General features: G+C 43.2%; 1 protein-coding gene across 1 annotated transcript; it reads right to left on the bottom strand.

The window, feature by feature from the left end:
- Positions 1–29,527: 29,527 nt before the first annotated feature.
- On the bottom strand, positions 29,528–131,166 carry TBX15 (T-box 15). The gene is made up of 8 exons (XM_029229792.1): positions 130,461–131,166; positions 72,519–72,732; positions 67,205–67,306; positions 65,473–65,644; positions 64,188–64,355; positions 55,311–55,375; positions 41,499–41,596; positions 29,528–32,039 (listed from the first exon to the last, which is right to left on the bottom strand). Exons 1-8 carry the CDS (start codon positions 130,663–130,665, stop codon positions 31,255–31,257), a joined length of 1,809 nt encoding a protein of 602 aa, XP_029085625.1. The 5' UTR covers positions 130,666–131,166; the 3' UTR covers positions 29,528–31,254.
- Positions 131,167–144,179: the final 13,013 nt, after the last annotated feature.

Genomic DNA, 144,179 nt, shown 5'->3' with positions numbered 1-144,179 from the left:
AATGAGGCACCATTGCTCCCTCCCATAGTCTTGCCTCCTATACTTCACAGAAATGAGCCACACAGAAGCCAAGTGTGTAGGCGTATGGGATCTCACGGATTCTTGCAGAGGCTCCCACCATGGGGTCATAACAGCCTCCTCCCTGATTCATGAGATAAAGATATAAATGACCAGAGCTAGCCCACCCGCTCTGTAATTGTTGCCGTGAAAACAAACCAAATTCTACTGTACTTCTGACAAATCTGGGTGTCTAAAAGGGCTAAGCCCTTATCCCATTGTGCAGTGCCCAGTACACAGAAGGCATCTGCAAACATTACAAACTAAAGACACTTAGAGACTAGAGAAGTCAACATCTTTGTTTTTTTAGACATAAATTTAGTATTTTTTTCTGTCGTAATTTTTTATTTCTCTACTCAAAAGATCTATGCTAACAAATTGTTTCTGGCTTTGAAATTTTTTTCCCATTTGTTACAAGCTTGGTCATAGTCCATTAAAGATATCATCTTTAATGTTCCTCTGAAATTGTAAACAATACCTAGGGGATGTGCCAGTGTCCACCTCTTATAAAATGACTTCTGCCTGACCCTCAGCAGAGAGAGAGACAAAATAGACTCTGAACAATTCTGGGTATAAGTAGTAGATGACATAAAAACTGTAATCCTGAGGTGAGCCTCTGACAATCCATAATCTATTATAATCTGCAGAATTATTTGGTGATATTGACTCTCTTTATCCTGGTTCCCAACACATAGATCCCCTTTGATCTTTGGGGGAATTTTTTTCTTCTCACCCAAACTGGACACTAAATCATATACTACTCAGAAGAATTTTATAGAGCTGGACAGTCCTGGCCCTATCAAGTCATGCTGACTGCATCCTGGCCTCCTCAATATTGAGGATTAAACTGGAAGAATGAACCCTGTTATTGGTCAGTTTCCTCTGGAAATTTCCAGGAAGAATATTGGATATAGCTGAACAGTTGGAAAATAAGGCCTGCATGACTTTATTAAAAAAGTAAGGATTGTTTCTCTGTGGAAGGTGAAGGCTCAGGATGGTCTGCACTTGGTTATATAGAAATGATGTCTACATTTCCACTGAAGCCAAAATAAGAGAAAGTTGGAGTAAGAAACAATTTGGTTCTGTGGAAGGGCTCTGGAAGAGACCCTCTGGATATAGGATGCTTCATTCATTCACTTCTTGTTCATCAATCACTTAACAAAAATTTACTATGGTTTGGACACTGCAATCCCCAAGTTTATGGAGACCAGGAAGAACAATTCTGGTTCTTTAGATACACACCGACCAGTTGGGAAGACAGCATGCAAATGAATGATGACTATATGTGAGTTAGTACTAAGAGAGGGGAATGAAGAACCCAGAGGATGGAGCAAGTAATTAACGTTTTGAACAACATCCTAGAGGGGGTATTTCTTCTCATGGACAAAGTGGACCAGGGCATTCCTGTTAACAAGTGTTAAACAGTATAGCATTAGTTAGCACAAAGAACAATGAGGAAGGATGAGAGAGGAGGCTGGTGCTAGATTGCCCAAAGGCACAGGGGTGGATCACTGAGGTCCTCCACTATTCAGCAACTCTAAGATTCATGACTATTTTCCTCCAGGCTGTCACCAGCTTTTCTGCCATGAAATGATAGAGTAGCTCTTGTTAACCATGTCAAAAGCTCAAAGTAGAAGGTCAAACCAAAGACAGAATGAGGACAATGCTGATGGATTTCCCTGCCCAGTTTAAGAGGATCCGTATGCTCACTGGAAACTGCACCAAGGGCCAAGATCATGTGCATATATACCTCATATTGCCTTACAAAGAGGATCAGCTAGGTTTTTCCTGATGAATGGATGTTTGACCCAACCAAAGATGCCCCCAGCCACAGGAGAAATCATATAGTGATTTGCCTGCTTTAAAGTTTCATAATCATACATTCTACACCCAGGCACCCTTAATGAGGCTGCTTGAATCTAAAGCCTCCACAGAACAATGGTGCCACCCATCTGGTTAAGCAAAGTGGGTGGGAATTTCTGCTAGCCCAAAGTTAGGATTTGCCCCATACTTGAAGAGAGCAGTACTACTCTCAGGAGAGCGTGTTGCCCCCAGAATGGAGCCCAAAACTAATTGAGCACGTTTGGCTTTATAGCTCAATGGGGGTGGCAGCAGCGCCTGTGATTTTCCATGAGCTAAGCCTTAGAGCAGAGGCCCCTGGGTATCTTCAGAAGAAACCTAGGCATCCAGCACCAGAAATATTGGAGCTGGTAGGGAATTGCTACAGACATCATGCCCACTGGCCCATGCTTTTTCATAAACATTATTGAATCCCTTTGGCCCAGAAGTCTCTCTTTTTGTTTCAAATATAGTGACTTCTCCTAAAGAAAGCCAGAGATAAGTTCTATAGCATTGAGAGTCCCAGGAGCTGGAGCTTTATTTTCTACTCTACTTCTCTGAACAATTAGTTTTTGGACTTTTTCTTCTAGAAAATTTCCTACAAGCTTAATTCGATTGCCCCTGTCACCTGACAGGGTTGGCTTCATGGGTCTCACACTCAGAAGGGACCACACCTAGTTTAATGCTCTGTTGTGCCATCTTGAAATTATCAGATTTTTAACAAGGAGCCCCTCATTTTCATTTTGCACTGGACCCCGCCTATTATGTAGTGGTCTTGACTGCAACCAACAGAAATAATAATCTTTGGCTTTGGATAACACCCTTTTACATTTTCAAAGTGTCTTCACACCTCTTATCTCATTTGATCCTCATAATTAAGCAGTCAGAAAAAAAGAGAAAGTGGTAGAGAAGATGTCACCTTGAAGACAGAAGAAATCTGAGTTCAAATCTAGGCTCTGCAGTCATCCTGGGTTAGTGATTTAATTTCTCTGATTCTCAGCTTCCTCTTCTGTAAAACAGCGGTACTACCTGCCACATTAAAGCGGATGTGATAATTATGCAAAATATATGTGACAGTGCCTGGCGCATGGTAGACACTGAATAAGTCTCTCCCCTCTTCTCTTCGAACTCTTCTTTCTGTCCCCTGACTCTCCCAATTTGTAAAGTATAAAAATTAAAACTGAGAGGCTGAAATGCTCTGCCAAGTGTGTAATTCTGCATCCTCTGAAAAGTAAAGTCAAGCTGGGATTAAATGTACAATGATTTAATTAGGAGAATGCCTTTGTGAGTGAAATGGAGAAGGAGCCAGAAAAAAGATGGAAGAGCTGTCAGACCAGGAAGCAAATCTGATTCTGAGTTAAAGGGAGAGCAAGAGAAAGTTGGGTGAAAATTTCCTAGACTCCCGTACCATTTAAGGAAGATGCGGCAAGGCCACTGGGGAGTCCTTGGGCTAGCTAGAGTCAGCTGTCAGCAGAATCCCACATCTCCCAGGAATGGTCTCACCTTAATATCCTGGCCACACCATCCTTGGCTGGAGCAGCTCATGCAAGGCACAACCTCAATACCAAACACACTGTGGATTTCAGGGTGCAGCATTTAGACCCTTGGTCAATTATTCTACCTCTGTCTAGAGGGGTGTGAGATGCATTTTCATGGCCACCACATCAAACTTCACAAAGAGTTGATGCCCAAGCCAGATCCACTCTTGACTCTTACCTGCAAGGAATTCAACTACCCCAGCAACCTCCTGGAATGTGAAGGAAATTGTTTTTGAGCCATTGCTTTCCCAAAGAGCAGGACAGCTTTCTGTTAGAATCGGCAATTCTGCCTGATCCTGGACAGAGAGGATCTGTCTGCCGAGGATGCCTTTGTCCTGTCTCTCTGAGGAAGTGAAACATTACTACAGAACGTTTCTGTGGCTGCTCAACTCAACTATGAGTTTTTGGAGCCCAGGAGAGATTTATGCAGTCATGGAGACATAACACCATTCAGGGTTATCCAGGGGAAATTGTTCAAAAATTATCTTTTGACTGCAATGGTCCATGAAATAATTTAAAGGAAAGGAATGGGAAAAAAAAAAAAGAAAGAAGGAAGGAAACAGCCGTGAGGGAAGAGGAAAGCAACTTCTTACTTACAAAGAACATTCACATACATCACAACGTTGACCCATCACTCTGAGAAGCAGGTGAAGATAGATCGAGTGATATTATTCTCATTTTAAAAATGTGGAAATTGAGATTCAGAAAGGTTAAACCACTGGCCCAAATTTCCATAGCTCGTAAAAGGCAGAGCTGGAACGCCAGCCCCTGCCTTCTGCTCTCCTCCGGGAAGACTGGGTCTATACAACGCCAATAAAGGCCTTCAAGTGAATCATAGAAAATGTTAGTCATTTCTAACCGTTAGTCTAACTGCAAACCGTTATTCTGGCAGTTCAACACCGTCCCCCAGTTCCATATACACCCTCTCAAGCTTTCTTAGGGCTCTAGAGCCCAGGACATACAGTCACTGCTACCATTTGTAGGAGGGAGAAGGGAAGACAACAAAAAGCAGAGTCAAACTTAATTAATCAACAGTAAGCAGATGGTGGACAGAGGAGAAGAGGAAGAAAGAGAGAGTAAGTGGTCTAGGCCTAAATAGGCATGAATCCAAATAAAGGAATGTTTTCAAAGTAAATTCACTTTTGCTTTGTTGTTTTCACCTAAGTGAAGTTTTAGTAGAAATTCTTCAAAGATTTGCCTTCAGGAACAAAAATTGTTTATAATATACGTTTCTTGCTCACTCAACTGTCCCTAATTCAGAGTTTTTAATGCTGAGAACAGGGTCTGAAATTTAGTTTACTTCTCTAGTACACATTGAGAAAGATGATTTAAACTGATTAGTGGGGGGAAATAACAAGAATATGGGGATATTTGATATTAATCCGTTTCAATGAAAAATAAAATTTTATTTACCCATTTAGAGCACTGATTTACTTATCAAAAAAGGAATGCACAGATTACGTTAGGCTTGTTCACCAAAAACAGACATAAAAATAGGTAAGATTTAATCAGGTTGAAAATGATAGAATAAAACCAACTTCTTTTTAAAAATATTGTTGTATTCATTCTTTTTTTTTTTTTTTTTTTTTTTGCGGTACACGGGCCTCTCACTGTTGTGGCCTCTCCAGTTGCAGAGCACAGGCTCCGGATGCGCAGGCTCAGCGGCCCAGCCGCTCTGCAGCATGTGGGATCTTCCTGGACCAGGGCACGAACCCATGTCCCCTGCATCGGCAGGCAGACTCTCAACCACAGCGCCACCAGGGAAGCCCATGTTTTACTCATTCTTAATTCCTAATTCAGTCCAGCTTTCTTATATCCTACTTCCTCTTTACCAACACCACCACAGCTTCATACATACCCTGCTCAGTTAATCTAAATTAAAGAAATTTTGTTGTGTTTGCATGGTAAATTTGTAGAAGCCTATTTCCATCCATGATGCCAAGTGAGAAAGTGAAGGCCCATGGCGAAATCTAATACAGGCATTGTGCCTTTATTTTCCCCCGCAAAAATCATAGAACCAAAGCTTCTACCCAATTTGGGAGTCCCCATAACAATATCCTTCAAAAGTACTACTGTCTCCATAGGAACTCTCCAGGGATAAAGACTTCTTAGCAATGCCAGGAATCATGACTTTCTCGAATGAATGACTCCAACATCTAGACAATCATTTCTTTTACTTTAAGTCAAATCAACTCTTCAATTATTGGAAGATATTTATCCCAGTATCCATTCATCTTCTCTTTTCCAAGTTACACATAAATAGTTCTGTCAAACTCACATGACATCCGTAAAGAGATTGGCCCCATTTCTTTGAAACATGAAACTTGTCCTTATTCTTGAGTGTAATACAGAGATCTGAACTGTTACACCACTGAATCTGTCTTTCCTTTCTTTAAAATGGGGTTACTAATAGTATCTACCTCATAGACGTGTGTTGAATAGGAAAAGACATGATCCAGACTGAAGTGCTTACCAGCATCTGTGTTCTGTTCATCCTCTTGGGCACACAGCTGGAATATCAGTTCCAGTTTCCCTTGCAGTTAGAGGAGGCATGTAACTGAGTTCCAGGCAATGAAAGGTGAGCAGAAGCAACAAGTACCACGTTCAGATCTGTTCTGTTTCCCCCACCAAAATTTCTTGTGTGTGATTTTCCTTCTCTTTTTCCATCTGCTTGTTGAATGGAGAGGATTCCAAGAACCTAGAGGAGGATGGAACCACAAGATAGATAGAGCCTGAGATTCTGCATGACTGCATCCCTTCATCCCCATCTCTCCCCTGACCCAAAAAGGTGTGTCACATAAAGAATAAAATTTTATTATATTGTCACTGAGATTTTAGAGTTGTTTCAGCCATTAGCCTAATACTACTTCTATGTACATTAGACTAATTCATTCATGTAAAAACACAGTGCCAGGTACAGAAAGAGTACTTAATAAATATGAGCTACTATTACCACTAACAGCACCTTTATCACTACTACTGCTGCAGTTACCCCTACTACAGACATAGTCTGACTGCAATCCAATCAATGTATTATTTCACTTGGTCCAATCACTTCTGTCTGAAATCGAATCTACTAGTTCAGGAGCCACAGCATACTTTGACTTAAACTGAAATTTCAGTCAACAACTCTAAGAAGAAAGATCCAGACCTGTTTTCACATGTGCTTCTTTCAACATAGTTCTCCCCCTTTCTGTATTTTCAAGAACTGAAAATTTTCAAATTTTAAAGTAAAAATAAATATGCACCTTCAATAGTTTTGCTGATTTTCATTATTTGTCCCTTTTGAAGATGGGCAATATATTTTTGAATCTTGATAACTTCATTCAATGTATTATTTTCCTCTTTCAGTTTTTATATGTGCTCTGAATTTTTCTGACTCATTATCTGTTTTCATCCAAATTGCTGATAAAGATGTCAATGAGGATAAGGCCAAGTAGAGAACCCAGGACATACTCTTACGGGTTCCCTCAAGAATCGAGAGGGGTCTATTCATCAACAGTATTATCATTCTTCCCAAGTCTCACCATTTTGTGCACAAAATATCTTGAAATCCTTGTCAAATGACACATCAATAGTGTGATTAGCTAATCCACAGCATTTGCCTAATCGATTAGTTTAGTGATTTGAGATAAAAGTTAAAATGGGATTTGCTTGGGATGACTTTTTCCTAACAACCTTGGGCTGACTTCTAGTAACCATTGCTGTCTCTTCTAAACACTCTCAAACCATCTGATGATTAATATATTATAGAATTTTGCCTGGGTTTGACACCAAGTCTATAGTATTGAAACTCTCTTCCAACTACTCTTTCAAAATAATGACACTTGCCCTTCTCCACTTTTTCTAGGACCTCTCTCAATATTCGTGATTTCTTAACCATTACCAACAACAGTTTCCTCATCTCGTCTATAAATTCTTCTGGTACCCAGGGTACGATTCATCTTGATCTAAAGAACTAAACTTACTGACGTCTGAAACTCCATTCCCTTAGTCACAGAAAGCACTTGCAGCTACCAAATACTGTAACCACGACTACAAATAATCCCAGAGATAGGTCAGGAAACTCTATCTTACTTCTGGAGTACCTCCAGGATGAGAAACCCGTGTGTCTACTTAGTTATGTGCTCAGAGTCTGCTATGTGCCAGGCATTTAACACACATACTTCATTTGATCCCAACCATCAGAACTGAGGTTCAGAGAAGAAAGCTGACCAAGGTTACGCAACGAGAGTCAGGCTGAGTCAGGAGTCAAACCCAAATCTGTCCAACTCCAAAACGTATGTTTCGCCCACTGAGCCATGCCTACCTTCTCACTAGGACTCTAATTCTGTCTTCTCATCTATCTTGGCCTTCAATTTCCTTTTAATTATATCTGTTCTACACGTTACAGTTAAGATACTTCTCCTTGGTGAAGAAAATGAGGACTTGTCAGAAACTGAGGTGTTTTCTCCCTTTCACGTCTGCCGTACATTCTAAGTATTCTCCAAATGACTGAGCGTGTTCTAGCAAAAGGAGCTTTATCCTTCTTTTCACAAGCTTCTTATTCTGAACATTTATGTCAACCCCAACCTCACCCCCACCCCATTTTTCACCTAAAATCCCTTTGATTGTGTTGGTGAGATTTGGTTCCTCAGGACAAGCCTTCTGCTCCTTATCAGAAGTTAAAATTTCTTATATCAGTCCTATTTTTTGAGTCCCATCCTCCCATTCCCTTCTTGCTATGCTGTCCTGATCTTCGACTGGAAAATTCATCTCAGTTTCTTCCCCACCCTCCTTCAAGTGCATTCTATACCCTCATGGACTTATAAGCAAAAAACATAGCTGTCAACTAACTATCCTCTGGTATCAGCCAATGAACACTCTAAGTCTCCCTTTACCTGGAGGCATTTCAGTTTTGGAAGGGACTGATGAAGTGAGGGACAATGATTCCAGGTACAACTTCTAGAGAGAGAATGTGCCTGGGTCCAAATCCTGACTTTACCATCTACTACCTCTGTGATCTTGGCAATTTACTTAACTTCTCTGAGCCTCAGTTTATTCATATGGAGAATGGAGATAATAATTCTGCTAGGATAAATGTTAGCTCTTACTTATCATCAAGTGTACCTTAATGTTGGCATTTTTGCCCTCTAGGTAAATGAAAGAATAAATATTTGAGAGTTGGGAGCCCTGAAGTTTGCCACTAAATTCATACTGTGTGAGTGGTTAGCTCATCTGCTTAGAAATAAGTAGCAACAGAATTTCTGAGTTGTAAATGTCATCACAACCAAACCAGAGGCCTGCAGTTACAGACTCAAATGCCAGTGAAGCAGACCAGATGAAGACTGTCAAACTGGAGAGCTCATGACCCTTCTGAAGACGGCAGCCCTATCTGGCACCCACATGAAACTGCGGCCTCAGTAGTACCAAATCTCTGCCTTTTCCCCAAAAATACCAGAAGTACAGACTCTTCCGTAAAACCTTCTAATTTTTAAATGTTGGCAAATTATTTTTTAAATATTTAGCATCTTACATGTTTACTGACAACATACCAGCAGTTTGAACCTCTGGCCTAAAGACTGAAGTTTGAAGCCCCACTCCCCTAGTTATAGAAAGCACTTGTAGCTATCACATGCTATAACCATGACTACAAATAATCCCAGAGATAGGTCAGGAAACTTTATCTTATTTATGGAGCACCTCCAGACTGGGAAACCTGCGTGTCCACTCAGCTATGTGCTAGAGTCACCCTTTTTTTGCCACAGATATTAATTTACCACAAGACTGCTCTTGTCAGATCCTCCAGAATCTCCAGGTCAAATTCCTGGCCCATCCCAAGATTCCAGGCACTCACCGGTGATCTTATCTATGGTGTCAATTTCTAATGGTGCTGAGATTAAGAACCTGGTGAAACAGTTGCCAGACAAGCTGTTGCTAAAATTGTCTATGTATGGTTAGAGGCAGGGAGAACCCCGCCCCTGTCCTGCGCATCTGTGGAAGAGAGGGGGAGGTTACTGGAGCCAGCACCTAATGTGCTCACAGTCAGGTCTGCTGAAGCCCACAAGATGACCCGTTTGGAGAAACCAGGGCTGGTGGCAGCTGCTGAGTAAGCCTTGCTCATTGGAGGATTATAAGAGAGCTGGAGAAGCCTTGATAAGTCACTATGAGTCAAGTCTATCTTTGGAATATTCAACAAATTTTCCAGCAGATTCAACCCATAAAGGCTAGAGCCTAAACTTATCCAACTTTTAATGCATACAAGTAGCCAAAATGTATATTTTTAAAAGTTTATTTCAGCATTGTCTGGATTCACAAAACAAATAAATAAAATAGAAGCAACCTAAATGTTTATCTGTAGAGAACAGATAAAAATATAGTAAATCATACTACGAAGTAGTATAAAGGCAGCTATGGGATAAATGAAATTAATTTTTAAAAGCTACCTATAGAATAATACATATGGTACTAACACTTTGGGGTTAAAAATATTAATAAAAAAGAAAGGAAGGAAATAAAAACCTATGAGAATATATGTGTAAGTGTGAGTAGATATGTGAGTATGTGGGCTGAAAAGACTTAGGAAAAGACTCTGGTAAGGTACATACTAAAGAATCAACAATAGTATGCCAGGAAAAAAATATTTTTATTGAATATATGTTGGCATTTTATTTTGTTAAAACAAACAAGAAGTAATTTTATAAATTAAAAAAGTGAATATGTAAAGAAAATATTTAATCCTTACCAGATCAAGTCAACTCATTATTAATTTAGTACCTATTGTGACTCTAACAGGTGCTGCATATCATCAAAAATATAAAAGAAAAACTCCTATCCTCAAGTGTTATAATCCACCAGGAGAATATATATATATTTAATACTACTCAAACCCAAATAATTGAGTCCTTCTCATTTCATCAATAAAACAAAGTTAGTAAAGCTGTCACTGTTTGCAGATGACATGATACTATATATAAAGAATCCTAAAGATGCTACCAGAAAACTACTAGAGCTAATCAATGAATTTGGTAAAATACCAGGATACAAAATTAATGCACAGAAATCTCTGGCATTCCTATACACTAATGATGAAAAATCTGAAAGTGAAATCAAGAAAACACTCCCATTTACTACTGCAACAAAAAGAATAAAGTATCTAGGAATAAAACTACCTAAGGAGAAAAAAGATCTGTATGCAGAAAATTATAAGACACTGATGAAAGAAATTAAAGATGATACAAATAGATGGAGAGATATACCATGTTCTTGGATTGGAAGAATCAACATTGTGAAAATGACTCTACTACCCAAAGCAATCTACAGATTCAATGCAATCCCTATCAAATTACCACTGGGGGCTTCCCTGGTGGCGCAGTGGTTGAGAGTCTGCCTGCCAATGCAGGGGACATGGGTTCATGCCCTGGTCCGGGAAGATCCCACGTGCCACAGCGTGGCTAGGCCCGTGAGCCATGGCCGCTGAGCCTGTGCGTCCAGAGCCTGTGCTCCGCAATGGGAGAGGCCACAACAGTGAGAGGCCCAAGTACCGCCAAAAAACAAAACAAAACAAAACAAACAAACATAGTAAAGATGATCCAAAATCTTGGAAACAGAATAGACAAAATGCAAGAAACATTTAATAAGGACCTAGAAGAACTAAAGATGAAGCAAACAACGAACAACACAATAAATGAAACGAAAAATACTCTAGATGGGATCAATAGCAGAATAACAGAGGCAGAAGAATGGATAAGTGACGTGGAAGACAAAATAGTGGAAATAACTACTGCAGAGCAGGATAAAGAAAAAAGAATGAAAAGAACTGAAGACAGTCTCAGAGACCTCTGGGACAACACTAAACGCACAAACATTCGAATTATAGGGGTTCCAGAAGAAGAAGAGAAAAAGAAAGGGACTGAAAAAATATTTGAAGAGATTATAGTTGAAAACTTCCCTAATATGAGAAAGGAAATAGTTAATCAAGTCCAGGAAGCCCAGAGAGTCCCATACAGGATAAATCCAAGGAGAAATATGCCAAGACACGTATTAATCAAACTGTCAAAAATTAAACACAAAGAAAACATATTAAAAGCAGCAAGGGAAAAACAACAAACACACAAGGGAATCCCCATAAGGTTAACAGCTGATCTTTCAGCAGAAACTCTGCAAGCCAGAAGGGACTGGCAGGACATATTGAAAGTGATGAAGGAGAAAAACCTGCAACCAAGATTACTCTACCCAGCAAGGATCTCATTCAGATTTGATGGAGAAATTAAAACCTTTACAGACAAGCAAAAGCTAAGAGAGTTCAGCACCACCAAACCAGCTCTACAACAACTGCTAAAGGAACTTCTCTAGGCAGGAAACAACAAGACAAAGAAAAGACCTACAATAACGAACCCAAAACAATTAAGAAAATGGGAATAGGAACATATATATCGATAATTACCTTAAATGTAAATGGACTAAGTGCTCCCACCAAAAGACACAGATTGGCTGAATGGATACAAAAACAAGACCCATATATTTGATGTCTACAAGAGACCAACTTCAGACGTAGAGACACATACAGACTGAAAGTAAGGGGATGGAAAAAAATATTTCATGCATATGGAAACCAAAAGAAAGGTTGAGTAGCAATTCTCATATCAGACAAAATAGACTTTAAAATAAAGACTATTTGACAAAGAAGGACATTACATAATGATCAAGGGATTGATCCAAGAAGAAGATATAACAATTGTAAACATTTATGCACCCAACATAGGAGCACCTCAATACATAAGGCAAATACTAACAGCCATAAAAGGGGAAATCGACAGTAACACATTCATAGTAGGGGACTTTAACACCTCACTTTCACCAATGGACAGATCATCCAAAATGAAAATAAATAAGGAAACACAAGCTTTAAATGATACATTAAACACGATGGACTTAATTGATATTTATAGGACATTCCATCCAAAAACAACAGAATACACATTTTTCTCTAGTGCTCATGGAACATTCTCCAGGATACATCATATTTTGGGTCACAAATCAAGCCTTGGTAAATTTAAGAAAATTGAAATCATATCAACTACCTGTTCTGACCACAAAGCTATCAGACTAGAAATCAATTACAGGAAAAGATCTGTAAAAAATACAAACACATGGAGGCTAAACAATACACTACTTAATAACGAAGTGATCACTGAAGAAAGCAAAGAGGAAATAAAAAAATACCTAGAAACAAATGACAATGGAGACACAACAATCCAAAATCTATGGGATGCAGCAAGCAATTCTAAGAGGGAAGTGTATAGCAATACAATCCTACCTTAAGAAACAGGAAACATCTCGAATAAACAACCTAAACTTGCACCTAAAGCAATTAGAGAAAGAAGAACAAAAAAAACCCAAAGGTAGCAGAAGGAAAGAAATCATAAAAATCAGAACAGAAATAAATGAAAAGGAAATGAAGGAAATGATAGCAAATATCAATAAAACTAAAAGCTGGTTATTTGAGAAGATAAACAAAATTGATAAACCATTAGCCAGACTCATCAAGAAAAAAAGGGAGAAGACTCAAATCAGTAGAAAGAAATGAAAAAGGAGAAGTAACAACTGACACTGCAGAAATACAAAAGACCATGAGAGATTACTACAAGCAACTCTATGCCAATAAAATGGACAACCTGGAAGAAACGGACAAATTCTTAGAAATGCACAACCTTCCAAGACTGAATCAGGAAGAAATAGAAAATATGAACAGACAAATCACAAGCACTGAAATTGAAACTGTGATAAAAATCTTCCAACAAACAAAAGCCCAGGACCAGATGGCTTCACAGGCGAATTCTATCAAACATTTAGAGAAGAGCTAACACCTATCCTTCTCAAACTCTTCCAAAATATAGCAGAGGGAGGAACACTCCCAAACTCATTCTACGAGGCCACCATCACCCTGATACGAAAGCCAGACAAGGATGTCACAAAGAAAGAAAACTACAGGCCAATATCACTGATGAACATAGATGCAAAAATCCTCAACAAAATACGAGCAATCAGAATCCAACAGCACATTAAATGGATCATACACCATGATCAAGTGGGGTTTATTCCAGGAATGCAAGGATTCTTCAATATATGCAACTTAATCAACGTGATATACCATATTAACAAACTGAACGAGAAAAACCATATGATCATCTCAATAGATGCAGAGAAAGCTTTCGACAAAATTCAACACCCATTTATGATAAAAACCCTGCAGAAAGTAGGCATAGATGGAACTTTCCTCAACATAATAAAGGCCATATATGACAAACCCACAGCCAACATCGTCCTCAATGGTGAAAAACTGAAAGCATTTCCACTAAGATCAGGAACAAGACAAGGTTGCCCACTCTCACCACTCTTATTCAACATAGCTTTGGAAGTTTTAGCCACAGCAATCAGAGAAGAAAAGGTAATAAAATGAATCCAAATCGGAAAAGAAGAAGTAAAGCTGTCACTGTTTGCAGATGACATGATACTCTACATAGAGAATCCTAAAGATGCTACCAGAAAACTACTAGAGCTAATCAATGAATTTGGTAAAGTACCAGGATACAAAATTAATGCACAGAAATCTCTGGCATTCCTATACACTAATGATGAAAAATCTGAAAGTGAAATCAAGAAAACACTCCCATTTACCATTGCAACAAAAAGAATAAAATATCTAGGAATAAACCTACCTAAGGAGAAAAAAGACCTGTATGCAGAAAATTATAAGACACTGATGAAAGAAATTAAAGATGATACAAATAGATGGAGAGATATACCATGTTCTTGGATTGGAAGAATCAACATTGTGAAAATGACTGTACTACTCAAAGCAATCTACAGATTCCATGCAATCCCTATCAAACTACCAATGGCATTTTTCACAGAACTAGAACAAAAAATTTCACAATTTGTATGGAAACACAAAAGACCCCAAATAGGCAAAGCAATCTTGAGAAAGAAAAACGGAGCTGGAGGAATAGGCTCCCTGACTTCAGACTATACTGCAAAGCTACAGTAATCAAGACAGTATGGTACTGGCACAAAAACAGAAAGATCAATGGAACAGGATAGAAAGCCCAGAGATAAACCCACACACATATGGTCACCTTATCTTTGATAAAGGAGGCAGGAATGCACAGTGGAGAAAGGACAGCCTCTTTAATAAGTGGTGCTGGGAAAACTGGACAGGTACATGTAAAAGTATGAGATTAGATCTCTCCCTAACACCATACACAAAAATAAGCTCAAAATGGATTAAAGACCTAAATGTAAGGCCAGAAACTATCAAACTCTTAGAGGAAATCAAAGGCAGGACACTCTATGAGATAAATAACAGCAAGATCCTCTTTGACCCACCTCCTAGAGAAGTGGAAATGAAAACAAAACTAAACAAATGGGACCTAATGAAACTTCAAAGCTTTTGCACAGCAAAGGAAACCATAAACAAGACCAAAGGACAACTCTCAGAATGGGAGAAAATATTTGCAAATGAAACAACTGACAAAGGATTAATCTCCAAAATTTATAAGCAGCTCATGCAGCTCAATAACAAAAAAAACAAACCCAATCCAAAAATGGGCAGAAGACCTAAATAGACATTTCTCCAAAGAAGATATACAGACTGCCAACAAACACATGAAAGAATGCTCAACATCATTAATCATTAGAGAAATGCAAATCAAAACTACAATGAGATATAATCTCATACCGGTCAGAATGGCCATCATCAAAAAATCTAGAAACAATAAATGCTGGAGAGGGTGTGGAGAAAAGGGAACACTCTTGCACTGCTGGTGGGAGTGTGAATTGGTACAGTCACTATGGAGAACAGTATGGAGGTTCCTTAAAAAACTACAAATAGAACTACCATACAACCCAGCAATCCCACTACTGGGCATATACCCTGAGAAAACCATAATTCAAAAAGAGTCATGTACCAAAATGTTGATTGCAGCTCTATTTACAATAGCCAGGAGATGGAAACAACCTAAGTGTCCATCATCAGATGAATGGATAAAGAAGATGTGGCACATATATACAATGGAATATTACTCAGCCATAAAAAGAAATGAAATTGAGTTATTTGTAGTGAGGTGGATGGACCTAGAGTCTGTCATACAGAGTGAAGTAAGTCAGAAAGAGAAAGACAAATACCGTGTGCTAACACATATAAATGGAATCTAAGAAAAAAAAAATGTCATCAAGAACCTAGGGGTAAGACAGGAATAAAGACACAGACCTACTAGAGAATGGACTTGAGGATATGGGGAGGGGGAAGGGTGAGCTGTGATAAAGTGAGAGAGAGGCATGGACATATATACACTACCAAACGTAAAATAGATAGCTAGTGGGAAGCAGCTGCATAGCACAGGGAGATCCGGTAGGTGGTTTGTGACCACCTAGAGGGGTGGGATAGGGAGGGTGGGAGGGAGGGAGACACAAGAGGGAAGAGATATGGGAACATATGTATATGTATAACTGACTCACTTTGTTATAAAGCAGAAACTAACACATCATTTTAAAGCAATTATACTCCAATAAAGATGTAAAAAAAATAATAATAAAAAATAAAAGGAAGTTATCATTATTTCTATTTTATAGATGAAGGAAACTGAGGTTCAGGGAAGCTGAATGACAGCAAGTGAAGTAACTGGGTTCTGGTTCTAAACCCAGGCATCTTCACTACTGAATGTTTAAAGGTGAATGTCTTTGGGGTTTCCTATTTCTTGGAGTGTCGTGACTGTGAAGAAGAAAGGACATTGCAACAAATACTAATTAAGTAACATTTAGAAGGTGCTTGGGCAGAGATGAGATATCCAAGTTTTCCTTTCTGCACAAGTAAGATTTTTCAGCTTATTGTTGATCTTTCTTTTCACTTATTTCCTTAAGTAGAATCTATTCTAAAGATTGACCAAAACATCATGGATGAGATCCAGCTATCTTCCATGGAGCATCAAAGATGGCAGACACCTTAGAAATCACCTCTGTGACATCTCTATTTTAAGGACAGGAAACTAAGGCCCAGAAAGGCCTGAGGACTGTAATACAGCTAACTGGAGGCAGGCATGAACCTACTACCATTTTAGCCCATTCACTTCATGCTAGTCCCCGTGAATGACCCAGCTAGTAAGATATCAATTGGTGGGAGCACCTGCCTGGTAAACTGGGGTACCAAGGGATGCTACTTTGATGTCTCACTAGCTGGCAAGGTTCTCGCTGGTTCAAAGTAACCCAGATCAACTTTAATGGAGCAGGCAGTCATGCCATTCTAATCATGTCTTTTTTGAAACAGTTTTTGCTAACATGTTATTTTCTATCAGAAAGACAGATGCACAAACACCAGTACAACTAGCATTTATCAAGTGCCTATGTTATGACCCTCACTGTGAGTAGGACTTTATTTTGTTTTTGGTTTTTTTTTTAGCTGTACGCAGGCCTCTCACTGTAGTGGCCTCTCCCGTTGTGGAGCACAGGTTCCGGACGCACAGGCTCAGCGACCACGGCTCACAGGCCCAGCCGCTCCGCGTCATGTGGGATCTTCCCGGACCGGGGCACGAACCCGTGTCCCCTGCATCGGCAGGCGGACTCTCAACCACTGCGCTACCAGGGAAGCCCGTGAGTAGGGCTTTTGATTGCACTGTCTTTTAATAATCTCAGAGGTAGATGATTATTTCCATTTTACAAAACCGAAGGCTGAAATCCAGGCCTTTTAAAAATACGTCTAGGGCATGTTCCCTGTGTGATGCCTTCCCTGGTGTAGCAGGAAAAGCACTGGATATGGCCCAAAGACTGTAGCTTCTCTAGAAGCAAAAGTGCTAATAAAAATCTCTGCTTCCAGGGTGGAGCCAATTGAAATCAAATAAGGGTAAATTTCATTCTGTCATCTCCTGACCTATAAAAGTGAGTTAGAAGAACAGACTCCTGGAGAGTTGCTGCCTCCGGGCTCTACAAGAGTCTCTGCTCATTTCTTATTGTTCCAGATTTCTGGATCTTGTCTTCTGGCCAGCTTCCTGCTCTCCTGTAATCACAGCAGCACTCCATTCTGTGCTTGGACAGTTTGTAAAATCTGTACTCCCTTGGAACAGATGATAGGTCTCAGGCTTCAAAATTCAATAAATCTCATCCTGTGAGCTTCTGGAGGTGAGCATTCAGGAGAGTGGAAGCCAAAAATAGATGCTCTTCATTTAAGTCTAGGGGTTACTCTATCATCCTCCCACTTCCTTCTTAATGTTTCCTGGTTCTGATCAGTCTACTGCTTAACTCAGTGGAAGAAGAAAGATGGTCTGGGTGCAGCAGGATGTCCCACTGGAGCTCGTGCTCCTGGAGTACAACTCTGCAAAGCACCATTTTCCCTGAGATAATGAGCTGGAGTGAATTTACCCCCTACTACCGGTTCTTCTTTAATTATTTCTTCAAACAGAAAGGACAATGTCATTCAAAGTATAAAATGCACCTAAAAAATTATTCTTCAGTGAAGCCCAGTGGAATTAAGGTGTGACATCCCCAAGTCACAAAAGAGCTAGTCATGCTAAAGGTCAAGTTAAATAACTCATAATTTTGGATCTCTGGGTCCTGCTAGCACTCGAGTGTGGGCTTAGGAAATGCCTGAACTGAACAGGCAAGACGGCCCCTGTTGAATCTTGCTTGCCTTGGCCCTTGCATGGGTAACTCTTCCGTGATTTGGCTTTCCCCACACATCTCACACCTTCTCACAAGTGACATTTTCACCCAGTGCTTGGCTTTTCTGTGGTGGGTTAAGTGTCTGCACACATTTACGTCATCAATTTCCCAGTGTGAGGATGACGTGGCCATACATGCTGTTGCTCTCCAGACATGCGAGAGGAGTTGAAGTGCTGCTAGGGTTCCTGCAATCTTTCCTGGGATAAATATGGATGAAAAGGATATGGCGTCACGATGTATGCCTTATGTGTCTCCATGATGCTGCTTCCTGTAGCGCCTTCTGATGGCCAGCACTTTTTTTTTTTAATCAAACTGAGTTTCCACGTGGTTCCAATGGCACCTGGTTCCTTGGAACTAAATCTTTGACCAAGTGTTGTTATTTCCTAATATTCCAGATTCACATCTGCTGATATGAGATTTCCCTGAATTCCACGGGTATACTGCATCGTGTAGCAGTGGGCTTCTGAACTTCTTTGGAGCATCGATACAGCCACCCTGATTACAATCACTGGTCCTCAGCTTATCCCATGTATGTGTGAAGCAGTCTTGCTTTAATCATCTATCATCACCTCCAGGAAGTCTTCTCTGAACTCTGGATTGAACCAACTACTTCTCTTCTGTGCTCCTGCAGCATCCACGTTTGTCTCTACCATAGCATTTCTACAATACACTACATTAATTGTTTCTGTTTATGGTATGTCTCCATACTAGAATGTGAACTCCTAAATTGTAAGGACTATATATTACTGACATCTAGCACCATGTCCTGCACAAAATAGATTTTCAGTACATGTTGATGAGCCATTGTTGAAGGTTTAGTTGAATGAGTTTGGGTGAATATTATTTCCAGGCCTGTGAATTAATTCTATTCCAGAAATTCTTTTTTGCCAGTATTACTTTGTCAGGAAATGTTATATATGGCTTGTGTTGACACTCAAATAAATAGAAGGACACACATCCAGCTAAAGCTGTTACCACAGAAAGACTAAGTAGTTTTAACACTCAAAGGGTAACTGTATTTAGCAGGTCTTGTGGAGGCCATGTGGAGGGAGATGACTGACTTCCCCCCATGCTTTCACCTTGTTAAGAGACAAGGAATTAGCAGCCACTTTGGATTGGCCTTTAGTTTGGCCTATAACTCAGTATCTTCTGACCGCATCTTCCTTAAATCCTCCCAAAAGACTCTCCTGGGATTCATACACATTATGAAATCCAACTGTCTGATATGGCATATGGATGCCTCACCCTCTATATCAGATTTCCATCCACACACCCCACAAGTGTGTTCGTGTTCCTATATTAGATACAGACTGGGAACCCCAGAGATAATCTTCTTTCCCAATTTCAACAACTTCAGCTTGCTTGAGGATAGTTCTGTTCAGCTACATAATAGAGAATGTCCTTGAGTGATTAAGTCTGGAGGAGTCTTGCATCCTGGTGGTTTGAGGGGGAAAAAAAAAAAAAAAAAGTCTTTCCAACTCTGGATCCTCTGGTTTTTGCTCTGATATTTTACTAGGGCCTCAATCTTCTCTAATTCTGAATGGTTAAGGAAGACCTTTCCAGGCCATGTTTCAGAAGAATTAACCCATGTTAGAGTGAGGCTTGGAGAGCTTTAAGGAAAAGATGTACGTAAGCCCATATTACAAAGAAACAAAATCAGCATTTAGGAAAAAGGCTCTGCTGATGAAGCATGAAACCCTGCTCAGGCCAACAGACTCTGCAAGTGGGAAAAGGATCTTGTGGCAGTTTGCCTACATGTTTCTGGGAACCATTTCTGGATGAAGGGATTGTTGAACCAGTTCTCCTTGGAAAAGAAGACTAATTGGACCAAGATGGTGGTTGGCTTGTTCTACTGGGTGCCTCACTCTCTGAGCTTCCTCTCTGAGGCTCATCACCAGCAACACTCTGAGCCCAAAAGCCTGGGTGTTGTCTCAGGGTCAGGCAAAGCCTAGTTCCAGAAACCCAGCTTGGGAGTCATGGAGAAACATTTTACTGGGTCTTTGGCTATTGCACAGAACGTTACATGACAAGGCTCTCTGTGCTCCTACTTAGGGGTAGGAAGGGTCATTCCCCAGGCCTGCAGAATTACAGGCTGCAGAGAAAGTGATCCTGATACTCTAGAGCTGGCTTCCATATCTGTATCTGTTTTGAGATGGCCTCAGCCTATGAATAGTGATGTTACTGGCTAGGAATGCCTGGGGGCGCTCACCTGGGCCCTACTACTGTGACTAACCCCCACAGACTTTTCCCCAGCCAGAACCAATGTTGTGACTGGACCAGCCTCTGTGGTTCTTATTATGATTGCAAGATGCGCCTCAGCAACAACCATCAGGAAACTTTGAAAAAAAACAAGTTTTCTTCACAGGTCCTGAAAGGTACATGGCAAGCCCAGGGCCACACAGCCAGATCATGGATAGAAAGAGAAAGAGACAGCGTGGACCTGGGGTTCTGCCTTTGTTGGAATTGAGGGTGGGGTGCCTAGTGTTTTGTGCATTCACTAGTTACTGGTGAATTTAAAACATAAGAGCAGGAATTAAGGTACTGGAAGCGAGAAGCACAGTCAGTCAAGCCCTCAATTATCTAGGTGACTGAGGACTTTCTAAAAGGAGAAATTTATGGATGGGGTGGCCTTTATCTGGTTGTGTAGGTGACAATACGTTTATTGAAGATGGATGTCTTTGAAGTGGATCCCTTGGGAATCAAAAGCTTAATATCAGGCACTTACATTATAATCAAAAAAGCTAATCCTTATGTACTTACACTACAATGTCATATGTGGCATCTTTCTGGGTGAAACCAAATAAGAGTCTATTCCTAGGTATCCCATGCTCTTGAATTGGAAGAATTAATATTGTTAAAATGGCCATACTACCCAAAGCAATCTACAGATTTACTGTTATCCCTATCAAATTACCCATGACATTTTTCACAGAACTAGAACAAGTAATCCTAAAATTTATATGAAACTGTAAAAGACCCAGAATCGCCAAAGAACTCCTGAGAAGAAAAAGCAAAGTTGGAGGCATAACACCCCCACAAGACTTCAGACAATAGTACAAAGCTACGGTAATCAAAACATCATGGTATTGGCACAAAAACAGACATATGGATTAACAGAACAGGACAGAGAGTCCAGAAATAAACCACACACCTATAGTCAATTAATATTCAACAAAGTAGGTAAGAATATACAATGGGAAAAAGACAGTCTCTTCGGCAAGTGGTGTTGGGAAAGCTGGACAGCTGCAGGTAAACCAATGAAGTTAGAACACTCCCTCACACTATACACAAAAATAAACTCAAAATGGCTTAAAGTCTTAAATATAAAACATGACACCATAAAATTCCTAGAAGAGAACATAGGCAAAACATTCTCTGACATAAATCATAGAAATGTTTTCTTAGGTCAGTCTCCCAAGGCGAAAGAAAATAAAAAATAAACAAATGGGACCTAGTCAAACTTAAAAGCTTTTGCACAGCAAAGGAAGCCATAAACAAGATGAGAAGACAACTTACAGAATGGGAGAAAATATTTGCAAATGATGCAACCAACAAGCACTTAATTTCCAAAATATATGAAAAGCTCATACAACTCAATAACTAAAAAGCCAAAACCCAATCAAAAAATGGTCAGAAGACCTAAATAGACACTTCTCCAAAGAAAACATACAGATGGCCAATAGGCACATGAAAAGATTCTCAACACTGTTAATTATTAGAGAAATTCAAGTAAAAACTATAGTGAGATATCTCTTAACACCAGTCAGAATGGTCATCACCAAAAAGTCTACAAATAATAAATACTGGAGAGGGTGTGGAGAAAAGGGAACCCTCCTGCACTGTTGGTGGGAATGTAAATTGGTGCAGCCATTATGGAGGACAGTAGGGAGGTTCCTTAAACTAAAAAGAGATCTACCATCTACCATATGATCCAGCAATCCCACTTCTGGACATGTATCCAGAAAAGATGAAAACTCTAATTCAAAAAGATACATGCACTCCAACGTTCATAGCAGACTATTTACAGTAGCCAAGACATGGAAGCAACCTAAATGAACGTCCTTCAACAGATGAATGGATAAAGAAGATGTGGGGGGTGTGTGTGTATATATATATATATATATATATATACACACACACACAGAGATATATGTATATGTATATATATGATGGAATATTATTAAGCCATAAAATGAATGAAATTCTGCCATTTGCAGCAACATGGATGGACCTAGAGATTACCATATTAAGTGAAGTAAGTCAGAAAGAGTGACAAATATCATATGATATCACTTACACGTGGAATCTAAAATGTGACACAAATGACCTTATTTACAAAATAGAAACAGACTCGCGGACATAGAAAACAAACTTATGGTTACCAAAGGGGAAAGGTGGTGTTGGGGGGAATAAATGAGGAGTTTGGTATTAGTAGATACAAACTACTAATATGAAATAGATAAACAACAAGGTCCTACTGTATAGCACAGGGAACTGTATTCAATATCTTATAACAAACTATAATAGAAAAGAATCTGAAAAAGAATATATATATACATATATATATATACACACACACACACACACATATATATATGACTGAATCACTTTGCTGTACACCAGAAAATACAACATTGTAAATCAACCATACTTCAATTAAAAAAGAAAAAAGAGGCTATTCCTTCTATACTATAAGCTCTCTAGGGCAGAGAACATGACTTATCTATAGCATTCTCAGCATTTTGCCCAAGTAAATAAATATAAAAACAAAGAAATGAAAAAGCCTGCTGTAATTAAGTAACATATTAATTAATAGTGCAGGTTCTGAATGGGACAGCTTGAGCGTGCCCTTGGGCAAGATTCTTAGCTTCTCTGTATATTTTCTCTTACCTACAATATGGGAATAATAATAATAGTATCTATCATGTAAGATTATTGTTCAGAATTAAATAAGATGATGTATGTAAAGCACTTAGCTGGCATGTAATAAGCACTTGATAAATATTTCTTGCTTTATAGTTATTACCACTTGAGAAAATCTCATTCTGCATTTTGTAAATCCTCAAGATGTTTTAGGAGAATGGGAAGGAACTCCTATTGAAAGATATATCTTAATGATGAACTGAACCCTAATGGGGTAAAGTCAACTTCTCCGGGTTGTTTTGCAAAACATTTGAGTAGCTGGGACCAGAAGCTAGCCCTCTCTTTATCTGCTGGGTTTATAGGAAAAGCAGATCTTAGAAAATAAGCCTAGACTGGCTTAGGGGCTTGCAGAGACTCCTAAGTCATACCTAACAAATCTGTTTCCTTTCCTTCCTAGGTACTCAACTAGACTGTATTTCCCAGGTTCTCCTGCAGTTAGGCGTGGTTAGAGTTCTAACCAAAAAATGGGGAGGAAGTCATGTAACCAATTCCAAGCCAGGCATATAAATATTTCCCATGTTCAAGTTTCCATTCTTCCTCCATCTGCTACCTGAATGGAAAGGTATCAAGCTATGTGTTGAAGATAGTGGAATTTGGAAGGAGCCTGGTTCTCAGAATCACTGCTTGGAGAAGAGCCACCTAACCAGGAAGCCCATGCAGATTGTGAGATGAGTGAGAAATAAACATTAACTTGTTAATATTTGGGGGTTTATCTGTTACATCATCTAGAGACAGCTTAAGGGGGATTTTACCTGCCCATGGGTGAAAGAGGAATGTACAGTGTGGCAAGACAGGGAGAGCTCCAAGATTCCTCTTCATGGCCAGGAACTTCTCCTAGAACGAGAATTGCAGGAGGGTTGCCTTGGCCATCCTTTGGCAGCTCACTTTATCTGTTTTGGCTTTATTGAATAAAAGTACTAAAAAGGACTCAAAATCTCTTTGGTTTTCTGTGCTTATACTGGGCCTGCATTAAAGTTTAATAAAAGCAAAAAGTATGAGTAGGAAGCATCTGTAGTAGGAAATGCCGTTAGGTTGACCCATAAAACATGAGTGCTAGGAGCAGTTGTAGGGATGGAAAATTTACTCTTACCTTCTGGGTTCTTTAGCTGATTTAATAATTAAATTGACATAAGACAGATTAACAGAAGCAAAACAAATTTAATTCTGTCTGTACAGAAGCCCCCAGAGATATGAGACTAAAGGGCAAGTAGGGCAATTGAGGCTTACATGACCTCCTGAGCTAAAGAATGTCCTAGGAGCCTGGAGCTTCAAAGGGGAGGAGGGTAACTCACTGAAAGGTAAGAACAGCTGATGTCTGGTAGTTAGAAGTTTGCCCTGCCATGCAGGTAATCAGATAAAACAAGATGTCTCTGATAATGTTTTTGGTTTTTTTTCTTTCTGGTACAGGCCCCCTATTTAACTCATTTAGGTAATTAAGGGAGAGGTAAAAGTTTTTTCCCCAATCTGCTGGGTCTTGCTTGCCTTCAGCTGAAAATAATCCACTCGCCAAAGTGGCATATTTTGGGGTGGCATATTCTGCTCCCCTTCACAGTAGAAATGAGCTAAGAAGGAAAACATGATCTATGTTTTCTCAGCCTTAAGCAGCAAGTTTCACCTCTCTCCATCTCGTGTGGCACTGCTTTGCCTGGCTGAAGAAAGCAAAGGGCTCTGTGCAGAGCTGTATACAAGGAGCATGGCACCTGAACCTAACCCTGGGGACCTGGTGGGGTGGGCTGGGAGTGTTGGGGGGATGTAACTTGACTCCTCGATCACCCCCTAGTCCCCACTGGTCCTTTCCAGAGTGAAGGTTCCCACTGAGACACTGGATGGAATCCTGAACTGCCCAAGTTAGAGTGTTGGGCTGCACCCCACAGGCTTACAAGGCCTGTGCTTGCCCATCCTTAAGACCGAAGAAAGAGCCCGGAGTCAGCGACAGAGACATCAATGGTTTAACGGATGGGAGCGCTTACCTGTCTGAAGCAAGGTCCTGGGTTGACTGTGTGCGGTAGAGGGTCTGGCAAGTGATGGCGGCAGGCTTCACTCCCCGGGGGAGGGGAGGGGAGGGGTACCAGTTATAGGAGGAATTGATGTCAGGTGGGCTCATCGGTTACCAGGGAAACCAGCGGAGGAGCTCGCCCCTTAACAACCCTTTGATAAGCATAGTGGAGGGTTCTGATCTAAAGCTAGAACAGTCCTTAGCTGGGGCCTGGGGCGAGTATGTAGGAGGTGAAGCAGGTACTGGTGAGGGGGTGGGGGAGGAGGAGGATGTCCAGAGAGCAAGAGAACAGCCATCTTGAGTGGCCTGACCACACACAGAGCTAAGACATCTCCTATCAGAAAGGGGAGTCCAGGGGCTTTCCTGGTGGCGCAGTGGTTGAGAGTCTGCCTACCGATGCAGGGGATACGGGTTCGTGCCCCGGTCCGGGAGGATCCCACTATGCCGCGGAGCGGCTGGGCCCGTGAGCCATGGCCACTGAGCCTGCGTGTCCGGAGCCTGTGCTCCGCAATGGGAGCGGACACAACAGTCAGAGGCCCGCGTACCGCCAAAAAAAAAAAAGAAAAGGGAATCCAGAGTCATGGAACTAGGAGCAGCAGGGAGAACATACGACTTAAGATTTTTGAGATTTGACTTAAGAGAGCAAACATCCTCTCCCCCAATCACACTACCATAACTCATTGTCCCATACAGAGAACACCTGTCTTTGCCATGCTACTTCCCACCCTCGCATCTGGACGCCCTCCTTTCTCCTCAATTTATGTGGTTTCCATGAATTCTGAGAAGGACAATTCAAATTCAACCTCTTCCATGAACACCTCTCTTTATTATTGACCTTATAAATCTCATTTTGGGAAAAACACAGTAGTGGAAAGGCCTTGGTTGCAGCTCTTTGTTGCATACAAGCTGTGTTAATTTTGTGCACCTTACTAAACCTCTATAAGTTTCAGTTTCCCTATCTATAAAATAGGGAATGAAATACAAATCCTACAGGGTAGTTGCGAGGATTATAGGATAACCTTGCATAATATGGAACATGTAATAAAGACTCAATGAAAATTTGCTTCGTTCTAAAGTTCTGCCCCACATATGGTCTCTACCACCAATTTAATCCTTTTATTATTCACTGTTTCATACACATATATCTTGACTCCTCGACCAGGCTGAAATCTTTCTGAAGGTAGAAATTTTTGCTATCTATTACATAGAACAGTTTTGAGAAAACTGTAGAATACTAAGCCGTATTTAGTATTTTCTTCTTCTTATTATGAATATGATTATTAATTGGTTGCTTGATCACTTGTTGTAACCTTTTAATAAAGTCAGAGAGAAGGGATGACTCTCATCCTCTACCAAGTCATGAAAATAGAACTTCATTGGGACCATGTAGAAGACAGATTCAGATCTGAAGAGCCCCTAAGTGGCCCTGGTCCCAGAAAGTCAGCAGCAGGGCTTTAGTAAATAAGTATCAGTGCTACAAAGCCTTTGGAAAGACAAAAATGCCTGGCTTCAGCTAATGCAAAACTAGCAGAGCACGTCTTCTAGTGAGGATATGGCTGCCCTTGTCATAAGCTGAAGTAAGCAAATTCTAAGATAAGGTCTTCCTTTGCACTAGCTCAAATGTCACCCACTTAGAGTAGCCCTCTTAGAAAACCCTGTCTAGATGAGCCTTGACCCTCATTCCCCAATCACTCTCTATCATCCTATTATTTTTAATTTCCTCAAAATGATTTTTGCAGTCTGAAATTATATTCTTCATTTGTTTGCTATGGCACTCACACCAGACCATGAGCTCTCTGAGAGCAGGAGCAAGTTTAATTGTTCATTTCTATGTCTTCATGTCAAGTGAGGGCAGTGACTGATAGGCATTAAAGAAGTATTTATTGAATTGAATGAATGAAGCCGGTCACAGTCATGGCCCTCTCAGGAAATCAAATCTCCAGTTGACAATCATAAGCAGAAAAGCTTTGTGAAAATGTGTCTTTGTGACTGGTTTTCCTTGAGAGGACAACTCTCCTTTAGCTTATTGAATGCAAATTGGTACAGCAGAGCTTCTCTGAAATCCTAAGTACCTACCAATGAATCAAATATGTGTCATCAGCCAAACAGCTCTGCCCTTCCATCTCAGCCCTCAAAACTTCCACTAATGATACAATATTTCATAGAAGAGGGTATTAGTCTGTAGGCTGCAAGAAGCTTCCGAATACCTCCAATTTTATTAAATTGCCAGGTTTCAATTGAGATGCTATCATTTTCCCTCCAAAACTTATTTATTGTATTGACCTTTAAAATGTTATTTCATTCTTAACCCGTCATTCCTAACTTCCATAAAAATTCTGAGCATCCTTCAAATCTCAGTCAAGTTCTACCTTCCCAGTGAAAACAATCCCAACTTCACCTTCTTACACTGAATATCTTCTTTGAATTTTCAGAGCATTTTATATCATTTGCCTCACACGCACATGACTGCCTAAAAAGTGAACTCTTTTAAGGACAAAACTATGACATGTATTTTTAAAAAACCCCTATTATGTGTAATGGATGCTGCCAAGCTAGTTTCTAAAGTAAATTTTCATTAATCTGTCACAGAATGCTATGTGAAGAACAATAAATCTTTGATAATGTGGGTCCCATTAATTTGGACTGAATTTGGCCATGTAACCATTTTGCACTATCCTTGAAAAGTGGGTTTGGCCAACAAATTCAACAGTAAGAATGACTATGTATTAGGATTCATATTGGGGCCTTGAGGATCAAAGGGGAACAAGACAGCCTTTCCTCGAAAACATGAGCATCTTAACTCAAAGAAGAATAATCTTTCAATAGCCCTTCGTATGCGATCATTGTGCCAATTGAAACAAAATTTCACCATTTCATTAAAGATAATTGGGTAGAGTATATTCTTGACAATTCTTTATCCAGTTTGTGTTAAAATAAATATTTTTATTACTTTCTCAGTTGCAGGTAGAAATGTATGCTACAATTCAAATGTAACCAACTTAGATTGTTCTAATTCATCCAAATTATAGAAATTACCTATACTTAAAACTCTTAAATGATTATTGCTCTTTAATAGGAAATAATAAATAAAATAAGAAATTATTATTCTTACTGTTCAATGAAAATATGGAGGTTCTGTGTTGAGTTTGCTGCTCAACGTATCATGCTTATCTATTACCTAAAACCTCAAACACTGGTAGACCAGTGAACAATATTTGGTATGCTGCTAAGTCAGTAAGAAATAACAATAAGCTTCATATGTAGTTGGTCTCGGTCTACCGTTACGAAGCGAAGTGTTGACTGCAAGGTTTTCAAATAGCAGTGTCGTTTTAAGTTTTGAGATGTCGCCCAGAGAGTTTACAATCCATGAAGATACTCAATCAGCTACTGTCCCGGCTATTTTAGCAACAATCTGATGGCTAATGGAATTAACTGGCATGCCACTCTTTAAAGTTATTCATAAAACCAAAGCAATGACTAATTAAAGTTTTTGCTTTCCCAACCCAAGCTCCATTTCCAGTGAAAGAGTATGGTGGTCCAGCAGCCTCACCCTCCCCAAATCAAACCCTGGTGAAATGGGTCAGTGGGCTTCCAGTGTAACTGTCCACTGGGAAACAGTCTGAGGCAGGTGTAAGAGCAGGAGATTTTAAGTCCTGGCTCTGCTGCTTCCCAGCCACGTTTACGTATAGACAGGTCCCAGGTTTTATAATCCTAGTCTCCCATTTGCAAAACAATACGTCCTGCCCAACCACTGTGAAAATGCTTACAAATGGAATAGCCCTGGGCACTTTATTAGTCTCTTATATAAATCGTCATTTGATGCATGACAACTCAAAATCACTCCTCCTGCGCTGGGTGGCACATTCAAGGGGGAGAGTATATATTTATGATTAAACACCCTAATCTGAGGTCCTAACCCAGCCTCAGAGACACTTTTGCCCCAACGCCTCAGAATTCTTTCTTGGTGGTCCGCGGGCGTCCTGAGACTGCTGGGGCTCCAGCAGAAAGGCATCATGTCAAATTACCAGCTCAATCACTTGCTACCTGAGGGCCTTGGTCCATTACTTTACCTTTTTAAAGTTGGTTTCCAAATCTATAAAATGATAATAAAAATAACACCTACCGCAAAATTGTGGGAGGATTCACGTTAAGACACATGGTATGCTATCTGGCACTTAGCGACGATGAGGATTGCTATTAGACTCACAGGTTTTTGCAGCTAACATGAAAGTGGGTATCCCACTAGAGTCACACCTGGTTTCAAGTCCTAGTTCCCTCTCTGAGTGGCTGTGTGGACCTGGATAATTCACTCAGTCCCTCTGGAGCTTAGTAACTAATCATAACATGAGGACGATAATATATACTTCATGTGTTCTGAATAAAGATCATGTTACATGGTAGAGATGAGAGTGCTGTGCTTATTGTAAAGCACAATGTAAAGGCATCGGCTGCTGCTTGCTTTTTCCATATGAACGAACACACAGAAAACAATTGCAAAGATTTTATTTAGCGGCTTTCTGTGCTTGGCACTTAGAAACAGAGTTCCGTGCATAAGGGCAAATTTTTATACACCTTTCCTTCATACATATTTTACATACCCTTTTTATTGCCCCCTTTTTTAATATTCATAATACTGGATTCCCCACTAGGCACATAAATACATTTATCTACAACACCTCAAAACCAAAACTCTTAATAATATCTGTATTCTTTTACTTGGTATTATTTGCATTTCCACACCACTTAGAAAGTTTAGCTTGTACCAAACTTCACTTGTTTTCTTATCATTAAAGGATTTGAAGGGGAAGGGAAAGATGAAGGAAAAAAATCCAAAACTTCAAAATTGCAATGAACTATTTAAAAAAAAAAAAGGTAATCTAAGGGCAGGTCGAAGGATGTAGAAGACCCATCTGCAATTCTCTGGAACATGACAGGACTCCTCCTGCCACAGGGGTGATGGGCAGGTGATCCAGGTCAGGCGTCCGAACCTGGCATTCGGAAGGCCAGACCTCCATTTGTCACCTCTGTTCTTGGTATCATCTGTCGGGATTATAAAACCCTTCCTTCCTCACACTCCTTCTACTTCCTTTCCCCTGCCAGGCTGCATGCTCTGGAATCGGCACTTCCTGTGTGGCGCCCCTCTCTTCTGGATCACAATGGTCAGAACTGTGGCATGAAGACGCATTCCTTGCCCCGGTGCTTCTCACCAGTGCTCTGACCATGCAGTGTCCCAGAGAGGTTTACTCCTCATTGACTTCATGGTTCCTTCCATAACCTGTGGGGGAGAGGGGGAGAAACAAACCCAAACCACATTTCCTTGGTGAATTAAAACTCTCATCGTTGCTCTCACTTCATCATTCAGTCTTGCTCTCCACCTCTCTCTTGGTCTCTGTTCGTTCTTCTTTCTCTCTCTCTCTCTCTCTCTCTCTCATCTGCTCTTACTCCCCTTTTCACAGGCACCACTGGGAACATCAATGACAGCACACCAATTGAAGAGAGCCAATGTTCAAAAGCAATCTTTCTCAGGAAGCCCGGTCCAGTTGTAGTACTGATGTCTTTCCACCCTCACTGACCGGAAGGGGTTCCAGGATACACGGTTCATTCCAGAAACAGGGTAAGCTGCAGAGGAGAAACGTTGGCAGCTACTGCGGGCCCAGTCCATCTACTGTTGTACCTAGACACATTTTTGGTGAAAGCACCCATGCTGGGCTTCCCTCCACAGAGTTCACCCAGTTCCGAGTCAGTGTGCACGTATGTTTGTGTATGGATGAGTTTGTGTATGAATATATATGTATGTGTGTATGTATGCATGCACATATTATGTGTGTATGTATGTATGTATAGACCTGTATTTGTGTGTGGGTAATTTTCATGACTGCTACATGCTAGCATCTCCCTTAACATTATTATAAAATGATTATTCAGTTTCTTCAAAGGCCACTCTGGGGAGACGATGCTTTATAAAACTAAGATTTGGGAAGGCAAGAGAATGGCCACTGAGTCAGAGATGATTCCACCACAAGTATCCTTCAGTGGCTTAAATGTCTCTTGTTCTTGGGTATGTGCTTTCCTCCTCCAGTAAAAAAATACTAATAATAATAATACACAGTTCCTGTTTTTCAAAGGCGTTGGGCTCCCAAAGAGGAGGATCTGCCCATGGAGACTCTGGGGCCTTGGCTGCTGTAGGCTCCGTGGTGCTAGGACTGGCCACTAAACCATGTGAACGGACATCTGGGAGGAGGAGCCTGGGACGGCCCCATACTGCCGGCCATCACAGGTGTTAGCTGCCTGCTGATTATTGGCTGAGGGGCTAATCATGTGCATGCCATGCTCCATCCCTGTAGGCAGGTACTGCCTCTCTCCAAAGGCCCCATTGGAAGGAGAAGAACAGAGTAAAGTGCTTTGAGAGGTGCTCAGTTTTTCTGGGCTTGCAGCTAGCCTTGGGGAAGTGGGGAAATTGTATCCATAGAGATTATAAGGGTTGTGGAGAGAGAAGGCATTGTAGGAGCTCTGCTGCATGTGGCTGCCCCCGAACATGTGTGGTGATGAGGAGCTGGACGCTGCATTGCCTGCCTGCATGACATACTGAAACTGGGAAGTGGGGAAGGACCCCAGCTGGCCACCGTAGGCTTCCATCTTGCTGTTGCTAGGCAACGAGGAAGGAGTAGGTATTCCTGAGATCAGGGATGGAGTCCTCTGGGGCATGAAGGTTTCGGAGGGCTGAGGGGCTGAAGCAGTGCCACTCTGGAGCCTGTTGTAGCCACTGTCACTCAGCCCTGGGTAGCTCTGCAAGGCAGCCATGTTGCTTCGGGCACATGGTGGGTAATCAGAGAGGTTTAGGTTACACAGCTGGCTCTCTCGGCAGCCCACGTTGAAAGTGTTGGGGGCCAGATGAAATGTTGGAGGAGAACAGGATGGAGATAAAAGATGAGAAGAAGCTGAAGGGGATGGTGTCCCAGTGCTGGAGGTGGTTGGGGAAGTGCCTGTGCTGCCTCCTGAAAAATAAAACATAAATACCGTTGAGACATGAGAATCACCTGAAGGGCTTGTTAAAACACAGATCGCTGATTCTACCCCAGAGTTTCGAATTCTGTAGGTCTGGGACAGGGCCCGAGAATTCGCAACAAGTTCTCAGATGATACTGAGGCTGCTGGTCCAAGGACCACTCTTTGGCTAGAGGATGTCCAGGTCCCTTTTATCTCCTAAAATACCTGAATTTGTATTTGAGAGAGTTGTTCTAATAACCTGGGGATATTAGAACTGGGTTGGTGGCCGATGCACCAACAGACAAAGGGCCAGTTTAACCCAGTCTACTTCAAATGTGTTCTCAGGTAATTTAAGAAGGTCAAAAATGACCTTTCCAAGCCTCCCCTTTACTGGGCTGGGGAGCAGCAGTGCTGCACCCACTTCCTTTCTCATCTACTGGAAGTTGACGGCAGTGGTGAGTGTCAGGGTTACTGGACCTTTCATGTGAATTCCAGAATGGGCAGCTACTTTGTCTTCCATAGGGCATCTCCCACGATGGAATTTCTCTATCAGGGCAAGGTTGGGACTTGGCCAGAATTGTTGAGCACTGTGATTCTCAAGGAGCATCTTATCCTTTAGGTCACCCACAACTCATGCAGGGGGTCCTAGAACATGAGCTGCTATACAAGGGGAAAGGAACTTTTAAGTAGAAGGGAGCAGGAATAAGGTTTTTAACAGTGAGAAAAAATGTGAATAAAATCATCAGGATTCCAGAAATATAGGGACACAAAGAAACCATCCACAGTGTACCAAGGAGGAAGGTCCAGGTGTGCAAGCTGAGAGGCAGATACCTCAAAGAGAAACCCAAAGCTAAGTTTTAGCACAGGAAAAAAACAAAAAGCCTTAGCCTACCTCCACAGATATTGTAGCAGTTTTGGCTGTAGAAATACAAATTTAGCTCTTGTTAATGGTTTTTTTCAGAGTTAAAGTTTTCACAAAGCCCAACCAATATCATCTCTTGCTTGGTCAAAAGAATTTCCCCAATGAACTTCCAAGGTAGAACTGGATTTAGATATAAACAGCTCCTGATTTCAGAATCATTTCAGGAAATTCTCCTTCTCTGTTTCTTGTTTATATCTTAAATTCCCTTAAGAGAAGTAAAAAGATTTTTATTCCACAAATTGAGATATGGCCAACATTGTAAATACCATTGGAGAAGTAAGCCAGCACTGACCATGGAAGGGAGGGCATCAAGCCTGATTCTAGGTTCACTGGCCTCCATCCAGCTCCTGACCACAGGCAAGGCAGGCTACATCTTAAATCTCCTCCTCTGTGAAACAAGGGCTCCAACTGATAGGATTCCGTTTCTGTCCTTCTCAGAGTTTATGTCTGAGGATTAAATTTCTGCTAAAGTGTGAATGGCCAGTAACAAGTACTTTCCGAGGAATCATTTAAGCATGAGGAAGTTCTTGAAGGGGAAAGCTAAGGATAATGGAAAACACACTTCTTGTTTTTGTACCACTGAACAGCCTAGCCTACGGTGACTTAACGCGAAGCTCAGGGGTTCATTTTCTGCCAGCGTGGGGTTCCTCTCTGAGATGTCCTACACATTTTCTCCCTCTTCCACCCTAAATGCCAGGCACTTCAGTGAAATAAGTGCTATGGCACAAATAGAGAAACTCAACTCCAGCTGTAAAGAGATTTGTGTTTTATGGGATGTGTATCTAGTCTCCTCTCTTTGAAAGTCCGTCCTTGCCCTCCCAGATCTGGTGTTTATGTGGTCTTGGAGGAGACCCCCTGTTCAGCACGCTGCACGGTCCCGTTATAGGTATGCTCCATCAGGCCCGAGCCCTAGCCCTGCAGCAGGAAGTGCAAGATGGAGCAGATGACTTTTTACAACCCTAAATGGTTTTCTCGGATGGCCCAAGATGGAACGAATGGTACTGATTTAAGGCCTCAATTGGTTTCACTAGAAAAAAATAAGACGGGAACTATTAACAAGTTACAGGGATTTCTGCTGAGCAGATGAGAGGCACATGTTAAAAAGTTTGTAGTCAGCTTGCTTTGGCTTTCAAATGACACTCACTGGAAATGAGACTTGGTAGCCTGCTGAGCTTCAGGGGGAGAGAGTGCCCATAGGAGCTAGTGTTTGAAGAGGGAGAGCAAGCCTGCCCAAGAGAAGGTCACATGGCTTCCATTCCCTTTGAAGAAGTGCTCTTATGCACGTAAAATACTCAGTACAGATAACAGCCATTTTTCAAAGTCCACACAGAGAGAGAAACTATGGCACTCGTTTATGCAGAGAAGCAAACCGAGATACTGAGAAGTCTTTACTCTCTTACGATCTAACAGCTTGTCAGCTGTTAAACAAGATTGGGCGTGCAGGCCAAGTGCTAAATAAGCAGAAGGAGGCAGGCTGCCCTCCCTGTGCACTTCAACACAGCTGCGTAGAGGCCTCTCGTCCCAGAAGAGCCAGGGCCGAGCGGGAGGCCAGGCCACTCTGATACAGAGGGGTCAGAGCTGCCTCTCAAAGGAAAGCAGGCCTCCCTTTCCTGCGCGGCCTTCTCTTCTTTCCCTTATTCCCCTCTGTGCTCACTGGGTCCGGAAGGCTCTACGAGTCTTGATTTAAACTTCATTAAATGGATGAATGTGGACTACAGAGTCAGACAAGCCCAGTACTAATCCCAGCTGTCTTACTGATTATGGAACCTTAGCAAGTGAGCCTCTCCATATAAATGGAATTTTGAATATTGACCTTGTAAGCATGTATTGAGAGTTAGATGAAATAATACAGATTACAAAGTGCACACAGGCATAAAAATGTGTTTCCTTTTCTATCAGTGAAGAAGGAGTGAAGGAAGGGGAAAGGCATCTTAGGGCATTTGGGTCCTAATGGGGATGGCTGTGGGGTGTTGGCCTCTGTCCATGGAGATGAACATCTCAGCCTCTCCACACTCTGGGGAGCATCATGTCACAGCCAACTGCCTGGATGTAACAGGCTACAGGAGCCTTCAGAACTGTGAATGATGGAGAACTGGACACCCATCGGGCCCATATCCCCAAGGCTAATCCAACTCTGTTTCCTTTCCAAACTATCGGCCCCTGTCCCCTCACTCCCCACCTGGGACGGAAATCAGATGCCCCATGTCTCCATCTCTTCTCAGATCAGATCAAGCAAAGTGGAATTGAACACAAACAGGTAGGTTGGCGTCTTTCCCACTATCCTCAGAGGTCTTAATCCACATCTGAGAGGTGACTAAAATGTAATGCTCTAAGTAGCTGAAAACTCTCCAGCCTTGCAGGACCCATCCTCCACCACCGCACTTCCCTGCATCCTATTTTACCCATGGCCCAAAGTGAGAAGGTACCCGAAATTCGTATTCAACATTAACTTGCTCCAATATCCAAAGCTAACAGTCAAAATGACCAAAAAGAATACATGTTTAGCAGCGATTCCATACAAGGGCAATAACCTAGAATAGACTTGTGTACCATGAAGACAAATTAAATGTGACCATGAAAATCCTGAATACCAAACCTGCTGACTTCTGCATCTTTAGATTGATCACTTCCAGACTGTAACATGGAGGCTTTCACGTACAGTTCCCTTTTGGGTTTATTTTGTTGTGCTTTCCGCCCCCTCACCAAAAAAAAAAAAAAAAAAAAAAATTCGAAACACAGTGAAACAAAACCCCATCTGGGCTAGCGAAGAATAAATCTCCATGTAATTGCTTGGTGCCACGAACCACACTCTTCTGTCATAGAACTTGATGGCATCTGTCCTTGAGTAGCCTTCTTCAAGGCTTTCAAACAGGTAAGAGGTAATATGTCAGCACTCTATGGACCAATCCCAGGGAAAACCCAGAGGCCAAAAAGTTTAATGATCAGAGCCCAGTTCATCCCAACTAAGGAATTCCCCTTCGTTGAAATAAGTACCCTTCTCAAAATGCAAATGTGAAACATTATAGTGCTAATGGGAATTGCGTGCTTTCAATCCTAGAAAGATTCCTAGTGCATCCTTCTCCATAAAATTTAAAGATATGCATAGATCCAAACCTCCTCCCTTTAGAACAGCTTTTAATATATTCACCCGTTCTCATTTTTCACATTGGTTCTCTGGGTTCTGAGTCTCTCTGCTTCTTCAATGGCCCTATTTTACACCTATCATAGGTGGAATACCTATTGATAGGTATGGCTAATGATACCTATTGATAGGTATGGCTAATACCTAATGATAGCAATGGCCCTATCATTACACCTATCATAGGTGGAATACCTACTGATAGGTATGGCTAATGATACCTATTGATAGGTATGGCTAATACCTAATGATAGCAATGGCCCTATCATTACACCTATCATAGGTGGAATACCCCCCCACTTTTTCACTTTCCATTAACTTGCTTGTTTTCTCTGCTACTTGTTTTACTGCCTTCCCTGCTGCGGTTTACATCTGTTGTTATTGTCATTTAGAACTAGTCTGCCTCTCTCCTGGCAACAGTACCATTTTCCCACTGAGAGACACCCCCTTTCCCACTCTCACCCCTTCACCTGTACTTCCAGGGAAGGCATGTGACGCATGCCTGGACAGTCTAAGCATCCCCACACCCTGCCACAGCAATTAATTCAATGGTATCCCAATTAGAGTCAGTGAGACTCAGTGAGATTTTGCTGGAAATCTTGAGAGAGAGGCACATGACCCTTGCCATCCGATTTAAGCCTAAAAAGATGCAGGTGCCAGGGATGCTGGTAGCTATGTCACCACCCTGGGGAGCCCGAGAATGAAGTCAGGTGAGAGATGATAATGGTTTGGAGTGGGGTGGTAGCAAGGGAGACTAGAGACGTGGGCAGAATCAAGAACCTGGTAAAGGTTGGATATGGTGGGTAAGGAGGGAGGCAACCGTCTAAGGTGATTAATGGATAGTGGCGTCCTTCCCCCAGGAGAGGGCGCCAAGTCTGTGAGGTAAATCATGGACTCCATTTTGGACGCATTGAGCATAAGGGACTTCGGGCCCAAATAGAATATGTAACCAATAACCATTTGCCTTAATAGACTGAATTGAGATACTCTCCCCTCCTTGTCAAGGCCTCCTCACAGGCATTATTCCTTGTCTCAGGGATAAACGAGACCAGCATAAGTTGGCTACCTTTGAAACATTATAATGATCACACAGTAGTTCAAAGACTCCGTTCCCAATCTTTTTACTACTATGAATTTGCTCAGTATTTGCTATCTTTCACTGACCAACCTCTAATTAACACAAATCAAACTGATGAAAATCCCAACACCAACAGAGACCTTCATGATCCTAATTTTTAACTGCCTGACAAACATTAAAAGACGCAAAGGTGTTGAAATCTAGTGACGTCTACCACCAGTTGAGGAGAAGGGAGGCCTTCTGTAAATGGCAGGTCTCCTTCTATCCACAGATGGAGACATATGATCAGCTTTGGTGTTCTGGTCCAGGATGGTTCCTTTTCTCACAACAGTTGTCAGATCACTTGGAGATGCCACCCACAAAGACTCTCAGTTTTGGTTATGCAAATAGCTCCACTGTATGTATATATATATAGATATAGATAGATAGATATATAGATATATATATATCATCAGAACAACCTCATAGCAACATCAGGATATCATCCGAACAATAGGATTGAACTTGGCTCTTATTTCTTTTTACGTCTTCGTCTGTGTCACCTCACTCCACTTCTGCCAGCATAACTTACTTGTTTAGTTCATTTTGTCCTGCCACAAGTAGTGTTCAGGAAAAAGCCATTCCTGAAATATAATTCCTATCTCCAGCCTCTCCAACAGTCTAAACTCCTTGCTGATTCTAAATGAAGATGTCTGAAAATAAAACCATACACTTGACTTCATCAAAATGAAATATGGACCTACTATTTAGAGTTAACAGTCAAGTTGCTGACACTAAGCCATCAATTGGATGAGTGAGCTAATTGTGCGTGTGTGTGTGTGTGTGTGTGTGTGTTAAGTAAAAAGGAAGAACGTGTGGTGGAAAGGAAAGGGCCCAGTAAGGCAGGAGATCCTCTTTGGAGTTCTCAACTTAGTTCTGCCACCACTTAACTGCAGATATGTTACTAGGCTGCTCTATGCCTCAGTTTACTTTTGTGTTAAAGGCAGAGGAAAATGAATCCCACGCATTCTTCTCCATCAGAGAAAACAACTTTATAGAGCATCCATTCAATATGTTTTTGAAAATAGAAGGATTTGGACTTTTTTAAAACCATGGCTAATTCACCTAAGCACATTCCTTGAAATTTTATCAACAGATGGGTCTCAATGAAAGAGAAATTACAATGACAGCAAAGGCAAGAGGGGAAAAGCACCCTGAACTTCACTCCAGCAGAATGGCTGATCCAGTGTCCAGTAGCAGTAACAGCACAAAACTGTCCCAGGGCCACGTGTTTGACATCCAGATATTCATGTGCTTGAAGCAATGAGGTAATGTGGACACCTGGGTGGGTTGGTCACTTTGGATCTTCGGTTTGGTGCCAACACTGCCAATACTCTCTTCACCAAAAGGGAGTTACTACAAAAATCAGTCTGCCACTGAAGCGTCCACTAGACGCTCACCACTCTTTACGTCTTCTAAGACACAGGACAGTTCGACACAGATGGCTGTGTCTCTTTTCTTCATTTTATGACTGATACTGTCCAGAGTTACTGGAACTCTCAGTTTTTAAAGGAAGAGGGAATGGGTGTTGTTGCTTTTACATCCTTTGCTAACGTCAAGAAACCAAGCCACATATTTTTTAATAATGAGAATCTGGATCAAGTTCAGTGTATAGTTCAAAAATGTATTCCAATTAAACTATTTAATAGAGTCTTGGCTTTTCCTCTAGCCCCATTTCACCACCATATGTATCCAATAATTCCACACTCATTTCCCCCCATCAGCATAAAAAGGGACTCAGTGAATAAGTGTGACATTTTGGTCTGAAAGTTCAGTTTCTCTTAAACCATTGTTTCCCACATGTCAATAATAAGTCTTCAGATCAATAAATTTTCAATAGAAGCACCATGAAACCTGCTATGCTGTACACCTTAGCAATGCAGGCTCCCCTGCCGCTTCCCCATGCATGCACCTGCCCAGTGGGTCCACATGCTGGTGAAATGCAGGTAGCCATCCACAACTATCACTCCACATCTGTATCCACGCACATTTCAGGTGGCTGTGCTCCAAGATTTAATCAGATAGTGACCCTGCCTACCTGAGCCACAGTGCCACCAAGTGACCTCATTCATTGTTCATTAAGTACTTCCTGGGTTCCGGGCCCTGGAGTAGATTTTGGGGACACAGCAGTGAACACAATGTCGCCACCAATGCTTGCTCTCAGGAACTGGCAATATCCCTGCCCACCGTCTCGTACCAGCCTCTGTGATACAAACCCCTGCTTAGCTAGAGCTTGGAGAGTCAACACATAAAGCAAAGGCAGATGAGCAAGAAGCCACCTCAGAAATAAATAGGGTCAAGTAAGTGTCTTTGCATGACACGTTTTCATTTATAAAGCATGTTTATATATTAAATATATTAAATGCATTTACAAATGCATATATTGGGGCTTCCCTGGTGGCGCAGTGGTTGAGAGTCCGCCTGCCGATGCAGGGGACACGGGTTCGTGCCCCGGTCTGGGAGGATCCCACATGCCACGGAGCAGCTGGGCCCGTGAGCCATGGCTGCCGAGCCTGCGCGTCCGGAGCCTGAGCTCCACAGCGGGAGAGGCCACAACAGTGAGAGGCCCGCGTACCGCAAAAAATAATAATAATAATAATAAATGCATATATTAAATAAAGCATGTTATATATTAAATTCTTCACAAAAAAGAATTATCCCTCTTTGGGGTGAGGAAATGGACTCAAGAGTAGAAGTAACTTGCCAAGGGTATATAGAGGGTTAGTGGCCATCAAAGACGAAGGCCCAGATTTCCTGACTTCCCTAAACCTCTGCCCTCTTAAGGGCCACGAGGGCATCAAAGCCACAGTGACACCCTGAATACATATGGACCCTGCTTCTATGACAGCATTATGAGGAGCAAGTCGCTTCATACGAAGGGCTTCCATTTCTCCTCCACTTATTAAAAAAAGAGATGGAAATTCTGGATCCCTTGCCTCCCCGGATCCCCGTGAAGATGTATGGTCTAATCATGTTCTGAATAATTATTAATCAGAACAGCAATATTTCCTGTCCCCGGTGCATTTTCTTCTCAGTTACATAAGGGGAATGAAGACAGTGATGACGTTGATGATGACAATGACAGTTAGCATGTACTGAGGGCTCACTGTGTTTTTAAATGCATTATCTCATTTAATCCTCACAAGAATTTTATTATATTCTCCCACTATACAGATGAGAAAACTAAATGTCAGAAAGGATGAGGGACTTGGCCAAGGTCACCAAGCTAGGCAAGAACGGTGATAAGAGCCTAACCCAAGTTGCCTCACTCCAGAGCCGCTGCTTTTAATCACCATCTCCATCTTAACACCTGAGGGAGTTCAGTAATTCAGCTTACAAAACCTAATTTAGTGTGCAAACTGCTAGAACCTCCCTGAGAAGGGAGTATAATATAATGTGTTATCAAGTCCCAGAAGGGGCTCCTACATCACAAAGCCCCAAATTCAAAAGCTAGAACTCTATTAATGGCAATCATTTGACAGAACAGAAGGAGCTCCATCTGTAATTTTGATCCCTGTCACTTTGGGGCAAGAGGAGGGTGGAGAGGAAAACTCACAAAGTGTCTGACATTTTGGGAAGCTTTCACTTGGGTATCCAGGTGCATGGGTGCTGTGCCTTGGGAGAGCCAGTGGTTAAACTGAGAAAAGGAGTTGAAATCCACCCATGGGCCATCTGTACACATGGCCACAGGCTTCCCAACCTGAGCTGCAAGAGAAGGGAGATTAGAAACTGGATGAGAAGCACAAAGCGATGGAAGGAAAAAGTCCACTTCGCCCATGCACTTGAGATGGGTGTGGCTCCACATCAGCAAAAAAGGAGAGAGCACAAGTTACAAGATTCAGAGGGGCTTGCGGCAGCTCCCTCCCCACTGTCAGACCTGAGCGACTTATCCCCATTGTCGGGAGCTAAGTTGTTTCTCACCTACAAACTAGAATAAGAAAACCGATGAGGCTGCCATGAGTAATAAATGAAATTATTATGAAGATCTCCAAATCCCAAGGGCTACATGAACGCTTAGTGATAGAAATAATCATTTCACCACCATTACGTAACCTTGCTTTTGGGAAGGGAGAGAGAATTTGGGGTGCCAGGTGAAATGCTGCCTCTGAAACCTGCTTATTTGCACAAGTGGTGATGCCTTGGTTATTTACGGAGCTACCCAGTTCTCTTCATTCCAGGAGAGTCGGTGTAACTCGTGGCTTGGCTTGGGGCCAGATGTGCTATATTCAGTTCAGCTCCCATTCCCTCCCCGGCGCTGCCTCTAAGCAGAGGCCTTGCCCAGGGCTTTACCTTGCTGCTTTTGCATGGTGGTGAAATCTTCAAAGGTGAGTGTGCGCACAGGGGGTCTCCAGAATGCATAAGTCTCCATGATGGCTTCCAGTCCGGTTCTACACAGAGAAAAGCCAGCAAAGGAAGTTGTAAATAATCCCAAGAAATGCATGGACTTTAAAAAAAAACATCCTTAAGTGGTTTGTCTGAGAAGCGGTATATGCATAGACACTGAGCGATACCACCACCAGGGTAAATTAGTCTGGAAGAGCACAGGTACAGATGCCACTGGATTGCAAGAAAAAGAAGAAATTAACCCAATTCAGATTATCTGCAAGCAAGTCAGAGCTATGATGGAATTTCACTCCAACCTTTCTTCAGAGAAGGTTTGGTCTGCATGAAAAAAAAATGTTAAGTGTGTTAAAGGTCAAGGTCACTGGTAGCATGAATAGAGTTGAGCAGGGAAGCACTGACCATTCCTCTAGCACAGAATGATGTGATCATCATTACCACAACACATTGACACAGCCCGTCCCAGAGTCCACTCCACCACCGGGTATGTGGAGTCAATGAAACTGTCATATTACTGCGCCTTGAAAGGCTTCTTAAATCCTCTTAAACAGAGACAAGCACCATAACAGAAATAGGAGAGGTAAGCACTCAAATATACTTGAGTTTCTGCTGCAACAAGAAATACCTACCTGAAGGCACAAAGAGGGTTTGGTCCCGGAAATTATACCTCAAACAAAAAGACCAATACATTTCTGCAAATGTTTATCTGTATTTCGTAATATAATAACCAAACTGGTCTTTGAGAGTCATGTACTTGGGACTTTAGGAAACATCCAGTATTTTACCAATGTATTACTTTAAGGCTTCTGTTTCATTGACACTAGAAATCCCATTAATTGAACTATGTGCACACTGCCTAATTTATCCTTCAATAAATTCTCTCTATCATATATATGTATATATATATATATATGAGATGTTGATGAACATTGTTTTAACATAATTATCCAGGCTATCTGGATTATCTTAGACATATTCTCGCTGATATTCTGTATCCTCAAAACAGAATATTGGTTGGTGCCTTGTTTGAAGCTTTGAACACAGCTTCTGATTATTGACTCCTCTTTGAAACTAACTGCTTCACTTCTAGCTAAGTGGAAAGAGGGGAAGTTAGGGTAGAGGAAGGTAGGAGAAGGAGGGTGGAGAAGAGTAGGTGGCCTAAGTCCTTTCATTGCAAAGTTGCTGGAAAGTAACATGGTGTCCCTTCCTGGAAAAGACAAGCTTTCCCTCTTGAGATGAAACTTATCCTGCCTGTTCTTCTCCCTAGGTAATACACTTCCAGCATTCTCTTCAGTCTGGCACAGCAAGAATAAAGTGAGAAGCTTTACTTTAAGTGAGAACAAATAGCCCTTCCTTATAAATGACTATAAGGTCCCCTGAGGTTCTTCTGTGATGAGCTGCTGATACACTGATTGGCTCTTTGTGTTGGAAAATTTCCTCTCTGAACTGGCCTTACTTGCACAGTTAACTTTCTAAAGTCTCCCCTGGAATCTTGGAGGCTTTAAATACACCAATGTTGGCAAATTAAACTCTGTATTTTTAGAAGAGGTTGAGAGGAGAGGGTGTTGCATGGTGTTTATTAGCTGTTAATCTGTTAAAAGTAGGAATAGAAGACATTTCCACATAGTCACCCTGCATTAACGCTGAATGCAGTACATGAAACTACTTGTGGGAAGAAAGGGTCCAGGCAATTAGGGAGCTCAGAATAATAAGGGGATAGGCAGATAAAGCCATGCTGAGCCTTGATGGATATAAAAAATAGATAGGCCAGGCTTAGATCTTACTGCCCTGTTTTGGAATGTTGGGGGCTCACCAGAACATCTTAGGATTCCCTTTAATGGCACGGGAGGCTCACTGCAAATGGCAAGGTCTCTATTGTTCCACCTCCTATTCCATTCTTTCCAGCAACATGTACCAGTGATGAGGACAAAATACTAGCTCAAGGACAAAGAACAGTCCTTTCTCATTTCATAATAAAGTGATAGAAGACTGTGAGTTAGCTATAATACACCGATATACTTCCAATGTTATATTTATTAAGGGAATAAAAAATCAATGTTGATTTTATTTTCATAACAGGCAAAAAGACTATGGCAAAGGTATTAATAATTTTATTTAAGTAGTCAACGCTGTATAGGATAGCGACCATTTATCCAAATCTAATGATACCATCTTAGATGGAGAGTTATCCAGCCTCTGTTTGAGTATTTCCCAAGGAAAATATTTTGTTTGGGGACAGATCTGTTAGAAAGTTTTCTTTGACCTTGTGCTGAAGTATCTGAGGTAACTTTTTCCCTCTGGTTCCATTACCAATGGGTAAATGGTAAGAGTGCCAAACACTTTCCACATCCTCATCAGGAAGACCCTCCTTAACTGTTAAGAACACAATGTGTGACACACCACATATGGACACACCCGTGGTCCATCCAGTCCAGGTGTCTTCACAAGAAGGGTCTTTTTGGTGACGAAGTTGGGTGAGGGAGGTGACTACCAAAATCTAACGGCTAAGTCCACACATTCCTTACCACACTTCACTAATCTGTTGTGGATCTCTCTCTCATAGATTCATCCTGGACCTTACTGAATCTATTTATATATTCAGGGTGGATCTCTTTTTTAAGAAATTAATCCTATTTGTTTACTATATGCCACATCTTATTTGTCCTCAAACTCCATTAAGCTTCCTTGGATAGATCTAATTGTTCAGTAGTACTAATTCTATTTATCAGGATTTGGTGAAGTGCCACAGCAAGACAGGTATTAGCTAATTCACTCTCCACCAGGTTTTCCACCTCCCAGTACTTAGCACAATGCCTATACCTTCAATTGATAGGCATTAAATTAATAAGTAAAGGAATTATTTGTATTACTATTTTTATTTATTTAATATTTATTACTATTTTTATTACTGAGTCACAATTTCCTGAACTTTAACCAGCAATCATTTTTTCTAAGCCTAAATCTTAGGAAAACAACTTGATATCAAATCAAGAATCTGAAGACAGAGAGAGTCCTCTAGAACTGGTGACTTTGGAATTGCTTCTACATATAGCTGTTTGTGCCTTTCTTGACTCAGGTCCCAGAGAGGTTTCAGTTTTCCTTTGGTTTCTTCTTTTCTGGTCATGGAATTTCTGACCTTCAACAGAGTCTGAGTTCCCTAGCAGAGGACGGTCATTTATACTCTCATCTTCTCTTATAAGAATCCTTGCCAACCACCTGTTGACATCTTCAGCCACTTGGATGTCTATTCAAAGTTTATACTGAACAATACGTTGTTTACTTATTCATCATCATTGTATCCCAGTCTTATAAAACTTTATCTCAAGGTTCTTAAAAGTGAATTCATTGTCTAACAGATAAAAAAAGTGGTGTTAGGTAACCACACGTCATTAACATATTCCACATGGTGGGCCTCTCTGGGTCTGCTGAACACCAGAGACCTGATGTCATCTCTTAAGTTTCCAATCAAAGATGATCAAATTGGCAAGTGTCCCCCTCTTGCTTACTCTTCCCTGTTTGCTCCAGTGACAACAGAGACCATATCCAAACCCCCTTTGTTAAGTCATTTGGCTGTAATCACCTCTCTGATTTCCAGGCCTCTTCTCTTTAGACTTTTCAGTCTGCTCACTGGCCAAACCAACAGAATGTACTGAAGAGGAGAGAGAAAAGGAAGGAGAGGAAGCAAGCCAAAGAGGTCTTTTGCAAATTGATGATGCCTCGAGATCAACTGATTTGGAAAAATAGCCAAAGTGCAAAGAAATATTCTTCCAACCTTCTCATTCAAAAAAAAAAAAAAAAAAGCTGGGACCATCTTTTTGAAGTTCAGCAAATATATGATAATTATAACAATTACAACTACATTCATGAACCTGTTAGGTAACACTCCAATGCATAGTTTCTGCTTTTTATTTCTCTTGAGATAGAAAATTATTTTTTATGTTTCTTTCATTTATTTTCTTTGTAATTGTGACATCTGACTCTCTTTGCTGGTGATACCGTTAACAACAGGAACCTACGCTAGGAATTGATAAGATCACTGGTTATCTCTCAATAGAAGACAGTCAAGGACTAAGGGAAGTCTACTGAGATGGGGTCTTGAAGTCAAAAAGGGGTTATCCAATCAGGAAAACAATTATGTGCTAGGTTCAAGAGATATAAAGGCAAAAGAGACACAGGGTGTTTACCCTTAAGGAGAATCCTGCTCAACAAAAAGATAACAACATGTAAATGACTAATTTCTGAACTGTGTGATAGATGCTACGCTGGAGATGTGTAGACAATGCCATGAGGCACTGAGCAAGATGTACTGAATATACCTGGAAAACTCAAGGGGGATTCCATAAAAGGCCAGTTATTTAAGGTTAATGTTACAGGGCACTCAGTAGTTTTCCACACAGACAAGAGGCAGAAAGAGCTTTCTTAGTAGAGTTAATAGTATATGCAAAGACGTGGAGGTATGGAAGAGAAGCCATGTTCTAGGAACTGAAAATAGTTCAGGGTGACTGGAGCTCCAGGTGTGAGATGGGGGCTGGGGGTGGGGGGAGGCAGGCGGACACCATGGGTATTTATTCCATGTAAGGCGCTTGGATTTTATCCCATGGGCGATACTATGCCCCTGAACTCCTTTTCTTTCTCCTCCTGTTCCAACATTTGAAAAGACACAAAACCAGAATATACTGTTCTTCCAAATCTAATCACCATGTGTCAACTTTCTAATCCTTTTCCTTAGACTGTCGTTGGTCCACTGAGGTTAGGTCAAACCTTCCACACATCCCTCTCCTTCACTGGATCTGGAATTCGCTCCTACCTTTAGATTCCTCAGGGTTTTTATTGTCCAGAGATATTCTTAAAGACCTCCCAGTGGAGGTCTGCAAATTGGCAAAAGAGCCATCAATTCAAAACTTGGCTTTAGATGTACAATAAATATATCTACCTGCGCTTCCCTGGTGGCGCAGTGGTTGAGAGTCCGCCTGCCGATGCAGGGGACACGGGTTCGTGCCCCGGTCCGGGAAGATCCCACATGCTGCAGAGCAACTAAACCTGTGCGCCACAACTACTGAGCCTGCGCTCTAGAGCCTACGAGCCACAGCTACTGAAGCCCACGCCCTTAGAGCCCGTGCTCCGCAACGAGAGGCCACCACAATGAGACGCCTGAGCCTCACAACGAAGAGCAGCCCCCACTCTCCGCAACTAGAGAAAGCCGGCACACAGCAACGAAGACCCAACACAGCCAAAAAAAAAAAAAAAAATCTACCTGATGAACTGGATGTCACTATGTGCTTTACAATGGTTTGGACGAACGTGTGTCCAATGGACAGATGGTTGGATTGAGTTAAAATTGTTCCCTTGCCCAGTGATTCCCAACTTGGGAACCCTGTCCCCACTCGGAGTCTGAATAGGTAGCGATGGTGGTCCATAAGGAGTTTTCGCTGCCTCAAGAAGTATGATAAAAATCCTTGATAACACAAAGCAGGCTGCCTAAAACATTAAGTTTCTTTGCATTTGACTGGCATGGTCTCACTTTAACTCAGTAATACTAAATCACATAAGGGGCAGATTAGCATAGTGGTTAAGAGCCCAAGGTCAGGAGCCAGACTGCCTGGGTTCCAACTGCAACCCTGCCGCTTACCAGTGCAGCGTTGCCTAGGTGTATAACCTTTTCACGCCTAAAGTCTCCCTACCTGTAAATGGGGATAATGATATTATTCCCTCCTAATTGTAACTTAATAAATGCATATTGATTAAAGACAAAATATTTCAAAACAAGAGAGAAAATACAATGAAAGCGTGAGGACCATTGGTCTAACTCAAGTAAAAGAAATCCCGCCATCTGCTCAGATTGTGATCTGTAACACGAGAAAACACTTTTCCTTCACTGGGATTCAAAGCTGTGTCAGCCCCCTGGCTCTGGATTGAATGTGGAAGGACCTCTACGTTACCTAATTTCATTTCTCATTCTCTCCTCTAAAAACAAAAAAACGTGTCCCTCAAGCCTCTTTAGGCCTCATTATCTTGCAGATATTTCAGATTCCAATATGTTAGCCATTAAACAGACGTCTATCTGTTAGATGACACCATCCCTGGGCAAGAGCCATAGATAATAAAACAACTGCCAACTTTCTCTGGCAAACCCACATGGCCAAGAGGACAATGGTGGAAAAGATTCATGACAGAGGAGGGAGAACAAATAACAAGGCAGAGAAAAATGTTAAATACTGGTTGAAAGACCGTAAGCCAGGGGACATGAAAAACAACGAATGCCTGGATGAATAGGAGGAGTCTGGCAGGATGCTGCTGCCAGAGTCCAGTATGGAGCCAGCTACCTTGAACTGCAGATACGGCAATGCCTGCAGGGGAGTCCAGCACTGATTACTTCCATAGATCTGCTGAATGGCACCCATGCCAGGGATAACAAGAGTATACACAATCTACAGGGGCTAGTGAGACTGCCAGGAGTGAGCAGGATGAGATTGGCTGGAAAAATACAGCCAATGGCTCTAGGGAGAACAAATGAAAATATAGAAATTGAAAGTGAGCGAGATACTTGGAAAGTTGTGCTGGTTGAAGGAAAGCGAGTGGTCAGCTCCTTGGCTCTAAGCTTGCCTTCAGGAGTGACAGGGAAATGGAGGTGGACAAGGGCAAGCTATGCCTATCAGAGGAGTGAGACCTCATTCTCTGGATGTTGTCATTGGCTGGCTTTGCAAATTCTAAAAGCTAATACCTCACTGTACTCAGTTTTACCGTCAGTAAATGGGCAACGCTGTACCGATACCAATCAATGCAGAGGTAAAAATAGAAAACTTGGACCACAGATACTAAATGAAATGATTCTTACTATTATTTGTATATGTATGATTTGATGCCTAGAAATAAATTTACAAGGTTGAACTGTATGAAATTGCTAATATCTTACTATTTTTGACCTACAACTAAGGAAATTTTGTATGTTCAGCTTAATAGCCAGATAAGGGTGTAGACAAGATTTGAGATACTTAGTTATACTAGAGAAATCTACCAACAGATTTATACTAGAGACACACCCTGTACCTTGACTCCCAGAGAAAAGTTGTTTCTTTTGGATCTAAGCAAGGATGATCTGGCCCTGGAGCTAATCTTTTTTCCTCTTCCCTCCTGTTAACTTTCAACACTCTAATTCCTCATCTCACAGTTCTCTTTCTGTCTGCATACTTGTCTTTGCTGGGTGTTGTGAGGAGGGGCTGGACCTTGACAGGAGTTCCCATCGTGCCAAGGAAGTGGCTCTTCACTCTGTGAACGTGGCCTTGGGACGGCAGCTGCTAAAGAGGGGGCACCACAAACAAATCTTTACTCCCAAATACTTTCCCCACAACCAGTAGAGATTCCTTCCTTTGGGTTAAGTCTTAGCCTCGTTAAGCATCCTCTTCCAGCAAGTAAATACATCCATTCCCGTGATGCACCGAATGGCTCCATTTTTAGATCACCATCCCCCGACACATGTAAGGGACACTAGGCACCGGAACGACTGTCACCAGCCACATTCCCAGCAAACAGCAGTGCTTGCTGGAAACGCTCTGAGAATTAGCCTATGAAAAAAACAAGAGGCCCTATTGTTTTTTTAGTGAGGGGCAACCTATTAAAACTACTTTCCCATGTAAACCAACCTCCCCATAATACAGGGCCTGCCACTGACCCTTTCTGACAGTCCCTGCCTTGTGGAATTTGAGTGTCCTTGTTCAAGCCTCCAGGGGAGAACTCCACAGAGACAAAGACACCCTCCCAAAAAGCTTCAGCAACTCCCTGGACTACAGAAGGGCCAGTCCAAGGGGGAACAGTCATGCAGCCATAGCAGTGGCTCCTGGAGCACCAGGCCAGTAAGGAGCATCTGGAGGAAACCATGTCACCTGGGACAATCCCCCTTGCAGTTGTTTTAGATACTATGGAAGCTGGAAGTACAGGTAAATCCCAAGGTCAAGACAGGATGAAGGTTGCTGACAGAGGAGAACCCAGGGTCACAGAGTCCACGGCACCTCTAAAACAAGTTCATAGAACCTTCACTCCACTTGACAGGTCATAATTTTAATCCTCCCCTCTTTATGTATGTGTTTGCTTCGGAGGAAGTCGCTGGGAATTATATAAAAGTTCCCAAGCTTACTCGGGCTTTCGGTAAAATCTTGGCAGCCACTCCTCACGGGGACAAGGTTTTCACTTTAGATGTGGGCTGAGACCCACAGAGTCTTCTTTCCTTATGCTCATCTGTCCATCCCCTTTCAAGTGCAAGGTCTCTGCAGTGGCAATTCTCCCTCTAGCTGAGTACAATGGGCTCCCCAGGCACGTGGACAGATAGACATCCCGAGGCTGCTTCTCAACCATGAGACTCAGTGCAAAGACTACTGCTTCTCTTCAGCCTCATGCCCTTCATCTTCTCTTTGGAAAGAACTGAACCATTGGGGTGGCCATCACCAAAGATGTAATTTGACCTCTCATTTTGCTACTGAGTGACTTTTCTCAACCAAACCTCACTCTGCTTGGGCTCATCCTCTGCGAGCCCTTCTTTCCAGAGGCTCGTGCCTCTGGAACTTGCTGGGTGTCTTCCTTCTCCAGGGAGCCAGGCAGCACAGACATGCACCCACTGTGCAGAGCCAGCTCAGATGGCCTGAAGGGTGTGCATGCCTAATCTACAGTTAAGCTAGATCAGTGTCTTCCAGCAGCAGTCCATCTCAGATTTGAATCAAAATTGCCCTTAATCTTTCAAACAAAAACTATTTATAGATTCACTCTTTCTTCCTTTCTCAGTTAGTATCTAAAACTAGCTCCCCACTCTTTCTCTACCTGACTCACCCTTGCTTGGGGTAAGGCTTTCTCACTCCCGAGGTCCTGGTTTTTAACTTCTCTGCCACTTGTCAACTCTGTTCAATGTTTTGTAACTAAATGAATGATTATTATTTTACTTTATATACCTGGCACTACAGGAAAAGAAATCTAAGAACAGGAAGCTGAAAAAGGTAGAGTTCTTTCTTCAAAGGTCTTCATTCTAGCAGGGGCCAGACAGAACCCAGGAACACAGACCACAAGACAAAACTTACTGTCAGGCCGAGGGAATCTATCTTCCCCCAGGAACAAGAAGGTGTTACTGTCTTCTCCTTATAGGAGGAATCTCCCACAGGTAATGCTGGATATTGCACCATGGGGCTAAGCCTGTTAAAGGTAAATATATATTGACCCTTCCACCCAAAACTACATTTGGGCCACATAATTTCTGAGAAGTCTAGAAGGAAGAACAATTTAGACATAAACAATTTCCCTCCCATTGCAGAGACAATGTCTGGAAGCAAAATCTGTCAGTGTTTCCACTCCAAAAGAACCATATGTTTACCACTCTTCTCTGTAACATGAACATATACACACACACACACACACACACACACACACACACACACACACTTTGGTGGAGACTTCTAATGAGGGACATAATTACATGGGAATGAAAAGTAGCAGCTCCATAAGTAAAGGCTGAAGGGTGGTGACCTTCTCACACTGTAGCGTGAGAATGACACTTCTTAAAGAATCAGGAGGAACTATGATGGGCTCCGATGATGGTGATATCACAGAGCTGACACAGTGAACTCACTAGGACTCCTGTTGGGGTTCTGCATGGCCCAATGCATATCATCCCTTGTCCTCATTTGAACTCAGAATAAACTTCCAAGAAAGACCTAGGAGACTGATGTAGTAGAGAACAAAATACCAGTTTTATTATTGATAAAAAGCGTCTGGAGACTATAACATAGGTGTGAAGGCTGGAGTGAGCTAGAACTCCCTGAAATAAGCTGACTTCCCAGAACTGCAGGCCTCCTCTGCTGGGCTGACCACACAGTGGGAAGAGCCCAGATGGTACACTTTCTGCAGACAAGCGGGTCCTAAAGAGTTCCAGACTCAGCAGTCACATCAGTCACCTTGGTTCCCACTGAGGGGAAGGAGAAAGTGATGGGGCTAGAAGCCAGGAATACTTCTCATGGATATCTCTTTTCATTCAAATAAGAACGGGGACTAAGTGTCCTGGCCACAGCTGCCTCAAGTTCTTCTCGACACTCAGAGGGCACTGTTGTGAACCCAGCCAGCTTCTGATTGCCCTGCAGTGAGAGGCTTGCAGGATGAGAGAGACTCATGAGAGGCATTTCAAGAGAGTGCAGTGGGCGGCTGTGTCCTCCCCAGCTTTCCTCTCGTACTCTCTTCTGGAGCCTCGGGATCACACTGGCATGGATTGAGATCGACAAACCTGAACGTGTTTTGGTTTGAGGTTTGGCAATTTCTGTAACTCCAAAGTATTCCACAAATGTTTTGTGTTCTACAAAACCAAAAAATATTGGCCAAGCACTTTCCCCCCTAATTTTTAAGCTCATGTGTTTTTCAAGGAAATGTAATCCGTATGTTTGGGGTACATTTCTATGCAACTCATCAAACCATGCTCGTCTGTACGAGTCATTTGATGTCTAAAATGCATGGGGAAAATCACAGAGTTATGAGAAGAACCGTGTTAGCACAAGCAGGGCCAGCGATGGGGCACTGGTGGGCACTGCTGGGAAGGTGGTGAACTAACTGGATTCTGGTTTTGGCACAGGCCACCTCTTCCCAAAGATTTATAAATAATCCTCAGCCATCAATTTTCCCATCTGCAAAATGGCATTAATCATTCTTGCCCTCATCCTGCAGGCCGCTAGTGCGAGTTAAAGTGTGATTATCAGGTAATTTTGAGCTTTTTAAAGAGAAAATATAAGGGCTTCAATACTTGTCCCAACAAGTTGATTTTAGTCTAGCTTCCCAGAGTGCTGGAGGATGAAAATGGCTTCTACCTGCCCTAATTCATCCTTGTCCCTTCATGACACAGGTGACTTCAGTCTCCTCATATCACAGTTTCACCTGCTAGGGACGTTCAGCCTGACTTCCTGTCCTTGACTATGGAACCCTTTTTTGGGATATAGGAAGTAAATGACACAGTCATGGGGAAGAGTCTACACAGACAGAGAATATAGGTTGATTTATGTGGAAAAGAGAAGGTTCTGGCTACTTGAGTAGGATCTTTAAGTGGATGAAGGGGGTTTAGAGAAAGAGCTCTATTCTCGATATCTGTTGAAGATAAAATAAGTCAAGTTTAAACTGTTAGCATGATAAAGCACAAAGCGCACAGACTTTGACATCAGATGGACTTGGGTTTTCATCCCTTCTTCAATTTACTGTGTGACACTAGGAAAGCTGCTTAAACTCTTGGAGCCTGTTTCCTCATTTGTAAAATACAGGTTGCTTTAAAGATTAGAAAGAATGTAAGTAAAAGGTCTGGAACACAGCAAGTGTTCAATCACAAATAACTTCTATAATTACTGATATTACTTAAAACAGCCTGAAGATTTAATAGGACATAATGAAGAATTTCCATGCGATCAGAAATAAATAAGGCACTGACATGGGCTAATGAAGATCCATAGTTTTGCTTTCCTGGAGTTCTTACAAAGAAGAGCAGCCCACCAGGCAGGACAGGCAAGTAACTGTCTGTCCTGAGCAGTAAGATATTCACCAGCCTTAAGGCAGACACAGGCCAGGGCCAAATGATGTGTCAAGGTCCTTTCTAGCCCAGTGAGAGGACAGAAGAACCTTGGGACTTTAACTGAGCTGTCATCACAATTTCCTAACCAGAGACAAATGCTTCAAGACACAAGGTCTTAATCTCAAGATTAAAGCGTGGCTCCAATTCCCAGCGCAAGCTCTAATGCTGGTCAATACAGCCACTCTATTCCAATTTTCTGTTCTAAGTCATGCCTCTGAAAAACAAGGAATCCAATGGGATGACAAAGCAAAGAAAAAAGAGACAAAAAGAAAGCAGTCTTTGGAGTGCCAAGAATAAAATAAACAAATACTAAATGCCACTGGAGATGCAGAAGGAAAGAAAAAGAAAGTAGTTGGATAACTAAAGTCAGTAGGGTTGGTCTCTGGAGACAGATGGTGATGTCTAGAGTGGAAATTCTTAACTTTTGGTCATAGACATTTTTGAAAATTTGAAGAAAGCTGTAAACCTCTCCCCAGAAAAATGCACACGGCTCATCCACACACACGTTTCCTTTCAATATCTGGGAACTCACAGAACTCCTGAAACGCACGCGTGAACCCCAAGCTAAAGATCTTAAACACCCTAGTCTTTATGAAAGGCCAGCTTCTATTTGAGCTCCTTATCACTAACAAGTTCCTCAATAAGCCCAGAAGGCAGAGCCCTGAAAAGGAGGCAACAGGAAATGGCTCACAGGCATGTTTTGTGACCTGGACATGGAATAGAAACTAATTGGGAGGAAGAGGACTGTCTATCTGAAATGGAAGGAATAAGTATTGGCTTCTTCATTGGCTAAAATTTGAAAACAAAGGCCTCTTATTTTAAACAAAGAGTCATTAACTGGAAAGCATTCAGCCTGGAGTCCATATGCCTGAGGCTATACGACTAACCAGTTGCTTGACCTAGAAAATAATACTCAATTTTGTCATCTTCAAGCCAGAAGTTCAAGTGAATTTTACTTACTCAATAGATGTGACGTTAAAAAATTCTGAGGAAAATAAAATTTTTAAGAAATCTAAGTGTATTTTAAATATGATAAAAGTTTCATAAAAAGTGCTTTCATAAATCATTTTGTAAAGAAAATGATCACTACACGCATCTGAGTTTTAGCATAAACTAGGTTCTAATATAATGTGCTACACAGTTCACGAAGTGATTCTAAATATAATATTAGATAGTTTATCTGAAAACTCTTGAAGAGAAAATAGCAAAGATAAATCCTGACAAACTGTGTCATTCAGATGTAAAAAAAAAGGCCCCCAAATTAGGAAAATGTCTGAACATTAAAGTAAATAGTTATTGCAAGGTCTACACACTTACAGGACACATGTGTCATATTTGCTGTTTCAGTATAGTTTATATAAAATGAAATTTTCTGATTGAATAATCTTCGATGTATCTGCTTTCCCTGCCGATTTCAGCTCTCTCCTAACTCTCTGTGAATAACAGATTTTAATTTTATCGATGAAGAATGAGACAGGAAGGATTTAGACAGAAGCAGAGTTAACCAGAAAAATACCACAGTCCCTAAGGCTATTTACAACAGGCGCAAATAGTCCTACAAACCTCACCAATTCCTAAGAGTTCCACAGTATAACAACCTAATCATAATGATGATGCTGGGTCATCAAGAAAGAGTGTTCTATAAACTCTCTTTACTAAGGCAGAAAACATCTAGTAGAGTTTGGAAATATTTCCTAGGAGAAAAATGGTCAATTTTTAAACGAAGTTTTAGATCTTATAGGGAATACTTTTCTGAAAAATTTTATTTGTCCACAATTCCTTTTTTCCTGATAATGAAAAATAAAGGAGATATTACTATAGTTGCTGTAGCCACCTATAGACACTTATCAGAAAAAGTTGCAATCTTTTAATGACAATAAATCACTCTCAAATTTGTTTTAAGTGACTAAATTACCAAGTATGATGCAGGGAGAAAAACACCATGAGGGATTCAATCTGATGATTTACCGTGTGTTAACAAAGAATTTGGAGAGTTCAACCTCTGGGGGGCAGCTTTTTGATTCCTGGATCAACTACCCATTTCTCTTTGCCTGCGGCAGCACAGTTGCCTAGCATGCAAACGTTCTCCAAAAAACCAGAGCCAGAAGCCACCAATGGGGCTTGGAAAAAAGAATGTCATATAGAAAAGAAAGGTCAGTGAGTCTCTTGCCCAGTTTGCTCACCTGTTTCTTCCAGAATCTCTGAATCCTTTAGCAAAAGGGTTTCTGTCAATTTTTAATCTGGTGATCTGGAAACAAACAAAAAAAGCATGAATTGTATTTATATTAACTGACTTCTTTATTGGTTGCGCCTAGAACGTTAATAAAAATCACTCTGTTAACAACAGCTGTTGTTTTTATTTAGTTTCCTCTTAGTTTGAGATTTAGATTGAAGTTGATACAGGACTTGGTCCTGGCACACAGACGTCTGACCCATCTGACCCACATCTCCCTAAAAACCAAGGTTTTCCCAGTATGCGACTCTGTAAGCTCTCTTCTGCTCACCATCCTTGCCCCAAAATGGTGATAAATCACTTGCCAGACAAACAAAGGTATCGAAATGGAAAATTGGACAGTGGTCAGATCCATAGTGCATGACACACAGGAGACAGATGAAACATGCTTGTTGAATGAATGAGTAAATGAATGAGTGAGCAAGTGAGTGAAGAACGAATGAATGGGTTCAGTCAATCCAATCAGGTGCAATCAGGTCACCAGACAACCTGCCTCAGCCTGAAAGAACCAAATAGTTGACTGCATTTCCCATTTCACTTAAGTTGTGCCTTTCTTGCCGCTAGGGGTTGTTCATTTGATGACCTAAAAGGGCTTGTAAAAAGACACAAAAAAGTAGCTGGACTTTTGTCAAGGTTGCATCCAAAGAAAAATCTACAAATGTGGGACGGGATGGGGCAGGACACAGTGCAACTCACCCAGTCTCCAAGTCCCACAAGCCACTCAGAAGAAACAAAGCAGCAGCATCATAAGGCTAATCAAATCCAGTGCAAACAGTTGTGTGACCTCGGTTGGATGGGTCCTTAGTAGATATCTGGTTCGACCTCCGCTCAGTGCAAGAGTCCCTCTCTATTGTATCCTATCCTAGTCCCCTCCCACTCTCGCCTCCAGACTAGAATGGCCTGACCAACGAATTCCATCTGCGCTCTTGTGTTTCCGCCTTTAGCCTTTGTCATGGGAGGCATTTGGATACCTTCTGTCTGAACCTGATGTTAATGACTCGCTACATTCAAGCGATAGAGACTTAGAGGTGGGGGTTAAGGAGCTCGGGAAAGGAGGAAAGTCACTCTCAATAGAAAGTAATTCTAAAAAGAAGGGGATCTCATTTTCAAGACCATCTTCCCATTTCTGATCACTGTAGAATTCATCACTAGGACGGCTGAAGTTGTTTCTTGTGTTGCAAATCTTTCCAAGTCCCTCTTCTGTCTCACTTCGTCAGAGTGGAATTTCCCAAAGCCACATTCTAAAGGTCTTTAAAACGCAATGTGAGATTCTGACAGACTCTGACTTGAAAGTACCAAAGTTTTTCTTCCCCCCTAAATGTCCTTTGCCTCTAGAGTGGCACACTAATAATGTAGCACTCCCAATGAAGCAAAGCAATTTTACATCTATTTTATAGACCAGAGCAGGAGCCTGAAGCTTTGGCTTTCTAAAGTCTAGCGTCTGCCCTGTGAATATTGTATTGAGTTTAAAGACTGTCACTGCTTTTCTGTTGTTGACTTAAAATCAGTTCTTTCTTCCTCCATAATCCACAGCAATAAACCACACACCATATTTTCTTTTCAAGTTGGGGTTATAATATTTTATTTTCTCCTTCAAGTTGGCTTATCCTGTCTGACTCATTTATGATAGGAGTTTCTGATATATGATTGTGCTGCTATGTTTTGGGGGCACAGACCCCTGTAAATATAACGACCTTCTATTTCACGGTCCTGGGAGAAATGGTTGAAAACCAGTTCCCCACAGCTCCCTGTATCACAGGCCAAGGAGTCTGCATGGAGATTTAATAGACAAATGACACCAAATGTTAGGAAACACAACACCTCTCTACTTGTTTCAAAGCTTTTATTGTGGGATTTGGACCGCTTTATGAAGAGTGTGACTGTGCTACTCATTATTCATTTATTATCAAGTGTCTTTTGTGTGCAAAGCAATGTGACAGGTAGCACAGGTGACAGCGTGGCAGACAGTCAGTATACGGCTGTGTATCATCCCCCCCAAGAAGTTTATAATTGAGGAGAAAAAAGAAGACATACATATTAATAATTACAATGTAAAACAGAAAGTGATAAGGTTTGAAATAAAGGTAAAGTGCCCCAAGAGCTTAGAGGAAGCAGTAATTGCTCCGAGCTGAAAGGCTCTGGGGTTTCACTTTAGTGGAAGCACGTGAGCCAAGCTGGGAAGGGTGCATAGGATTTTAATGAAAACTGCAAAAAGGGGAGAAAGGAACAAGGGAAGCATTTCAGAAGAAAGGTCCTATGTAAGCCATAGAATTGAAGTGGGAAGGAATGAAGCATTTTTGAGAAACACTGAAGATTCCAATTTGACCAGAGCACAGGGTACAGGAAGAGAAGCAGTGAGAAAGAAAGCTGAGATGCTGGCCTGAGGCCACATCATGAAAAGCCTTTACTACCCTGCAACATTTAGATACCTTATAGGTAGAAGAGAGCAATTCTAGCTATCCAAACCAAATTATGATCCCAGTTAATGCTTGTGCTGACAACTTAGGCTATATCTACAAATAGCAAGGGTAACAATGAGAGTATTTTGGAGGAATAAATCAATGTATTCACAACCTCAATAATCCTTAGTTTCTAATAGTCCCATGGTTTCCATATCAGGAAACTCCTGGTAGACTCAGTATAGAAAGGGATGCAAATGACAGGTTGCTATCCTACAGGAGACAAGGATGTTGCATAAGGTGAATTCTCATCAGGTAGAAAAAGAAGTAAAAATCCTCCCCTTCCACTCCAGGGGAACATGAGAAGAGAGGAGAGAGACAGAAGAGAAGCAATCAGTTAGACTTACATGTGCCTTAGCTTTCTACTCAAACCAAAATCCAAGGGCGGTGGGGGGAGACTCAGAGGAACACGGGCAGGGTCACCTCCATACACACATGGGGGTGGCTGCACCAGTATAAGTGCTGTAGGAAGAGGCCTGAGTTAGGGTCCCCAAGCCTTCCATGGCCCTTTGGCAGTGGGTCAGGGACTCAGAGGTCCTCACATGCCATGACAGGGAAGGCAGGGTGACTCTGACATAGAGGTGCTACAGTCCAGATAGGAGTCAAACAGAGGCCCTGGATGAGAACTGAGGTGAGGCTGAGTCATTCAGGGAGGCCCAGGAGGTCCAACTGAGGCAACAACACAAAAGCACAAGGTCAGCAGTCTCCTGCCAGTAAAACAAATCAACACAAGGAACCCCAGGACCAGCCCAGACCTGACCCCACCCCAGCAGAGGCCAGTGAGGCCCAGAGAACAGCACAGGGGTCCACAAGCAACCACAGTGAGGGCTCAGAAACCTCACTGCCTCCACCCCTGCCCATGCACCGTACATCTCGAGGCCGTCTGGAGGAGGAGGCGAAGCTCATTTGAATAGTTAGTTTTCAACCCTCCCCTCAATTATATTTATCAACTAGGCTCAAATACGGCGGTCGATCTCTACCTCGTCACCTTAGGCCAGGTCAGTGTCGTATTTTGACTAAACTACTCTAAATACTCTTCAAACTGATCTCCCTTCTTCCACTCTTGTCCCTGTCCAATCTCTTCATTCAGCAACCAAAGCGATCTTGGTTAACGCACCACAGTTGGACGATGTCATTCCTTCAGTGCCTACCACTATGCTCAGAATTCAATCCAAACTCCTTGCCTGGCCTTGCGGGGCCAGCATGCCCTGACCCCTGCCTATCTCTCCATCCCCACCCACCCACCCCTGACTCTGGTCCCCAGGCTCCAGGCAACCTGAGCTGCTCTCAGCGCTGGCATGTGCCAAGCTCTTTTCCTGCTCAGATTCCTCACGTGCACTCTACCTCCAGACTGAAATGCTCTCTTCTGTACTCTTCATATAGCTGACTCCTCATTCTAAGTCTGAATCTAAACGTTATCTCCTGAGAGGCATCTTCCTCGATCCATCCCTCCAAAGTAGGATATTTCTGCCACTCTCTTTAACTACACCCTCTTTAATTCCATCTTTACTCTTAACCCAGTTGGTAATTACACATTTATTTTGTTGTTTCCATATTTACTATGTGTCTCTCCCCCTAGACTACAACCAGGAACCCTGTCTATTTGATATACCATTTTATGAAGCAGAACCGAATATGACATGCTATTCATGCTCAATGAATATTTGTTCAGTGAATGCATGGAGTGAGGGAGTAAATGAAGGAGTGAGCATGCGGGAAACAGAAATCACCAGTCCCAAAGCCATCACAAGCCTTAGAGGATACAAATCAAACAACTCCCCCAATCCCATTTGCTTTCACTGTAGGCATTACAGACAAAAGTCTTGAATGTCTTTCCAGTCAGAACAAGGTCTATTAGTAACTTCCATTGTAGCTAAAGCTATGCCACAGCAGTCACGCTCCAACTTGGTCTGATGATAATGAGGCAACATGGAAAATACAGAGGTTGTGGAAGCATTTTTCTTCCCTGATTTTCTTTCCATAACCTTATACTGATGTGTGTAGTCTGAGTTATTGAAGACTATGGGATATAAGGGGGTAATTACTGGCTTGCCACTATTCATTTTAATCATTTTCCCTCACTATTTTGCCTAGTAACATAGAGGCAGTTAATAAATGAGGTATACCTCACCATGCACAGTGCAGACATAAATAGCACAACCTACAAAGAAAATGAAACCTGAATATTCTCAGTATAATTTTACAGGACAAAGGCTCAAAGAGACTTCCCTTATTAACATTCTTATTCTTTTTTTTTTTTTACCATATTGCTTGAAAAGCATTCCATCAGGATAAAAAAAAATTTTAAGCCAACATAAAAAAAAATTCTGCACTAATTTGATTGGAAAGTTAGAGCAAAACTGGCTCAATAGTTCAGGATCTAATGAGTGGCTCAGAAATCCTATTGAATTTGCTTATACAACACTGGCTGTGGTTTCAGACTTCCTATGTAGTTCATGTAGCCAATTCTCATCAAGAAATAAGACTGTATTACCTGAGGAGAACATGGCTGTGTCATTTTGAAATCTAGTTTCCTGTTTGGAAAAAAGAAAAACAAATCAAGGTTCAGCAGACTTTTTCCCTTAGAAAAGACAAAGACTCTGCAATGGAAATTTCCTGCTAATTCCATGAGGACATATTGGCGTCAGCTTCTTCCAAGGAAAAGCATTAAGTGTAGAATCACCTTTATTCCCACTTCTACCACCTTGTTCTCCATGATGAGAGTCTGGGCATGGTGTACTTTCCTCTCTGCGATAAGCCTGCCAAGTTGGCACTCCAAGAGCAAATAACAGTAATAATAACTTCAGTATGCTAGCGGCCCTGGGAGTCTATGCCTCAGTCAGCAAGGGTGAGAGGGAATGGGAAAGGGGGAAAGAAAAGCATAAACTATTTCATGAAAATAGAAACTCTTTCTTCACACTTCACTCCTACTTATATCCAAGGAAGCAGAACCACGGATACATAAGGAAACTGGTAGTAGAGGTATGCTGGCTAATTATTCAGTCATTTTCCAAGCATGTAGTCAGTACTATGCATAGACTATAAATATCTTCAAATTATGGAAATGGAAGGGTCCTTCCTCCTAATTAGTGGCTTGTGGGCTTCAAAATGTCATAGGCCAATTCAAATCCCCTCCCCTTCCAACATGTGAAGGATCAACATTGGCATTACAATTTTTTATTCTACCAGATAAAGAGAATTAACAGCTCTCTATTATCTCCTGCCATCATTATTCCATAAAATAAATGACATTTTAGTAACAAACTGAAGCCCAGAAAGAGAAAATAGCTTGCTCAGAGTGACACAGGTAGCTAGTGGAGAATTTAGGACCAAAACCCAGGTCTCCAAATGCCTAACCCATTGCTACCTGTGGAACAGGACACTGCCTTTCCTTAGGAAGGCTAGGCAACAGTTCATTTCAGTTCCGTTTCCTCCATTGTCCTTCCTGACTTGTGCTCCTCCGAACAAGTCCCTGAGAGCAATGAGGATCTATCACTGACTCTTCTCTCTTTCCTTTCTCATTGCCTTCCTAACCCTTCCCTTTAAAAAAAAATGAAGTAAACAACTTTGCTTTAAAATATTATTTGTTCTCAATCTAGAAGGTTGAAGGAAATAAAAACACGGTAATCACTGAATATAGCTCACAAAAGAGAACAGTTTATGCTACCCAGCATCTTCATGAAAAGTCTGAAAATTATTGTTAGGTAACAGGTCTGACTTACAGGATGCAGACCTCAAGATTCCTGGGGGAGAGACCTGAGGTTAGTTTGCTTTATTAGAAGGCACTGTATCCTATTAAATCATATCTACACAGCTAAAGGGAATGTTAAACAATCACACTTGATTTACCCAGGGACTGGAGGCTTGTTAAACAGGCAAAAGCTGTTATCTAGATTTTAAAATGGGCAGAATTGAGAATGACTCATCTATTTTGAATGTCAGCACATCATGAATTCACTAACGTGACATGAGAACAGAGAGATCAAGGTAGTTACCTATTGAATATAATACCTTCGAGAGCCCATGTAGCTCCTCCAATTCCCAAGAATCTACTTTCTTCTTAATGAGCAATTTATTCTTTAAAATTGCCTCTATTCCCCACTAGCCTTCATGCCTGTGCAGGTGCAGGTATTTAGCAATGTAGGCTGACTACTGACAATTTGATACCAGGTTTGTGTCAGTGACTTAATGCAGGTTCCCTCGTCTAGTCCTTATAATTCTATGAGGTCAGGACATTTTCAGACCAGGAAACACAAGTTGTAAGGGGTTAAGAAACTTGCTTAAGGTCACACAATTCACCAGTGAAAAGGTCAGAAACCAAACTAGATATGCCTACTACCAAGTCCCACGATCTTAGTCATGGCATCCTACCCCCACCAAACCACCACTGCCCCACTCAAGTCCAAATATAGACAAAATATTTATATGAATAGAATGTACTCAGGTGCAGGAACACTGTGAAATAATGCAGAGGAAGTGAAAGGGATTTCAGGTACCCATGTTTGGTCTTCACAGTGAGCTGTAGGTTTTTAGTTTTAGCTTGGGTTATACTGACCCTTCTTGGCCTCTAGATCTCAGTGAGGCAGTAGAATGGTCATTTATCAGTGTTCTAGTTTGCTCTACAAACTACGTTCTAGAGTCATATTTATTGCCACATCTGTCTGTCTTCATGAGAAAGTAATGATAAAAATGGTGGCTGGGGTGGTCTTGGAAAAAATCCAAACAATTTTCCAAAGAACTTAGACTTATATTCCCCCTTTTCTGTAACACAGTTAATCCCAAAGTTCCATTTGCTCAAAAGCCATGTCTATAGTGCTGCTCTATCTAGCATCAGAGCTTAAAACATCTTGATTACTAAAGTTTTCTGTAAGGACTCTCCATGGTCTCTGCAATTTTACTATCTGAAGAGTTCGAGAGAGCTTAATAATTTTAAAATAGCGTCCATGGCAAACTAAAGCTCTTCTTCTACTTTAGATCAAATGCGGCATCTAAAAGGAAAGTCCAAAGTTGGGAACACTTTACAGCTGCTGAGAAAGCCCAGCAACCATATAGCACTTAACATTTATTGGACTAAAGGGTTGTTGTATATCAAATTCCCCTGAAGGTAAAAAGCATCTAAGGAATTTTATCAGGATGTGCCATGAAAGATAGAAAAATTCTTTCTACTGTATATGAACTAAAGATTGTATAACTCACCTTCATCTGCCTGTTACATACTAAGCCCTTGATAAATATTTAGTAAATGAATGTTTTTCCTCATTGCTTTCTTTGTCAGAGCACAGTATTCATTATAAAAGGTATTAAGTACTATAGTATACGTCCATTTTGCTCCAAGCAGGCCCAAAATAAAAGTAAGCAGATTTTCAAGCTAAATAAACAAGCAAAAACTCTGTTTTAGAAAAGAATTCACTGCAGGATCCTACGAATTAGACAATTTACCAAAATATGAAATACAATCTAACTTACAAAAATGAGATGCACATACAACTTTCAGAGAACTGCATAAGTGAATCCAACCAGTCACCCTCCTCAGAAAAAGAACATTGTTTAGAAATGCCCACAGTAATTCCAGACTTGGCCTCTCTCTTCCCCTCACCCACTCACTGGCTAATTAGTGTCTCAATGTCAGAAAAAGCATCGGTTCTTCCACAAAAACTTCCCTCATTCCCCAAACCAAAACAAAAACACAAACAAAAAACTGTGTCCACATCTCTGTTGTTAAGTTATTCCACTGTATTATCATTATGTATTTATGTGTCTTTCACTCAACTAAAACTCTTCTTTTCTTAGGGAGAAATGCCTTCATCTGCTAAGCTTAGAATATCGTAAATTCTCAATAAACATTAATGGAATGAATGAATATATTACTAACATAAAAACATACACATCTTAGGGTGTGGCTGGTGAGCACATGGAGGCCAATTTAGTCTGAAAGTGTAAATGGAAGCAGTGGGTCTGACATAGAGTTTGAGAGGCTTGATGACTTTGATGTAGCCTGATGGACGGCTCCACGGAGAGGATAAGAGGGAAGGAATCAAACCTCAGGAATTTCAAGTGATGAGGAACATTTGCCAGGATGAAGTAGAGATCATGAAACATGGGTACAAGTACAGAGAGACATGAAAATGACTTAGGAGGTTTGGTCCTCCTGGTCAAAGATCTTGCCTCTGATCTAAATCTAGACTCTGACAGCTGCTACTAGGCATTACCCCCTTGTCATCACCAGTGCCGCGTGTGTGCCGCCAGCCTAGTGTCTCTCATTCCAGCATTTCAGTGCCATGCAGAAGGACTAAGCACTTCTTACAAAAGGATGAGTAAACTCCTTTAAAAGCGGCTGCAGCAGGAGACTCTCCAAGGCAGCCTCTTACCTGCTGATTCTGATAGGCTGTGACTGTGGTAAACACGGTCTCAGGAAAGTTGAATGTTTTCACTCCATCCCCAACAGGAACGGCTTTGGTGGGTGAAAGGTCGCTGCTGAAATCCTTGCGAATCACATGAACCCGAGGCTGGTATTTGTGCATAGAGTGAAGAATGATCTGAAAGGAGAAGGGGAAACATTACTCCAGCGTTGTCTCTAAGGTCCCTACATCTTTTCCAGCTCTCATGCAAACAAAATTACAGGATAAAAGCGTTACAGGAAGAGCACAGTTTAGAGGTGGGATGTATGGGAAACTGGAAATCAGTGTACATTCCCATGGCTGGAAGGACTAAGTGATCGGATAGCATCACATCACATGGAACCATGTAGCAAATATCCCAATCATAGGTGGTGAGTGCAATATGTTTGCTTTAATTGGATAAATACTGAATGAATTGGTTCCAGTACCAGCAGACATCACTCCACTAAAAGGTCTCAGAACCTCTACTATGTGACAGTCGTTCCCTCCTGCTTCAAATTTTCAGCACGAGTTCATCTGTCTTTAAATTCTACAAGCTACTATTTGCACTTTGTTATTGATTTTACGGACATTCTCTTATGTCATGTCAGAGTTAAGGGTATATGCGTCTTCTCTCTTCCTTAGAAAATTATCATTTCCCTAAAGATAGGAGCCATGGTTTTAGCTTCTTTCATCTCCCCATATCATCCAGTATGGATCCCGGCATTCAGTGAAAATTCAGTATGTGTTTTACTGCCAAAAATAAATTAATAACATTAGTTGCACCAATTATACCTGGCAAGCCTTACAACCTATTCTTCTCTTATAAATTCATAAATTTCTTGACCAATCAGCCAGAACTGTCCCCACAACAGTTTCCCTGAGTTTACTGCCCTGTGAGTTATTCTATTAAATACTGTGATTTATTCACCATTTTAAAATGTGTCCTCTGCTTCTGTCGCTGAATTCTCCTGACTTGACCGTGAGTTACTGGAGCACAAGAACTCTGTCTGATAAACACAACCTGACTTACAGCAGACGTTTGCTAAATGTTTGATTTGTAATAAATGTAATTTCACAAAAGGAAAAAATAATTTTATGCTTACTTACTTAAAATGACTCAAAGATTCATTTGAGATTATCAAAATCTCAAATGAATCTGAGAATCTCAAAAATATCCTTATTTTACATGTTTGAAAAAAGCCTGGGGCTAGTCATTTCTAGAGCAAAAAAGGGGGAAGAGGGAGGAAGAGGAAGATGGGATTATTTGACTCACATGTCCTTGATCATCCAATTCATTGTTGGTCAGCTTGAGTTTGTCGAAACTGACCACCTGTCTCATCCAAGTATCTCCAGAAGCTAGAGAATCAGGGTGTATATAAACTCTTGGGGGCACAGGGGAATCAGCGTTGCCAGCCACCATCCACTTGGAGCTGTGATACACATATCTGAGACAGAGAGGGAGAGAGGAGAACTCAGAGACAGATGCAGAGAGGGAATACAGGCCCAGGAAACAATTAGGGACAGGAGGGAGGAGACACAAAGAGATGAGAAGAATGGAGTAGGATGGATTAAACAGAGAATACAGAGGAGAAAGAGAGAAGGGTGGATAACAAGGGAAAATGAAATAGAGATGGAAATGGAAAACAAGATGGGTGGGGGAGGGCAGGAAAGTGTTGTAGTTAATGATCAAAGCTGCAGCTCTCACAAGGAAAACATTCTCACAGTCCTTTTTCTTTCTTCTTCCTCTCCTTGCCTTGCACCCCTGTGTGCACACAGGCATCCTGAACCCACGTGTTTAGCTACGGAAAAGGTATTTTACTGCAACCTTTCACCTTTCAAATGCAAACCATATAATCCATTGGCCACTTGTTCAGGATTTGGTTCCTTATTAAAAACATCTTCCATATTGTCCTATAAAACACAGCCATGTGCAGAGACCCTCCAAGCCTCTCACTTGTTAACCATTTCCTAGCTAAGAGTCTGAATTTAGAAGCATTTCAATGAAAACCTAGTTTTGAACATCATCACCTTCCACATTATTTTCCCGCAAAGTCACTGGAAATGAGACTAGGTTAATCAAAGGCTTCCCACTAACTGGGAAGACTTAGTAGTGTTTCTGGGAATGGCTGCATAAGGCAGAGACCTCCATTTTCATTGAAATGGAGGATGTTTTTAAAGAAAAGAGCATCTCCCCTCCTAAGTCTTAGATCAAGACCACTTCTTTCTTAGCCAGCTCACCCTCTAAAATACAAGTAATGGTCTTCTCTATTCACCTCTCACCTCCAAATTCATGGGCTCAGGGCCAAGTTCTGAAATATCTCAAAAATGAGCCATGACTCACTGATTTGACTGAGAGCTCAGGAGATCAATTAAGCCACAACTTGTTTCAGACAAGAACTATGTGTAAGACACATGGAGACTATGTTGGCTTTTAATGGCTTTGAAGAAAAGTTATTTAGCAAACTTGTTCACAACCCATTTTAATGAACAAAAATTCCCCTTAACTAGATGTTCTTCTTGAGGTCTTACCCAATTCTCCCATTCTTCCCCTCCATCATCCACAGGATAATCCATCAGATATATGATTGAAGGTATTGTACTAATCCACTTCTCCTCCCATTTTCCAAAATAAATCGTCTCAACTCACTTAGTACTTCATAAACCAAATCATTCAATATGTTAATCACTTTCAATGTTAAGTGAGTTAGTTTTAGACTTAAGATCCATTTGCTTTTTGCTGCTCTGGCAGACATTATACAATCCCACTCTTTAGAGAGATGTAAGGAGGATTCCAGACCAAACCATTACTGGTTCTGACTTCCTACCTCTAGTGACTACTTCCTGTCTGGTGTTCTGCCACAGGTCATTGGCATGTCCTCCATCCTTGTTCCTTATCCAGTACATTGTACAGTGTGCACTGTTAAAATGCTTCATCTAATGAGTTTAGAGAACCATCCTGGGATACTGGTGATGCCCACAGTTCCACATCTCAGAGTCATCCTTACCTGTATCTTTTATTGTCCACAGGTACAATGTCCATTGCTATGTAGTACTGCTGGTGTGGATCCAGGCCAGTGATCTTCACTCTCATGGCAGGAAACATCCTCCTGTGGATGGGAATAATGTAGGAAGCTCAGCAGTCAGAGGGGGAGAAGTAGCAAGAGTAAAAGCTTGATGAGTCTCTTAACAGAATGCTAAGCACACAAAGTCCCATATCCTCTAATTCTCAAAGTTGGCTGTTTTTTTTCACTTTGGAAATTATCACTGTCAAATATGCTGATGATTTACATTGCTGAAATAGCACCTCTTCTTAACTTAAATTGAACTGTTTGATTATTCATATACTCAAAGACCTCATACCATAACTTGTTTTATAGTATTAGTTAATCTTTAATGTGAGATAGATGGATAGACAAGAGAGAGATACATAGATAGATAGAATGTGTGTATATACATTTCCTATTAGACTATAACATTCTTAAATATACTTATACTCTTATACTTAATATACTTGAATAACTTATATTCTTCTTATTCCCCAAGTAGCTTGTCACAGTTGATTGTAGTAATCATGAAATATTTTCTGATTGAGTCTATTTGAAAATGACCACTCTAAAAATAATATCTCAAGAAAAGAAGAAAAAAAGGAATGTGCTACCAGTTCCCAAATGAAGGACCACCAAAGTCTTTTTATTTTTATGCATAAAACTGTAGAAAAATTTCTGCAAGTTCTCAGGCTGTCAACGTGTCTGTCAGAGGAAGGACACCGCAGAATAGGGAGCAAATACCAAATGAATTCTAGTGGCCTCTGGGCAATACCTCGTTTCTACCACAATGGCTTGTTAAACTTGCCAAAGCAAGCGAGGTCAGGATATGACACTTTACAACTACTCTCATAATTGAAGAGGAGAAGAGGGAGCAGCCCCAAAGAGGTATTGAGTTTCAAGGAGACTAAAAATTCACCATTCTTCTTTAACCGTAAGAAAGAAGAAAAACATCAAACTCTTTTGCATGTCGTGAATTTAGGAACCAGACATAAGAAGTGCTTGGTTCAAAAATTTGGATTGCCCTGAATGTGCTCTAGAGTACTTGTACACAAAATGTTGCATTAAGCTTAACCATCTGGGGCCAGTTAGTTGAGCTGGGCAGAGCACGGTGCTAATGAGGTCAAGGTCACAGGCTTGATTCACATATGGCCTAATTGGCTTTGCTCCATTTCACGGCCATAGACCATACCCTGACCCCAGACAGCCATCTTGCAAATGTGCACTGGTTGTTTACATGACAGGCTTTCTGTGCTAGTCACACGCTCTACTACTCAACAGAAACAACTCAAAAAGCAAATATCCTCTGGTAATAGGTTGGTGACATCATAATCATATTTGGGGGGAAAGCACAGAGGGACCACAGACCTTCAACAGGGATGATGGCTAATTCTTAAATATTTGCAAAGAATAATATATTACCAATTCTTTCCCACTTTATAACTTTTCAGAAGCTTCTATTGGTATATCATTTTAGATTTTCTTTCTCTACCCTCACAAGCTTAATTAGAAAGCCTTATATTTTATTTTATTTTAAATGTATTTATTTATTTATTTTTGGCTGCGTTGGGTCTTTGTTGCTGGGCACAGGCTTTCTCTAGTTGGTGCGAGCGGGGTGCGAGCGGGGGCTACGCCTCATTTGCCGTGTGCAAGCTTCTCATTGCAGTGTCTTCTCTTGCTGCAGTTGCAGAGCATGGGCTCTAGGGCATGCAGGCTTCAGTAGTTGCAGCACATGGGCTCAGTAGCTGTGGCTCGCCGGCTCCAGAGCACAGGCTCAGTAGTTGTGGCGCACAGGCTTAGTTGCTCTGCCGCATGTGGGATTTTCCCGGACCAGGGATTGAACCTGTGTCCCCTGCATTGGTAGGCGGATTCTTAACCACTGTGCCACCAGGGAAGTCCCCAAAGCCTTATATTTTAGTCTTATGGTTGGCTAATGAAATTTGATGGTGGGTTGCTCATAATGACTAAATCTAACAGTCACTATAGGTGAGGCACTTTGACTCACATTAACTCTTTCCAAAAATTTGGGAACCTTGGTCTATACATGTATATATAGATCATTAATTCCCGACTTAATAACAATGATTTGTGATTGCCCTGTATATATAAATATTTGGAGAGCATCTTGCCAGGGATGGAAAGTCCTCTCCCTTGCTATCTGAGATACAAAAATGTGGTTCCTCTCAGCCATCTAAAGAGGCTGCATTACATTGAAAGAGATAAATTAATTTTCTTGATGACTTTAAAAAAAGGGGTTAAGATGTTTTTAAAGTCAATACCTGTTTTGTCTGAAACACTTATATGACCTTGAGTAGAGAAGCTACCTGTCTCTTTTCAGAACTCAGGTTCTAAAATGAATGAGCTGTGTGGCTCTGGATAAGCCATTTAACCTCACCATCTATAAAACAGAGGAAAGGAACTAAATAATCCTTAAGGTGACCTTTTGCTTTAACATTCTCTGACAATTCTTAAAATCTGACCAAAGTTGCTCTTTCTTTTTGTCAGTATTTTAGCACAGAATATCAGGTAATGTCATAACATCCTAGAGAAAAACTAATCTTTCATATTCATAAAATGAGATGTGTTTGGTTTTAATTTTATGCCTAAATTTAGGCCAATTCTTTTGACTTCCAAACCCGTTTATCCCTACAAACACCTCTGTCCATGGTGCTGATCATGCAGGTTTTGTTGGTGCATTCAAAGATTGAGGGCTCTGTAGACTACAGTAGTTCTGAATCAAGGGGATTATACTTTGGGATGTGAGAAGAAGTAGGTGGTGACTAAGATCTTCTGAGAGGGAAAAAGAACAGCGAGTCATACATAACTAACAGAAACTAAGAAAATGGAAATTGGGGCTTCCCTGGTGGCACAGTGGTTGAGAGTCCACCTGCCGATGCAGGGGACACGGGTTCGTGCCCCAGTCCAGGAAGATCCCACATGCTGCAGAGCGGCTGGGCCCGTGAGCCATGGCCGCTGAGCCTGCGCGTCTGGAGCCTGTGCTCCGCAACGGGAGAGGCCACAACAGTGAGAGGCCCGCGTACCACAAAAAAAAAAAAGGAAAGAAAGAAAATGGAAATTGGAGTTAAAACTGAAAAAGACACTGCATAGGAAGAAAAATGAAGTGAAAAGGAAAGAATCAACTTGGAGGATGGGGAGGGAATGAAAAAAATTCACAGAAGAGGAAGACTTCTTTGCATGTTTCTGAGTGGTTCTGGAATTACTTGAGCAGAGTTACTGGTAGCAACAGCAACAGCTGAGGCACTCCAATATGGAAGCAATGAATGTAGTTTCTAAACCTAAATAAAGGGATATGATTAAAGAACAAACTGTATGTCTGTGCTGGGAATCTCTGGATATATTCAGGTATCAACATGAATTTGTGAAGGCAGAGATATGGAAAAGTAAACATTGCAGAAAATCATGAAATGAGGTCACAGGAGAATTGTCAAGGAGGTGCTCAGGTAAACTGAATTCACTGAAGTGCAGGGAACAAGGGAATGATATCAGGAACAAAAGTGACTAAAATACACAGACATAATAGTAGTAAGTAAAGACCCAAAATAAAAACTGGAAAATCTTACAGACAAAAAAAGTAATGTTTCCCCTCTCACCAAACCAATGCCCTTGCCAAAAACTAAGAAAAAGAGTAAACACTTTTTCCTTGAATTGCTGTTTCTTTCCAAGTCATATCTCAAAATGTAGACTCAAGATGTAGACTGAAACACAAGCAACAATAAAGAGATGGTTTTTGAAAGTGATTCTGGATAAACAACGAGGTCCTACTGTATAGCACAGGGAACTATACTCACTATCCTGTGATAAACCATAATGAAAAAGAATATAAAAAATAATGTGTATATGTGTGTGTGTGTGTGTGTGTGTGTATAACTGAATTACTTTGCTGTACAGCAGAAATTAACACAACATTGTAAATCAACTATACTTCAATTTTAAAAACAAGAAATTCCGAAAAGTAATTTTGAAAGTAATTCTCCTTCAAAATTGCTCCTCCTAAGAAGCTTTTTAATGGTTTTATTCTCTACTAAAACTTAAAGAAGGAAGAGGGTTTACAGAGGAGGATGAAAATGAATAAGACTTCAGGTTCATTTTAAGCTCACCTTTTTGTGATATATTATTGTATTGAGAGGTTTCTCTATGTGCATTCAAGTGAACTAGACCCAATCAAACTATGCTTTTACTTTAAACGTCTATGTGCATGAAGACAGCTTATGATCAATGAGGTGAGTCTTTTTGGTCTCTGTGATGTGAGACAGTGGGTTCACTTTGTAAATATGAAAGCACTATAATTATTTCAATTTCAGTGAACTATTCTTATATACTAATAAACTCAGTCCAAATTTATTTTGATTTAAATCATTTTCATTTTAAATCCAAGGGGCAAAAGCTATAACCATTTCTTAACAGTGCAGACTTACAAACAGTTGAGACAATTGTTTTGGAGCCAAACAGATTTGTGTAGAATTCTGGAGCTGCCCTTTACTACCTGTGTGGCCTTAGTCAAGTTAATTAACCTCTTCCAGCTTTTGCATCCTCATCCATATATGGAATTATCACATCCTACCTCATAGGATTCCTGTGAAGTTTAAATAATGAAATACATGTTGAATATCCAGCACAAAACAGATACCTAACCATGAAAAATTTAAAGATACCAATAAAGGAGTAGCTTAATTAACAGTGTTTATTTCAAGAGACGCTGTGTTTTTAAAACTTTTATCATCCCACATAAATCATTTTGCAAGAGTTTCCACCAGGTCCCATTAAAGTAATCACATTTCAAGCCAACTATAAAACACAATGGATCAATCCGCAGGGCTCTAAAAATGCACCAAGCCCAAATTTTACCAAAAACAAAATTCTTACAAAAATACCTGACTGATTTAAATGCCTTAGAAGATGCAAGCTTTTTCTCTTGAAAACATTGGTTGGTGAAGTAACACTTGCTTTGGAAATCTATTGTTTGACTGTTATGCACCATGGATCTCCAGTATTAGCTGGAATACATTTGCAGGCAGAAAATGTTTGTGAGGTCAGAGGCAATTTAGGTTTGAGTGGTCCCTGGAGGAAAATAGCAAAATCACAGTAAACACCAGAAAAGCACTTTATCAAGACATCCAAATGCTGAAAAGTGAGTGTGAGTTGCTTTGGCTGCACCAATGCTACTACCACAAATAAGTGAAAAGAAAAAGGTAACAGCTCCTACATTTGTTTTCCTGTTCTTCGAATGTGGCTCTGCAGAGGAACTTGTCCTTACCTGCCTGCTTTGGTGATGATCATCTCGGTTCCAATGTCATGGAACCTCTTCCAGAGGTCAGCACACTGCAGCTCCACCTGAATCTCCTCCATGGAAGACATGGCAGCAGGCACAGGGCCTGCAGCACCAGGGCCCAGGTCAGTGTGAGTGTCAAAGGAGCAGGAAGACCGCTCAGTGATCACCTCAGAGTCTGAACCAGTGCTCTGCTCGGAATCTGCAAAATAAACAGTCAAGACTTAGGTGAGAAACTGCTGAGCTCCCTCCACACCCCTGGCCCTAAAAGATGGATGCAGGGTAGGGAGCACGATGGGGTGGGGAGAGGGGTGAACAAAAGGAGACTTAAAGCTGGGAAGCTCCAGAGCACAGCACTCAGCGTATTTTATTATTTTTTTTTATGGTTTGTTTTTGTGATTTATGACCTTCTTTCAGGTTTCGTGTTTCCAACATGACATCTGGCATTTTAGTAAGTTTTAGCAACAGCTGAAGAAAATTGGTCCACAATAGGCAACATAAAGAGTACTAATGTCACCATGTTGAAGGGAATGAAGCCAAACTGGAGCAACAAAATAGACAAATGCCAAATTTTAAAAATAATAATAATCACAGACTATAGCTGCAAATCTAGATTAGACCATTTAACTTGGGGTAAAAGATTCAATGCTAACAACAATGTGTTCTTTAATTCCATACCACTCAGCATCACTGTCCTTCAGTCAGTTATTTTTAAACACATTGAGTTTTCCTCCATTTATATATCCTGGTCATCAAAAGTAATGAAAAGTTATTTGGGATCTTTAGAAACACTTTGTTGTATAGTTGAGTAAATGGCTTTTCCTAAGTCTAATCAGGTCATTTTGGATGAAAAAAAAAAAAGTCTGTTGTGAGGCAAGGATGTAAGCATATGGAAAAAGTTACCCAAGAAGGTGGTTGAAACAAAGGGAATAAATGAGTTTAGGAGACACCTTGATTGGTTTCTGAAGTATGGGCAGAGGGGAGGGTTGATCCAAACAGGAAGGTAGGATTGAGAGCAACCAAATAAAAAGCTGGCATGCTGGGCCAGATGGTCCTTTCCTCTTTCGTCTTCTGTTCTCATGAAGAGGGGGCTGGTGGTGGGGGGGGTGGGGAGGCAGGGGGGATGTAGACAGATGGAGAAGCCTAGAGTCAGATCTACTAGAGAATTTTCTGTAATTTTTCAGATTTTTTACTTTTAGAGGCCCTATGCCTAGAACTTTATCTCCTAATATTTTCCAAACTTGGATTAGCTAGTACAGTTTCCTTATGTCACACGATACTGCAAGCCAAGCCTAAGAACCTATTTCTCTAACTCACCCTTAACATCTAGGATTCCGATTGCTTCCCCCATAATTAAATACATACATAAAGAAAGGTTGAAAACAATGATGTCTTACTCTGACAACTGGCTTTTCAATGCTGTCAAAGGTCAGGACCTCTTGGGTACCAGTCCTTGACACTAGCAGGATGGAAGGAGGCTGGGACAGAAAGCCATATCATCTTGCTGCCATCCTCACTAACTGGAGCAGGTTTCTAGGCCTGTGAACAACCCCTCTCATGACACCTTTAATTTTCTTTTCTTCTAGCCCTAGTGTGCTCCTCTCTCAAACCCGGGCAGCATCACTGCTGAAGACATTCAGCACACTGCAGAACTGAACCAAGCTCCTAAATAACACGGAAGTCTCTGCCCCAAATCTTTAGTTTATCCACGATCACTGGTCCAGTCACCATCTTCATCAAAAACATTAAAAAGTTATATGACTAGATACTACATGGCTAAGCATATCATTTTATATCTTGGACTAAACAGGAGCTAATATTTGTCTCCTTCAAGTACAGAAAAGTGGAGCTGCTTTTCTAAGGTGAGAGCTGTTGAGTGACAATCAGGCTCTATCCCAGCCTGATGCTATCTGCTTTTCGGTAGCAGAGCCATGATGTCCTCGCACACTCTCCAAACACAGTAATCTGATCCCTTGAGACATGGATTCCCAAATCCCATTTTGTTTCTGCGATATGCCAAGAGCTCCTCATTTATCACTAAAATTGGGAATTTTTCAAGAACTTCCTGAAGCAAGATTTTTAAAAAATAGTCTTGTCCTACCTTTGGAAGCAAAGTGTTATGAAATCTCCTTACCATAAAGTGCTACGGCTATGAAACAGTTGGAAACAGGCAGGGCCCAGCAAAAATTTTGGACATATAATTTCTCCAATGTGTGTTTAGGAAGGGAGAAAGGAAAGGAAAGATATCACTGCACTAAGTGATAATATTTTTAAGGTAGCCAACTTGAGGTTAGGATTGGAATGGGAACTGTGGCTGGAAATTTAGGAAGTAAGAGACTGCTCTTAACTCTCTTATGTCATCTGGAATAAAACAGGTACTCAGGGCTTCCCTGCTGGCGCAGTGGTTGAGAGTCCGCCTGCCGATGCTGGGGACACGGGTTTGTGCCTCGGTCTGGGAGGATCCCACATGCCGCCGAGCGGTTGGGCCCGTGAGCCATGGCCGCTGGGCCTGCGCGTCCGGAGCCTGTGCTCCGCAGCGGGAGAGGCCACAACAGTGTGAGGCCCGCGTACCGCAAAAAAACAAACAAACAGACAGGTACTCAAAATGTAACATTAAATGGATTGATGAATAACCTTGGACAAGTCACTTAGCCACAATGGACCTATTTCTTCATAGTACAATTAAAACGATTGAACTGAAATCTCTTATAATCTCTTCCACCTCCAACGGCTTAAAGAATGTAAGACTCCTTCCTAATGCAATTTTCAGTGATAACCCAGGTGACTTCAATTAGAAGCATCAAAAATATTTTTCTTCTACTTAAAAACTTTTATTTAGGAAAAAGTCCAAAATACATGTAAATAAGTCAAAAGAGATAATCCTTTTCAAAGATCATTATACAAATTGCTTAATTGGGACTTTAGTTCTAAGTAACTCAATGGCCAATCATTTGTAATATAGGTTGTTAGTTGTTCATGTTTTTTTTTTTTTTAGGTAAAACACCAAAACCATGATTTGTGAAAGAATTAATTGATAAGTTGGAGTTTAAAAAACTGTAGAAGCATCAAATTTAAAACTGTCTGGGAAAGACAAGTTAAATGAGAAAAAAGACTGGGAGCTCACATTCACATTATCATAGGAGTTAAAGAATTGAGTTAGTATTCTGTTTATAGTTTCAATCAAACCCATCAATAAGCACCTATCAGCATGTGGCCCTATATGAGATACCATTCAGATAATTTGAAACAGAATCCAGACCTTGGGAAATTTCCCAGTTAGTGTTGATTAATTATGCATCTACTGAGTGCTTACTATGTGCCCAGCACTGTGCTAGATTCTGGGAAATATCAAAGTACACAATGGGGCTCCTCTTAAAGGTATTTACAGTACAAGTGGAAACTGGGAGCATTCACAAATAATCAGAGACCAAGACAAATACTACCATGCAGTTTTCCACACCATTACACATTTTCCTGTATGTCTCATAGGAATTCAGAAAACAGAGGGATCTGAGAGGGCTGGAACATTCCTGGGGAACCCATGGTTACTAATAAAGAAATGGACAAGATGTGGAGGCATAGGCAGTATTTTCCCATGAAGAGGATTTTCAGAGACAGTTATTTGTTTCCCTGGAAATACTCTGTGCTCCTCTACTCTCACTCCCTCACAAAATAGAGTCCAAGTGACTTTTATATACAGAATGCAGGCACCAGCCCTCATTTTCAGTCACATGAATGTATCATGTAATTTTCCATTCTTGATTGTTTCTTAACTTCCATAGGTTGGAAACAAAATTAGTATTATATTTTATATAGTTTGTTTTGAACCCCTAGAGTAATGAGGGTTACCTGTGACATAAACTACTCTACAATACCCTTCAAATAGTAATCTCAGAGTCCACATCAACAGCCTAGGTAAAAATAAAGTTTAATTCTTTGTAAAATATATTTCTAAATCATAGTTATATAAAATATTTCGGCTAAACAGATCAATTATTTCAGCTATTAATCAGAATGTATAACCAAGTTACCTAAGTCATAAATGTAAGAAATGCATACAGAGCGGGTGGGTTATTTCAATCAGATCAGGTCATCCATTCAGAAATATAATCAGTCTTTTGAAGATCAGAAAACACCTCTGTGTTTTCAAGGTTTTTTCATTCTTGGCAATTTGTGACTTCCTGCCTTCAAAAAATAACCACTAGGAACTCATTTGAATGACCTGGAAAGATTTCTTGGCCATCAGACGTCTCTTGTGAGTAGTATTTTAACAAGGAAAGTTTTAGTAAGTCAGAACATAAATGATAAAGTTATACATAACTAAGGAAGTTAAAGAAGAAAACTTTGGGAACCTGCGCTAAGCCAGCTACAAGTCACTGGAGAATATCATGTGACTGACTCATAGGGTCAAACTAACATATCTATTACCATCCAAAAAAAAATCTCTAAGAAAGAGAATCTGACCATCCGTTCGTTGTGTCACTCATTTTCTATCTCTGACCTATTTCATATTGAGAAAATGGATATGGTTAACGCTAAGTTCCCAGAGAAAGTTGAGTTTAGCTTAGAGAGAATTTCAGTTCTCAACTCATACAAAATAGTAGCAATAATAAAATAGTTTCTTAATTTATATTTTACATATTACCTAATATATCCTTCCATTGGATGAGCTAGACATGGCCTATATTTTTATGTCCATTTTGTGGATGAGGAAACTGAGACTAAGAAAAATTGAAAACCACATGGCCTACAAAGTAGGTCTCCTGCCTCCTGAGTCAACGATCAGGTCTCCCCAAGATCCTACTATATTCATCCCTGGCCAAAGCAGTCAGCAATTCTGTAAGACCCTTCAACTGTTTTGGCCATCCTTACAACTGAAATAGCTTAACATGTTTGATCTTGGCCAAGTCACATAACTATTCTGGTCCCTATTTTCCTTGATCTTTATAGCACAGCACATGCACATTTAATTAGGGCCGCTATAAAGTCTCTTTTAAGTTTAATGTTTAACGGATGGATTCGTAGTACAGCTTAAAGACGACCAAGTCTAACAGCAGCAACCCAACCACGATAAGCTGATTTGGTTGACATGTATAGAAAAAGCCTGAGTTATATGTTCTCTGACTTCATTTCAACATTAGGGGACTTCCCTGGTGGTCCAGTGGGTAGGACTCCACGATCCCAATGCAGGGGGCCTGGGTTCGATCCCTATTCGGGGAACTAGATCCCCCATGCATGCTTCACCTAAGAGTCCGCATGCTACAACTAAAAGATCCCACATGCCGCCACTAAAGGATCCTGCCTGCTGCAACTAAGACCCGGCGCACCAAAATAAATAAATTTTTTTAAAAAAATTAGACGTTATTAGAACATATTTCACAGTCTGCCAGGTGATTTTCATCTCCACTTAACTAATAATTTTAAGGAATCATTTTTTTACTACAGGTAACAAGGCACATTTACTTTTAGGGCTCTGCTACCCACCAAGAGTGGGGTCTTGGAAAGTCACCTCATTTCACCAACCCTCAGTTTCCTTATCTTTAGTATTTCCTTACTTTACTATTAGGGTCAAGGAAAAGATACCTTCCTTCTCAAAAATTACATTTATATCTGTATGATAAAGACAGAATCTAATGGTTCTGCTGATAACAATGTTAGTGACTTTGGACAGTGAGACGAATATAAGCTCACAACAACGATCCCAACCAAAGAGTTAATAGTCAACATGTATTGAGCACTTACTGGCACTCTGCTAAGACCTTACATACATACCATCATTTAATAGAACAACTCTAAGAGTTATTATTATTATCTCCATTTCAAATATTATTGACAGCCAAATCCAAACTGCATCAGTTCTACCTCCTAAGGATTGCAGGCATATGAAATTATATTTAATTCCTTTTTTTTGAAGACGATGTTGGGGGTAGGAGTTTATTAATTAATTAATTTATTTTTGCTGTGTTGGGTCTTCGTTTCTGTGCGAGGGCTTTCTCCAGTTGCAGCAAGCGGGGGCCACTCTTCATGGAGATGCGCGGGCCTCTCACTGTCACGGCCTCTCTTGTCGCGGAGCACAGGCTCCAGACGCACAGGCTCAGCGGTTGTGGCTCACGGGCCCAGTTGCTCCGCGGCATGTGGGATTCTCCCAGACCAGGGCTCGAACCCGTGTCCCCTGCATTAGCAGGCAGATTCTCAAGCACTGCACCACCAGGGAAGCCCTTTAATTCCATTTTTATTCCACCAAACATTTCTGCTTTGTATAGACCAGGTTGTGTATTCATGTAGGAAGACAGACACAACAGGTTCTTACTCTGAAGGAGCTAACAATCTTGTAGGAAGGATACAGAAACTGTTAAAGAAGATGGACTGTGATAGGTGCTCTGGCAGATGTATAGGAGCAAAGCGCTACCAGGAGCTTTGAAGAGCAAACAAGCCAATGGACAAGAGGATCGAGAAGATGTCACGAGGTGACATTTGAGAGTGGGCTTGAAATCTATATGCGCTTTATATGAGTTTAATATGAGCAAGCAAAGAAACTATGGGGACAGAATCTCAGGTACTGGGAATAGCATAAGTAAGAACTTGTCATTTTTAGAAAATTACAAGCACACAGATATGGCCAGAGCTTAAAATACATAAGGGAAGAGGGGAGGTGAGATAAGAGATAAGTTGGAAAATCAGGCTCAACGCAATTATACAACAACTTATTTAACATTTAGTATGTGCCAATCACTTTTTCTAGATTCTTGAGACATCATCAGGGAAAAAACAAAAATCCCTGGCCACGTGGAGTTTATATTTTAGGAAAAATGTGTGTGTCATAATACGGAGTTTAGACTTTATTTTCTTTATACCAAAGTTTTCTTTTAAATGTAGGTGATGATGGTTCGGTCTTCCCTTCTAGACTATGAATTCCATAAACTGAGTTTCATGCTTTGCCACATCTCCTGAATGAGTGATACACGATAGCCTGGTTTCAATGTGGAAGATGGGTGGTAGAAGACTACTGCAGAGTCAGATAAGAGACGCTGAATTTTCTGAGATTAGATGCACAAGCCACTTCCACGAGACAGGACCTCAGCTGTCATATTTTACCCAAGGGAGAAAATAGCTTGAAACAATTAAAAGAGAAAGACCCAAACCAGATGATAATCAAACAATCGTTCTTGTTTTTGTTTCTGCCAATAACTGGGACATGACTACATTGAGTGGTGCCCCCTAACTGATACTGGCAGGGCAACCACTCCTTGGCCTACTTCTTAAGTCCCAAAGTCTCTAAAACCAAGACCCACCCACAGTCATCTCAGGGCTCCCATTCACACCACAGGAGACATCAGAAGCTATAACCCAGGTAGCACTCTCTGTACCAGGCTCAAGTAAATTCTTATTCCCAGAGGACCTCTGCAGTGGAAATTGGTTCTGGGACATCAGATTTTATCAGATAGCTTAGCAAAATCTGGTGATGAAACTTTTCGTAGAGTAATTCTAAATACAGCAGAAGCAGAGCATTTGGCACTGACCTGAGTACGCACTGAGCCCACATTTGATACCCAGTCCAGAGCTTCAAGGGAATGAACTATAACCCAGGTTGGATTAAACTAAAATTATGATGATAGCAAACACTCAAATGAGCCTGTTAGATGACTTTAGTAATGGAATGAAGTCTCTGAGCCCTCCATGCCCTCCAAGTTCTATTTGGGAAAAAGGGGGGTGGTAACCCGAAGCCTGCAATTCCCATGCCAATAATCCAATTAGGGAGACTGAGAGCACATATCCTTCAGCTGCCTAAAGCACTCTCCACCTGACAACCAGCGCCTCTCTCACTGACATACAGACCACAGGCAAGGACCCAACGTCATCCCTGAGATCTAAGCCTTTTAAAGAGGCTTTGCAAAGAAGTGGCGGCAGTCATTTCTACATCTATTTCTTGTTGATCAAACGAAGGCTCAATGTCATTAAAGGTTCAGCCTCTAGTGCTCCAGCTTGCTTTGAAGGTGGAAGCAAACAAAAGAAGAGAAATAACAGGCACTACACTAAATAGTTTATATACATTTATATTTAAGCCTCATGCAATTTTCACAGAAAACCCTACGAAGTAGGCATTATGGCTGCCGCTTTATAAGTGAGAAAGCTGGGGTCTGGCAGATGAAAAAGCTTTTCTCACATTATATAACTAGGAGGTGTCAGAGTGGGATTTGACTTAGTCTGACACTAGAGGTGATGCTCTTTCCACCATCAACCGTTGCCCAGGTTTTAGAACTAGACCTGCACAGTTCTGTGCTTCCCACTCTGAACTTGGAAATGCAGAGCTCACGTTCAGGCTGCTCGGTCAGAAGATAGCTCTATGGAAACTAAAACATTATCAGTTATTTGGGGAAAACAGAAAATTCAAAGCCAGGTCAGATGGGAATTTACCTTTCGCAGTAGCAGAGCAGTTATGTTCAGGAATATTTTAGGTCTCTTCACTAACTTAACATTATTTAACAAGTAAGAACAAATGTAAAAGGCCCTCTTTTGTTGTATTTCACTTCCTGTTCCCAGCACCCCCATGTAAAAGATACAAATGTGACAGAGAGATCACTGAAGATCACTGTCAGCGTCAAATCACTCTTTTGCTTTAGCCTAGAGCATAAGAAAAATAATGTTAGAAAGTACTTGGAAGATGTCTGGACTTTGAGAAGTGTGTAATGACAGCACTGAGAGACAAGAAAAGGCAGCTGAAGTAGTTCCTACTTGTACATAATTTGGTTTACACAGGCTTAAGTCAAGAGTTCAGGGCACAGAAGTGTTTGATAGTATTAAATATATATCTGTACTTGAGGAGAAATCAACTGATAATTATATATATGAAAGCACTTTATAAACAGTAAAGTGCTAAATTAACAGATAAGATTATATGCCAATGATCAAGGTAGTCGGGAAGGCCAAGAAAAAATAAGGACAAATATGGGTCCTGGATTTTCTAGAACAATCCTAATTTCAAATATTTTATTTCATCCTCCCCATAAAATTAAAAGTTTTGAGACCAACTTTTGGTTCAGAAAACATTCTTGATGAAAGCACAGAAAATGCATAAATGGAATAGTCAAAAATTGGTCAGAAGCCACGTGGCAATATTCAGATCTAAATACCTCTTGCCCCAGAGGTCCTCCAAAAGTTGATCCTGATGGACTGGGTGGTCTTCAAGATTTACCAGTCAATTTTAGGCCAGTAGCTGTCAACACAAGCCCCTTCACAAGGCTCTTGGCATTTTTTCTGAGTGAATTGACACATTAGCTCATTCCTAAGCCAGTGCTTATTTGCTCTTTGCAACCACAGCTACTCCCAACCTCCCACCCTCACCCCCATCATCACAGCAGCTACTACCATTAACACCATCAGATGTTTGCCACAGTGGTCTTTTAATTTCCATGATGTGAAAAGGAGGCCTTCCCCCAAAGGCCCTGGAAGAACTTGCCTTATATCGTGTTAGGATATTCTCACTGAGCACCAATAAATAAATAAACCCATGCTAATATGCTAAAGGGGAAGAACTAAGCAGCCAGTTTCCAAGGAACAAGTGTAATTTAACTATGACTTCAGGAGACAGTGCCCCTGGAGGTGGCAATGTCCAACATGTAAGTAGGATAGACATTGGAGTATAGCCAGGAACACGCAATACCCTTCAAATTATGTTCAGGATACCACCAGCTACACTGAGTTTAAAATCTCCCCAACCACTTTGTTATACAGCAGAAACTAACACACCATTGTAAAGCAATTATACTCCAATAAAATAAAATAAAATAAATAAACAAAATAAAATCCCCCCTACCTATCAAGCCAAACATAAAGAACCATCTGTTTGATGAATAAAAGAGCTAAATGGCTGGCAAATATAACAACTTCTCCAGTAATTTTCTGAATTCATCCATTCAATCAATTATTTATTTTTTCAACAAATACTAGTTGATTATCTAGCCTGAGCCTGGCAATGTGTTAGGTAATGTGAGGGGCACAAAATTAAATAAGATACGTTCCTACATCCTCAGGAACTTACAAAATCACTTAGGAGACAGGACAGGTTAATAAAGAATCTAATAAAAGTAGAAGAGTCAAAATCCAGCATGGCATAGAGCATGCTGAGGGACTGTAATTCAAAAGACCAAGTTCTAAAGTTCATCTCTTCTTTTTCCAACTGTCTAATCTTGAACAAGTCACTTAACCTCTTTGAGCCTTAGTTTTATCATTTGCAAAATGAGGATATCATTAGTACCGACTTTGTGAAATTTTTATGAATCACAAAGTGTGTGTCTGTGTGTTTACGTAAATACTTTATCAGTAGTAAAAGGGATATATGAATGCTAATTTTCATGTATTATCTAAAAGGAGTATCAACAAAATGCTATGGGGGTTTAGAGGTGAGAAGAACTTCTTCCCGCCCGGTGGTCTTTTCTGGACCTAATGGAGAGATGTGTGCAAGATGAAAAGGAAGAGATGGGGAAGGAGGAGAAAGATCTTCCAGGAAAAGGGAATTTTATGGCAGAGGCACAGGAGTAAAGTCTACCAAGCAGGTCTAGAGAGCAGCAAGTAATTGAGACCACAGCTGTGTGATTCCTCTTGTATCCTCAGCACCTGGGACAGTGTCTGGCACCTATCATGCCCTCAATAAAATGTTGGTTTTGTTAAATAAATGAATGAATGAATGAATAAAACGCTGTATGTTTAGCGAAGCAAGAGAAGAAATGTGGCCAGAGAAGAAGGCTGGAGCCACATCAAGAATCTTGAATGCTATTCTTCTGATCCTCTTCAGGAGACCACTATATCCCTAGTAATGAGGTGTTTTAATTGAACGCTGTGTTCCCAACAAAATCCCAACAGGGTCACCTCTACACATAATCTAAGCTATTGGAATCCCACTAGCTTTTCCTTCCATGACCGTGAGTTGGCAAGGTCTACCCTGAAATCTTTCAGGGGCATCAAATGAATTCAGTGACTTTGGTCACTTCTGTGAGTAGCAGTCACAGTCTATCATCTAGAAAATTCTCAATACTAACTCTCCTCCACGTGAACCTAAGAAGAAAAGGTGCCTGTGATCACAAGGGTAAAATGAGGAAAGGAGCAAGCCCTTCTACAAGTGCTGGAGCTGGTGATGCTTTTGTGTGTGTGTGTGTGTGTGTGTGTGTGTGTGTGTGTGTGTGTGTGTTACCTGGCAGGGGATGGGGTGCAGAGATGCCTTCTCCTTCAGGAACAGGATGACTCCTGCACACAGAGCTGCTGCACCCTCTAGACCCCCACACAGCAAGCGTCCCTGCTGTCTGCAATGAAGTGGGGTTTCCAGAGAAGCTGCCAAGAGGGGGAAAGAGCACGGTCCTTCTTTAGAATCATGACTTTGGGCAAGTGATTTAACCTGCCTGAGCCAATTTCCTCCATAAAACAGATACGCCCATGGCTCTCAGTAAAGCCCCTGGCACACAGTAGGAGTATATTAAATGTTAGTTCTGTCCATAACTAGGAAAGGGAGGTGGCCACAGGGTTAGATCTTTTCCCAATCACTTGCCAATCCACATTTGAGAGGGAGAAAGAAGGTTTGTGTTCTTTCAAAAGGAGAAAAGCAAATCCTAACAAAGAAAATTTTAAATGTAGAATGGGAAAATATCACACAATGAAGAAAATAATTCAGGGCCTGAAGCAAAATTATCAGAATTGAATATGTTAGAAGGAGAAATTGTGGAAAGGCAGAAGGAGGGAAAAGCAAAGGAATAGTAAAAATGCCAGCTAAGAAAGCCTGTTTTTGTGTAGGTCTACTCCAGGTTCATGATGGCTGCCATACTAGTTGAGAAGGAAAATGACTAGAATCTGAAAGAAGAGAAAACAGGGTAGACCACTGAGAAAAGATGTAGGCTGGATCTTCAGTTAGGAAATGGGGCCCCGAGAGCAAATTCTAGCCTTCAACAGAGAAGCAGAGAGATCAACCTTGGCTGAAGAAGCAGCCCAAGGGCACTGCTCCACAAGAGGTGGGAAAGACAGAAAAGAGCTGGGGGGCTGCAGGATCCCCTGACTCCAAATTGACAACCTTGTCAAGAGCTCTCACCCTCTGGATCAGGCTAAGGAAAATATACATTGAGGAGACAGAAAAGATCTAGTGCCTAAGGGAGGCTCCCAAGAGCCTCAAGGTGAGACCTGAGAGTTGTGCATTATAACCTATTTGACAGGTGAGATTACTGAGACTTAGTCAAGGTAACATGCCCAGTGCCACTCACCCAGAAGCATCAGAGAGAAGAAAAGGATCCAGGTCTTTCTTACCCCAAAGCTTGAATCAACCACCATCCACTCCACCTTCAGAAACCCTAAAATAAAATGCTTTAACAACAGAAATGAATCTACTTTTGGGGCAGGGGGCAAGCATTAAGAGTGAAACAAACACTCTGGATTAATTGTATTCATAGCAGTGTCTGTGTTCTTACAATACACCATCCCCTGCTTAAGATGCTTGCCAACCTCAGAAACTTACCCTCATATCCCAAGTCCCCAGACTCCTCCAGGAAAAGTCCACCTGCCATGCGTCTCTCCTGCCTTCTTTTTTTCCTACAAAGCCCTCCCCAGAGGAGAGTGAGTTGTCAAAGGAGTCTAACCTGATGGGAATTTTGGTGATAGCCAAGAGAGTGGAGCAGGGTAAAACAGCCTAACACTGTCTTCTATGTAAAAGCCGATTTGGGAATCCCGGAGTCAATATCCCTACCTCCATTCCTGACTCCTCGAACCATCTTGACCAGGTCACTTAATTCCATTCATTCCTCAGCCAACACCTTGGCCATAGCATGCCTCTGTTTCTCCCCAGGCCTACCTACCTTGAACGGTCCCAATGACCTTTGAAGAAAGAGCGTCCTCCAAGTGTGCCAGCAATTCAGAAACGGACAGCTTCTAAAATAGCTGGTATGTTGTTGGGTGTTGGTTGCCTTCTGAAGGAGTAGTGGTGTCGCAGAGGCAGCAGGATTTCCTTGCCAAAGTTGCTCCCACCCTGCTCCCCATGAGGCTCTGCACTGCCTCTCCCCATCCCAGCCCATGAAGAGTTCAAGCCCAGGGGCCGCAGCATTTAAGCACTGTCAGAGTCCCCACTTCAGTCCTCATAGTGGTGCCAGTTCAGCATCTGTCATGATGACCCAGCCTGAACTGTATTTAGAAGTTTTGGACACGGCACCATGTCCTGGCCCATCTCAGAGTGACAGGAGATTTCCTGAGCACCTGGGCCTGTGATTCAAGGGCTCCTCCCCCCAGGGAATGGGGGTCAGAAGGACTTTCCTAACGGTCTGTTTCCTCCTCGGGTAGGGGACCCATCTGTTGGAGGAATCTCTTTGAGAGTCGATCTCCATCAATATTACTATACAATGTTATTTTTTTTTAAATACATACTTTTTATAAAGCCTGTAAGACATGGCAGAGGAAAAAGAGAAAAGCAGTCAGAAAATGGGTTTAGTGCTCTGTTCACGGACTACTCTCACAAAGATCAATTTCCCTGGAATTACATCCTGGGAGTGCTCAGAATCTAGCAGATACTGCCAGTGAATAGAAAGAGCTAGCCTAGGACTCGGCCTCTAGGGACAGTGCATAATAATTCACATCATCTTCTTGACAGGCTCTATGCCAGTCCTGAAAGTAGCCTACTGGAGTCCAAAAAAATGTATAAGTGATCCCTGGTTAGCGGTTAACAAAATAAAATTTAATTTATTTACAGTTTAACATAACCTCCGCCAGGCAGGAAGACTGATAATTAAATAACACTAATCGGGTGGGCTTTGAGGGTTACTACACACAGAGTGGGTGTGGGTCCTCAACTCTGCTAGACCACAGGAGAGAGAAAGGCTTTTTCCCAATTGACCCTCAACTCTCTGCCCCAGTGTCCCTGACCAGAGTCCCATGGAGATACCCTGTCATTTAAAAGGCATCAGTGTTTGTGGCCTCTCCTCATTTCTGGGCAAGGACCCAACATTCAGAGAATGTGGTTTTAGGATCAGGGCATCTAATCCATTCAAGGATTATTTTTCCCCCCTACTGCTCAAATGGGTGTGTTAATCATCACCTCCCTTTGTTCTGTAATAAATTCAGCCCTGGCTAATTCCAAGCCTCTACGCATCACTAAAGCTTAAAGATGGCGTTTTGACAGGTCAGATATTTAGAATCAATAGACCACCAACCAGTCAAAAATCTTAAGTAGTTTTAGGAACATGTGGAAGTAATTTTTTCCAAGAATTCACAAGTTTGGAGGATGAGATCTTATTGATGGTGTGTGGGCTGTTGTAGATATTAAAGTATTACTTTATATACCATATTCTACATGTAATCAAAATTGATTTACAGTGAAGGCGGATTTTCCTTATTATACCAAATATTACACATTATCAGATATAAATTACAATGGAATGCACGCTATACAGCATCTTTAAAAGAAACCAATAAAAGACTGAGATAAAATTATAAGTGAATGTGCAATGATTATACATGTAAAATACAAATGTCATAGGCTAGGGAATTTCATAGAAATCAGAGTATTTTGTGTGACACTGGCTACAGACCTACATTTTAATTACAATCATTTCAATTGCATGCAGTGAATCTGTTTGTAAAGGAAAAATTATTTCATAAAGTGTTAATTTCTAATTTTTAATTTTTTTACTTTTTAAGAGAAATATTTATTTTAATTCAACATAAGGTAAGTTCTAGTCACCTGTCATCTTTCAGCCTAAAAATTAGCAAAATTGTTGAGACGAGGCACAATTTTTCCCCGTACTTGCTACATGGCTCCAGTTATGAAATATATATATATATATATATATATGAAAATTTTAAAACAAAAATAGAAGTCTGAGGGGTTTTTTTAAGTGTATAAAACTCCCACAAAACCTATCAGCATTGTTTCTTATTCTACAAAGTAGCACCAGTAAGAAGAGTAAAGGGTGTTAAAAACCATTATGACAGCATTTCTGAAATTAGGGATACATTTCTAATTTTTTAAATGAAGAGGTTATTAACCTGAAGTCAATGGATGGGTTCTGGGGGTTTATAGGTGACCTAAAATTATAAGTTAAATTTGTAGGAGCTTTCATTTTTCTGGGAAGAGGATGTATGGTATTCATGGAATTCTCAAAGGAATCTATGACTTTAAAAGGACAAGGACCACTGGTTTAACAGGATTCCTTCAAGTGGGAAAATTGTCTATTTTCCAAGCTCTCTTCTGCTGTAATGTAAAGCATTTCCCCTTAGCTGGATATTTCCAATGGGAGAAATATTCAAAAGAATATGACACAGAATACTAGGGGTGCATCCTAATAGAAATATATTCTTTGTCTCCCTTACGAAGACAAAGTGGTTTCATTTTCTGGGACTGTTAAACGGTCATATGGGACCACCCCAACTTTCTCTGTATGGGCCCTTATTTCCTATCTGTCTTTATTTTAGCCACATATACATGCATGTATAATTTTTTTACTGTAATTCATAACACATCATTTTGGGAAGTAGGGAGATTAGAAATTATCTTTAAGTGAACGAAAATGGGGCTTTTCCTTTAGCCTGGCTACTTTTATTCTTTCATACTCTCTCAGTGTCCTTCTCCCTGCCCCTCAGAAAAACCTCAGTGGCGCAAGAATCCTGGGGTCCCCAGGCTGTTTCTCCTGCTGTGTGCCAAAACCAAGCAAGCTTGCTGCTGTGGGACACACGGTCCAGTCCCCACACCAGGGGTGTGCTCTCAATCCATGGCCTCCAAACCTCAGAAGAAATCTTCCTCTCCCTCCACATCCCCCACCCCTGCCCTGTGTCCTCTAGGGCAGCACCCGCGTCTGGCCCTGGAGCCAAGAGGCAGCTCCTCAGGGAAAGCTGGACGAGGTGAGTAGCTGACACTGTCCTCAGCAGGACTGCCAAGGCTTTCCTAAAGGCCACGGCAACCAAGCCTGCCTGCGAGAACATTTTGATGAGCTCAGTTTGTTTGCTACCGCGAACCTCCTTGCCCTCACAGTCTATTTTTACCATGTTGTGACGCTGAAGACTCTGCTGTCATTAAAGTGAATGATAAATAGAGTAAACTGTCCATTATCTATTGTTCGATGGTGAAAGAAACCCCGGATTCAGAATCAGAAGGCAGGAGCTTGAGTCCTGGTTCTGACCTTGATGTGGCCTTGAGGACGCCACTGAACCCTGCTGAGTCTCAGTTGAAGCATCCGTGGAAAGTGGTTACGGAATCCTACGGCTTACCCAACTCCGTGAGTCCTCAGCAGGATAAAATAATGCAGATGAAAGCACTTTGGAAACTACAAAGTGAGTTAGAAATGGAAGTGATCAGTGCTACATTTAATCAATCATCTCATTCACAGAGATTTCTCCCTGTGCGCTAAACACATGCTGAATCCTCGCTTATCTTATAGAGCCCATTAAAGATAGGAAACTGAGACTCAGAAGCAGAGCAGTGACATGAGAAGACCTGGATTTCCTCCTCTCATTCGTCTACACCTCCCCCGTGTTGCACCCTTAAGGTACTCTTACTGAGCAACTACTGCCTTGTCTTTAAAATGTAGATGATAATCCCTAGCTCCTGTGAGGCAAAGATGTAGACAAAATGACCTCCCAGCATCTCATTCCATGACCTGTGATTCCACTAGATGTGACCAAAGTCAAAGGGTGCCTAGTGGTAGAGTGGGAACGAGCACCCAGGTCTGCTGACCCATGGACCCCATCATATCCTTGCTGCCATGCCCTCTGAACCATAGCACCTGCTCATCTCCCAAGTGATGACCCTGCAATATGACAAGATCCCGAATTACCAACGAGAAATCACAGTACAGTTAGATGCTAAGTACATCTTACTATAGTCTGATTCCCTGTTAATCAAAGTATGTTGCATCTTTTCACCGATCAAGCAAAATAGCCCACCCTCTAGTGAGGCAAGCAGATTCCTTCTTTAAATGATCATTTATACTCCATTCCAGGAGATCAGCTCTATCACGTACCCCTTTATATGGAGGTCACGAGCCTGTAGGATAGTTATTATAGCCATGCTGCTTTAATCATTACCAGTGACAGGAGGTTTTGTTCAATCCAATGGCGAAATGTCTTGTCCGTAGGCCCACGGAATTCCCAGACCTGCATCAAAGCTGGCCTTCTGCTCCCTTCGTGTGAAATGAAGGCCAGTCCCAATGAAACCTCAGGTTTTCCATAAAGTTACTCAGCTTCTCCAGGGTCCATCATTCCTGTCTCTTTTCTCTCCAAGCCTCAGAGTAGCTCTTCTCTCAAAGCCTGCCTCACTTCTTTGCCCCACAGAGTCACTGTTGTGGCAGGACTCAACAATGTCTACAACCGTCTTTAAACTCTGCAAGGAAATGCTTAATGAAGGATGCTGCCTTGATTCTCATTTCTTAAAAGGACCTTGTTCAGAGGAACTGACTTCCTTCCCCTCCAGAAAGATCCTACTGTGGTTTGGGTTAGGATTGCACATTTGGATTCAGTTCACACAAAACTGTGTATCTCTGGCGTTAGATGTTCTGCTAACTTAGTCTTTAGAAGAAAGAATATGACATGTTTTGTGTCAGCTCCTAAACTAAACTACCTGTGAAAGACTTCCTTCTTGTCATTATTTACAATTTAATGATGAGCCAAGATGGTCCATGATAAAATACATCCCCTTAGACAAAGAGGACAAATGAGTTTTAACTAACCTATGTCAACTCTGGTCATTTGATGGGAGATCACAAAATTGAGGAGTATGAGGCCCAATCCAAGCTTAGAAGAAGAGATCGATTAGTGATGTCTGCCATGGGCACAGGAGTAGGGAATAGCAGCTCACATGTTACATATTCACTATCATATTCTTTCCAAGGTTTCTACTGAAATGCTGCCATGCATGAATTGCAGTGCTGTCCCTCTTATCTGTTTTAAGGGAGTAAAGGCTATTGTATCATTGTTCGTATTTTGTGTCATTCTTTCCAAGTGGACCAGGTTTTCCAGAGGCAGCAGATAGGCCACTAATCTTTCTCCTTTCCCAACAAGGTCATCATGTTAGCAAACGTCCTCTGCTCTGACACAGTTTTGGTTTTAATGGCGAACTAATGTCTTCATCAGTATCTGTGCTATTTCACACTTCATTTCCGTCCCTAACTCTTGGATGCAAACCATCCAGTCCTGGTGATTTACTTTGCGAGAGTTTCTTTCAAGTTAGTTTCCTTCTCTAGGGATGCCACGCAAGCATTTTCAGGGCTCCAGCTGGGGAGCACCCAGCCTTGAAACATCGGCATGTGATCAAGTCATTCAAGGAAGCCAAAGGCCTTGGCAGGGATCTGACAGTGAGGCCCTTAGCCGAGGCCTTCGAGTCTGAGGGTAACAGAAGCAGCTGCTAGCTGTTCTGCTTCTCAGTCAGCACAGTGGCTCAAGGTGGTCCAGATCATCAGAACCAGAGAACTGTGAGCAGATGGAAAGAACACAGATGCTCTGAAATTGTGATCCACAATTCAAGCTGTTTCCAGAGCTCTCAATGCGTTTCACAAAATCTCCAAACGCTCTCAAGGTAAGAATGGTCTTAAACTTCTTTTCTATGTCCTATAGTTGCTGCAATCATCCAACCCAGATTTCTCTAAAACAGTCCTAATTTCAAATAGTTCATTCTGTGGCCCTTGAAATACACACACAATAAGTACACAATAAATACTTTACCTTTGATTTAGTACATTCTGGCCACAAGGCACAGCTGGGAGGAGTGAATAGGGAGGGCGAAGAAAGAAGTGTCATGATTTCAAAAAATCTGTAAAGGATGGCTCTTATGGAACAGAAACAGAAAGTATCCCTCTACCGTAAGAGTCACACAGCCCTGGGGGCTGTGCATACGTGGCTTGTGGAGAAGAGATTTCTCTGCTGAGGTCTGAAGCTTCATCGGGGCAGGGCCATGTCTGACTTTTCTCCACAGGGAGGGAACATGAGGGGCTGAGGATGAAAGACCCAGGATGAAGCTGGCTAATGCAGAGCCAAGACCCAGTGGCATAAAGAGGACCTCTCTCTTCACGCATCCTTGGGGCAGAAGCCCTCATGATGTGGTCTCATTTTTGGCCATAAAGATAGTTTAAATGAGGACCACTGAAGTATCTGTCAGTAGCAGCAGAAGTAAATATATAAGCACCTTCCCTCAGAGCACACTCCAAATAGAAGGCAGAGCTGAGGCCTTCCAGACAAGCCTGAGCTGCGTGACCTCTGATGTGGCTTTGCTGTTACTGTTTTGTTTTTGTAAATGAATATCCAACATTTATACCCTGATAACTGTGAGACCACCCCTCACCATTCTACCGAAGGTAAGCTTTAATCAGAGCCCCCGACAGAGCTCAAACAGCATTACCAAGAAAAATAAGAAAAGACAGCTTCAGTTTCTCAAAGCTTGCTGGTATGAAAGCACAATGTGCTTCATGTTTCTCATTGGAGGAGCAGGTGGGTCAGTCTCAACATCAGCCCGTGACCTTGGTTCTTTGCCAAATGAGGCAGTGAAGATGGACAGGAAGGCTGCGCGTGTCGCTCTGAATAGGTTCTGCTGTTTATGACCCCAGAAAGCAGCACACACGAGCAACTTTGATATGCAACAAATTTACACTCTTAAGAACAGACAGACTCATGAATTCAGATGTCATCCAGCTATATGCAGTAAGGGCAGATTACTCCAGAAAACAAATGACTAGAAGTACATTTCGTCAGTAATGTCACAAAACATTGGAATAAATTTCCTTGACAGCAAAGGTTCTCCTTAACCAGAGACTAACAATGTCCAAATTGCAGCTGTCAGAGGATAACAAAATAATGAGGAAAAAGTTCATCTCCCAACAGTAGGAGATACTGGCCCCGGTTGGCTTGGTATCCTAAGCCTAACATTGAGTTCTGTGGAGTTCCACACACAGGCTACTGCTAATGTGAAATTCCCCAGAATAAGAAGCAGGACGTCTCTCTGCTAAGGAATAGGAGTAGCCTGTGTCCTCCTACTTCTCCCAGCTGGAGAAGGGCCACTGGAGGAGTTTTGGGGTAACTGTAACAACAGTCATTGGCCCTGAGCCTGGGGCAGCAGATCTGTGGAATCCCAGGCCCTGGTCCTCCCCTTCTGGCTGGCAGGGTCTCCAAATGGCTCTTGAGCTCTCCTTGGCAGTCATTACAGTTCACCTGCTGCAACCGCAGGTGCCATTTTCTGCTCGGCCTCATGGTCGTTGTTGCAACATCCCATTGTCCCTGATCCCGTGTGCTGAAAACTGAAGGTCACCACTGACCTCAGCCAAAATTGCTTCTTGCTCCCACCCCTGCCAATCTGTACCACACACTCCAAAGGTCACCAGCCCGATGTCAGTGCCCCCTGTCCCAACATGGGCCTTGCTGCTTCTCCAGACTTACAGCCCCTACAAGGTCCTCTCTCTTCCCTGTGCCACCCCTGCTGCTGCAAGTGTGAGAAGGCCCTGTCCTCGCCAGTGTTAGAAATCTGAATATGACTCTTCAGCAATGCATTCAGCTGGCAGGAACGTAGGGCTGGGGTGTAAGATGATACAAGTCTAAACAAGGAGTGCACTTTTTTTTAAGTGATATTCCATGCTTAAAACCAACCATGCCTTCAAAACAAAACAAAAACAAAAACAAAAAACAAACAAAGGGGGCTTTCCTGGTGGCACAGTTGTTGAGAGTCCGCCTGCTGATGCAGGGGACACGGGTTCGTGCCCCGGTCCGGGAAGATCCCACATGCCGCGGAGCGGCTGGGCCCGTGAGCCACGGCCGCTGAGCCTGCACGTCCTGAGCCTGTGCTCCGCAACGGGACAGGCCACAGCAGTGAGAGGCCCACGTACCGCAAACAAAAACAAAAACAAAAACTAATCATGCCTTCACAGATTGAAACCAAAACTCAATTCTCAATTATTTTATGTGCAAGTGCCACTCTCACCCAGGGCTCTGAGAGGCAACAGTCTTAGGCCCACTCTTTTTATAAGACCTTTTACAACCCTGGAGCCAACCATCAGTTCCAGGTGTTTAATCCCTCTGTATCCTGGTAAGCCTGCCCTAACATAGGCTTAAACACCCACAAATGCCCAGACTGGGCACCCACATGAAGTATGGCTGAATTTCGCAAGTAGACTAGCCCTAGGAAGCTCAGCAAATAGAATCACAGCTACACTTTGGCTCCCGGAAAGCTGACAAGGACTTTTTCCTTGGCTAAGAACCTGCACTAGAGCCCACAAAAGACAGAAATTGAGTACTTCTTTTACTTGAAATTCTGCTGTCTCAGAAAACCAAGAGCAGGAAACCACCAGGAAAAGGCTGTTAGCACTTGAAGCAACGGTACATCTCATATTTAGATCTACCCTCAGCTCAGGCCTCTGAGCAGTATGAAATAGAGAAAGCAGCCACAAAAGAAGGCTGGAGAAAAGGGGGGCATTTCATTTAAAAAAAAATATAGACCCAATACTGACATTTTTTCCATATTACAAAGGACTGGGTTCTGGCCTGTGGACAGCTGAGATAATACTCTTTAAAAGTGGATTTTATTAAAAAAAATGAATTAAAGCCACTGATTCTAATTATAAAACACATTTTAAAATTCAGTTTCATTATTTCACAGTTCACACCAGAAGATTTCAGATGGGAATGGATGACACACGAGAAATGCCGAGTGCTTATAATATGTATGATGTTACACATATGGGAATTATCTGAAACCAATGTCTTCCTAACCCAGCACTAATGTTTTACACACAGGGTTGTTTCAGTTTTCTTTTCCTCCCTCCCTTCCTCTCTCCCTCCCTCCCTTCCTTTTTAAGTTTACTGACCTTCACACTCAAGAAAGTCAACAATTCTCCTCTTTCCTAAATGAAAACTTTTAATGAATTTTGGTGAATACTTTCTTGCCCCATACAAAGGTAGACATTATTTCAGCAGATCTGAATTTATTCTAAATAAACACTCTAAAATTAACCGGGCCAAGCAGTTATCTTTATTTGCAGTGGGAGTGGACTTAACATGAATATTGTAAGCTGTCTATAGTGGCCCTTGCCTACCTTTCTAGGTTCTCATAACCAGGAAGACCAAATAAAGCCCGATGTCCTGTTCCTCAAGAATCGTCCCATGACAGCCAGGTGATGGCTGGGAGGAATACTAATCCTCACATGGACGCTGGGAAAAGCATCAGTCTGATCAGCTACTTTCCAGTAGACTGTCAAAGCTTTTTTTTCTCCAACCAGCAATCAAATCAATCTGTAATTTGAAGACTAGATGTCACAAATTCTCAAAGTCAGATGAATTTGGGGGGACCAAGGAAAGCTAAGGAGTTCCCCTACTTGGCTTGCCAAAGCAAGGGTCAAAGGAAGCTTGGAGTGGGTGCAATATCACAGCCCTGGAACGGAGGTCAGGTATTTGGCCTTTCCCCGGCTTCCAATGATATTGAATACAACAGATAAATTAAGATCAAGGCACACGGCAGTTCTAAAAGCACCAGCCTGTCCCCAGGAGATCCCAAGGGAGAGTCGTCATCTACCACAGGCCAGGTCTTTTCCTCACTTGGAAGAATGCCTGTTAACATGGGGATGGATTCCATACAATAACGTGTAATCCAAAGCCCTACAACATGATCAGAGAAGGGGGCAAACTCATCAAGAGCGTTCACTTGACCAAGGAAGAGACCCTAATGCAGTACAGGACACAACCGACAAAATTCACTCCGCTCCGACTCCTGATGAAGCATATGTGGGTGGGGAGGTGACTACCTGAAATAGCAAGGGCTCAAGTGCTTACAGGAAAATCTGACCCTTTAACTTAAGGCAAGCATAGCCTACCACCAAATCTCCAAGACAGGAAGTATTTCTGGGCTTAATAACTCAAGCCGATATTCATTTCAAGTTGGGGGATTTCCTTAATCCAACTGTTGGTTTCCACAATTGATATACGCAGACATCCCAGCTGGGAGCGCTGCATGATTTAATAGGTTCTTACTCGGCACAGCCTTCAGGTTCCGCCAGACCTACCCATACCAGTAGGACGGCAGAATCCTAAGCACCTCCTAGGTTGGAGGAATTACAGGATACCAAGCTTCAGGCTTCATCAGGCTCAAGAGTAAGGCCCAAGAAGGGAGTATGAAGAACGTAAGCCATCTTTCCAGAAGCCATCTTCACAGGCAATGTAGAAGTCACCTACATTTTAGGGTTGCCAGGAAGGCCTCTCTTGCTCTAAGTTTGCCTATAGCTCAATACTGGAGATCATCTAGCCATGGTTTTATTTTTATTTAAAAGAAATTTTTCAGTATATAGGAGCCTCCTTCTTTTAAAAGGCCAGCTGCATTTTAAATAAGGAAGAATATGTTAAAATATACATATGTATGTATATAAAAATATATATATACACATATATCTATATATAGATATATGTGTATGTGTGTGTGTGTGTGTGTGTGTGTGTGTATATATATATATATATATATATACATATATTTTTTCCTTAGGAAAAGTGAGATCTGGAACCGCTATAGTGATTTTGCTTCTGCAAGGGAAAATTTAGAGCCACTGCAGGTCCACAATGTTAAGCTAACACAGCAAAGACTTTATATTTACAAGAGTCAACAAATTTCATCATTCTGTCTCCTATCACACATATCCCAAAGCAATCAGGGTTTTTCAGAAAACCAATCAATCAATGAATAATTCATGCAATGGGGGCAAAGGCAATGGGGGATGCCAAAAAGTATAATGCAGGGCCCTGCCCCCAAAGCATTTACAACCAGAGTGTAGACAGTATAGAAATATAAAATTGTTGGGTCAGAAAAAAAACCCTGTCAGGCTTTTCTGCTAGGTAGTATTCTTTCTGCGAGCGTCTGGAAACACAGCTCACAGAACAAGTTCACAGAAAGGAAGAGCTTCCTGCTCTAGGACAATCATGGAGTGAAAAAAAGGCAGAGAATCACATAGGTCATGCTCTCCTGCTTCAACTCCATGATCCTGTTCTAGGCTCCAAGGAATGCTTGTGTATGGAAATTTAGTGAGCCCTGAGGCTTAGTGACAGCAGCCCACTCTTCCCCATGTATGTCCTATTGAGATTTATAACCCCTGTGTAAAAGGTCACCTATAAAAGATCTCATCTTTCCAGGCAAGGTAAATGTGCAGAGTCCATCCTAGGTCTGTAAAGACCTCCTGTCCTGATGGCTATGAGCTGTAGAATCTTGTCTGCCTTCTCCATCCTCATCCATAACCTCCTCTCAGAATTGGTACAGGCTTACTGTTGGTACCCGTATAACACAGTGATGATTTATATACCTTAATGCAGTACTGGCCATGGCTTAGTATATGCTCTTCTTGTCCACCCTTTAAGGATATAAACTTCTTGGGAGGAGGAACCATGTTTTATGCTCTACAGAATCTATAAGGACTAGCAAAGAACCAACCACCACTAGACAAAAGCATATTAGTTAACTGAGGGGTTTATTGCAGTTCTCAACAAATATTCAAAGAAATCAATTACCTAAACAAAAATTATACCTCAATGCACCTGTGCTTGAAATGGTGAACCAGAGCAGATTCAAAGAAGACTAACTGATGACACCTTCTCACGGGAAATACTGATGACGTCACATAAAGAATATGCTGCATAGCGCAGTGAACACAACAAATAACATCAAGTTGACTTTCCACATGGAATCAAAACTCCATCCTCAGTTAGAATAACCTCCTCAAAAAGGAAAATAGTTAATGAACTAAAATTCAATCATATTATTCTAGAGCTTGGGCAGAAAACGTACAAGTCAAGCCCAGAACATCTTGTTTCATCAGAAAGTAAGAAAGTGCTCAAAGAATACTGGGAACATGTCAAAGCACACAGGAGCTAATTGGAAAGGACTTCCTCTGGCCAAGTCAGGAGTGATTGGAGTATCAAAGTGAATAATAATAACAGATTATAATCCACTAAATAAAATAGGAACTAAAGAGCCCAGAAGTTCATTTAAATCAAGTTAATTAATTAACCAACTAACTAATATGAAAGAAAAGCTCTTCCTTAGAGTAAAAGGTCAACTAATAAATATAGAAGGAATGATGGAGACAAAAACGTCATTATCAATAGACTTCCAGTTCCCATGCCAGCATGTAAGGAGCTTAGAAGTCATCACTCCACTTTAACAACAAGTAAAAACCTGAACAAACTGAAAAATCAACTACTCTTCTTAGATATGTCAGAGAAATTAGGTCACAAGGCAAGTCCCTCTCCCAAATCAAAGAGACAGAGAGGGGGATACTTAGAATCACAACTTACCACAGCAGAAACCCATGAGCACAAACCTCTGCAGGAACTGGTGCCAGGGTAGGAGAACCTAAACCATAATTGACCAACTGCTGGAGGCAACTCCAGGGAGACCCAGTTATAGGGGGAATCCCACACTTTTGTGAGTTTTACCTCTAGGAGCTCTTTTTAGTGAATATCAGAGAAAAATACCTTCATACTTCCATCATGGAGAGGAAAAAGGGAACCATTTTGAAATACACCAGAGCATTCTCTTCTCAACAAGGCCTCCCCTAAGAAACTATTTGCCAGAGCATAACATACCTGGGGGAAGGAAATTACCCAACTTCAGCACCCCTCTATCCATCCTGTACCACTCAAGGGGAAGGAAGGAGGAAACTGAGAATCACTGGTGAAGTTTACAGTCCAGGACACAGGCTCACCTGTGCACTAATTATAGAACTATAGAACACTTTCTCTCCCTTCCACACCCTACCACCACACCACTAAAAGCCTATTGACTACAGTTCCTTTCACACAGTACAACATGTCCAGATTTCAACCAAAAATTACAAGGCATACTAAAAGGCAAAAAATACAGACTGAAGAGACTGAACAGCAGCAGAATCAGAGTCAGATGGCAGGGATGTTGGAATTATCAGACCAGGAATTTAAAACAACTATGATTACTAATGGAATTTAAAACAACTATGATTAGCAATGGCTCTAATGGAAAAAGTAGACAACATGCAATAATAGATGGATAATGTAAGCATAGAGATGGAAATTCTAAGAAAGAGTCAAAAAGAAATGCTACAGATTAAAAATACTATAACAAAAATGGAAAATGGTTGTAATGAGCTCATTGGTATACTGGAGAAGGGTGGGGAAAGAATCTCTGAGATCGGAGATATAAAAATAGTAACTTCCAAGACTAAAAATTAAAGAGAAAAAGACTGAAAAAAACCAGAACAGAATACCCAAGAACTCTGGGACAACTATAAAAGGTGTAACATACACATAATGAGAATACCAAAAAAAAAAAAAAAAAAAAAAGGGTGATAGGAATGGAAGCAATATATGAAGCAATAATAACTCAGAATTTCCCCAAATTAATGCCAGACACCAAGCTACAGATCCAGGAAGCTGAGAAAACACCAAAGAAGATAAATAAAAGAACAAAACAAACAAACAAAAAATACCTGAGCACATCATATTCCAACTTCAGAAAATCAAAGATAAAGAAAAAAATCTTGAAAGAAGCCAGAGGGGAAAAAAACACATTACCTAAAGAGGAACAAAAACAAGACTTACTTCTGACCTTTCCTCAGAAACCATGCAAGAAAGTGGAGAGTGGAGTGAAATATTTAAAGAGTTGAGAGAAAAAAACAACCAACCCAGAAGTTCGAACCGTCCAAAATTCTCCTTCAAAAGTGAAGGAAAGATAAAGACTTTCTCAGGTAAAAGTTGAGGAAACTTACTGCCAGTAGACCTGCCTTGTAAGAAATGTTGAAAAAAGTTCTTCACAGAGAAGAAAAATGACACAGGTCAGAAACCCGAATCTACATAAAGGAAGGAAGAGCATCAAAGAATAAGTGAAGGTAAAATAAAAACTTTTTTTTCTTATTAGTTGATATAACAGAATAATGCTTATATATTTCTTTATGCTTATGTGTGTATATATATATTTACATGAATATGCTTATTTATGTATGCTTATGTGTATATACATATGTGCAAAAGCATATATATATATATGCAGACATACAAATAATATACTTATGTATAAGTGAAATGAATGACAGCAATGATTCAAGAATGGGAGGGAATAACTTATATGGGAAAAGAATCTGAAAAAGAATATATATATTCATATATATACATTCATATATATATATATATATATATATATGAATCACTGTGCTGTACACCTGAAACTAACATGACATTGTAAATCAACAGTACTTCAATTAAAAAATGAAGAATGGAAGGGAAGAATTAGGAATATTTGGTTATTATAGGAAATTATAAGGGAATTCCCTGGTGGTCCAGTGGTTAGGAATCAGCACTTTCACTGCAGGGGCCCAGGTTCAATCCCTGGCTGGGGAACTAAGATCCCACATGCCACGCAGTGTGGTCAAATTAAAAAAAAAAAAAAGAAATAAATTATTACTCACACTACCCATGAAAATACACTTGGATTAGTTGTAAATGTATATTACAAACTCTAGAGCAACCACTAAAAAAAGTATTAAAAAAAAGAGTATAATTGATATTCTAAGAAAAGAGAGAAAGTGGAATCATATAAAATGCTCAATTAAAACCACAAAAGGCAGAAAAGTCAAAAGAAAGCAGAAGTAGCTATTAAGTTCAAACACAGCAGATTTCAGAGCAGGAAAATTATCAGCGATAAAGAGGGTAATTACATAATAATAAAGGGGCCAAAACTGCAAGAAATCATAACACTATTTCATGTGCATGTGCCTAACAACAGAGCATCAAACGACATGAGACAAAAACTGACAGAACTACAAGGAGAAATAGGTGAATCTACTATTATGGTTGGAGACTTCAAATACCACTCTGTCAGAAACAGACAGATCCAGCAGGTAGAAAAATCAGTAAGGACATAGTTGAACTCAACGACACCAACAATCAACTTGATATAATTGACATCTATAGACTACTTCAGCTAACAACAGCAGAATACACATTTTTCTCAAGTTCACATGGAACAGTCACCAAGATAGACCGCATTCTGGGCCATAAAACACACCTTGATGAGTTTAAAAGCACAGAAATAATACAATGTCTGCTTTCAGACCACAGTGGAACTAAACTAGAAATCAATAACAGAATGATAGCTAGAAAACCCCATAATACTTGGAGATTAAGCAACACACTTATAAATAATGCATAGGTCAAAGAAGAAACATCAAGAGAAATTTTAAAATATTTTGAACGAAATAAAATGGAACAAAATCATCAATGTATGCTAAAACAAATGGGTGAACGTTTAATTAGGAACAAGATATGTAGTCTCAAAATATCTCTCCATAAATTATTTATTGACTTCAAAGTAGAACAAACTAACTTTATAGTGGAGAGAAATGGTTGACACCATCTAAACCAAGTGATCAGAGTTAACATCACCAAGATGGACTTATTGTGGTAATCATTTCACATTAAACGCATATATCAAACCATCAGATTGTACACCTTAAACTTACACAATGTTATACATTGATTATATCTTAATAATACTGGTCACAAAAAGACTGGGGGAAAATGCAGCTAGGTGATGTCTTCTTTAAAACAAAAGTTAACATCACTAAAATTGGGAGAAACCAATATCACGTGCTCTTGATATGGTGGTGTACTTAGGACACACTTCTGTGGTATTCCTGCCAAAAAATGTATAACCTGAATCTAAACATGAGGAAACATCAGACAAGCCCAAAATAGCTGGCCTATAAAATAACTGGCCTGTGCATTTCAAAAAATAACAAGGTCAAGAAAGATAGAGAAAGGCTGAGGAACTGTGTTGCAGATTAAATGAGATTAAAGGAATTGGACAGTCAAATGCAATGCATGATCTTGGATTAGATCTTGAGTTGGCAAAAAAGAATATCTGTAATGAACATTAGGACAAATAACAAAAATTAAAAGACTTGATTATATAACAGATTGTATCAGTGAACTAGGTCTCCAATTTATTAACAAATGGTTCAGAAAACAATTATATAAATGTGTGTGTATGTACACACACACAGACAGAAGCAAATGAAACAAAATATACAATTAGTGAAACTGAATAAAAAGTATACAGACAGAAGTTCCTTGCGCAGTTCCTATAACTTTTCTGTAAATTTAATATTATATCAAAATGAAAAGTTTAAAAAATGCTTAATTTTAGGAAAATTTCAAAAATTTTTTGAAAAAAGTCACCATAATATCAGATAGCTGAAGAGACATTTGTAGTCTTTAAAATTAGATTAAATCTGCTGACACACCAAAATTGCAGAAGTCACCACAAAAGTTTGCCTAACAAAGCTGAATATTCAGAATGGGTTCTCTGGTTCCTGCCTACCTCCATTTATAGGAGAAATGTAAAAATTAGATTTGATTATGGAATACTGTATTTAACTAATTGCAGTGTTGGATGAAATGCAAAGTACTGTGAAACAATGAAAATAATTAAATGTTGAAAATGCAACCATACACTTGACAGTAATCAAGGAAGAAACAGGAAATGAAGAATTTGGTCAGCATTGGACAGTCCAATGAGTGGTCAGACCCTGACCCTTTGGCTCAGGGTGATGCCTTGGCCCAATGCCCCCACCCCAGAACCAAGAGTAGGGGTTTCCCTAAGGCAGGGCCAGGATTGAAAATTTTAAGGAAGCACCAAAAAATTCATCAATCAAGATAAATGATATTTTAATGCAATTTTTTTATGGGGACCATTTTTAAAGTCTTTATTGAATTTGTTACAATATTGTAACAAATATCTTTTATGCTTTGGTTTTTTGGCCACAAGGCATACGGGATCTTAGCTCCCCAACCAGGGATTGAACCTGCACCTCCTGCATTGGAAGGCCAAGTCTTAACCACTGGAAAACCAGGGAATGAACAAAATATCTAAATATTAAATAGAGACAGTGGTATGAACTGAATGTTTGTGTCCCTGCCAAAATTCGTATGTTAAAGCTCTAACCCCAATGTGATGGTATTTGGAAATGAGGTCTTTGGGAGGTAATTAGGGTTACATGAGGTCATGAGAATGGGGCCCTCATAATGGGATTAGTGCCCTTATAAGAAGAGACACTAGACCACTTTCTCTCTCTCTCTCTCGCTCTCTCTCTCTCTCTATCTCTCTCTCTTCCACGTGAAAACACAGTGAGAAGGCAGTCATCTGTAAGCCAGGAAAAGAGCTCTCACCAGAAACGAACACTGCTGGACCTTGATCTGGCACTTCTCAGCCTCCAGAACTGTGAGAAATAAATTTCTGTCGTTTAAGCCAGCAGTCCCCAACCTTTTGGCACCAGGGACTGGTTTTGTGGAAGACAATTTTTCCATGGACGGGGCAGGGGTGGTGGGGTGGTGGTGGTAGTTCAGGCGGTAATGCAAGCAATGGGGAGTGGCAGATGAAGCTTTGCTCACTCGCCCGCCACTCACCTCCTGCTGTGGGGCCTGGTTCCTAACAGGCAGTGGACCAGTACTGGTCTGCAGCCTGGGGTTTGGGGACCCCTGGTTTAACCACCCAGTCTATGATATTTTGTTATAGCAGCCCAAGCAAACTAATGCAAATAACATCAGTACTACCAACTTTTCCTTTTGCCTCAGACTCCAATATCACTCTAATATTTTGATATTTAGTTCACTATGGATTTTTTTCACCTTAACTTTGATTTTTTAAATATTGCACTAAAGTATTATCTTGATTAGTGTAATAAGCTTTTTCTCTCCCTAGTCCTAGCCCCACGATAGGAAACACAGTCTAGGACTTAACTCTGCTCCCACAATATCCTCACGTATCGCCACCAGCCCACCCTCCCACAGCAAAGTAGCCAAATACCCATGGTTCCAGCCCATATTTTACCAAAGCTTGCCTTTTTAGGCAATGTTGAGGTGCTCATCAATTCCCTAACAACTCCACTTGGCCAGCCCTGCCTCTTCTGTTTTCCAATGACCTAGCTCCAAACAAGGAAAATATTAAACAGATGTCTCACCCTAGGAAAGGCAAAGACAGAGATTAGGACAGTAAGTGAGATGTCAAAGGATCAGTAGAAGACCATGTTTAGTGTTCCAGTATTATAAATACTATTTAACAGAGAATCAAACTCAGAGAAAAGAAGCGTTACGAATCGTCAAAGAGTATAACATCTTTCATTATGTGTATACATATAATGGGAAATTAAATGCAAGTTCTGGTAACTTTCCTTGAGGGAGAAGGTAGGAAGAAAGCAGAAAAGGGAGGTGGAATAGAGGAAGGAATGTCAACAATTAAGTGCCTAGAGAAAGACGAATACCATGTAATATCACTTACATGTGGAATCTAAAACACGACACAAATGAACATATCTACGAAACGGAAACAGACGCAGGGACATAGAGAACAGACTTGTGGTTGCTAAGGGGGTGTGGGGTGGGGGAGTGAAGTATTGGAAGTTTGCGATTAGCAGGTGCAAACTATTACATATTGGGTGGATAAACAATAAGGTCCTACTGTAGGCACAGGGAACTATATTCAATATCCTGTGATAAACCATAATGGAAAAGAATATGAAAAAGAATATATATACGTATAAATGAGTCACTTTGCTGTACAGCAGAAATTAACACAACATTGTAAATCAACTATACTTTAATAAAATAAAATTTAAAAACCATTAAGTGCCTGATCTGCACTAGGGTCTGTGCTAGGTGCTTCCCAATTACCTCACTGAATCCTCCCAATTCTGAATGCTGGGCTGTGAGGGATACACTCTGCCCCTATGCCAGAAAGCTTTCAGGCAAGTAAGAGTATGTATTTATAGACATCTGCGAAAGAGACCATCATCTCTCCCTGTTGGAAGGCAGAAAGCTGTGGTCTGCCAGGTGTGCAAGGCTTCTGTATCTGAATGTTAAATGTATGAGGTGTCTCGGGCTGGTGCCTGAGCCATGATGGTCCTGGTTATTGCCAGTACCTGACCTCTGTCAGCACTGTAGGGGCTCCAGTCTGTGGAGCACAGTCTGCCAAGCTGTGCTGAGCCCTCCCTGGAGTTACCGCTGCTACAGCACCTGTTTCATTACTATTATCTTTTACCCATCTCCCCACATCACCTTAACACTCTGAGCAGCAGCAAAATATATAGATTTGTTCTTCAGTGCCAGTCCTACTTCAGTCTCCTAATTCATTACTACCAAATAGAGAGCTACCCACAGACCAAATGAGAAAGAGATGAAATCTGACTTCCAGAGTACGCATAAATATCTGCCATAAGTTCAACACATCCAAAAACACTCTGATGAAAACTTGAGTTAGGGGCTTCCCTGGTGGCGCAGTGGTTGAGAGTCCGCCTGCCGATGCAGGGGACACGGGTTCGTGCCCCGGTCCGGGAAGATCCCACATACCGCGGAGCGGCTGGGCCCGTGAGCCATGGCCGCTGAGCCTGCGCGTCCGGAGCCTGTGTTCCGCAACGGGAGAGGCCGCAACAGTGAGAGGCCCGCGTACCACAAAAAAAAAACCCAAAAAAACAAAACTTGAGTTAGGAGTCGATTTCTCCTCCTTGTTCAGACACCTGGAATATATTGCCTTTGGCTAAGCAGAGAGGCATGTTTCCTATGGCTTCCCAGAGAGGAAGCCCTTGGGGAAGACCAGATTCTCTGCATCCCTCCTGCACACCAAGAAAAGACCCAGCAACTCAGAGACTGGCAAGACAACCATAGTCCTGTAGGCTAGCTGAAGAGACCCTGAAGCAAGTCAAAACTTGAAGAGAGAAAGAAAAACCAAGAAGAAGGCAAAGCAAGAGAGAGGAATGTCTGGCAGGAGCTGGTGGGTTTGAATGAGGCAAGATGGGGACCCCTGAGCTATTTTTGCCTCTGCTTTTGGCGGCCTCTCCTGCTTGCTGTGTTTATGGGCCTGACGTGACTTTCCACCCAAGCACACTTGCTAGGCTTGCATTGGAAAACTTGCCACCTTCCACACAGCTCAGGTTTCATCTGATTCATACCAGCAAGCTCTAGTTTCAAAAGCCCGATGCGTGTTTCTGCAACTGGATGGAAACAGTGATGCAAATCAGACCCAGAGAACACCTGCAGCTCTTCACCACACTGGTAACTTCGTCCTTGCCACCAGCTCCCCCATCTTCGGGGTAACTGACTCGGTGGCCCGATTCAATGCCCAACCTTCTCAAGGCATTGGTGTCCACAGCTGCCAACTTCCCAGGACCCCAGAAGAAGGAGCCGGTCCCCCAAAGCACCAAAGTTTACACAACAAGGTAGGGTGACCAGGAGGCCAGATTGGAGGTTGAAAGGAAGGGCTGCTGGCATACATGCCAGGGCAGGAGGCACAGGGCTGTAATGTATAGGACATGACACAGCCTCCCAAGCAGACTAGTGTGTGAACCGGCAGAGCTTCCCTCAGGATCAGGCCTTTGTGTTCCAAAGCTGAGCGGGTGTGAGGAAGTAGGGACAAGTGGCCACTCTGACTCAGTCATACCAAATTTTAGCTACTCATTGCTTGGAAGGGAGGAGGGAAGGCAGAAACCAAGACCTGGTCAACACAGAAGTGGCTGAGGTGCAATTTGATCATCCTGGGCTTGGCCCAACCCATCCTCTTGGTGTGAGGGAGGAAAGATTCGTTACTGCTGCTGTCATGGACGCTGGGCAGCCACAGCCAGAGACCCGCAGGAAGCAGTAGGAGGAGAGGCTGAGAACAGACGAAGGGGAGTGGCTGTGGTACTGGACTGTGGGTTCAGCAGGAGAGGGGTGACCGCACAGGAACTGGGAATTCATGCAAGGTCTTCCTTCATCCAGGCCCTGCTTCTGGGAAACCTGGTGGGAACCAGGAAACTAAAAATTGCTTCCTGGCTCCTTCCCAACCCAGGCTAGGTCAGGCATCCCTGCTCTGTGCTCTGTACACAGCACATAGCCTGTCAGAGCGCTCATCACCCTGCATTACATTTGTCTGTTTACATATCTGTCTCTTGGGAGCAGGGACGGTATGTATCCATCTTTCTGCCTTCCAGCACCTAGTAGCCTATCTGCCTAGGTTAATGCTTGGTGAACGAGTGAATGAACTACTGCTGTGATTAAAGTGTGACTCGTTCCCTGTACTGAAACCGCGGGGGTGCTGCTGTGTTGCAGAGCCGTCTCTACGTGTCCAGGGCACTAGCTGGGATAAGGCAGCCATCTCGGCTAGGACAAAGGAGCATCACTTGGGGCTTTCTCGTCACTGTCATGTGACCTCACCTATCCTGACTAAATTCTGACCTCCCCATTCTTATCTCTCCCCATTCCACACTTTATCATCTTATTTCCTACTATCACACAGCTCTTCCTAAGGCATAGCCCTGATGACAAAACATCTGCTAACATTAACCGATCACTAACTATGGATGCCTTTATGTAATTCTTATAACAGCCCTAAACAGATAAGGAAATTGAAGTCAAGAGGAATTAAGTAAGCTTGACTTGAGCAGTCAAGTTTTCAGAGCCAGTAAGGGACAAAACTCACAGTTCAAACCCACCTGAAACTTATAACCGCTATCCTCAGAATCTTGCAGGGGCTCTAAATAACTTACTCATTTATCCTTTTTGTCTAGATTTTAAAGTCCTTAGGGCAGAGACTATTCCTCACTCATCTACATGCTGTAAGTGTTCAATAAATAGTTGTTGAATTTAATTGAATGCACCATTTGTCTTAGGCCTCTTGTAAAAACAACCTGAAGAGCTTGTGCATGGGTCAAAGACGCAGAAGCACTGGGACTGAACAAGCAGCATGGATCATAACGGCTCACAGCCATTCTTTGGAGAAAGGTGGGAATAGTCATGTAGGAAGCATACTCTGGGTCCCCCTCCAGGCTTTTGCAGTGGTTCCAACTCCTTCTACTACAGGAAGAGATAAACACCCTTCATGTATTTCCTCTCACCCCCAACTGCAAGGAAAACAGTAACACTAATTAGTTGTAACAGGGTGTTCATTTCACACAGTTCTCAGCAGGTTGCCCTGCTGTTCTTTGAAATGGTCTGGAAACAGCCTTGATTTTAAACATCTGAAGATAATTGAACCAAAGTTGCACCCAGAAACCCTGAGTGACATGCCTTTTATTCTCTCCCTCACTAACAAGAAATGTTTGCTGCCATTTCTTATTGACTCAACACCTTGAAAGCCTCCGGCACTGATGGCTTGCACCCCAGGATCCTAAAAGAATAAGTTAAAGTAACGATTGGTAATAAATGGAGGAGCAGGGAAGCCTGAGCCATTAAACAAAACCCTATGCCTGTTTAAAGGGAAGAAGGAATTGCCCTACAGCCCCATAAACTTAAGGTCTGTACCTTGAAAAAATAGGGAAGTTGCGGGGAGAGCTGAAAAGAATTTATGACAAGATCAATTTGCAAACATTTTTCAAAGACAAGGATATTAGTTAGCAAATATGGAAACATTTTCTAATACATTGTTGGCAAGTGGGTGGGAAAATAGGCTGTCATGTCTTGTGGGTGGAAGTGTAAACTGCACAAACTTTTTTGGAACGTCCATCAAAATTTTAAATGACATAACTTCAACTATACAACTCTACTTCTAGAATTTATTCTATAAATGCTATCACAAGAGTGCCCCCAAAGTAATCAAGGAGCTTTATTTATAGAAGCAAAAAAACTGAAAACAACCTAAAGGTCCATTAAAATAGTTTGGATAAAAATTATGATAGATCCACACAATGGAATACTATGGGACTTTTAAAACAGTGGGAAGGGGGGAACCTGTAAGTAGGTCTATTTAACAATCTCCAGTATAACAGTTTGAAACTAACTTCATAAAGTCCAAAGTACTGTGTGTATTATGCCACATTCTATGTTTTAATTTTAAAGGTTTGTATATATACACAATTAAACATGTACATATAGTGATTGATTCATATACATCATACCTATATGATGCAAAACAAAGTAGTAACAGTGACTGATCCTGGAATGATAACCTAGGAGACTAGGGATGGGAGATTAATTTTCACTTTATGCTTTTCAGTGATTACTTTCTATCCTATCTGAATTTTTTAAATATGTGTACAAATTATTTGGGTCTTTTAAATTTGTAAGCAAAAGAGAAGAATAAGTAACAACTGTCACAGCCTATAAAGGAACAGAATCTTGCAGGACAATTATGATCATCTAAGACACAGAGGTGGGCCTGGTACTTTAAGAGGAAAAGTACAAAACCTACCTTGTGATTTTGAGGCCTTGATTCAGTCTGTCAAGGAAAACCTACACACGTACTTGCCAAGCAGACATTGATTTAACAGGTATACAGGTAACCAGAGGCCCATCCCCAGAAGGAGGTACCTAATGATCACTGTCACTCAGCAGGAATTTAACAAATAGTATAGAGCAGGTGCTCCTGGGCCTATTGGGCAGCAGCTGAGGAAACGTACAGGTAGACATTCTGGGCCCAGAAACCCTGGCTTCTCAAGAAGAGTGAAGGAAACCCTCTACATCGCTACCACGTGCCTACAAACCCAGCCCACGGACAGACCCCCGTACAACCAGAGGAAAACCCACTGCACATTCAAAGGCCCTCAGACAGTAAAACAGTATTCTACCTGCGTCCAGCTCATCTTCCAACCCCCCACCCCATTTCCCAGGGTAAGGGAAGTGGGGGTACTGAGTCTGAGGGGAGGCTGTTAACGGGAAATCAACGGCTCCATCCCAGGGCTCTGCTCGTACCTGGCTGTGATCTTGGGCAATTTGTCTTCATTCGTTTCCTCACCTCCAAAATAAGATGACTAGTAGCTCCATTTTGTGTGGTTTTGAGAGAATCAAATGAGATTATCATGATTTTCCTGCTCTGAGAAAACAAACTACCATACAACTATAAAATATTAGCAATATTACCCTGGTGATCTGTTGTGTGAAAAGCCAGCAACTTGACTGAATTGTCTAGCCATTTGGTTTAGTCAAAACAGTCAATCAGACAAACAAAACCCAAAGTTAAGATCAGTTCATTAATTGCCATGCAGATATATTATTCTATTATTGTTATATCATTACGTATTAGTGCAAGGCAGGGGTGGTGTGAGGACTGGAGACACAGAGATAAAGAGAGATTCCTGACGTACAGGAAATGCCAGGTCTAGTCAAGGGGATATGTGAACAAATAACTGTACTCCAATATTGTCACTACCCTATTCTGTTAGAGGTACAGGAGAGGTGCCACTGAAGAAAAACAAAAGGATTGACCCTGTGATACTTACAGAATCAACCTCCAAATACTGACTCACCAAATACCAAGGTATACAGACCAGTAACAATTGCTCACCAAATTACACATTTATTTGTTAAGGAATCTGCAAGTGATTTGGAGTAATTTTTGGTATCAGAATGTTAACCAACATATTTGTTTAATATTGTTTGGATTTAGTCAAGCATCTCATTGAATACTTTCAAAACTAAAGGACAAAAAAAATGACCCCATAATTGGTAGCCATTTCAGATTTCACAGTGGTAGGAACACTGGGTAAAAATTAAAGAAATGACCTGTAAGTAGCAGCACTATTAGGCAATATTTCAATCAAGATAACTTCAAATAATATCTTTACCACCATCATGCTCAGGGCTACGTTCTCCAGATGCCTGACAGACATAGCTGTATTCCATCAAAACAGCAGTTCACCCACCAATTCAGTGGATCCTGTCCATCAGTTAAGTGAAGGAGAGGGACAAATAGAAGATAAAATAGACAAAGCAGTTGTTTAAAGTCATGTAGACAAAAGAAATGGTTAACCAAACGTTTCACTTTCAAACATGTGTTATATTCAACTTGGTGTTTCATTCAGGTCTAAATATCATTCTAAGAGTTGCAACTGTTGGGCAGAGCTCCCTGAGTTAACCTGCATAAAATTAAATTTAATTCTAATTTAATTCACTTCCAGAATGGTATTCTGTTGCCAATGTTAAAACCCTGAAGGAGTCTCCTTTTCCATGACCTCTATAAAATAACAAGTCGTAGTTGCCACAACCAGAAAAACATCCTGAGCCTCATTTGCCTAGGGAGTCTGTAATCAGATCTTACTTACTGCCCCGCGTTATTTCAAGAGCCACAAGTCATTCCTATTAAAACAAAAAGTAATTTTCTGTCCTTGCTACAATAACGAATGTTCTCGGTTATGACATTTATTTGGGTGCTGGCAGAACTAGTACAATTGCTTTTAAAATACAGGGTCCAGAGCACTCATTTAAGATGCCAAACATGCACTAACCAGTCCCTTGTCTCCCAGGCATTACCAATGAAAAGATAGTGGCAAAGAACACTAGTTTCCATACCTGTTGCCCATCAAAACCGACTTTTCTAAAACACAGACTTCACCCCCTTATCCCCATCCAGATCTTCTGAAAGGAGTATTTGGATTGGAGCCCTAGAATCTATCCCAGTAAAGTACCCTTCAGGTACATTGGACAGTCAGCCCTAGTGCAGAACCTTGTTTAGTGTGTGGTGTCATGAAAAGAACCAAGTAGGCGGGCTTCCCTGGTGGCGTAGTGGTTGAGAGTCTGCCTGCCGATGCAGGGGACATGGGTTCGTGCCCCAGTCCAGGAGGATCCCACATGCCGCGGAGCGGCTGGGCCCGTGAGCCATGGCCGCTGAGCCTGCGCGTCCAGAGCCTGTGCTCCGTAACGGGAGAGGCCACAACAGTGAGAGGCCCGCGTACCGCAAAGAAATTCCCTGAAAATAGACACTTTTATTTTCAGTTAGAAATACATTGGGGCTTCCCTGGTGGCACAGTGGTTAAGAATCCACCTCCCAGTGCAGGGTACGTGGGTTCGATCCCTGGTCAGGGAACTAGACCCCACATGCATGCCGCAACTAAGAGTTTGCATACCACAACTAAGGAGTCTGCCAGCTGCAACTAAGGAGCACACGTGCTGCAACTAAGGAGCCAGTGAGCCACAACTAAGGAGCTCGCCTGCCGCAACTAAGACTCAGCACAACCAAAAATAAATAAATAAAATTTAAAAAAATAAGAAAACAGTACTGCATGTTTAAAAAAAATCATGAAAAGAAACCAAAAAGAAATACACTGAATCTGTGAGCTTTGCAATGCAGAAGGTAAAATCCAAGTCATCAAGTATACAAAATGGGTCTATTTTTTTTTTTTTTTTTTTTTTTGCGGTACGTGGGCCTCTCACTGCTGTGGCCTCTCCTGTTGCGGAGCACAGGCTCCAGACGTGCAGGCTCAGCAGTCATGGCTCACGGGCCCAGCCGCTCCGTGGCACGTGGGATCCTCCCGGACTGGGGCACGAACCCATGTCCCCTGCATCGGCAGGCAGACTCTCTCAACCACTGCACCACCAGGGAAGCCCTGGGTCTATTTTCAAGGCCAAACAAAAAGTACAGAATCTGTTACAGGAAGATATGACTTACTTTTAGCAAATTTGGAATATGAAAATCTGGCATTACCAAAGTGATAGGAATTTGTCTTCATTTTATCAATGGATTTTTTTTTTGCCTTCATAGCATTTCACTCTCTATCACCAAAAATAACAAACATTCTTTGCACATTGAAAAGTAAGTTTATCATCCAAAGATTCTATGTACACATTTGGTGAAAAGTGAGGTATAGCAGGACCTAGCAATAAGTCCCACTGGGTAAAATTAAACATAACTTTATTTACAGAGACTATTCAGATATTAGAAAAGTCGGTGCTGATAATATTTTGCACTTCAGCATCTGAAGACCCCAGCTGTCCTTCAGAGACAGGATACTTCATGACCGACAACTAGATCTTGGTGAGCTGTCATGTGCACCCCTCCTAAGTTTGAGTTCCTGGATCACATTCTCTTTCTAAAGAGGATTCAGAATACCTTAAGTTGGAATGGTGGACTCCCAAAAGACACCAGGACATTCAACACGTCCTATAATCTGTTGGCTATTAACATTTAGGGACCCACAAGCTCATCTTGAAGTATCCTCACAATTCAGGATCAAAGATATTCAATGAGAGAAAGACTCAGAGTCATCCTGCTGTTTACATATAAACTGTGGAGAAGCTCTCTTTTCCCACAACTTGGAGCTCAAGGCATCAACTCATCCCAGGTCTGTCAGCCTTCATGTAATTTTGTCTCCCTTCTGCTGTGTTTAGAATTGAGCGATGGCTTGAAAGCCACCAGTCCTGCGGAACCCACAGTGATACTGGGCTGGTCCCAGCAGTCAGCCACCATCGTGGGCATGGTAACCAAGAGCCCAAACAAAGACAAGCTTGAAGAGCCTTTTCCTCTAAAGTAAGTTCCAGCTACACACAGCAGTAAGGCAGAGCATAAAGAACGAAAGGAAATAGCAAAGTAAGGCTGTTTTTCTACTTGACAATCTGAATCAGACCGCAGACAGTACTAAGGACTTATATGTAATTTGACAGGTACCAAAAAGTACCCGGCACTTTGTATCTCAGTCCCTGACTCTTCTTTTATGACTGTGCTGGTTCTGAAAAGCATTCTCAGAGCTGCCACACATTCCTCAGCCCTCCATCTTCCTCAAAGATTACCCTTGTGTTTCAGAGGGTTTTCTCTTTTTTCCTCCTGACAGCTCACCTTCTTTCCCATCATGGGGCTGAGCCCTGAGCTGGGACCTCCTGCCAGTTCACTCACATATTCCTACTGCTCATAGGAAGAAACAACCAGAAGAATTTCTATCATTCTGCTTCACCTTAACACAACTCTACTTTCTCAGGCAAACTTGTGCAATCTGTCTTTCATTTGGAGATATTTTTGTACTTCTGTTTAACACTGGGGATTTTCAGATTGCCTTTTATTCTATTTCATTTTCTCCCTTGCTGGGCAGAAAACAGAGGCTGCCATGGACATAAGACCTGAAACAAACAGGGTAAGATGAGGCAGAGTTATTCCCACAAACTAATTGTGCTTCCAAATGCTAATGCCTGGTCACGAGAGAGCTCTGAAATAGACTCCATGCAGACAGCATTCGGCAAATCCCAGCTACAAAAATGTCTTGTTAATGGGACAATTAGAGATTCTTTCCTTCTTAAAATCCAGTGGTCTTATCTCCATTAGAGATAGAGACTTCAGTGTATAGAGATATCAACTCACACGTGCAAGATCACATCTAGAGGCAACTGGCAAACACCTCATGCTGGGCCTCCAGGACCATCCGGAAGCCAAATCATTTGTAAAGTGGCTGTAGTGGTTACCATACCCCTCACTAAACTTTGACAACTACCGATTCAGTTTAGCAAATGTTCATGAAGAGTTAACAGGGATTCGAAGAGGAGAGAGTCACAGTGCTCTGCAGGGTTTTCCAGTCTTACAAAACAAATATGCCCTCCAAAAAGCTAACACTCAAGGCAAAATGTGTTAAGTGTCATAAGAAAGGTACAAAGGATTGACTTTTACAGGCTTCTACTTTGTCCCTTCTTCTGTGACCAATTTTAAAGCATAGAGAAGATCGATCAAAAGCACTGTGAGAGCGTACGTGTGTGCATGTGCACAGAGATGGCCACAGAACCAAGAGAGACAGCCAAAGTCACTGCCTCCTTGGCTACAGACATCAATTGCCCGAGAGTCTACAGGTTAATCCAGTCTAATAGGACAACAAGAGGATAACATGTGTATATGCTGCCAAGAAAAGAAAGAACTAAATTCAAATTACTCTCCTGCTGGCAATGCAAAGTCTGCAGGGATTCTATGAAGCCAGAGGCAGGGCAGGAACCTTGCTCATAAATGGTCTAATCAGATTACTCAGTGAAGACCTCCCCTCAAGAGGAGCTTTATGATGATGGCCAGTGGGGAACCTCTGTATTCTTACCATCTTGGCTTCACATTTGGTAGTTGCAGTTTACCTAGCTGAGACTCCCTTATTACTATAAAGTCACAGATGCACACTGGCACCATTTTGAGAGGAAATTACAAGAGAGGCCCCTAAAAGGGAGTTCCCAAGTGGGAAGCAGCCACATAGCACAGAGAGATCAGCTCGGTGCTTTGTGACCATCTAGAGGGATGGGATAGGGAGGGTGGGAGGGAGATCCAAGAGGGAGGAGATATGGGGATATATGTATATGTATAGCTGATTCACTTTATTATAAAGCAGAAAGTAACATACCATTGTAAAGCAACTATACTCCAATAAAGATGTTAAAAAAATAAAATAACATGAACACAGAACCCAAAAAAGAGAGGAGTTCCCTATAGCGGACTCCAAGTGAAGAAAATGTTGGTGACGTCTGAGAACTTTCTTCCCTATGGCAATATCCAAATTGGATTTGAGCTCTGCATGGATATATGTGGTTTTCTTCTGAGGTCATCCTATGTTTGAATGTGTACATCATGCCAATTAAAATTATATATCAAATTATTCTTTTTCATCTTGGAATAATCCTGTTATATTAGGTGCTTAAGATGAGTCTTGAAAGTAGGATAAACTTTCTTCAAAAGAAATTTTAGGGAAGGAGAAGGAGAAAAGTACTAGAGACAGGAAGAGCAGGAGCAACTGCATGGAGGACAATAAAAGCCTCTGGGGGCTTCCCTGGTGGCGCAGTGGTTGAGAGTCCGCCTGCCGATGCAGGGTACGCGGGTTCGTGCCCCGGTCCGGGAAGATCCCACGTGCCGCAGAGCGGCTGGGCCCGTGAGCCATGGCCTCTGAGCCTGCGCGTCCGGAGCCTGTGCTCCGTAACGGGAGAGGCCACAGCAGTGAGAGGCCCGCGTACCGCAAAAAAAAAAAAAAAAAAGAAAGAAAAAAAGTTAGCCTCTGTCCAAAGGAAATGCAGTATCCCAAAAAGAGATCTGCACTCCATGTTGGTTGCAGTATTATTCACAACAGCTAAGATATAAAACACACTACGTGCACAGGGAACTATATTCAATATCCTGTGATAAGCCATAATGGAAAAGAACATGAAAAAGAATGTACGTATACGTATAACTAAATCACTTTGCTGTATAGTAGAAATTAACACAACATTGTAAATCAACTATACTTCAATAAAATAAATTATCAAATAAAAATAAAAAATAAAATAAAGTGACCATCAATGGGTGGATAAAGAATGGATATATAAATATATATACATACATATATGTGTATATATATAAGTGTGTGTATGTGTGTGTGTGAATATTATTCAGCCAGGAGAAAGAAAGAAATCCTACCATTTGCCACAACGTGAATGGACCTTGCGGGCATTACGCTGAGAGAAATAAGTCAGAGAAAGACAAATACTGTATGATCTTACCTATATGTGGTATTTCTAAAAGCTGAACTCATAGGAACAGAATAGAATGGTAGTTGCTAGGGTGTGAGGTGGGGGAATTAAAGAGATGTTAGTCTAAGTGTACAAACATGCGGTTAGAAGATAGTTGAGTTCTGGAGATCTGAAGTACAGCATTGTGATTATAGTCAACAAGCTGTACTATATACCTTAAAGGTGCTGAGACCACAAAAGGTGGTAATCATATTTCAGTATATTAATGTATCAAATCAACACACTGTATACCTTAAACCTACACAATATGTATGTCAATTTTTTTTTTTAAGTCAGCCTGTGTAAAGGGAATTGGACAAGCAGTGGAGATAAGCTAAGAAGGGTAGGTTGGGACAACCCTATCTGACACTCACCAAAAGGTTTCTCATAAGAACACTGAAGAGTTTCTGAGTTCCAAAATTTACCAAAAATATCATTATGAGCATGGTAATACTGAGCACTTTCCATGGGCCTGGCACTGTGTCAAGCACTTTGCATTTGTTATCTCCTTAATTCTCACAACAGCTCTGCAGCAGGTATTCTTACCCTCATTTTACATGGACGCACCGGAAGCACAGAAGTCGGTCACTTGCCCGAGGTCACACAGCCAGAACCATGTGCAGGGGTCTGGTCTCCCCGACCCGCCCTCCATGCTCTTCACTGTTGCGCAAGGCCGCCTCTTTGGCCTCCACCTGTTGTCTTAGTTTCCCACACCAGCCAGTTTCTTCTGCTTCTAGGATATGAAGGACCGTCTGCTTTCTTTAGAATTTCATACTCATTCCCCAACAGAGGCCATCCAAGGCAACACAGGGTTGGTACCCAGCTGGCAAGATGATGGACCAAAAATTATCCTCAAAATTTAGGAAAGACGCTGGATGAGAACACCTCAAAATCTACTTATACACATGCCCCCAAATTGCCCTTGCGTTAAAGCCAGATCTGTCATTCTCAACAATCACCAGCGATGAGCCATGCAGCTGTGGAGGCCTAACAGACAGGCAGGAAAACAGGCAAAGAAAGAGAAGAATGTAGTCAAGCCCCAAAGAAAAAATGTTAACATCCGGAACAAACTCACCCACACAGGCTGGGGAACCGTTACACTGAGCTCTCCATAACATCCCCCAGGCACTGTCCCGCCCAGCCCTCCCTACACACACGCGCGCACTCACACACGGATACACACACACTCTCCAGGGCTTGGTTTACTATTTGCTCACCCGCACAGCAGTCAGGTTGTCCTGTGTCTGTAGGAAGTGCCTTCTGCCGTACCTACCACCCAGTCAGGATATCACAGAGATGCCTTAAATCTCTGTGATGTCACAGTCTAATCTGGGTAACGCACAGTTGCAGCAGATGGGATCTAATGTTCCCAGGACTAATGCTGGTCATACAACCAGTGCTCTGAACACTAAAGGAACATTGAACTGGCCAAGGCCTGGCTGGTTTCATATCTTGCAGCAGTTCTAAATGGACAGATCTCATGGATGAGATCCAGTAAATCACCCAAGATTGCAGCATTCATCTCATCCTCTGTCACACTCTACACTTCAAGAGTTTGGCTCCACATGGGTTCCTCGAGAAAGGAAATGGGCCCAGAGATTCATATGCTTCTGTTGCTGCAAGAACATATCAAATCCCACCAGTCGCTGCCTGCTCTGAGTGAGGTGGGCGATAGGAGAAAGTAAAGCTTTAAAACAGAGATTGACTTTACATCTTTCTCTTTTTAGCTTCTAAAAGCCATTTTTCTATCACTGTGTACAACAGACAAGAATATGATAGACCTTACAGTTAAACAGCAAAGAAATACAGTAATACTAAAGTCCACACACTGAAAGTGGGGGTCGAGGTGGGGGTAGCTTTTCTACAAATCCCTGTTGGAGGCATGAGACTTCCTAAGTGGGGAAGGTTACTCAGAGTGGAGGAGAGGGTGGGAAATGATGGAAAGACAGTGAACAGGTCCACCAAAAACTTGAAACCCATTGTTAATTTCCCTGAAACTCACTGCTGAGATCACAACCACTTAAAGTGGGTCAGAAGAGTAAAGGAGCTCAGAGTGTAAGTGTTTATCGGAATGAGAGATTTCTGCAAATCACTGATCCCCTACGGAACTAGGCTGCTCTAATAGAGCTGTTATGAAATAAATGAATCAGAGCAGTCGCTCGGAGGTTAAAGTTAAAGCCATGACTCTGAGAGTCAGTGTACTTGCTGTGGGTCCTCAGGGCAGTTTCCTAATCCTTAGGCATTGGAAAGAAGCCACTGTGGAAAAATCAGAATCTCCTCCTTTGTAAATTCAATCCACAGCAAAGGGATTTCAGCTGAGACTGCTGAGTTCGAAAAAATCCGCAGTACTTAGAAATGCACGAATTGCTCGTCACTGCAACTGATACGTTCCTAAGCTGTTCCATTTTGAATCAATTACCAGTAAGATGCCATCCATCCCGTTGTGAATGGAGAAGGGAATGGGTAAAACAGAGCAGTTAAAGTTTCTCCTTTATTTCACTGCATGAGGGGCTTTAGGACGAGGAGGCTTTAGGTCAAAATCAATATTTCAGACACTAAGATTTCTGTGCATTAAACTCAAAGAAAAGCGAGTCACATTGGGAAGGCTGCACTCGCCCCGTTCCAAAAACCATGGTGTAGAAACTCAACCCTGTGATCACTGTCACAGCGGCTTCTACCAGCAGGTATGAAGAAGGCACCTTAGGGCTAGAAGGACTAACAACCATAGGAAAGAAAGAGACCCAGAAACTATAAATGAGCTCTCTCTCATTTATGATCTAAGAATTGGTTTGGGGGGACAGCATGGAGAGCAAGCATAAATTTCCATCTGCGAAAGTTCAAAGTTCTCTCCATAGCACTGAAGAGTCATCCGCAGTGGGGAGCAGTACAGTCTAGTGGTTGAGACATTGACTCTGGAGCCACATGGAGCTGGGTTTAAATTCTGGCCACACCAGCTAAAGTGAACTGGAGTTGTGTGTCTGTGGGCAAGTTATTTGAGTCTCAATATCCTCATGTGTAAATGGGGAAACAATTACCTCCCTTGAAGGACTATTGGGTGCATACAATGAAAGAATGTAAGACCATCAGCACAGTGCCTGGTACCCTCTAGCCATGAAAGCTCTTATGGTTAGCAGCTGTGGGGACACTGAGATAATATGATGCTTGTAAGATTGGAAGTATGGAAACATCTGATAAAATGTGGAGCAGAGAGTCTATTTTGAAGACTGAGACCTGCCTTCCAGCCAGGACAAAGCAGCTCCCTCCTCTGAATGGCCAGGCAGGACCTGAGTGCTACTGGTGAAGGGCCCTGGGCTCCTTGAAGGAGGGAGGGCTTGGGAGAGATCCTTTCTCTGTTCCTCTTCCCTGGGAATGCACCTTCTCCCTCTGTGGTGGAGAATCAATATAAACAAAGTCTGGGGTGTGACTATTTAAAAAAAAAAAAAAAAGTAAATGATCAAATCCAGCCTTCCGTTTTCTGGAAGGAAGAAAACGGTGCAAAGCTGTGCAGCCAGATGTGAGTTCTAACAGAATGGCTGGAGCTTCTGCTGTTTCCCTGGAAAAAGACTTCCCAGTGTCTTCCTCCCGAACAGTCAGCTTGGTTATAGGTTTTCCGTTCATTTAGTCCCTTCCCCTCCACCTCCGTTTCTTTGAACTCAACCAAGGGCACCTAAAAGTCCTTCACTGCAGCCTCAGCTAATCGGTGCAACTGGCTCATTTTGCCCAGAATCCTGGGGGGTCCGTCAGAATACAGGCTTTACAAACAAAGCCTTAGGAAAATGAATGTTCTTTATTTCCTACACGATAAAACCTGAATTTGGGGGGATTTCTAGGCTCCAAAAACTAACCAAAGAGAAACACGCTCATGTTATTCCACTTTCCTGCATCCAGAAAGGCCCCTCTGTCTGCTGCCAGAGCTGAGTTCCTGAAAAGCTTGTAAAGCTGAGGCTCCGCAGCCCCACCCTCTGCCCACCCCCTCTTCCTACTGTATGCCAGGGGGCTGACCCCCACCCTTGGAAGCCCTCTCCGCCTCCCTTCAGTGCTCACTCAGGTGCTGGCTTTTTGCCTCAGTGGGACCCTAAATAGCAACGGCTTTCAAAGTTTAATTTGATTTGATTAAGCCATGCCTGCTTCAAAGCCTGTACTCTGTTTCCAGCCACACGCTATACACCAAGTACGGATCCCACTCCAAGTCCCAAACATGCCATTTAAAGCAAAAAACTGGGGCAGAGGGGCGGTGGCTACAATAGATTACGATTTGCAACAATTTCTTATTTAAACCGGTCACTAAGGTAAGTAATCACTGTCAATTCAATTGATAGGAATAACAGGCACCGTGCTAAATCCTTTGTTGCTTCAACACGCGCTATCTCATTTAATCCTCACAAACACCTGTTGATGAATACATTTATTATTACCAATGCAGAAACTGGGGTTGACAGAGATTAAGTAACTTGCCCAAGGTCATACAACTAGCAAGTGTTGGAAGCAGGGCTCAGACACAAGCTGTTTAACCCCAGAAACCTGAGTTTTTAACCATTCTACAATCCATTCATTGTAACAAATAGTAATGATAATAGGAGTAATTATCTCATTAGAGTGTTCTGGAAAATCATACATATATATACAATTGTTATATATTATTATGTGGAGTATATATATAATTGTTACATATTACATTTGGAATCTATGTATATATATAAAACTTAGCACAGTGGCTGGTACATAGTGTTCAATAAATTTGTTGTCATTGTTCTTGTTGTGTTATCATTATCATTATACTTTTATCATTTACTAAGTATTTCCTCTGTGTCAGCCACTTGTGTCAGGCTCTAGAGATACAAAAGCAATGAAGACAACATCCCTGCCCCACAGCAGTTTATAGGGCAGTAGTGAGAGAGGATGACCAGTAAATCTACAAGCTCCATGATGACAGAGGTCTGCACAGGGGCTGGGGCTGCAGAGAATGGGGAGTCAACTGAGGGTGGGGAACTGTCACTGGGGTTTGAAGCCCAGCTGTACCAGTCTGTAAGGAAATAAGGTCCCACAAGACAGAAACATGAGAAACCCTCTTAGGTGTGTCCTGGGCCCAGTTTTTTGTCTGACCCTGCCCTCAAGTTCAGCAGCTATGAATAGAGAGGTCTTGAACGCTAAGCTGTCTTCTGATCTATCTTGTTGACAAGCGTTTTGCCTGTTACTAAGTCATCCTTTTAGCATTCTCACAACTCTGCCAGATCAAGATCTCGGCTCAGCAGACTGGACACGGAAAATAGTTACTAGTGCTTTCCATTAGGCTCAAATAGAAATGAGGGGCAACTGATTTGGGGGGGACGGAGGCAGGTGGGAAGGGCGGTCCACCAATTCAGTTTACCAGTGATGAAGTTTTTCTCATTCTTCATTTTTCAAATCCATAGAGTTTTTCCAGCTATTTCTGAGAATGGCACAAAAAAATGTTCAAAGCATAAATAACTTATATTTCCTTTAAATTCACTAATGCCATAGAACTCTTTTAGAGGGTCCTGGGCATTCACACAAACAATAGATTACATCAGACACAAAAGACTAGAAATCACTGATCCAGGACTTCTGAACATGTGATATTAATCTAAAAACTTTTCAAGAGCTTTATGGAAGCTCTTAATTCTAGCTGTAAAAATCTTTTTTTTTTTTTTTGGCCTTGTGTTGCTATTACTGTTACTTTCTACAACTGCAGTAAAACTTCCCTCATTCAAACAAAGTAAGGGATGAGTCAAGTGATAGCCACAGTGCATCAGGAGAAAAAAAAAATTTTTTTTTACGATAACAAGATCACAGAATCTTATAGCTAATGGGCTTCAGGTGTTATTTAAGCCTCTCTTGCATCTCACAAGCCAGGAACTAAGGCCTCATCAGTTACTTTAAAACATTTTTTTCAACATTTATATGTCCTCCTTCAAAACAAATATCCCTGGTTCCAACATTAATGACAAAACTAGCAGTAGAATCTAGGTCTAATTTAAGCGAGTATAGCCCTCTTCCTACTTTAATACATGGATATAATCTAGAATACGAGGGCCTGTGTTGAAAGCTTTGTAGTATAGTGAAGACTCATAGATATCCACATAAGCAATTAAGGCTTCTGAAACGTTTTACAATTCAGTATTCCTCTGCAAGCTTGCATATACGATTAATTTTCTAAGCCCTTTTTTTCCTATATAGCACATAGGTATATAGATATATATACACCTAGCCCCTCCCCAGCTTTGCTGCAGACAAATAAAGAAATCAAAGTATTAGACTTCTGAATTAAGGAAGATTTGTCATATCCAGGGAAAGCATTGCTGCGTTCACAATCATTTATTGGCCCAAGTGCTTGCCTCTCCCCACTGTGAAAAGCAAGTATTTATTTTTCAGAAGCAAAAACATAAGGCCTGAACCACCCAAGTCACCTAACCCCTAGGTTAAAATTCTGGGCCCTTGGGGCCTGGTGTGATTGATGCTTTGGAGCCAGGATGCCTCGAGGCGGGACTTCCCTCTCAGCTAACGCCGAGCTCTTGAAGGGAAGCCGTCTGGCCGGCTTCTTACAGAATATAGTCATTTCTCAATCTGCTTGGTAAAGATGGGCGGTTTCTTTGTTTTTTTTTTTTAAGAAAAGAATTACTTCATTGTTTTAAATCTCCAATAACAACGCAAAGAACAATTGTCTGCTGCCCCTTTGTCTCGGTGGGCAATGCCGGGTTTCTGGGAGGGGGACATCTCTGCGGTTATGAGCCCTACACACTCGGGGATCATGTGTGTCTCGAACCGACAAAATGACCTTCCTTTTTAATGGACTGCCTGTGATATTGACTGACCCTAGAATTACCCATTTGGAAATGGTTAGAGATTAAAAATCCTACAAGCCGAGGGATTCTTGGTTTCTAATTGCTAATGTTTGAAGTGAGTTTGATTCCTCAAAAATTTGTTCAGTCTGATAAAAGCAAAAGCTCAAACTCCCCTCAGGGCGCGAGGTGTAAGATCCTTGGGTGCTGTCTGATTTGAGGTTGGTTTGGGGTTTTATTCCCCTGATTTTTTTTTTTGTGGGAGGGGGGACGGCAATCTTTCACCAAAGCCTTCCTGATTAGCCCCATAGTCCCCGCATTTCTCCAGGATGTAAACAGAGCTGAGAAAAGCACCCACCATCCCTCAGGATGCCGGCACTGGTTTCAAAGGCCCCGCGCTAACCCCGGGCCCACGCGGCCCTGCGGATCGGCCAGGCGGAGCCCCGAGCGCCGGAGCAGGAACGCGGGCCGCGCTCACCGAGGCCCGGCCGCCGCTCCCGCCCGGTGAGGCGGCCGACACCCGAGCGGCCCAATGCGCCGACTAGTGAAGGTCACCCGAGCGGCCCTGGTTTCCCAGAGATGCTTTCACGAAAAGAGATGCAATCCCAATGCCTTCCTCGGTGAAACGTCATATGAAATTTTTTTAAGGGGGTGAAAAACTGAGCTGCTAACGTGTGTGTAGGAGGTTGGAAGAGGGGACCAGGTCGGGGTGAGGGGAAGTGAGGAGGGAGGGGAAATACAGGGGGGCGAACTGCACTCCGAGCCTTTGTCTGGGGCTTTGACATCACGTTCTGGGCTGTGGGACAGTAAAGGAAAGGTAGGGGGTGTTCGGGGTCAGAATTTCGGTTCACCCGGTGGAGAACTAGGCGTTAAAACTCTAAGGATCCGTCTAGGTGTGTAATGACCTCCAGTGATCCTTGTAAAGGGAACCCTACTGTTATCTGTAGCATTTTGGTTTTTAAACGAAGGCTATATTAGGAGATTAGTTCTGCAGTCCACAATTAGGGGTTGGTGTTTTGTTTGCTGTAATCCTCTAAAGTGTGTGGCAATTTGGAAACAGCTAATTTGAACCTCAGCAACTATATTGTAGAAAATATAAGAGGACAAATAGGGACAAGATGTTGAATATATTTCCTACCTTCTTAAATTATTTCCCCCAAATCACACTGTTTCTGTCACTATTTCTATTATTATTATTATTATCCAGATTCCTCTTAGTTGTTCCGTTAGCTCTCTTCATGGAAGAACATGAAATTACTCTTCAGAATACAAGGCAGCTTCTGTCCATCCAAAATGAAGATGGCATTATTCACAAAATTAAAAGCCAAATTTAGAAAAATTTCCACTCTCCTCCTTCTTTTAAATTGCATCTGCACAGTCTCATTTTCTGCTGTTTTCTCTTAGGCTTTAGTCAAAATCATCAATTAATTTGAGAGTTAAATAAAAACACCAATAACTAGAAGTTTCAGGTCTGGGGATACTCTTGAATTGTCAAAGGATACCTAGAGATGACAAAATTTCTCGCCCCCCAGATTTTAGGTGTTCCCAATTTGTTAAACTGGCTCCACACACACACACACACACACAAAAAGCAATTTATTTTCTCTGCAACTTCATCTATGTCTCATTCAGAACTTAAAGTTCACACATAAATTTGTGTATAAAACACATACACTTGTGTAAATACTTTTTAAATATCCTGTATATACTTATGTATAAAGGGCAGAACTAGACATTGGCTGATTTAAAAAGTACAGAATAAAAAGTAGTGATTACAAGGCCTATTTTCACCTCCGGTATCAAAAACTCATCCTCAGTTTGTAGTCAGCAAAAAACGTCCTGCCCTGTCTCAAAGTGAAGCCATTAATGGCAGGGAATAAATGTTGATTTGTCGTCACCAGTTGCTTTAATTCCCCACCTCTTCCCATTTCACCTCCGGTCCTCCCTACTGAGTCTCATTTTCCACCCTGACACTTAGAGTGAGGGCCTCACTTAAATTAACTAATAATTATCCTTGCCCAAAGAAGTGTAAACAGACCTTAATTTCAAAATTTGCTAATTGCTGTTCCCAGTACAGACCCCTGAGTATCTCAGTCATGCACATATAAAATTCAAAGCTCACTAGAAACCAGAAAAGGCAAAGCAAAAATAAACCATAGGGATGAGAGAAAGAAGGGGGAAAGATTCCATGTTCCACCAGCTCCCTACTTTCCGCTGTGGAAAAATATCCCAAAAGGTTAAAACTAGAAAACCACTTAAATATTCTCCCCATGCTTAACTACTTTATCTTTTGGGAGTAAGAAAGCAATAACCAGCTACACCCCCAGAATAATCATTGGACAGATTTCTGCATTTCCAAAAAGGAAAGTGAAATGCCAATCTGCTCTTTATCCCTGTGGAATTTGCACAGTTCAGCCTGGCTTTTTTTTTTTTTTTTAAATCTACAGTCACCTAGAGAAGAAACTCCCATATTTAAGAAGTAATCATTTTTCTCCCAGGTGTGAGAAATAAACTTCTACTAGAGTCCATAATAAGAATCTCAAAAAAAAAAAAGTGCTCTCATCTTATTAATATTATAATTTTGGCAATAGAGAAAAGGATTGTCACAGACCTGGAATATTTCACTCCTTAATACTAGCAATGCCCTTGGAGAGGCTTAGACGAACAAAATAGTTGTCTTCTGAGCCAAAATGTATTTGTCCCTCCCTCTTTGTGGCCCAATATGAAGGATTAATGATGAGGGACTTGCTTCCATTAAACTCTCATCCACACAAGGAAATTATACAAATAAACGGGGGAACACAAACCACCAATACTCAATCATTTTAGTATTGGCTCCCAGGTTAGGCATTTCATACCATTCTTCACTTACTCCTCACGTGCCGAGTATATGAACTAAATATGTTAAACAAATTTTCTTTAATAATTAAAAGATGTTCATGATATCATTTGAAGTAATGGGGTGGAGGTGCACAGGAAAACGGCAGCGGGTATGCGTCAATATAATTTCAATCCGAGCCCCACCATAAGAAATTTAACTCCCCCTTCCTCCTGCATGAACGTCACCTCGTAAACTTTTCTTTCTGGAAGTTTTATCTATAAAATCAGGAAACCTAAAGTGGCTAGCTCTGAAACCAAATAAAGTATTCAATAAGAAAGAGCGTTGGGTGGGGCGTAGAAGACGCGAATTCAGAATCGCTGCGCACCGAGGCTGGAAGCTGATCTGTCCAGGAAAGCCTTCGCCGCCCTTTAGGCTTGTGCTCTTCGGAACGGTCCCCGAGGGGTAGAGGTGGCTGTGAAGCCAGCCGGGCGAAGGGGCAGCCCTGCACCGAGTAGCGAAGAAACGAGAGCAGCCCGTCCCACCCGCGCGCGCGCGCCTTCCACACGCTTCACGTGGGTTTCTGAACACCCCGGGGGAGGTGGAGGGGGGTATGGGGACGACCTGCAGAGGAGCAAACCACAGCCCACTCCATTTCTTCCAACACAGTCCAAACTCTGGGCACCTGGGTTTTCCGCATTCCCTGTCCTCCCCACTGCCCTCGAGCAGTTTGCTCCATCTATGGGACAGAATGGGTTGGAATTATCTCCTTTTTCCGAGTGGCTTCTATCGTGCCACCACTCCAGGACCGGAGATTTACGCAGACTGTCTCCATAACCCTCCCCACCGCGCGGGGGACATTGTGGCGCGCTCTCCCAGGCCCGTACATCCAGAAGGCACTAATTTAGCCACTGTCGGAGCAGAGCGCGAAAAAGGCATTTGGCAGTCATGCCCCAGCAAACCACCATCCTTAACCGGCCTACAACGAATTCAGATCTTGCCTACCCCTTCACTCCCTTTCAGAATCGTGACACAAGGTCACTGACCAAAGAGGCAGCCACCGCGGAAGGCCGTTTTGACCTGGCAACCGGGAGGTTTGGGCACGTTCATCAGGTCCTACACTTGGCTTATTCGCAGGGCGCAGACCCGGCACTTCGAGGCCTGCATCGGTGCCGGGACGCACGCACCGCCGAGGAGCCGGAGTTCTACCCGAGAAAGACCCTTGGCGTCTTGCCCAGAGCGCCGCATACCCATACACTGCGGTCCACGCCCCAGCCTGTGCCCTGGCTGGTGCTTGCCTCGCACAAGTACGTTCTCCCCACTGGCTTCAAACTCATCGCCTTTTCTCCATTACTTAAACATCAGTGAAGAGTCACTTCTTCCGTTTTGACCCTAATGTTCCCGTATTGGGGGGTTGGGAGTGGGTAGAGGGGTGATGTCAGGATTAAAATCTTGGAGTTCTACTCTGAGCAAACAAGCCATAAACCGGCAGATTAATTCCTGTGACCGGTTGGTCTCGCTAGCTCGAAGGAAGCAAGTGCCTGGGGCACTGCGAGGAATTTTCTTGTCTCATTTCACTAGGGGTTGCGCAGCCGGGTGCCTGGGAGAAGGCGAGCGCCTGACGTGTGTGCACGTGTGCGCGGAGTGCGTATCTCCCTCGCGTTATTGTGTCTGCCTGCTTTGTGTGCCCACCCGCGTGCGTCGCCACCTCCTTAGGCCGCCGAGCGCCTTGGCTGCGAAGCTCAGGCCCGCGGGCTCCGGAGGGGGAAATCCCATCGCAGAAGGTTTAAATCATTTTTCTCCGCGGGGGATCGGGCCTCGGCCGCACTCGGCTGTGGGTTTGGGCGGGAAAGACCCAAACCCGAGCTGGGGAAGCCGGGTGGAGCCGGGGCTGCGGTCCGAGCGCAGATGGCGCCGCCGCGTGCCTGAAATATACTTCCAAGGCCGCAGCCGGAGCAGCTGTTCCCGGCGATCCTGGCTCGAAAGTTTCCTCCGTTGCTGCTGTGTGAGAGGCGGGGGCAAGCCGACCCGAGAGCCAGAGACCGGTTTTGAGACCCTCCGCAGCCCGCAGAGGCTGAGTGCTGGCGGCTTCTCCAAAAGACTGGAGCGCTGGCCCGGGTGTAAAAATGACGGTACCTTACAGGCCCTTCTCCAAGGCCCGGAGGGCCTCAGGTTTTTTTGGGCCCACCAGGCTCGGTGGAAGTCTTTGAAATACATACTGTGTGTCCTCTGATGTGTGAGGGCCTACAGCGAGCAGGCTAGGCTGGTCCCCCTGCTTATGCAGGTTGGTGTCCCAGGCTGTGGGCGCTCGGCGCCAACTAAAGCCAGCTCTGTCCGGACGTCGAAAGGAAAACGGGCTGTGAAAAAGCAAAAAGCCACGTCTTTGAAAAAAACTTAAGCATTAAAATCGGACCCTTCGGTTGTCTGAGGATCCCGGAATTTTGAGGGAGGGCTGAAAACGATGGTACCAGTCAGGGAGGGTATGGTGAGAATGATAAATACGGCTGCTCTAAGGCGGGTGGCCTGTGTATGTGTGTGTTTGTTTAATCCTTCCCCAGCCCCTTGGCAATATTCTTTTTGTCGCTGTGGGTTTTTTTCTGTTCCTGACTTCTTTTCGGCCTAGGGCCGGCGAGCCACGCAGTGGGTCCAGCCCCCTCTTCTCCTAATCGGGAGAAGAAAGTTTAATGATAATTGCGAGGCCCAGCCTGCTAGAGACTCGGCCCTGGGCATAATGGAGTCGCCCGCGCCCCCTTTCCCGCCTCCAACACCATGCACACACCATTAAATGTGGCTCTGCCTTTGTATTTGTTAGGGCGCTGTACTAAAGACAAAAAGAAAGGCCTATAGGGAACTCCAAGCCCCGCGTGCCTTCTACTACCCCGCTCAAAGCCCAAAGCTCTGTCTGCTCCACTCTCCTGACTGCCAAGTCCCCACATCAGAGCACGCTTTTTCTGAAAGATATTTTTTCATCCTACATCCTGTTCGTCCTGTTCAAAAGAAAGTCTTGGCCACTACGGGAGCTCCAACTTGGAGATCCCCTCGGCCCACGACGGGACCGGCCCAGCTGCACACAGCCTGGCTCCGCAGAGGGCCCGCGAGTGCTTCTAACTTCTGGCTTCTTCCTCCTACCAGACTTTTGCCCCACAAACATATTTCGTTTTCTCTAACCCAAACGCCCATCTTTTTCTTAAAAAAAAAAAAAAGTGACAAAGGTAATGAGAACTGGTCAACTGACCTCTCTATTATGTAAAGTTCTATGTTAGGTCCTCACCCCCTACCCCCATCCCGCGGGAGCCAGGAAAGAGCATTCTGGATGCCAGGTTCTCGTGTTCACATCCCTGGACTGGTCTCTCCTTGTCCCAAATCCTCATTTTTTTCTCCCCATTATTTTCTGAGAAGGACGGCGGAAAGAAAACTGCCAGTTGAGTCTCATTATGATCCCACATGTTGGTCCTTTTGAACATAAGACCCTACACGGGCTCCCTACGACCTGTACCCCCCTCCCAGAGAAAAGTACCCGTGGACAGGACAGGGCGTCTGCCATACTCAGTTAGATAACTTCTGCCTTTTCCACCAGCAGGAAAATAAAATAAACTACATCGCCAATCGCGAGTTGTCATAAGGCCTGAGAAAACTTCCACTAAACTGTGAAGGCCCAAACGAGATTCTGACAACAAATAAGTACGGTGAGGAAATAGGGTCTGGCCAGAGATGGGAAACACACATTAGCCATGCGTTCCTTGCTGGATTGCCCACACAGGGGTCCGCGTGGACAGGCACCCGCATCCAAATACAACGAAAGGCTTGAGCAGACGAAATAAATCTCCTTTAATTTTCTTTTCATCGACTAATAAAAATAATTCCCCAGCACGAAACCCAAATACCGTAACCGGCCGCAAGAACACGGAGAATTCATCAAACTCTGTCTCTGCAGGTCACCCGCTAATCGCGTTATTATTAGCCTCAGGAGCATGGAAATTGAACTGTCACTGCCGAAAGAGAAAATGTAAGCGACAGCTGTCTCTCCTTGGGTCGGCCAGCTTTCCAGCCCCCAAGCTCCTGGGCCCCAAGCTGGGTCCCCAAGCTCCTGGGCCTGCGGCCAGCCCCATCCCTTTGCGGGCAGCCCTTCCCTTCCGACTTGCCGGCGCTCTGACCCAAATCTACTCTCCAGCCCTAGCTGGTCAGCAGGAGCACCTCCAGAAAAGTTTTAGAAATCCTGTACGGAAACTTTCTGAAGCGCTAAACCAAGCCGCTGCGAGCGTTGAGTGTGTGCGCGCTCGCGCGCCCGCGCGCGCGCGGGCAAAATTCTTCCGACAACAGCTGTTCCCCCTGTGTTTTGCACAGTTGAAATCTTGGCACTTAATACAAAACGTTGTTTTCCCCCCTTCCTAGGGTTCTGTTAAAGTACTGATGTAGACACCCGCCCGCTGTTTTACGTGTTGTGTGTATATAACGTGCATAGAAGGCGCACAGATCCGAGACACGTTGCTGCACTGATCCCCACAAATACGCAGAGATGTGGGCCCTGAAGAGTGGCCCAGGGCGCAGGGTAAGCGGGCTAAAATCCATTCCTCTTTCCACAAATGCCAACGAAGCACAAATATAATTATGCTCCCTCGTCACGGGCACTAGGAGAAACACAATTTGAGTCCCAGAAAAGTTGGTGTGGAAAGGGAAAGGACCGAGGTTGAAGGCTAAATGGGACAAACTGGGCAATTCCCACAGGGGTGTCGGACCGAGAACTCCGTGCCAGTCCTCGGACCTCTCAGAAGTGAGTCCCAGCTCCTCTCCGCTCCCGCCATTGCCTTGCATCGGCGCCCCTCTTAACCCCAGGGGCCTGCAGCCCCAGCAGCTGCGGGCACCGTAAACACTGCATTTTCTCCCAGAAGGAGAAGGGGATGCGAGCAAGAAGGCCTCCCGGCTTGAAGTTGGCGACGAAACTGCAAGGCTCAGGCCAGTTTCCCCAAATTGGTTCCGGCGAATTTGGGGAAGGCTCAAGGCATTTGCGCAAAGAAAAAGAAACCCGGGTTGGAGCAAGACGTCGTCACCGCCAGGGCCTTCCTCTTCGCCACTCTCCCCGCCCGCTGGCCGCCCGGCGTCCCTTCTCCGCCCGCCTCCCGTGTTCTGGCCCTACGCACTCACCCGGGTGAGGCTCCAGGCCGTGCGCGGCCGCGTCCTCCGTGTCTCCGAGTGGGCCCGCGGGGCTCAGCGCCTCCATGGACAGGTCCAGCCCCTTCTCCTCCCAGTCTCGCAGCTTCCGCTTTTTATTTGAGCCGATCAAGGCTTCAACGGAGAAGGCATGTGCTCGCGAGCTCAGGGCGACTGCAGATCTTCTCCTTTCACTCATCTTAGCCGCCCGCACCCCGGACCCCGCTCGCCCCCGCTACACAGGGAGCAGCCCGAGCCCTCACGCTCCGAGCGCCCGCCGGGCCGGGCCCGGGAGAGGCGGCGGCGAGGCGGCCGAGACTGAGGCGGCGGCTTTGCGGGTCCTCGGCACCCTCCCCCTGCGCCCTCCGCCGCCGGCTCGGACCGACGTCCCTGGCTGCCCCAGCCCCTAGGAACGAGCGCCCCGAGCGCTACCCGCTCGCTGCATGAGCGCCCGAGTCCTGCTTCCCACCCACCCGGGCAGGCGCTCACAGGCTGTGCAGACTGGACTTCATCTTTTTTTTATTCTCTCTCCCTCCTCCCTCTCCCTTTCTCTCCTCCCTCTCCCTCTTCCTCCCGTGGTCTTCCCGTCCTTCCTCTGATCCAAACTTCTGGGAAACCTTTTTTTCTAAATTCCTCCCTTCTCGAGGAGCTGGGGGCAGGCGGTGCGCTCCTGTCCGAGGGGCGAGGGAGAGGGAGGGGGGAGGAAGAGAAAGACTGAGGGGAAAAAAAAAAAAGCCCCCGACCAATGGCGAAGAGGGAACAGGAGAAACCCTGAGAGCGCCGGCCAATGAGAGGAGGGGAGAGACTGAGGCTCGGGCCAAGGCTCCGCGCGGATTGTCCCCGGGATGTTCCTGGGCCGACTTTAACTCCTGGCTTCCCAGTCCCCCACGGTTCCTCGTGGGGCGGGGGGGTGGGGGGGGAAGGGAGGGGAGCTGAAAGTCGAGGTCTGATCTGTGCCGTTACAAACTCCTGCAAGTCCCACATCCATACCTTTTCCTCCCAAATCTTCTAGGTCTCACAGACGCTGCAAGCGCAGAGTCATTTAAATTACGGATCTGGAATTGGGAGGCTCTGACAAAAGGTCAACCTGTCCAAATACGCCAGAAAAAGATTCTGACAATCTCGCGCTTGCCCCCCAGATGCTATTAGATCTGCTAGTTCCGCCGGGGTTTCGCTACACAGGTTCTTATTTTCCTGTTGAACGATTTCTAAGCGACTCTGGTTAAGGCAAAACGAAAGAAACAACAAGAAAGCCTCGTTACTATCCGAGGTCTTGTAATTGAAAATATAAAAATCGCTTCGTCCTTCCGGCTCTACCTGGCAGAGAAGGAGACTAGGCGCCCTCAAAGCGAGAGGGCTGCGGTGGGACACCCGGCTTACCGCGCGCTCCTCAGGCGGATCCCGACTGGGCCCGCACGCAGCAAATGCTCTCCTGCTGTTCGGCGTGGATGCTAAGCCGGGCTTCGCCTGCTTGGGGCGCTTGCTCTGGAGAACCCGCCGAGAGGGGCTGGGAGAGGGCAGCCAGGAACTTTGACAGTGGAGAAGGAGCTTTTTCAAAATTCCCTTTAAATCCGATCACCTCGGGAGCCCGGCTCTCCCCGCCCCACTGATCCTCCCTCCACCCTTCAAAAAAAAAAAAATCTTTCAGGACAGTGTGGTCGTCAGGGATTTCTAAGGAACCTAAACCCAACACTTCTGGCCATTCTGATTCCCCACACCCGCTACCGGTTTCGGGCTGCTGGAGACCCCGAGCTTAGCCCAGCACAGAGCAAGTTCAGAGGGGCCAAGAAGTTGATCCTGCCAAGCTGGAAAAAGGTCTCGGATTTCGCGGACGACGGCCGAGCCACAGCCCTATCGCCCCAACGCCCTGGTCCAGACGCTTCTATCCCAGCGCGAAGAGGCAGGAAAGAGCCAGCTCCCAGATGCCAACGACAGACCGACAGGCCCCTGCAGACAAGTCTTGCCGACACCCAGGCTCTGAGCAGGGTCTAAACTCGGAAAGCCTAGGGCAGAGGAGCACACGGTGTGTCACAGACCCCCCAAGAACGAACACCCATTGGTCCTTCCACCTTGGGGTGAGAAGGGAGGGCCTGTTGGACCTCTGAAAGGCCACATTCCCCTCCCGACCACCGAGAAATCCATATAGTTCTTGCTATTACGGTTGGATGTGCTCTGGTGCTGGAGACAACCGCAGAGCGTCCTGAATGTACCTTGGGCCTCTTAGGAGGAGAGCAAGAAAGGCCAGTTTGGGAGCCCCCTCAAATGGGCCTCCAGCCTGGAGGAGAGGAAGCTATCCGCGCAGCAAATGCAGAAAGAATAATGAAAAGCCACCGGATGAGTATGATTCAGCTAGGCTTGGCCTCCCAGGCATTCCAGGAGCCTGAGTCTCAGGCTTGGGGGTCCCCCAGCAGCACTCCAAGAACCCTGGGATCGGGCACTGAGCTCTTCAGCCTCTCCCACCGTGCTGCCGGGCAAAAGCCTGGGTGGCAAGGTGCAGGGTCTCCCACCTCAGTCACCACTCAGGGTTGCTTTCAGGCGACCTTGCTGAAAGTGATGGCGCATTCACCACTGCCAGGCTTCGGCAAAGGAGCTGGAGACAAGGCAGGTCAGGAAGGTGCTGTTACCTTCCCCCCTGGCTCAGACCTCTCTTTCAGCTCCCAATTCTGATATTACCACCCTTGGCCGGAGCCTGCCAGGCCCAGGCCCGATGGAGTAACAACGGGGCAGGCCTCTATTCTTTCCCAGGATTTCCCTCCTCCCCCAGCACCTGTATGTCCCATCTCCCTCTGGTAGACTCTTGCCTTCCTTTCTCTCACAGACCTTCCTGGGTTTGAGAAGTAGATGCACCATAGGCCACACACCCTCCCTGAGGTCATGAAAGTTTCTCAGAAAGAAGACATTTTGGTTACCCACCACCTAGATGCAGGTCCCGAAGGCCTGCCTGATGTAAGTGTCACTACCCATGTGTCCACGAGTCATACGTAGAAAAACCCTGAGCAGTGCCTTCAACATCCTGCATCTGCACCCCACCCCAAAACATATGCTCTGCACAGAGTTCTCAGAGGAGCTCCTACACCCTTCCTTCAGGTTGCACATAGGTTGCCGCCACCCCCATCCCACATACACATACATCCTAGAATTGTGGGTTAGTCCATTAAAACAAATCAGATGCTAACGAAGCCAGGCTGGTTTAAAATAGTCATGAAAATAGGAGTTTTCCTCTAGGTAAATGGAGGGGCAGGGAAGTTTTCTTTCTGTCACTATAGGGATCAATTTAAGTTTTTCGGTGTGTGACCTTGTGCTGACAGGGAAGAAGTTCTGGAGAAAGATTCATCAGGATGGTTTAACGTCCGTGACTTAGATACATAGTTTTATGCAACTGGAGAGACGAAGAAAAAGAGGGTTAGGGGGATTAAATGTGATTATCTGGGAGTACGGTATGCATTTTCCTTCTCCTCATTGCATCAAGGGGCTTTCAAAATTTCCTCTCATTACCACAGTTTCTCTCTCCTTTAACCTTCAGGAATGAGAGTGGGGTCTCCAATGTCTGAGGCCAATTCCTGAGGCAATCCCCAGGTTTCCCCGCCGTAGGCTCCACCCTTGGGTCCTGGGTGGAATCTACAGGTGGTAAGTCCAGTTCAGGTCTATTTCAGGCTTGAAGATGACTGACAAGGACCAAGCTGGAAACCCTACTCTACACCCTGCAGGGCCCCCAAAAGGATGAAAAGGTTGTTAAGCGCCTGAGATGTCAGAGCGATGGGGGAGTGAGAAGGAGAACTCACTAAACCCCTCAATAAGGGAAGTGGATGTCCAGGCCTAGCCTTGACCAGAGGAAAGCCAAGAAGAGAAGGGCAGCATAGTGACTGCTCACCTAAAACTGACTGCGTCCAGATAATTTGATTTTCCAAAGGAACATCAGAGTTCTGCAGGATAGGGACAAGAATCCTAGAAATGGAGCCCTGCATCCTCCACATAGCTGTCCTTTCCTTTTGTTTCTCCACACTAAATACCCCTAAATACCACCACTGCTAATGCCTCAATACCAAGGTGATCCGCCAGATGCTGTGACTTTGCAGTTTTGAGTAAGTAACTGAAAACAAAATTAAAAAAACAGGTGGTGGGGCTTCCCTGGTGGCGCAGTGGTTGAGAGTCTGTCTGCCGGTGCAGGGGACACGGGTTCGTGCCCCGGTCCGGGAAGATCCCTCATGCCGCGGAGCGGCTGGGCCCATGAGCCATGGCCGCTGAGCCTGCGCGTCCGGAGCCTGTGCTCCGCAACGGGAGAGGCCACAACAGTGAGAGGCCCGCGTACCGCAAAAATAACAAAACCAAAAACAGGTGGCCAGCAGGACATGTTAGGCTGCCCTTACATGCCTAGGAGGACACCCTATAGAGGTGGGAAAATTACAATGAATTCGGCCTCTCTAAGCGGGTTTGACACATTATAAGGCGGCGGTGGGGTGCGAGGAAATTATCAGGACTCCAAGGCAGGTGGAGCCTGGCGACCAGGTCCCATTCAGCTCTAAACTATGGGAGCTTAGGCAAATCGATGAACGGCCCCGAGCCTCAGTTTCCCTGTCCGCAGTGAAGGGGTCTTAAATACTTTACAACTAAGCAAAGCAGGCAAGATAATCGGTGGGAGACTGGACAGACCTGAGGTTTTGTTATTGCTGTGATAGAATCTTCCGGGAACGTGAGGCCAATGGACCCACTTTTCACTTCTTTTCCTAAATTAGCGCCCAGTTATGGGGTGGCACAACTGGCCTGGAGCCCTCGCGTGAGCGTGGGCTGGGAATTGGTTTCTGGAAAGGCCTGCCCAGTGCCGGTCCCGCGAACCAGCGCAGGCTCACTCCTGTGGGCCGCATCTCCAGTCTTTCGGCTGCGTCCAAGTTGCCGGGAGCTGTGGGTCCGTCGTGCGTCTTTGACTACTCAACCAACCCCTCTCACTTTTAAAAAAACAAAAGTCCGTGGGGGCGAAAGGGTCTTTAATGATGTGTTTTTGTTTGCGCGAAATAAAATCTTTTGTTTTTATTTTCAACCAGCAGCGTGCCCACAGCTCGGTCCTTCCAGATGTTTGCAATAAAATCGCAGGTTTTGCCTTTGGGACTGGAAATAAAATTTAACGGCCTTTACCCTGTAATTATTCTCTTAGCTCGCCCTTCATAAATTTATCTGCTTTATATCGGACTTGAGGTAGGGGGTGAGCGTAAAGGGAGAAAACCCCAATTTTATATTGGCGACTATAAAAAAGCGCCACCCGGTTTCCTCGCCTTCGGCGGCCGTGGTGTAGCCGGGAGAGCCTGGCCCGGCGGGCGGCAACATTGCGCTATTGTTCGCCGCCTTCGGTACGCGCCGGAGCCGGGCCCCTCCACAAAGGGGTCCTTGTGCGGCGGGGCCGAGCAGCCGCGCCCAGGAGGCGAGGAAATCGTGTTCCTCCAGGCCGGGCTCCTCTGTCCCCAGGGCGTCCCGTGCGAGCCGCAGCTGGCCCTCGGCCTTCGGTGTGCGCCCGCCGCGCCGAGCGCCGGCTTCGGCCCTGACAGACTTCGCAAGAAGCGAAACCCCGAGCCTGCGCTGAGCCCCCTGAGCGCGAGGGAGGAGCCAGCCTCTGTACCGAGGCCCTACTGAAGGCGGACCTGGGGCTCCAGGGAAGGGGGCTTCCTGGAAGGCCCTCCAGCCTCTATCCTTCGCCTTGCTTGGTTTGGCCTGGAAGGTAGCGTTCCGCACCCTCAGGAGCTCAGGGTTGTTTGGCCACCCTAGGTAACCCAAACCAAAGAGGATTTTGAGGCCGCCAGCTAAATTTCTTGCACCCCGAAATAAATGCGGGCACATCAGTAACTGCTTCATACTTTTATAGGAATCTAGTAAATACAAAGTTCATGCATTATGTTGTGTGACAGCACAAAGCCATGGTTACAGCTGTCTGGTAGCACACACATGCCCGTACACACAGTGTACAGCTACACATGTGTAGCCACATGCCTTTCTAGAATCAAACATGCATGTAGGAACAACACGTGCTTGGGTACGCAGGTCACACACAGGCATACGGGGAAACATCTTACCCACACACTCAACTGACCCCAAAGGCTGCAAAAATCTACAAGCCTTTGGCCCTTGGGCAGTTCTTCCCACAGCAGTTCCCCACTCCACAGCTCCCCGGGGCTCTCCCTTGCCTCTTGAAGTTTAATTCAGGTGGCTGTTCCCCGACCCCCTCTTTTACATCTGTCCAGAGAGACCTTCGTGGTCAAGGTCTCTCAGGCAAGGAAAGAAGTTGGAAAAATGAGGAGTACCCAGTGTCAACCCCTGAGAGAGCCACGGAATGCCTGGGTGAGACCAGGGCACTCTCCAAAGCCCAGGAGCCCCAGCAGGGACTGAGAGACGGCAGCAAGAAGCAGTGGGACCAAGCAGGAGCAATAGGGTTTCGTCTTGTTTGGTTTTAATTGTGCGCACTCCCTTACACCTTTCAGCCAGCCGGCCTCCAGCCAGCCTCCCCAAACCCAGGGAGCCAGATGCTTCCTAGGCAGAGCATTTTTCAGGGTTCTTTCCGACCTGCCGACTCCCAGGTCTTCCAGGTCTGCCCCCTGACTGTGACTGCATCTCCCCCTTCCTGCTGAGTTTGCTGGTGCTTGGCTAAGCAAGGTTAAGAGTTCTCTTTGGTCTTTCCACTGAGAGGAAGGATTATCTAAAGCTTGTGGGGGCGAAGAGGCGAGAAGTGCCAGGCCCTACAGTCTATCACTGCCGGCAGGGACCCTGGAATCTAGAGAGGTTACCTGGGATTCCTGGGTGGGGTGGGGTGGGGGAGCTGAGGTTGTCAATAGCGAGGCAGGGGAGAGGGGCGCCTAGAACACTGAAATGGGGCCGCCCATGAGGACCAGCAGGTAAAAGCAAACGATTTGAGGCATTAGGGGCTTGATGTGATGGCTTTTTTGCCAGAATTGTTTGGATTTCACGTTTTACTAATAAAAATCGGCCACCCAGGAGCAAAATGTCCTCGATAGAGCTATGTGAGCCAGCTGCGGGACCCTGAGCCATTACCCATAAAGGAGGAAAAGTAGATTTTTCAGCCTCCTTTCAGATCAATTTCTCCCTCTCCACAAGGAGAGAACGGATTGTCCATCATACAAGGAAGAGTGGAAAACAGTTATCTGACTGCGAAGCTATGAGTAGGGGCTGGGGAATTAGATTCTCAGGTGTATGGAGGTCGGGGTAGCTGGGGTGGCCAGAGGGGTGCTTGCCTCTGTCCTCAGAGTGCAGGAGGAGGAGCTGGGGAAAGGCATTAGCTAGATCATGAGAGGCTTTTCCTTAGTTTTGGCCCATAAGTCATAGGCCATCTCACTGACCCTTCTTGGACAAAACCAAACCACAGGCGGTAGAAGAGAATCTGGAACTCCTAGGTTATATGCATTGAGTCCCTGGTGACCCCAAAGTGGGTACGGAGATTACCAATGAGGAAAACCCTATTGTTGGGACAAATGAGCCTTCAAAATTGTTTTTTATATATTTAAAAAACCCATTTGATATGCATATAGTATATGACATATTATACATAGGGTATATATTATATGCATCATATTATATGTAATACACCATATAATATAAAACCATGTAATATATACATATACTATAAAACCAATTATGTATATTGTTTTATAACTAAACAAACTATATGCTTTTTAAAATAACTCAAAAGGTCTTTGGAACAAAGACACACGTTGGGTGTCTGTAGAGAGCCAGACGTGGCCAGAGTTCCAGGGCCTGCCGCTGGGGAAGAGGTGGGGGGACGGGGGCAGTCCCACTGCTGGCTGCATTCAAACAACTGCAGGAGGCATTGCTTTCTGGCCCACAGCCGCCTACTCCAGAGAGCCAGGGGTGAGGAAAGTTGTCTATCCCTACTTAGGAAAAATATTCACTTAACCTCACATGCTTTCCAAGGACCTCACAGGACAGTCAACAAATTCAGGTAAATGAAAGCATTCTCAGGACAGAACAACCCATGAATCCACATTCTCCTAATTCTCAATGGTGTCTGCAGCACCAGGGGCACAGGAGGTTTGAGGTTTCTAAGGGGCAAAGGCCAGAGGCACTAGGGTGGGCTGGAAGTGCACCACTGACACCTGCTCCCAGTACTGCTCTCCTTGGCTGCCTTCACTGGAAAAGAGAACTTTTGACCCAGCTCAATAAAACAGCAGAAGGCAATACCATCCATAGGCCCCTGCTCTCAGGAAAAGCAGAGAGAAAAAATGAGAAGTGTTGCAGCCTTCCTCTCTTGTCACCATGTCTCATTCTGTATCTCCTCTCTTTCTGGTCTGCACCGCTTATGAAGAGCTAATATTTATTGACCCTTTCACTCTGTGTCAGGCCCTGTGCTAAGTGTTTTACATGCACTAACTCATTCTACCCATTTCAAGCTCTATGAACCAAGAATAGTGTTATCAGTCCCATTTTACAGATCAGAAAACTGAGGTATGGAGGGGTTATATAACTTGGCAGGGGTTTCACAGCTTTTAGTGCAGGTAATCTAACTCTAGAGCTAGAATTCTTAATCTCTATACCCCCAAGCCTTTCTAGGTGCAAACACACATAAATACAACTTGTGCACCTAGGTTCCCTCTTCCTGCGACTCGGAGGTGGGGGTGGGTTCAAGAAAGGGACTTTGATGGAATTGTCTTCTACTAGTCAAAAAAAAAGTATATACTCTCATTTAAAATACAATTAGGAGGCTTTCCTGGCTAGAGAGCAGCATCCTTTCCAGCAAGCAGATAAAAGGGCAGGAGGCCGCCCGGTGCTGAGCAGAACCGGAAAGCTGTCGCCCCCAGCAGGGCTCAGCCAACTAAGGTCAGGTTAGGCTCCGGTGGCTCCACGGTACCAGCCTCAAGCCGGCCTTTGCCGGGGCAGACTTGCCAGCCCTGGGCCAGCTCTCCCGGCGCCTCCCAAATCGGTCTGGGCTGCTTTACTAAAGTGTTGGTTTCCCTGGCTCCAACCCGTTTTTCGTTCAAGTCCCCAGCCACCTATTCCTTAATGGCTTTCTGCCTGCGCTGCCCCACTCCTCCCGCCCGCCCGCCCGCCCAAGTAGTCTCTAGACTGCCGATCCTCCACCCACTTCTGGGCTGGTAACTGAGCGATTAGGAGGCAACCTTGGAGCCCCCAACTCAGTTCCAAGCATCTGTCTTTCTCCAGTGGAACCTGGTCCACGCCATCCATCGTGGACGGTAGCCAGTGCCATGCAGACGGGCTCTGCCCTCAGACTGGGAGCTTCTTGAGCACAGGGTGTGTTAATCCAGCGTGGGAGCCATCTCCAGGACTCCATGGTCACTAGAGAAATTCTGCTCCCCATGGCGGTCTGTCAAATGTCTCCAAACTGAATTTCCCTCCGTCCTGCCGTCTGCCATACACACATTCAGAGGGCTCAACTCCGAGGTGATCGAGGTCCTCCGTATATTGTAGTCGTTATTTCTAAGGCTCAGATCCAGATGAAATGCAGATAAGGAACAGGTCTTGAGCACTGAGTGGTATCAGTCATTTATTCCTCAGAATAACTGAGGACTCAGAAATCAGGTTTGTCAGGGAAGCGGGGATAGAGAGGGAAAACTCCTAGGCTCTTGGGGCCACAACTCCAGAGTTCCCAAGAAAAACCTCAGTTAGGGAGAGAAAGCTTTTGGCTTAATTTGGCGAGAGAGGGGAGTACAGCAGAGGTCTTCGGTGCCCAAGGAGGGCCACCTGTGTTGGGCAGGAGACACCAACTCCCCATCAGAGTCCTCACATCAGAAGTGGTGCCCCGGAAGTCCCTTGTGACCTTTGAGCTCCCAGGCGGCTCAAACTGAGTTGGGTCATATTTTTCAGCGCCTGTGGCTTCAGCCACCTCCCTTCGTCCAGGCTGCAGGCCTAGGTCCTCCCTCCCACTCCCAGCATAAGGCTGGCCTGGGGAACTGGGGCTGCAGGTGCTAAGGGAGCTGCAGGGGAAGACAGTCCCTAGGAAGGCCCAGCCAGCCATTTCCTGCGGGACCCAGAGAGAGGGAAGTGGGTGAAACGCAAGAAGACCTTACCTCCTCCTTCTCCCCTTTTCCCGATTTCAATTTCTCGGTGGAATGTTGGCGGCCTCTCTTCTTAGGCTATTTTTTTTTCTCTCCCCCGATGGCAAATCCAGTCTCGCTGGCGAACTTGCTCTGAGCAAACACTGCTTTAAAACTCCTGTGCAGGCAATGGAGCGTTGTGCCGGTTTCCTTGGTGTGCGTATGACACAAGGCTTGAGCTCTCCCTGTTCTTTAACCTCCCTCCTGCCCTCACCAGTAATCTTTACCCATGTCCCACCCACCAGGGAGTTTCCCTCGATGCCACAGAAGCATTTTTCCACCCAACAAGCTGGCCTGGCCACTCTCCTACCTGCCTGGGAAAACTCCTAGCCGTCTTTCCATCTATTTTCCCTGAACTTTTACATGATAACTGGAAGCTGAGCTTCCATGTGTCTTGTGGGGAAGACTGTGGGGAGAAATGTGGGTGAGTGGGAGTGCTGGTCAAACAAGTGAGAGGAAAGGTGTGTACAAGGAGGACCCGGCAGGCCCCTCTCCTGAGCCCTCCAGACGGTTGGCTTCTGTCGTGCTCCCAGTTTCCCACGCCACCCCCCTGCAGGCTCTATCTGGGTGTAACAGTCCGGGTGGGCAGGCTGGCCATTGGCCTCCTTAGAGCCTGAAAAACATGGACTGGGGCTTTTAAGACAGAGAGGCTGGATAAAGTAAAAGCCAGAGAAACATGAGAGGGAAAGGAAGGATAGAAGGAAAAGATAAAACTTAAAGAAGAAAAAGAGAAAGGAAAGGGAAAATAACGAAAGGAAAGAAAAGGAAAAAGAAAGCAAAGGGAAAGAAAAAGTGGGAAGAAAGAGGCTAGGACTGCTTCAGCTTCTGAAAACCTAGCCCCAGTAGTGGTCTGGCCATAAAATCAGGGTCCTGCACCCTGACCCATCTTCACAAGGTAGGATTTGGGGTGAGTCAGGGCAGAGCATTAGGGAAGGGGCCTGGAAAATCAGTCTTTCCAGCAAGCACACCGTGCACTGCAGAGCCCTGGTGGCCTAGGTTTTGAAGCCCTCAGGTAAGGGTTCTTAAACCAGACTCCTGCAGAGAACCTGGTGGCCTAGCAGGACCAGCTTGCAGATTGAAGGGCAGGGTGACCCCCAACCACCACCAAAACACACACACCCCTCTTCCTCAAGTACCGGATAGAGAGTCTCCTGGGACCAGAGAGAGGGAAGAGAAGAGATTTCAGGTAGAGTACAGAGAGCACAGTGATGGGGAGACAGGGCTGAGGACCGCATGCAATCAGAGACCCCAAGCAGACACTAGAGCTTTGGGAATTTGGCCAGGTCTGCCCAGTCAGAGGAGGGAGGGCTCTCCAGATGCGTGTGAGGATGGGGGGAGTCGGTGGGAAGCCCGCCGCGGCGTTAGATTGGCGCTTTCAGTAGTTGAATATTCTCCCGAATCTTAATCCAGTTTGAAGTTATTAGGCGAAATGCCGGGAAAGGTTGCGTTGTTTTATTTCAGTAAGTCCCCACAGCGGGAAAGACCTATGGGAACGGATTGGTATTGGCCCTCCACCCACTGAGTCTGCAGCTGCCCCCACTCCCTCCTTTCCTGGCAGGGAAGAGGGTGGAGGGCAGCGGGCACCGAGTTCGCCCCTGGGAGGCAGGAGGTACTTTCTCCTCTGAGCTCCTCCTTCCCTCCCTCCCAATTCAAGTCATCTAAGTGGAGCCTCCGTCTTAGCTTTTCCGACAGCACCTCCCCGCCCCGCACCCCCCCACACACACACTCGCAGCTTCTCTCTCAGCTTCTCTAGGTCGAAGACAAATAAAGCCCAGCTGCCCGCCTGGGGTGAGTCACAGGGACCGGTCCGCCGAGGAGGGGAAGAAGAAACTCTGGCGGAGAGGAATGCGCTGCAAAGCCGAGCGAACAGATGTGTGCCTGGCGCCTCGGGCCCAGCCTGGCCCGGCCCAGAAAGACTCTCCTCAGCCCTGCGCCCGCGGAATTACATTATTTTCTCCCGGGTCCAATCATCTTTTTACAGAAAAAAAAATAAAGAAATATAAATTGCTGCTTTGCAAGATCAAAGCACCGCTTTCTGGTGCATCTGGCCGAGCCGGGAGCTGGGGGAGGGAGAGTGGTGCAGTCACAGATACCCAACTTCAAAGTGTTCTCAACAGCGAATTTTGACCAATGTACTTGAGATTCTCTGCCCCTTCAACTTGAGGGGTGCCCAGCGGGGTATCGGGTAAGCTGGTCCTGGGCGCTCGGAGAAACCTCTCCTTGACCAGCTCCACACCCGCGCTAGAATCAGAGCCCTGAGGCTCCTGCCAAGACACTGACTCCGAACAGCACGTGGGGGTGTGATGAGCGGGAGGGCGAGGGTAGCTAATCACCGACAGGACGTCGGGTCATCAAATATCCGAGTAAACCGCGGAGACACCACCAAATCGCCTTGTCCCTCCCCAGGTAGTTACCGGAGGCTCCTTGTCAGCCTCTTCTGCGCTCCGGCTGCAGGTCGCTTCTGCTCTGCCGGAAGGACTGGAGTGAACCAGGATAGGATTCGGATTATTCGGGGTACCCGGGTCAATCCCAGGCTCTCCGGGCAGAGGGGAGCGAGGATCTTGACTGTGGATTTGTTTCTTTGTGACAGGCCACCTGAGAGACTACGCAGGCCTGGTCGATTTGACTGGAGCTCCCTCGGGCCCTCAAGCGCTTTCCTTAAGCGAAGCGCGGGGCTGGCGCCCGCTTCGCGGACAGCTCAGAAGTGTGGCCCGGGTGCCCGCGCCGCAAGGCGCGCGGGGTGCACCGCGGGTTCTCAGGGCTTGGGAGTTTGGGCGGCCGAAGAAGCTGAATCCAGGTTGGGCTGAGTCCCGGGGAGGAGCCGACCGTCTCTCAGCTTTTGCTGCACGGTTATCGTGCAGCCAAGCGGCAGAGGGTTTTTTCTCGCGCGTCTGCGGGACCTAGTTCCCAAGCAAGAAGCGTAGGGGCACAACCACGTACCCACTGGGCTCCCTGCGCCCTTTGGGGCGGGCCCTGGGGGCAGGCCGGAAGACTCGGCTTCTCCCAAACCGCCAAAGTCTTTCCTTTGCTGGAAAGACCAAGAGTGCAATATCACCTCGATTGCACTTGACTTCAATTGTTCCTGCATGGCCATTTCTGATGTTTCAAATTTCAGATTTTCGTGCCACGGCAGGAAGGGTTAAAACAGCCGAGAGCGCGCCTGCTCTCTCCAGTTCTGGGTTCCGTGTCTCCCCAGTCGCCCGAGGGACCACATCTCAGAAAAGAGAACTGTCATGTCCCGCGGGTGGGTGGGCAACACAGTGTTATTCTCATTTCTCTCTGAGAAAACCAAAGTCCCTAAAACTTCGTTGACTTTTTCTAGGCTCCTGAGTGGCAAAGTTAGGACCCGTTACCAGGTCACATAAAAATTCTTGTTCTTCCCGCTCCCTTGGGGGTGATTCCACCCGCCTCGCACTCCCTTCTCCCGCCCGTCACTCGAGGTCATCGCCCCGGCGGCTTGAGCAGCTCTGCGCGGGCTTGTGCGCACCGCCCTGACCTCGCGCCGGGCATCTCACCTCAGCCAGGCAGGTGCAGAGGTGGCGGCGCGGCAGCCGTGGCTCGTCCGGCCGAAGGGCAGGAGTAGGCTGGCCGCCTCTTTCTGCTGCCCCGTGGCTAAGGGGGGCAGAGAAGGGGGGGGAACAGGGCT

This window comes from Monodon monoceros, unplaced genomic scaffold (assembly GCF_005190385.1).
Source record: "Monodon monoceros isolate NGI ecotype Baffin Bay Population unplaced genomic scaffold, NGI_Narwhal_1 Super_Scaffold_18, whole genome shotgun sequence".
NCBI lineage: Eukaryota > Metazoa > Chordata > Mammalia > Artiodactyla > Monodontidae > Monodon > Monodon monoceros.
The sequence above is the reverse complement of the archived record's forward strand: the minus strand, read 5'-3'. Positions and strand labels throughout refer to the sequence as shown.

What these genes read in the sequence shown, in the direction of transcription:
- TBX15 (XM_029229792.1), bottom strand. Translation starts at nt 130,665, where the DNA reads ATGAGTGAAAGGAGAAGATCTGCAGTCGCCCTGAGCTCGCGAGCACAT. An exon ending in CGGCCTGGAGCCTCACCCGG is followed by an intron (nt 72,733 to 130,460) that starts GTGAGTGCGTAG and finishes TTTATTTTGCAG; the next exon opens with ATTCCGAGCAGAGCACTGGT. An exon ending in AGAGATTCTGGAAGAAACAG is followed by an intron (nt 41,597 to 55,310) that starts GTGAGCAAACTG and finishes TTCTCTGTGTAG; the next exon opens with AACCGGACTGGAAGCCATCA.